At 41.0% G+C, this 105,849-nt stretch overlaps 2 protein-coding genes across 9 annotated transcripts; both read left to right on the forward strand.

Moving 5' to 3' along the window:
- Positions 1 to 2,517: 2,517 nt before the first annotated feature.
- LOC104139702 (iron-sulfur cluster assembly 1 homolog, mitochondrial) lies at positions 2,518 to 9,071 on the forward strand. Its single transcript, XM_068924504.1, has 4 exons — positions 2,518 to 2,771; positions 4,200 to 4,253; positions 6,199 to 6,304; positions 8,642 to 9,071. The coding sequence occupies exons 1-4, from the start codon at positions 2,691 to 2,693 to the stop codon at positions 8,788 to 8,790; spliced, it is 390 nt and encodes a 129-aa protein (XP_068780605.1). The 5' UTR covers positions 2,518 to 2,690; the 3' UTR covers positions 8,791 to 9,071.
- A 24,928-nt stretch (positions 9,072 to 33,999) lies between these two features.
- Positions 34,000 to 77,633, forward strand: LOC104139699 (Golgi membrane protein 1). 8 transcript variants are annotated; one of them, XM_068924497.1, is made up of 10 exons: positions 34,000 to 34,215; positions 41,833 to 41,954; positions 43,958 to 44,137; positions 54,820 to 54,874; positions 55,940 to 56,042; positions 62,585 to 62,723; positions 68,116 to 68,245; positions 69,584 to 69,871; positions 74,316 to 74,438; positions 74,780 to 77,196. In XM_068924497.1, exons 2-10 carry the CDS (start codon positions 41,856 to 41,858, stop codon positions 74,845 to 74,847), a joined length of 1,185 nt encoding a protein of 394 aa, XP_068780598.1. In that variant the 5' UTR covers positions 34,000 to 34,215; positions 41,833 to 41,855; the 3' UTR covers positions 74,848 to 77,196. The 8 variants fall into 8 exon arrangements, with proteins under 8 accessions (XP_068780598.1, XP_068780602.1, XP_068780604.1 ...); XM_068924501.1 differs by having other exon boundaries at positions 34,020 to 34,215; positions 41,768 to 41,954; XM_068924503.1 differs by lacking the exon at positions 34,000 to 34,215 and adding an exon at positions 34,262 to 34,528.
- The last annotated feature ends 28,216 nt before the right edge of the window (positions 77,634 to 105,849 follow it).

The raw sequence follows: 105,849 nt of genomic DNA on the forward strand, positions 1-105,849 counted from the left end.
GCTTATTTTTAGGAGCCCTTCAGCCTTTAGGAGGCTGCAGAAAGATCTATACTACGCCTATACTGTCCCTCAGATAATACAGTGGGACAGTGAGCAAGTGAGCTGATAGTACTGTTCATTTGTGTGTATTTTTTTATTTGTTATTGTATTGTTTCATAGCAATTCCTCATGCTCTTGATGTCTCTTTTTCCAAAGTCAGTATATGTTTCTTGTGCTATGAGTAGTTATCAGTGCTGAACAAAGGGGGAAGTACTTCTATGTTTCAGGTATGCAGCACAGTTAACCATCTTTCTAGCTTCAAGCTTGCCAATCTTTCACTAGCAGAGATGAAGAGGAAACTGAGGTCTTGATGTTCTGGAATATGAAATTTTCAGTGCAATACCTATTTCTTCTACCTTTTCTCCTTGGTTTATGCTCTCTGGTTTTTAATCTGGAGACTAATGAGGACCAAATAACGAACCTATCTGCATTCTCATTTGCAGTAATGTGAATGTTTTTGTATAACAGTGAAGATTTAACAGTTAAAGTATTTACCTCTTGCTTTTAATTTGTTGATGTATTATCAAGATAAGATTTGAGGTGTCTTTTGACTATGCTTCAGTAATAGCTATTGTTACTTAAGATGAAACCAAGGTCAACTATCTAGTTTACCTATCCTAGCAATTTAATCTTAGTTAGAAAGCTAGATAACTACTAGATTATTTTAATTCTTACTTCCTTTTAAAAAGCTACCATTTTCATATCTTAAAGACCACAAATCCAGCTCTTCTGATTTCACTCTTCTGATGATATTTGTTTTGTAGAGATATTAAAAAAGTTTGTCATTATTAAAACTTTACTTAAATGTCTTTAACAAGAACTTGTTTTATAAACCTGATCAAATTTTTATAAGAACTGCAGAAGCTGCATCAAAAGTAATCTTTGCTAGGAACTTCTGGGCAATAAATGATTATGTAGAATGGGTGCTTGCTAGCAAAGAAAATATTTTTTTCTGTAGTGATGAAGTTAACAATCTTTTGTGTTATTCACTTGAACTATTTAGGTGTTAATATTGTTTTTTTAACCTTTATCTTCTTTTAGTAACGTACTAAAGATGAAAAACACTTTTTTTTAAAGCTATTTTTGTAGTCCATGTTCAGCATTTTTATGCTGAGAGCCATTCAACAGAAAAGTGACTAAAGAGTAATAATTGGAAGCATCCTAAGTAAATACAAGAAGGTAAAGTTCTTTAGACCTACCTGGTAGACTGAATCATGAATAAAGTGTTAGTTGCATTATTTTTATTGACATCAGCTTCAGGCTGATAGTTGGTTCAAGCCCTCCCCCCTGAAGTAGGGTGTTTTAGATGAGAATGTGTGTACAATTTGCATATACTTTGTGTAGCTAAAGAGAATGTAACTTTTTAAAATATTTACTATCTTGATTTTATATTTGATGTAGAAGTATGATGCCTCAGTCATAAAGAGCAGTGGCATGCTGCCAGAGGAAATGGAAAATGGGCATTTTTTTTTCCTGCCACCATAGCCATCTAGCTTAAGTATGGGATTACTCTTCCTGTGCCAAGGCTCTCGCTGTCCCTCCTGGGTATCTGGAAGTTATCACAGTGCATCTCCACAGGGCTGGTGTGAGCAGTGTGGGACCAGCAGCAGATAACAGTCCCTTTCAGCATCCTTCAGGTCTGACTGACATGCCCCTGCTATGCACCTTATACATGAGAGGTGAAAAGAGTGCCTGCTCAGAGAGCCGCTGCTGGGCGAAAATCCAGAAGGGGAGCAAAAGAGGTAGTTTGAAGGGGAAGAGAACAGACCAAGGAAAAACGTTACTGTGTATGCATGTATGTGCATTCATTATCCAGGTGTGATCCATCAACTGTAACCTGTCATACAGGTTAGTTTCCTATTCTTACATATTTTACTGAACAGTTTGTCTGAAGCGTAAGGGTTTTGCCTCAGGTTCTAACCCTTAAAACTGAATAGCCTTATGCTATGCTGCTTTAACGTGTTTGTCTGTTACCTTTAATAAATGTTTGTGTTCTTTGATGACATTTCTCTTCTCTAGACAGGGACTATAGATTTAGGATTACTAACGCGATTTTAGTGGGAGCTTGGGGGGGATGGGATTGGAATAGGGTTAGAAACTGGTGCCTGATGCTGTTCCCGTAAAGCCAAAGGGCAATTATCTGCCAGGGCTTTCAGGTGGAGGCGTGACGGTTTCCCCCTCCTGCCCTTATCTTTGCAAGCAGCCCTCACTCCTCCCTCCCCTCCCGTGCGCAACGGTCGAGCGCTGTTTGAAACGGAAAGTGACCTGCCTCGCGGCAGCGGGCTGTTAACGGCTGGCGCGGTAGTGGCAGGTTCTACGCTGCCTCAAGGCCGCCTACCCCTGGGGCTTCTGGCAGGGCGCCGCCCGGCCCGGCTCCCTTGGCTATGCGCTAAGAGTGATTCTGCTGCACGTTAATTGCTCTGCGGGGCCGGACCCTTCAGCGAGCGGCTACCGCTGCCAGGGGCTCGGTCCTGCTGGCGGGCCTGGGGTCAGCAGGCAACCACACGCCCGGCGGCGGGGCAGGGAGGCGGGTCCAGCGGTTGCTGCCAATCACACGCTGCTGTCCAATAGGGACGGGCGGAGGGAGCGCGTCGTGTGCTGTGGCGTCACGGCGTCGCGTCGGCTGTGCCTATAGCAAAGGGGAGGGGGCCATGGCCTCGTTGGTGGTGCGGGCCACGGTGCGCGCCGTGAGCAAGAGGAAGATCCAGGCCACCCGTGCCGCCCTCACCCTGGTCAGTGCGGCGGCGAGTGCGGGCCCGGGCCCTTCTGACCTCTCCCTTCGCCTCCGAGTAGTGGGCGCTAGAACTGCGCCACGGGCCCGGGGGGCCTTCCCCGGGCTGGGCGCCCGCCGACCCTGGGCGGTGCTGCGTCGCCTCCGGGGCGCTGGGGGCAGCGGGCGGCCTGTGTCTGGCCGGTGGCGCCGCCTGCCTATAGCCGGGCGGCGAGCGAGGCCGTGACGGGACGGCGGGGGGAGCGCGGCTGAGGTGCGGTGGCGAGCACCGTTAGCCCGGCGGGGCTGCGAGGGGGTAGAGGTAGGCTGCTAGGGAGTGGAAGGGCTCGAGAGCTCGCTGGAGCATTGGCGCTGCCGCGGGGTAGGTGGTTCCTGCAGGTCTTCACCCGCGTCTGTGCAGGCAGCGGAAGAGGAGGAAGCACTGGGGCGAGCCTCACGTGCGGTGGCTTTTTGCGCAGTCACCGTAAGAGGTGTATTTTTTCGTAATAGAATAGAAATTCAGTATCTGCAGAAACTTGTTCCCAAGGACGTTCCATATCCCTCTATTATTTGATGAAGGGCATTTGCTAGTTGTGGTAGTGTTGCGGAGGCAGTACAGTCGGGAGGGCTTACTGCAGAGAGAGGTAAAGTACTCTGCATTACCGGGGGCAGACTAAGCATGTCTAGTTCAGTAATTTGTCTGGGTGGGTCGTTCCTGTACGCTAGTGATTCTGTAGCAGTCGAACGTTAATACTGTTAATTAGAAAGGCAAATCTAGTTAAAGTTCTCAGTAGCTTGGGAACTTGTGTGTAAGGGAAACATTTATGTATACTTTGTGTATGTCGTCTTGCACTTCTGCGACAACCGGATCTACATGAACTATGTATGAGTTTATCTTCCGTAAAGTCACAGCTCACCTCTAAGTCAATGGGAAGAGAGGGGAAGGAGATATACGTTACAGACAAAAATCAGCATGGCACAGAAATGTTTATGTGACAGAAATTTGGCTAGAACAGAACTACTTAATTGAATCATAGTAGTACTTTTTCAAAAAGAAAAAAAATAATAAGGACTGATGTTCTTGAACTATCTGCTGCCAGCAGGGGTGGGGAGGGGAGTAAACAGTTATTGTATTCTGCACAGATTAGATTCAACTATTACTTTTTACAGAAGAGTAGGTTAACTTGAGATCAGGCATCAGTTTCAAGTAGAGCAAGGACTAGTCTGCAGTGACAGATGGTTGGTTCTGTAAGTGGACTTTGCAGACAGGAGACAAAACTTAACTGTAAACTAAGATAAAATTTGATTGCATTAAGTTGGAATTAAATTTTTTTTGCTTTATTTGCAGTATGTGACTTGCGTGTATTACGGCATGTGTAATATACTTAGGTCTATTATTTAAAAAAAACAAAAAAAGTTTCAAACTGATGAATATATTTCTGTTTTTCAGACTCCATCAGCTATTCAGAAGATAAAACAACTTCTTAAAGATAAACCTGAGCATGTAAGTGCAAACGGGGCCATCTTGTAGATTGTATTAAGGTATTAGCACTGTTGATGATTATGAAGCGTTTCTGGCTAACCTAGTAGCTTGAAATAAATATTGAACACCTTAGAAATGTTGATGCCTTTTTTGGAGGGCAATGTATCAGCTTATTTATCTATCAAGCTTTAGTTCTATTTAAAAATGAAATCCAGAAAATGAATGATATTTCACTGTAGTTACTTTTGAAATAGATAAAATTGGAAAAAATAATTAAAACTTCAAAATGTTTCTAATCTAGTTTTTAGGTAACTATTCTAGCATGGCATAGGTGGTGACTTCTGGTAGGGCTGGAGGATCTCCAACTGTTGATTTGAAGATGTTGTTAATCAAGTTCTCGAAGGAATTCTGGCTCTGAAATAGGTAATTATAATGATAGATTCATACCCATTGAAAAAAGGTGTAATTCTTATGAACCTTGCCAGACAACATATTTTTGTAAATAATAATTCACTTTTCACCAAGTAACTGATTGAACTTGTCATTTTTTCTTCTTGGGAAAAACACATACAGTCTTCCTTCCTAAACATCATAAAAACAAGCGTTGGGTTTTCTTCTTCACAGCAAGTACTATTTCAGGAAGGTTGTTTCTTTTTTAACTTTGTACAAATACCTATTGTTTCTTTTCCTTCCTGCATGATTGCAACTAATTAGACTCTTTTTAACATTTTAAACCATCCTAAGGAAGCCTTAAGCCTACAGCTTAGCTGGTTAGTCATCCCCTTGTTGTAACTGGTGTTCTTTTTTTTTTTTTTTTTTCTAACCTATTATTTCTAGCTGTCCTTGTAGAGAAGGGTATTTAATCTGAAAAGAACAAATGCTGTTTGTCTGAGATCCCACTTGATGACAACTATGGATACGTTTTTATCATAACACTTTTACAGAGGTTACTGTACTTTTTCTCTCTAATTATGTAGTGAAGCATACATGTTTGAACAGAGGTACAGATACTTTTGGAAGATTTAGTTTTCTGGTTCGTGTGTCCCTACAACCATTTCTCAGCTCCTTACTTATATAGATGTTCTTTTTGTCTGACATACAACATCATGTTGTTTTAATTATTTGCAATTATCCATATTGACTAGGTTGGCCTTTAACGTTGATTACTACAATAAATGAATAGACGTACTTGCCAAAAAGGAGAGACAGGATTGATTTTAAGTAATGAAGATCACAAACAAAGTAATTTTTTCAAAACTTTGGATTGAAGTGAAAGTTTTCTGGTAGCCATTATAGGAGTTCCATGAAAATCTAGTAACAGCCCTTGGCTTGGCATCACAACTTCGTAATTAAGTTACTGTCAATAATCTTAAAATAGTGCCTGAACTAATAAACTTTCATTAGAAGTCACAGAAATCTCTGTCTTTGAAATTTAACTCTGACTTTTATGACATTGAGCACCTACAGAAGTGCTGATAGTTTATTACTTTAAAATGGTAGGGGTTTTTTTGTTTAGCACGCTTTAGGGCTTTGTCCACAATAGCAAACATCTGATGTGTGACTTATTGCTAGTATAAATAAAATGATTAATAATCAACAGCAGAAGTGGTAATGACAAGTATAACCGTAGACTCAACTGATGTATTCTTGCAGTACTGTCACTTTCACATAAAATGTGCAATAAAATAGAACAAATGTAGCATGGAATGAAGAGCCAGATTTTTGCCAATACCAACCCAGATGAGAGTTATAAAATGAGTAATAAATATTTATGATTTGTGTTCTAACTTTTACCTTGATAGTTAGTTTGTAAAAGAGAAAAATGTTACCTTCTAATCCATTAAGCTTCTGTTTTAGCATTGGGTTTGAGACAGGGAAGAATAAATATCAGCATTTTGTTGTTATGCATGCTTTTTATCTTGGTGTTCCAGAAGATGTTTAAAACATCATTAATGTTTTATTTCAGGTAGGTGTGAAAGTAGGTGTTCGTACAAGAGGATGCAATGGACTTTCTTACACATTAGAATATACAAAATCAAAAGGAGACTCTGATGAAGAAGTAGTTCAAGATGGTGAGTTTCTGACGCAGTAAAGCAAAGCTGTGTGGTGGTGGGGAAGAATAACTTAATTATAAGTTTGCCAAGGGACAGGTTAGAACTTCTTTGAAGTAACAAGTTATAGAGGCAGAAGTCCTAGCATTCTGTTATAGAAATTGTTGCCTTAGTTTTTGTTGTGAAGGTGTAGATTTGCAGTCGAAATGAAAGTTGGATCAAGGATACCCCTCATTTTATGCCCATGTTGGATTAAGTTGGAATTCTCTAGGATAACAAGAGAGTCTGTGTCCTGGGTCAGAATAGATGATCTAGCTTATTATTCCAATCTTTGGAGGTAGCCAATAGCAGATATTTAGAGAGAGTATAAAACAAGGCATATCTAGAAAAATACTTTACCAGTATACCTAAAATAATCTTGGCAAGATAAAGATTTTCTGCAAGGAATTTTTCCAGTCTGTCTTTTCTAATAACTAGCCTTATCCTTCATTAACTTAAAATTTAGTTTTAATCTCTTTATGCTTTTGATCTTGACATTGTGACAATGAATTCTATAACTTTAATTAAGCAGTGTATTGAAAACTTTTATTATGCTGGCATTTAAGATTGCCACCTGATAATTTCATTGAGTACCCCATCATAGGTCTATTGTTAAAGTACTGAATAATTGTAGCATAGATCTTCCTAATTTTTATAGAAACTTCCTAGTTTGACAAAAAGACCACTGACAGATTTTTACAGAGGCATAATAATGTTTGTCTTGGTCTCTGTTTGATTTCTGTTTCTTTTTTTAAAATTCCTAAAATTCTTTATTTATTTTTTTAGACCTTATTGAACTTTGCTATGTTTAGGTCCAGGAAGATTATTTTTAATCTGGTGGCAAAGTCGGAGATTAGAGTAAGAGTGGGGTATCACAGTTTCTTTCATACAGAAGTTGCGCTGCTTGGCAGAGCCCATCTTTCAGCTGCTTTGGAAGTATCTGTGACCAACTCATAAATTTTGTTCTCTTAAAGAGAGAATTAGTTGGAACTTGAGCAAATAATAACATTGAGCTGGGGTAGATGAGATTATGAATGCCATCTAATTTTGCAGGTGCCTAATTTCACTCTAGTCTTAACTTCAAATTTAGCTGGCTCCTGGAATTTCCTCTTCTGCTGGACTGCAGAGCTGATTTAGGGGGTTGTAAACACTTTTTTGGAAGGCAATTCCTGGCTTGGATCTTCAGGGAGATGAAAGTATTTTGCCACTGTTGTAACGGAGGCCTTAAGCTCCAGAGCCAGACAATATTTCAGATATGCCTGTGTGCTTTCTGTTTTATTTTGGTTGCTTCAAGACAACTTTTGACTGAAGGCTCTGACTTTTGTATAGCTCTCTGCTCAGTGAGCTGGTGGCTTTGAATCCCAGCCCAACTTTTAAATAGCAAGTACTGATGTTTAATACAGAATTGTGATTCTGCTTCAAGGGCCAGGTCCATAAAACCTTTCATTAGACTTATCCTTCCCTGTCTATTACTGTTCAAGCTGGCCAAAAATTGTGGAGGTTCAACTTGGTTGCCCACAGACTTGAGCTGTGTTAGTAACATGTTCTGTTTCAATTTCTATGATAAAACAGCTTTCCAAAAATATTTCATGGGACTTGATGCTTTTTTTTGTTGCTGCTACTGATACTATTTTTTATTTTTATTATTTCCTAGTCTGTGGTCAGCTAAACCAGTCCATTCATGCTAGCCACTTCATATCAGACTTAATTTTAAAGTTCAGTAACTTTCCAGGCTGGTAGATACTTTGCATACTTTAAAAAAGGGAGCTCTTTTTAGCTCCTAAAATAAATTATTAATTCTCAGTCCTTATAGGTGGCAATATCTTTGAAAGTTCATGCATTTGCCTTGATATAGGACTGCATATCGCTAATAATTCACGTAGACCTAATAATTTTGACAGAGCAAAGGACTGTCTTTGTGAGATAGGGGTTCTTCAGTTTGTTTTTTAGGGTTTTTTTTAGGCATTTCGTTGGATGCACAGACTTTAAGAACACTAGGAAATAGGTTACCGATTAATTCATGGGAAAGCAAGTATCAAAGGTGAATTTAATTCCCAAGTTCTACAATTTTTTGCCCTAGGTATCATGATTTTAAATCCATACAAAAAATACATGCACATGTATGTACATGAATACCAGTGCTAGACTGTTCATAGAGTTTTATAGGAAGAGTTAAAAGTCCCATCTTAGGTTGGTGAAATCAAGTTATATTGATGGACTCTGTATTTAACTTCCATTTTAATCACTGATTGAAGCGCAAGTTCAAAGTGAATGTTGAACAGTTTGGCTGTATGTAATTTTGTTGTTGTTGTCTTCAAGGGGTTAGAGTGTTTATTGAGAAGAAAGCACAGCTGACACTTCTAGGAACTGAAATGGACTATGTAGAAGACAAACTGTCCAGTGAATTTGTCTTCAATAATCCAAACATCAAAGGAACATGTGGCTGTGGAGAAAGCTTTAACATATGAAATCTCAGTACTATGACTTTGAACACCACAAAACACTTATCGAGCATGTGGCTTTCAAAAGCAAATGCGTTTTCTTCAGGTTCTTAGGCTGTGTAAGGTGTGGATGCCTTTAAGGAAAATAAAGTTAGTTCATTTTGAAAATGTAAATTGTGTGTTAAATTCCAGCACTGATGTATTTATGCTGTAATTTGTGATGAATTGGGATCCAGAAGGTAAGAACAGTAAGTGCTGTAGCATTTTTGTATTTTCATATACAAAGGAAATAAAATCTCATTGTTTTCCTTTGTCTACTCCTCTCTTACTTCCCGATCCAAAACCCATTTGCAAGAATATATCACCTATGTATTCTGCTTTGATTTGAAAAGAAATACTATTTATATGTTTGTGTGTTTATAGATATTTACACAGCTGCACATTCCTCAGTTTCAGAATTCACTATGATTATGTAGATGTGTATTCTTTTTTATTAGGTTTCAGATGCTTTCATATTTCTATGTATAGGTTTTCTGGTAACTTATTTTCCCATAAGTCTAGGGAAGTCCAAAAAAGAAGTTCACGCACTATTTCAGTAGCGGTTCAAAATGTGCTAACCCAATCCTGTACCTTGCCTTGTTGAAGGCACAGTCTCTGATGTAGTTGGAAAGTGGTTTTCAAGAATACAAAGTTAAAATATATTCAGGCATAGAAGTATTAAAGCAGAATACACACAGGCCTGGTTTCTCACATCTCTGTTGTTTCTCTTCATCTTGCTTGACTTAAATTGCAAAATTGGTAAAACTGCTTCCAAACTCTGATTCCCAGTGTTCACACAATGTATGTATTCTCCTATGCTGTCTGTGTACCAGAAGCTATGAAGGTCTTTTTTTGAGAGAGGAAGGAATCTTGTAATTTTCATTAGCTTTTTGTAGTCATGTTTGTTACTAATTTTGTTACAACTTGAACTCTATTTAGTAACTTATAAAACTTATGGTAATTTCTGTTTGACTTCTGTCTTGAGATTAACTTGGTAACAGGAAAACCATTTATAATTTTAAAAGGCTTCTATTTAAAACTTGTTTAAAATTAATCCTGTCAGTAATTAAAATATTATATTTATAGGAGGCTGTTTTTTCTTTGGAAATTAAACTTACTTATTTTCTTCTAATCAGAATTTTCCTTTTCCAAAGCAGTGTTTTTCAAGCTGATAAGTCTTCAGCACTTATTCCACTGTTGCTTGGGCAGAAGTGTAAACCCCTCTGCTGGGCTTCTCACAAGCTGGTATGATAGAAATAGCTTTCCATCCTTTTATCTTTGTTTCCCTGATTGTCCAAAGATGACATGCAGCTAGGCTACTCACTTGTGCAGAAGAAAGGATAATTTGTCTGTCTGGGCAACTGATCTCAACAGTTACTCAAAAGAGTAGTGGACAAGAGGGGCAAGGATATTATAGTCAAAGACAGGAGGGCATTGACATGGGAGCAAACAGAGTATTAAGGCAGGAGGTTGAAAATCCAGAGGTCGCATTGGTCTGGAGAGTTGTTCATAGGTATGTGTGTTTGACAACTTTGGAAAAGTAAAATGCTGAAGGTGTAGGGATGTAAGCTAGGTAGACCTGACTTGGGATAAAGGTGTAGAGGGAAGACTAAAAATGAAAAAACAAAAAACTTCTTGATATATCTTATATAATGCACAGGAATAGAATGATAGAATTTCCACAGGTATAATTTAATATTAAATACTTGAGTTTAATTGTATACTATATTACCTTTTGATGTAAAAACACTGATTTTCTTTTATTAGTCAACTGTTGTACACAATTGCTTTATTTTATATAGTAATTCGGGAAGAACTGGTAATACAAGGGCTAGGTGAATTTATGCCATAAGTCCTTCAGTCTTGCCAAAAAAAAAAAATCTAGTGAACGTGATAGAATTGAGCTCGTATGTCTAAAACTCCAAGTTGAGGGCATTTCTTCAAATTGCATTTCTCTGCTTCTTATTAGAAAATAAGCCTATGAATGTAGCACTGGTGGTTGCTGAGTGCTGTTTTAGTCATTTAATTTGGTTTTGGTGTGCGTTTGTGTGGTTTTTTTTTTTTCCTTCCCCTTAGGCCTTTGGCATGTTTAGCATTCCTTTTCACGTGTGTTGTGTACATGCCTTGAATGAAAGCTTGCACTGTCATACTCCATGAAACAATCTCCTAAAAGTTGTCAATTTACTAAAACAACGCACAATGCGTTAAAGTAAACTTCTGTGAAAGTGCTGATAACCGTTACATAGGAACATTTCGTTGATTAGTTCCTTATAATTTTGTGCAATACTGTATGTGGAGTTCTTGGTTATAATAATAAATATTGCCTGTTGGTAAACATGAAATACTCCTCTGGAATGATTCTGTTTACAATAATAAACAAGTGCTACTGGGAGACAGGGGAAGCACAGAGGAGATCAGGCTTCTATTCTGGGAATCACAAAGAGGTACAACATTATTGTTACCTAAACTAACATTAATGTGAAATACTTCCAAATATTAAATGTTGGATTAGTTTAGGAATGTATTATGAAAATTTATTTACTAAATTAACTATGTACAGGAAAGTATTTTTGCATCTTACTTGGAAAGGTAGGCAGTTAATGCATAGATTTTTATTAAACTTTTCCACACATTATTCTTAGGGTAAAAATTCTAGTAGGCAGATGCTTATTTCAAAAACTTCCATATGCCAAAAATTCGTTTTGGTACGTTTCAGTGAGGGGAAAATGATTCTGATCAAAGTAACTGTTGGCAGAAAAGGGTTTTTCACAGCTAGGCAATTTGAGTGGGAAAATTAATGAAATATCCTGACTGTTCCACAACAGTGCTGTATAATGGTACTAATATGCCTTAGTGTATCATGTTTATGCTACATTTTGGGTCTTTTTCTTAGATATGATCTTTTCACCTCTAAAGCTAAATTTCCTTTTCCTGTTATGTGAGGATTCTGAATGATAGGTGGAAAGCGAAACACTTTGTAAGTATGCTAGAGTTCATCAATGAAGTTGTATATTCATGGTGCTTGGGAGAGTGAACAAAATGTTTCATATAGTCGGGAGCCTGGAAATGCAACAGCTATCTCTTTGTTGGAATTTTTACAGAACTTGTAATCATTGCTCCTTGTGAAGGGTTAATTGCAGCAAGTCTATACCTGATCCACCTCTTTATAGCACTCTTTGAGTGGCTCAAGAAGAAAGACTTGTTGAGGAAAACGTTGAAAAGTTCAGTATGCAAGTCATTCTGACAACAGATGATGAGATAGAATGAATTTGAGCTCAGAAATGAGAAATAAGATGCAGGTAGTGGGACTGTAACATTTAATATTGAATAAACTTTTTTTTGAGTTAAATCCTGTTGGTTTCTTCAGTTTGTTTGTTTCTTACTATGATCATTATTTTCCCCATTTAAATAAATAACTGCAACTTTGCAATCTCTTCTGTCAGAAGAATTTGATAGGTGTCTAATGTGGCAAAGCACATATTTGTGTGTGTTTGTCCTAAAAGAGCACTCAAAAGACTACTTGAAAAATTAATTTTAGTCATGGCCTGTACAGCTTTTTGTCTATAAAATGATCTGCTGTACAGTGTACATTCTCAAATAAGCAGTTTGGCTTGCTTTGTTCATACCTTAAAAGTGAGATAATGTTCCTTCAACTTGATGAGCTAAAATGCAGGTAGTTAGCACAATTTCACAGGCATTTGGGTTTGAGCAGCACTAGAATAGTAATTTTTATATGCAAATATCTTAAATATATTTCTTAAATATTCTTCTTAAGTAGAAATGCAGTGCTAGAAGATATCTGCTGAATTTAAGCAAGGTCTTCACCCTCATCTTTTACAGTCCCCTTCTGTGGGCTATTTCTTACAATGTATGTGTTTTAACCAATAATTGTTCTCCCCAAGCCAAGCTGTGGAACCCAGGAGTCCTAGACCAGGTCCAGCTGCGCTGCCCTAACCCCTACTTCTCTTCATAGGCTCGACTGTAAATACTAGTTCATGGGGAAAAATATCTATTGCTACAGGGTGGCAGCAAGTTTCCAGTCCATCCATTTCAAAACAAGAATTGCTTCTCTCCTGACACCCATGCTCTAAATTTCCTATTGTATTTCATGTATATTGGAGTACTTTTGCTTATAGTGATAACTGTTGTGAAGTTGTGCTGTTTGTCCTTTTATGCATTTCTTTCTGTGCTTTTTATCCATTCTTGAAGGGAGACAGATGGTTGTAGAAGTGCAGAAAGCCAAATCACTTTAGACCTCCTGATGCGAAGAGTAACAGACAAGCAGAGCATAGCTTGCTGACCAACTGCAGTCAAGGACAATGCTTTTTATTATTAAGTGGTTTTTTTCAGGGGTGTTCCTTCATGTGCTAGTAGTGTGCTGATGTAGTTCATTACTGTTGTATACGACTTCAAATTATTGCAGATTTGTTTCTGATTGATTGTTAACTTTAACCTCTAGGAAAATTGAAGTTCCTTGTTGGAATGATACAATCCAGTGGGGTGAGGAATCTGATGAGACTCTGTAGTGTCTGTTCATAGCAGAAGTACCCTCATCTGCTATACCTTACTTAGCTGAGTTTTTTGCTGATTGCATAATGATTTTATTGCATATGATTTAATGCTAATTTCCTTCTATAGCTTACTGAAACTAAGTCTAGATAGTGGAAATAAATTCTACGTATTGATTAATGAAACAATGAGGCAGCCTCAAAAAATTTGAAATAACCTGAGTAGTAGAATTCATTTCACACAGGATTTCCAGCCAGCCACTTCCTTTTTCAGACATCTCTTTTAATCTTTCATTTGTTCATGTGAGTCATTCACATAAACCTGTCATACCTAATCACAGTATTCTTTCTGATTCAACACTAAATATTTGTATAAAGTGTGGCAAAACTGTGTTTAAATTAAATTGCTTTGCTGTTAATTATGTTATTTCTCGCCTTGTACTTTCACATAAGAGGCTTAAATGTAAACAAGCATTTGAATGAGGAGAAAAGGCAAAGTGCTGATGAATTTAATGTTGCCAGATCCACTGAAGCACATAGCTGGTAGGAATGGGAACTAGTCCCTCCTGGAAGCTGTCGCCCTCCTTTTTGATAAGAGATTTGTAGACTGCAGTCCTGTTCTGCAAACTAGAGCTGGTTGAAGTGTAGTGAATTTTCAATGAATTGAATATCAAAAACATTTATAAAAAACAATACTTGGGTGTAAATAGTAATAAAAAACTACTGTTTGGAAACTGTTGAAAAGATAAATCATATTGCTTTCCTTTGAGATACATTTCCCAAAAATCTGCCTTTACTGTTCAAGCTATGAACTGAGATTTCACCAGACAGACTCTGGCAAACCCTGCTGAAATAATTTTGAGAAGTTCCTGTCTACTTGTCCCCTCTGTTTGAGACTGCTGTTCCAGCAGCAGATTTGGAAAGCGAGTGCCTGCACCTCAAGTAATGAGGGTGAGTTTATGTTAAGATGTGTCGTGCACTTAGTTGCTCCAAGAGAGGCACCTGTCATCTTTTGCTGAAATACAGATAACTCCAGCAGAGTGATAAATAGCTATATAGTGAGCATGGGTTTCTTAAATTACCATATCAAGATGAGCTAGAGATCATCTGCCCGTGTCCTAGGGAGTCTGAAATATCTGCTGCAAGGACATTGTGAGCTGCCTTTTACAATATTCTTTCCATAAAGAACCTCTGGCTTCTACAAATAATTTAGAATTTTAAAATGATTTTATAACCCTTTAATAGTCTTTGGATTTAACATTTAACAAAGATTTTGCCTTTCTCACTTGATGGACATGGCCCACAGCAGAACTGTAAAGTAATATAAAAAGACCCAGAGTGATGGTTGCATATTGCAGGTTTTGAACCTTTCAAAGAAAATTATTCATGATGGATCTGCACATCATCCTGCATGTTACTGCAATTTGTGCTACCAAGGCATTAGTTAAGCTAATTACAACAGTGCTGTGTATAATTAGGCCCATATGTTGTAACAAAGAGGACTTGCCCACATGCATTTGTAAAAATGTAACTCTTAAGATATTATGAATTGGAAAAACATTTCCTGGAAAATAGTGCTCTGGTGGGAACCTGTCTGAGCTGAGTTTTGATTTGAGAGTGCTTTGGTGCACTGCATGGGCTGTGGCTTCAGTCCTGGTTTGCTAATACCTCTGGCTGTGTTAGCTCAATAAGTTTGTCTGTGTTATCACTTGCTGTTTAAAGGAAGTTCAACACAGAGCATGGCGCTCTTAATTCAAGAAACTGGCCTCTTTGGGAGGAGAGTGAAAACATGGAGAAAATTAGGAATTTTTAGCCTGAGGGTGGATGCCAGGTAAAATATTTAGCCAAATAAATACCAAACATCAGTTGACAATACCAAGTGTTGTATCTGCCCTTATGCTATTTACTGAAGCTCATTTTTGGTAGCCCAGAAGCCTGGAGATTTACTCCCATAAATGAAGCCTGTGTTTGAGTTTGGTTATATTCATTAAATAGGAGCTAGGAACTACATTTCCATAAGGCAGGATTTCCTTTTGCTGCTGGATGTGGAAGGGTTGGTCCCTCCTACATCCTGCTGGAGAAGACTGAGAAAAGAAGGATTGAAGCCAAACTGAGGGAGGGAGATGTGGGACAACCCAACTCGCTGCCTGCAGCAGCTATAGCCCACTCCCCCTCGACTGCTGCAGCCCCAATGGCTCCTCAGCTCCCTACCCAGAGCACCCCGAGCAGCTATTGGCTACCTGATGCCCCAGCCCTGCCCCATGCCATGGTGCACCAATCAGGGTGCTCCCTCACCTGCTGCCCTGCTCCTGGTGGCACAGGCACTGTGAGGGAGGTGAGGCAGTGGAGGCCTGCAGCCCAGGGCGGCTCCTGAAGGGGCTCTGGAGGAGCTGGGCCCACTGGCCCTGGGGTGGCAGAGCTCTACCAGGGGGTGTTTCTTACAGAGGTGGTTTTTCCTCCTCTCCTAATAAACTCAATCTCACTGTTCCCTTGGGGTGCACAGTGGTTTGTGGGTGGTGCGTGGTGGCAGCCAGGGTGTGGCCATGGCAGGCAGGATGGGCCCTGGGTTGCTGGCAGCCTGTGGTCCCTCTCCCTGAGCAAGAAACTGCTGGGGGTCTCCACTGCTCGCCCCCAGCCTTCCTGGTGGGGGAAAGGTATATTCAGGAGGGAGCATGCCAACAATGCAAGGGCGTTGGGGAAACCCGCACAGTGACCTTAAAAGGCACTGGTGTATCTTGGCACAATGTAACTAAATGAGAGAAAAATGGTCGTCTACAAGAGCACGGAGGCAGCAAGGAATCGAGGGATTTGTTTATGGTAGGAAAAGGGAAAATGGAAAAAAAGAACGAAGCCAAGGAAGAAAAATTGAGTGTTTTAGGATGAGCTTGGTGTTGAAATCCCTTGGTCTGGGAATCATCTCACAAGGAAAGTGAGAAATCCTGTCTGTCTTGAAAAGTTTTAAACTCTGGTGGGCAAAGCACTATGATGTGTAATAGAAAAGGGCCATATTTAACTCCTATGAGCCTATCTGAGAAACATGGGATTGCCTCGCTCTCTCTCTACCTAATTCAGGACATTTGTATTTTTCCTGTTCATCTTTTCCTCTTAATCCTGTTTCTCTTTCATTTTCACATCTTTATATGCTAATTAGAGTTGCTTTTCTTTTTTCAGCACAGTGAAGGTCCAATGGGTCAAACTAGGAACGATGTACCACCAGAAGATACAGAGCAAAAGAGAGAATTGTTCTTTCCTGGTTGGAAAGTGAGTACTTTAACAGTATAAAACTAGTTTGTGGGTTTTTTGTCATCTACTTCCTTTCATCTTTGTGTATGTGTGTGTGTGATAGCAAGATGCCAAATGATTGGCTAGATGCTTATACAGTGCTAAACGATTATTTGTTCAAAACCCTCTTCAGTATGTATAGTGGCATTGTCAGAGTGAGAAAATTCTAGGCTTTGATGTAACAATGTTTAACAAGAAAATGCAAATAAATTTTTAGGTCACAAGTACGTTTGTGCTGATTTTTATAGCCGAAAAAGAATTTGTATCAGAACTTACAGCAGTTTACTCTTATGAGCTAAGTATTTATGAGCATAGTATTTCAGCTCCTATCATTTGCCACTATTCTGAGAAAAATAATTATTTGTGGTATGTACATAGTAAATATTGAACAGTCATTTTGTTTCTTTCTCAGTGGTGCTGTATGTATCAGTACATTTGGTCACAAGCTCAGTAAGAGACAGGTATCTGATTCTGCTTTTTACCTTAGATTCTTTGCACTTTGATGCCTTTTGATCTTAATGGAAGCAGCTTGCTTGTTTTTTTGTTTCATAAACTGAGTACCATCTGAATAAACTAAAATGACATTTTTTTTCAATTGTAATCCAAACAGCAGGCATTCTGCTTCAACTAGTTTCTATTCTAAAAATGCTGTTTATGTCTATATAGAAAGGCTCAGTTTCTCTGAGTTTCCTGTAACATAACATGACTTTTAATGAATAATATTTGGATCCAGTATCTAATAGTGTATGACAGCAAGTAGATAGCACATCCTACTCATCATTTAGGTCATCTTTACAACTTCCTGTAAGGGTTTGGCTGGCACTGGGTACTGACATGAGCTATGCAGGATACAAAATGGTACAGCTTCCTTAAGTTCCCTTTCTCACCCTTAGTGATCTGTTTTATACAAGTAGCCTTACACATTGTTCCAGACAAATTGTTTTTAAACTAGTTTTGGACAATTTTATTAATTGAGGCATATAGTAGAAATATTAGAGATTTTACGCGGAGCAGTTGACATCTGCAGTCTGTTATAAACATCAGAAAAGAAACATCTTTATGTGATGGTACAAAGGCAGTCCAAAGTGAATGAACACTGTCATTACTGTGGAGTGCTGGGGGCACTGTTCATTATATCTTATATGATCATCTTGCTGTTATCTTCATCTCTAGCCCTTCATTACTTTCTGGCCTATGTTTAGATTGCAAGATCTTTGTGGCAAGGATGATTCTTTGGTATTGTATACAGATCAATGGCTACCAAACTGTGACTTTTATCAGAATTTGTGTTTTTTTTTAAATATAAGTAATTCTAAAAAGAAAGCTTGAAAGTCATCCACAGAGTTTATTTTTACAGTCCCGGACCATTAATGTGGAAAACGTCCTGTATTTTTTCAGGTGTCAGAATTGTTGTCATCCCTTGCAAATATTAAAAATGAGCAGCAAAAGTTCCAGTTAATTTTGGAACAAACACACATCTCTTCCATACTATACAGTCAGCAGTAAAATCTAACCACTGGGATACTGCAGCATGTGAAAAACAAAGCTTGTTCTCTGATGAGTCTATTAGTAACAGTTGTTCACAAATAGATGTTGCAAAGGAAAATGCTGAATCACCAAGAACAGAAATGAGAATCCCAGACAGATGCATATCTGAGGACTTCAAACAGCTGTCTAAATCAAAGTAAAAAATATCTGTTGCTGGAGGGCACAAAAAATCTTATGTTTGTGACCCACTGCAAAAACTTATGTTCCCTTATGTGTTTTTGATCAAAAATTGCCTTCCTATGCCAGTTTCTTTGATCCAACACAAATGTTTTAATGGGGAGATATTATGCAAGATGCAATGTTTCAGGAAGGAGAAAAGACCCCAGCTGTCATTTGAGACTTCTTCCATTTCTAAAGTATGCGCTTCTGAAGGTGAGCAGTCTGTACTGATATTTATTTATGGATGTCTCTGAATAGCACATATGGGATTAGCCAGGAACAACAGAATAAAAATTAAAAGAAGGAAAATAATTGAGTTTCAAGAGACAGTTCCTGAATATGAGAACTAAGATATTACACTCTAAGATCATTTCTAGATGATAGAAGCCTGAATATTTGGGAAATGGCTTGTCAAAGCAAAAGTAAACAATCAATCTGCTACATTTATTTAAACCAAATATTTATTTTTCTGTAAAAATCTGTAATAAATATCTAAAAGGTAAACAAAATCATGATAGGCATTTGGGAACTTGCTCAGATCCATGGTGTATTATGTTTGGCCCTTGTGCACAGAGTTGAGTAATTCTCCTAAGCTTGTTAGTTGCTCCTGACATTGAATTCAGTGAGAATCTTGGCTTGGATTTCAGCAGGAGTTGGATCCATGTAAACAATTTTGCCCTAGTTTAAACAAAGCAGTGGATTATTAAATCAATAGTGCTTGAATGTCACCTTGTGTGTGTGGTGGTGGGTGTGTTGTATCTGTGTGTGTGTGTGTGGTGTGGTGTTTTTAATGGATCTGCTACAGCTGATGGCTTCATACACTGTGACCATTCTGCTTGGAGAGTCTCCCACAGCAGACCATCTTTGCTCCCACTTGAACAGCAGAGTGGAGAACCTGTGCCAAAGCAACACTAACCATATTACTCCCTGCCCCACTCCCATGATTTCAAAGTACTTTTGGGCTTCATAACTGTTTCATACATAACTCTGCCTCTATGTGTGTGTATGTCTAAGAAAAATGCCAATTTAATGGCACTGAGTGGCCTTCCTATCTAACTCAGAAAAAGTTAAAGCCATCTTTATAGCTTCTGAATTCTCAGATATAACCTCAAATCTCCAAGGAACAATTTTTCTACCATGAGTTAGTAATTTTGAGGGAGGATATGTTGCACCTGAAGACTGCCACAACATCCACTTCCTTATGGTCCTTAAGAAGCAGATGACCATTTAGGTAGCTGGTTTCAATTGGTTCTCATGCTTTCTCCATCAAGATGTTCCCTGGAGGCCAACAGCAACAAAATCCATACCTAGATGACCAAGGGGGCTTTAACATGAGAACAGGATGAAACAGGGCTGAACTGAGATAAGATCTGTTTTTAACTTCCAATAACAGATGCAACATAGGCAGCATCAGTATAAACGTGTCTTCACGGATCTGCCGGCATTCTGCATCCACAAGAGGGTGCAGTCAGTAAGTGTTGATGTCTAATTACTTTTTGACCTACTGACTGAAATTGGCAACACGGGTGCCAAACAGTGATGATGTGAGAATTATTTTTCCTCCTGGCTTTGTAATCAGTAAGAATTTCTCCACCCATTTCAGTGGGAGCAGCATTAGACCTATGGTGCTTAAAAAAAAAAAAAAAGAAGAAAAAACCCCCCCAAAAACTGGCATTTACCAGTGTGGATTCCTCACTGCAGACTTGGGCCCTGAACTTCAATTGAAGTTCTAGCATGCAGAAGTCAGTGTTCTGCCTTGTTACAGTGTACTTCTACTTTTTCTGAGAAACAGTAGTATTACGTATATGCTAACATAATACATACCTTATTGCCAGTGTCAGAAACACCATATGTGTTTTTCCACAATCTGAGGGGACTGCAATGGAAATTGTATAAAAGCATTGTGAAGAGGAAGGAGCCTTTCCAAATTTTTTGGAGAGAAGTAAATTACAGATCCTTCAAGATATTAAAGGGAACACCTAAGAAGACAGACTACATCCTCCCTTTGATTTTTAAGGATTCAATAATTGTCTCTGTTTATCCTGCATATGCTGTTCTATGTCGTGAATTTAAATGGGAATGACTGCAGCAGACAAAGCAAATAAAACTGTAAGTGCCTTATGCAATTAAAAAGTTATCATTATTTGTAATTATTCTCTGGACTGTGGTAGTAGCTTGAAATTGAGCCTGGAGCATAACCTCCTCATGCTGTACAAATAGAGCAGAAAAAAAGACTCTCTCCCAAAGATTTCACTGTTCCTCAGAAATGGAGTAGCTCGAGGGAAATCTAAGCCTTCAGACAAACAAACTGCATATATTTCTTTGTCTCTTCCAAGAAAATAACAGTCACTGTTTATATAACAAATATTACGTCTTTTTCTCTTGATACATAATTCCCAGTTTAGGGGGCTTGGCTCAGTTAATTGCTGTCTGAGATGTCCCTGGGTCAGATGTGATCCTGAGCACAGGTATGTTCTAGGTTAGGCTGCTCATTTACCTAGACAGGTAAGTGTCCTGTGCTATGGAATCCCACCCAAACTGAGGAACTCAAGTCTGTCCTCCTCCTTCTGTCCTCCTTTCATTTCTCTCACTCCTCATGTTTTCTTATTCCTTGCTTCTCTATTTCTCTGTTATATTCTACCTTCTTTCCAAACAATGTCTTGTGGGTTTTTTAATCACCTTTTCTCTTGCTGTCTCTTCTTGTCAGTCATGAAGCAGCCTTTGCTTGCAAATGCCGAGGGGACAGCCCTTTTTTCAGCTTTCCTTGCTTCGGGGTGAATTTCCCAGTTGTATTTCTCCCTCCTCTTGCTATCCCTTCTCCTTTGACCCAATAGGTTCTCCTGTTTTACAACAGGATTCCCTCAGTCTGGATCAGAGAGAAGATCTCTCTGCCAAACTCACAGCCCCATCCCTAAGTGTTAGCAACATCTCTGGCTTGCCTGGTTGTCAGTTTTGATTAGCCTTAGAGGTGTTGCCTCTCCACAGAGACTCCCCTCTTTATGGGTGCCCATAACGCCCATGACTCTGCTCTCCAGGCTGCTCTGAGGTCTCTACTGCTGGTAGTTGCCTAATTGTGCTCTTTCTCTGTCTTGTCGTTCCCTGGAGATATATGTGACTGTTAAACACAGCAGATGAGGATAGTCATTTTTGCATGGATGAGATATCAAGCATGGATAGAGCCCTGCTGCACTAGATGGCATTTATGAAGATATGTGAGGAAAGAGGGCTAAAGCTCCCTTAGCTACCCACCTCTAGTCATTCTCACAGAAACCCCGCTTGGTGAGAGTTATGTAAGGATTTCAGATTTACTCTAAAGCTGTAAAGGATTCTTCTCCGAAGCATAAAGGGATGTGGGAAAGAGCTGAGTGAAAACCTCAGCTGGGTTGTGCTTTGCACAGCTTTATAGTATCCCCACTCAGAGGCTTGCAGCTAGGTGGTGGTGTACTACTTCATGTTACTTTTTTAAAGACTTGATCTGAAACCCATCAAAGGCAATGAAAACCCACAGGCTTCGGTGAACTTTGGATTAGAACTATGAAGTGTGAAATGAATTTCTTCTGACTTGAGAAAGATAACTATTCACTGAGTTTCCTAGCTATTTTCTGATAAAAGCTGTCCCTGCTATAGAATTTTGGTTTGAAAGGACGTGTAGCTTGATTCCCCAGACGTGTACTGCTGGGAGAAAGCACTGCCTCTGAAAAATAGTGTGCAAAAGGGTATTAGCTGAAGGAGATTAATAGAAATTTACTATAGAAATGTTTCCTTTAAAAAGAAGGAGATGTTTTAATGTGGTCCAAAGGCAAGACTCTGCTTTATATTCTAACAGCTCCTGGAGACTGCATCACAAGCTTGATGGCTTTGTTACACTGGAAACCTGTTGTTCCCCCACAAAGTGATCTACAGAATGATAATGCAGACTCTACACCTCTCTTCCTGCACATAGTAATGCACTCACAATGTGAATCTCATTTCTATTTAGACCACTTCACACTGCTGGAGTAGAATTTGTAACACAGATTAAAGCGTATGTAGATCTTAAAACAAGTGCCTGTAAAAACAAAAGGAAACAGCACTGGTAGCGCGTGTGTTTCAGTGGTAGCACTATCATAATGGTTCACTGTAATTTGCAGGAAAGATGAACTTTCTTGAGGTCTTTGAAGATTTCCTAGGACAAAACAAGGATTGCTTAATGTCAAGGAGGTCAGCTTAGGTTGTCGTTATTTCTGATGCTTAAAATTAATGGGTGAGCTAAAACATGTTAAATTATTGTAAGTCTTTTGAGAAGTTAGTGGAGGGAAAGCAAATGAGAAGAAGCTCTTATTTGTATTTTGTATCAATAATTTTTTTAAGTAATGCTTGACAATGATGATGTTCTGCATTCATCTACCTGTTTAAAGCCTTCAGTGGGGATTTTACTGGCTATCCTCAAGCTCTCAGAAACAGGCACATGGCAACTCAGGCTGTGGGCGCAAACAGGGCAGCGTAAGAGAAAGTTGCAAGAACTTTTACAGGGTAATGGACATTTGTTTGTTTCCCAATGCATAGCAAGTAAATATTCCTGTCTTGTTAGTGTTATCTTGATAAGATACTTGTTTTCTTTGATATTGTTCTCTAAAACTTCAGTTGTGTTGTATGCATGGTGCACATATGCACATTGGTCAGTTACTGACCTCACCAGCTAAAAAGCATTAGAGACACTGTAAAGAACAAATTCATGTATGGAAACTTAAGTATAGAGTCTGATCTCCCAAGGTCAGATGGACACAGTATCACAGCTGGAAACAATATTCAAGAGCTCTTGCCTTTAGTCTCTTTTATTATACCTTGTAAAACATGTATTGCCCTGAAGCAGATATAAATTATGCTTCCCTTGATTGTTAAGGGCCTTGTGCATTGTCAGAGTAGCATGCATGGGGCTACATGTGAATGACTGTCACAGCCAACAGTTATAAATTCTTTGTAATGCAGCTGCAAGTCCCTCTCTGTTTTCTTAAGAGATTGCATAGTTTAAAGTAAGAGGCTGCATGTTTCTGAAAAAATGCTAGAGCCTGAAGCATGGCAGGAGTAGGGGATGTGGCACAAATCAGAGCAGAGACAGTGAGATTCACAAAAGAACAGCTGCTAGGCTGTTCTTCCAATTGCTTCAGGGGTTGCTTTGTGTAGAGATAGGGGAGTGATTAAATTTGAATGTAGATGGCCTGAATCCTCCTTCCCTCCTGAAATGGCAACCACTTGGAAAGTAGATGTAGGAGAGTAGCAGTTACAGGTCTAGCTAGGAAATGGTTATTTTCTTTAATGCTTTTTATTTTTCTGCTAAGTTGTTTTGTTGAAATACTTTGGAAAATTCCTTCTTTGTGTGGTGGGAGAATAATAACGGGGAGAGCAGCACACAGATCATGTCCAACACTGGGTCTGCAGACTTGGAGCGCTGCTGAGAAGCTGTTGCAAAAAAAGTGACATGTTTGCATTGTCCTTACGTCCTGGAGTATTCTGGGGCAGGCACAAGTCTGTTGTCAGTGATAGCCTGGGAAATGGTTCTCAGATGTGTAATCACTTGTACTTGCAGCTGATCCTAGACTCTTAAAAATTATGTTCATACAATCAGGGAAGAGAAATGATCAATGCAATTAGTCCCCACTTAATTGCTCCTCAGGCATTGGATGAGATGGTCTTTGCTGAGCTATGTTCCAGCTGGCTGTCGCATTCTGGTTTTGAGTGTATTATTTCAATTGCGTTATTTTTAGAGCCTTCAAGTCTATAAAGGGCTATGGATGTTGGATCAGGGCCAGCTCTGACTGCACTTCTACAGGGGTTGGCCACAAAGGGCTAATCGAGGTGGTGCAGTGAATGGCACGTAGATCTGATGAGCTCCAAGACTGTTTTGGGCCATATGTGTTCCCCTGTGTTGTAGGGCAGCCATCTCATGAATGATGCTCATGCGCGGTTTACCAGTAGATCTAAAGGAGTCCATGGCTATGCAAAGGAGTATGAACTCATTTCAGGATTTAGGTTTAGCATGCCATAGGCAGGCAAAAGATAGCAGAGCCCCTACACGTAGTTGTTTCAACTGTAGTGCTGCTTCCTCTTCCAAGATACATCAGTGGGACTGCATCTCTGCACCATGCATATCTTCATCATTGCTGCTCCAACTAGTCCTTTGCCTACTGTTTCCTATGCAAATTCCATCCTATCATTGCTAGTATTATTCTTTCCACCACTGCTTCTCTCTGTATCACTTGTCCCAATGAAATCATCTAATCTTCTGAAGGAAAGATGGAGCACAATATTAAACTTAATAGCTCTTCTCACTGGAAACTATACCCCTGTGGCAGAAATATCTGGTGAAGAGAAGACAGGTGCAGATGTGCCTTTATTTCTGTCATGACAAAGGAGTTGGTAGAAGCAGAAGCAAAGGATTATCTATAATAAAGTCAGTATCTTTGCTACTTCCACTACTATCATTGCTATTCAGAAATCAACAAAGGAATCCAGACAGAGCATATTTAACCTGGAGGCACTGATGGGATCTTGTCAGGGAGGATATATACTTCCACTACAACGTTACCAGCTGCTACTATCATATCATGGGAGGAGGTGGAGATCAGAATCACAGAATGGCAGAGGTTGGAAGGGACCTCTGGAGATCATCTAGTCCAACCCCCCTGCTCAAGCAGGGTCCTCTAGAGAACATTGCACAGGATCACGTCTAGGCGAGTTTTGAATATCTCCAGGGAAGGAGACTCCACAACCTCTCTGGGCAACCTGTTCCAGGGCTCAGTCACCCTCACAGCAAAGAAGTTTTTCCTCATGCTCAGATGGAACTGCCTGTGTTTCAGTTTGCGCCCGTTGTCTCTTGTCCTGTCACTGGGCACCACGGAGAAGAGTCTGGCCCCATCCTCTTGACACCCTCCCTTCAGATACTTGTAGACATTGATGAGATCCCCTCTCAGTCTTCTCTCCTCCAGGCTGAACAGGCTCAGCTCCCTCAGCCTTTCTTCATAGGAGAGATGCTCCAGTCCCCTAGAGAGCCCAAGAGAGCATCAGGACTGAGAAGAACTTAGAGTTTAGCAACTTACAGCCATTTACCTCCAGGTACAGAAACAAAAGCTGCTAATTTTACATACTTTGCATACAAACCATAGTGATCTCAAATGACATCTCATGGATCTGATGCAAAACATCAGTGTTTCAGAAGCATGGGTCACTTAGGCAAAGTAACATGGCCATCCTTGTGCAGAGCTGGCAGAGATGTGAATTCTTCAAAATCTAGCATCTTCTTTCCTGTCAGTGTCTCAGTTCCTAAACAAAGAAGCTCTAGAAACAAATAACAGTAATTTGTATGGCAATGATGGCATAGCATTAAAGCGCTGGCAAGGCAGCCTGTCCACCATTTTGGGTTTTGTCACCTGACCTAGACTGGCGATAATCCACGCAGATGTAAGCTTTTGAGCTTCACCTCATGCAGGCCCAAGGAACCTCCAAAAAGGTCTGATGCTCTCTCCCTTATACATGCACTCGATTTTGGAAGCCTATGTTTCCTAAAGGTTACCTTGATCTGGTGCTCAGGGAGATTGTGACTGTAGGGAAAGATCCATCCCTTATAGCTTTTAAATCAGGGTCACTAGAACATAACAAACTACAGTATTTTATTAGAATTTATGTATTTATTTTTCTATGGGATAGGGCATATTTTTACATGTTTGCCTAGAACAGTCTAGAGGCCAGTGTCTCACTATTGCTGTGGTGAGTAGATGATATTGCCATAGAGTAGTGGATGAATGTCCTCATAAAGTTCTTCCCCTGCTCACTGTTCACTCTTTCAACCTTTATGCAGAGACTCCCAGGCAAAAGTTTAGTAAATACCAGAGGCTTTTTGACCTTTAGATTAAATCTGACAATACAACAATCAGTTGATTGAATACAAAAATCAACCATATTGCTGAGTTTTGCAAACATTCTAATTTTGTTTCTCTGATGTATAAACATCACCTGTTTGTCAGAATGGACATAAGGGGTATGTTCCGCTAACACGAGCAGAGTGACCATGGAAGATGGTTCTCATTGGTGTTTTTGGTGTAGCAGAGCTTGAGCAGTTTTCTCACAATTTATGTAGTATTTTTACAGATCATTCTATTGAGTTCTCGTGTATAAACAGATGTGTAAGTGTTAATGGTTTCAAGAAATCCCATATAATTGAGAAATTCAACAGATGATACCCATACTATGTGGTTGCTATCATCAGGTGGCTATCTTCATACACTGCATTTTTATTCGCTAATTACTTCTGTCCCCTCAAATAAGAGAGTGATGCAAAATCACTGGATTTTATGAAAATGCGCCTGTTGTGTGGTATCAATTCTTGCAAGTCTGTAGAAGCAGAATGCCACAAAAACTATGCCTAATCTGAACCTTCAGATTTGTGACCCATATTATTACAGTGCAAAAGCTGGAAATACTGTTATTATCACACATTCCAAAGGTATTGTATTCCTGCTGCCATGTTGGCAGTGCAGAATCACCCTTTTCTCAGTTTCAGTGGCATCCTGTAAATACTATATTTGAACTGCTGGTGGCAAAGGAGATTTGACTCATGTAGCAAGAGAGTTAATGTTGGCAGCAGTTTCAGCACAAGCATGGGCAGCCGTGGCAGAAATGCTTTGCTTTGTCTTGGTGCTAAATCACTTGTAAGGCTGTTATTCTCTATTAGCCCCCTGTTGTGACCCCTGAGATAGCAAATCAGGTTCACACACAGGCACTTGTGCCTCCCAGGCACCAGTCCCAGCAAACACAGAATTGCCTTCACTTAAACGAATACCCCGGTATGAAACTTGTGCTTTGAACTTCTGTAAAGCCAACATAAAATATTTTTTCTTTTGCCTTGCTAATACTCCTGCATTCATAGATAGACTGCTTTACTGGATAATCCTCAATTTCCCACCAGTATTTCCAGTTCTAGCAATTCCCTCTATCATTGTTTCTCTTTCCTCCCTACACCTGCATACACAGAATACATACTGTGTACAAAGTAGTGCAGAGTTTATATAAAGAGGTGTAAATCAGCCTATACTTTCTAGAGACCAGTCCCCTGTACCAAGATGCATCATCAGAGCAAAGTACTGTGGTTGACAGGTAATTACACAGGCACTTTATTATATGTTACCATATCCTGTTACACAATGCAAACCCTGGCACAAAGCAGTGATAAGTTGATCTTTACACTTTATAGCTTCCTCTAAGCTGAAATGAGGAATGTTAGCCAATACCGTGCTTAGTTATCATGTTAGTTATCACTGCCATTCCCTGCAGAATTGCAGCTCTGTGTCACTGACGGTTTTTCTAGAAAATACAGATCAAGATCATTGTTTCTTGGGTGGACATTCAAGACCTGGGGAGAGCTTTTGTAACCTTTACCTGGCTTTGTGCATTTATATCGGACTAGCCATGTGTTCTCCCTAATAAATTAAGCCTCTCAGTGCCCTTATTAGGTGAAAAAAGCATTATTATTCTGACCTATCGAGGCATAGAGGGATTGACTTCTGTTTTGACTGTGCGCAGCAGAGGTAAGGATAGAACTTGCACTTCCTGAAATTCAGTCGAATAGCCAGTGTTGCAAATAGCAGTCCATATTCAAGGAAAAACAGGCTCGGCCTGTGACCTGTGTATGTGACCATACATCTATGCACAAGGTTGCTGCAAATGCTTGTAAATCTGGCATCCTTTACTGCATATGCAGCTGGTATCACAGGAATCCATCCAGCAGTATAATATACATAGGAAAGACTGTGTTGTATTCCTCTTACTGGATTACACATATGGAAGCTAAAAATTTTGAAAATAAGGGAGTCATTTTGTAATATTTTAATTTTGTAATAGTGGTGTGTGCCTCCTCTTCCTCCACTTTTTATATGTTGTTTTAGAAGAGAAAAGAATGAGCTAACCTTTGCTACATAGGTATCTTGAGTGAACTATCAAGAGTGAATACAGTGATTGCCTGTGGGTATTGCTTTTTCAGGGAAAATGGCAGCAACCAGTATTGAAGAATAACATTAAAAAATGGATCCCCTGAAGCAACCTTCAGAGAAATCATATGAAGAAAAACCTGTTTCCCAGAGCAGGTCAGGGAAGCTGCCAACATACCAAAGAGACAGAAACAAGGTGGACAGGAAGTTGTCATGCAGTGAAGCTGACAGATAATCTGGTGAGGAACCTGGGCAACTATCCAGCTCTCAAAGCCAACACGTTCTTTGCCAACTTGGCTTTTTACTGCTTTTCCAGATGATTAATAGAAGTTGATTTTGTTCTAGAAAGATCAGCCTGCCTAACTGTAATTATTACAGCTAGCCCACATTTACCATGAGGGCTATGTTCTCATATCAGAGCATATCGGGCTTTTTCTCTAAAGGAGGCTGTGCAATTAAACAAGGGGGCTGATACTTTGAGGCAAACTCTCAAGAGCTGATGAAGTGAGTATGACACTGCCATTTGCAGAAGGTATGCCCAGGGCCAGCATACAAGGTTACTCAGGGAGACTGTACAAAGGCTGGGACAGGCAAAGAAAACCCGTTGGTATTAATCTGTAATAATATGCCTGGGCTTTGGTAATGCAGGACCACAGTTTGATTTTAGCTGACAGTTCTTCTGAAAACCATTGTAGTGGCAAATTAACTGTTCCTTGCTTTCTAATTGTTGTTCTTGTTTTGTTTGTGCATGCTTTGTTTTGTTTTTAACATGACAGAATTATTACCTAAATAGAAGGTTTCTGTCTCTGCAAACCCAGAGACTGGTTAGAATCCTGATGAAATACTCAGAGGGATTTACTTTAAAATGAAAGTAGAAAACACTACCTGATACTAATTCCTATATGAGCACATAATTACTCCCATTTCTAATTAGCAACTGAATTCCAGCTCAATACAAAGCACTGTACCTAAATCCAGTTTCTAATGAGTAAGAGAATTAAAAAACCCAGAACATTATGTATGCTACTTGAACTAAATAGTGAATAGTAATGTCCATTTTCACAGTATTAATACTAGAAAATGTTCACCGTAACTGATTTTCAAAGCTTTCATTATGTAGGTTAATTGGTTTGTGAAAGGGTTAAGTTTTATTCAGGGCTTCAGCCTGCACTCATTTCAGTTGAAGATTTGTTGGATATATGTTTTCAAGGCCAAATGAGATCATTAAGATGTATTTCCTGTAACATGCAGGCCATAGGATGATAGCCAGTGGCTGGACAGCCCATAAGTTTCTTTGGTACAAAATCAGACCCTAAATGTACACATAGGTCAGTGTGCATTTACACATTGTGCAGAAGAGAAGATATAAATTCATATTCCTTTTTGTCTACTATTGAGAAATATGCAAATGTGGTCTTTCCTACCTTGTAATATGCTCAGCACCTCTGAGGTGTGTACCCTGGATTTTAGATGCCCTCTCTTCAGAGGCAGGGAGGGAGACAGGAGGCAGGGGAGATTGTCCATCTCCCAACAGCTGCCTTCAGCATCTCAGCCCATCTGGTTTTGGTGTATGACCATGACTTACTAACATTAAAAAAAAAAAAAAGAGACACCCCACTTATGCCATACATATTCCACCCACATTATGCCTTTGTGTTAACTCTTTTTTGTAATTTTATAAGACTTTTGGGTCTTCAGAGTACAAAACTTGATTTCTTCAGTTTATAGATCAGATGCTCAAGAAAATCACACCCTCAGAGGTGGGATCCTCAAACTCTACAATGCATGATATTGCGTGGTAAGTGTTGTCAAGAGTAAAGAGGCATTTCTGGCAATTTAAGTTAATCCTATATAGGAAAAAGGGAACATGTTACATCTTGAATTTCATTGGATGCTCTGGGGACTTATATTCCTGTTGCTTGGTATCTTTAGGACTAATAGTATGGTAAAGCAGTTGACTCTACTCCCACCAATACGTGGCTAATGTCTTTCTCTAGTAGTTTGAATTTTTGTGCCTTTGCTGGTTGATAGTGACCTTCTGACAGTGCTTTGGTTATAGGTCTCCAGAGCATGATCTCATGACTGGTTTTAGTGTTCTACCACAATGTTTTCAGTAACTTTGAGGAAGCAGAAGAACATTTTAGATTTTTCTGATTTGATTATTGCTTTTAGTGAAAAGCTAATGAGACTTGGATTGTTTTAGCTTATCATTTGGCAGGAAATGGTTCAAGATAATCTATTTCTCTGCAAAGTTTTGAGGATTGCTCCCTATACAAAAGGTAAAAGAGTATACAAAAATCAAAAGATCTATTGAAAATGGATCCTTAAGGATGAAGCAGAAAACAGACTGGGATATAGGACCTGATAAGGAAATCTGAAGAAGTTAGACCTATTTCAGTTACTAGTAGAGGACGGTAGACTTTTCAGGTAAGATATACATGCATGTAGACTGATTTGCTGATTCCCTTTTTCTCAATTTGCTTTGGAGAGGAAGTGAAGAGCACAGCAACAAGTCTGTCAGGGTCAAAAAGCGCAATCAGCACCTTTAGCACAGTGAAGCACTGGTATTTAAGCTTGGTCCTTTAATATCTCTTTTTTCCCTTTGATCCTGAAAAGATGTTCTGACTAGAACAGGAAGGTTAGAGAAAAAAACAACAACAAAAAGAGTTGTGATTGAACTCCTCAGGATCAAGGTTACTAAATGCTAGTTTTGCAAGGGACACTAAGAAGTCTATTTTTCTCTCTTGTCTGCAAGGAAGTATGATTTAACAATACAAACTAACTTACACATAGGCAAAGAGCTATGGAATTTGAAGTAAAGGCTACATCCATGTCTCTCATGCATATTTATAAACAACACAGATCAAAGAAGAGATGAGCTACTTGTGTGGTCAACAGATTTTATCATTACAATTACAATTCATTTTATAGGCATTAGGGAATTCAGAATACATGTAAGATTGCATACATACCATGGAAAAGAAAACACTTTCTATGTTTGAGATGTACTTCCAGAAGGGCCTTTATAGGCATAGTTCTTAAAAATACTCTTTTCCCATGTGTTAGAAATATAAATAATTTGCAGCTTTGTGCTTCAGTTAATAAGAGAAGGGCAGTGCAAAATTAGAAAGGATATTTTCTAAAATAGAAAAGAGAAAGAGGTACTTTTTTCTGCATTAATGGAAATAGCAGAAATGCTACATAAAGCACAGACACATAACACTGGCTTGGTAATATTTAAAAACAGTAGACTGGACATGTCAAGCAGTTATGTGTCAGTTACTCCCTGGAGACATAGTACTTCTACATTTCAGAACAATTTTTTCACATGTATTAACTCTTCTGATCTATTCGTCCAGGAGTTTAAGAAAGACTAGATGTACTCTTTCCATAACATGAGCTGCAAAGTACTTTGTACCTCAAGTATTTTTTTAGGGACATTTTAACATCTATCAGAACCTACTGCTTATGGTAAAGTTTCCATGCAGGGTCCTAGCAATATGACAAAGACCCATTTAATAAAAGCTTGTCGTGAATACTGTTATCTTTCACGTGGTAACTCTTAGCATTTAAAAAATGTGCACTACAGTCAGTTTTAATGTTTCCTACAAAGATAAAACAATATTTGTCCTTTTACAATTGTTGTGTTGACTTTTGTTTTTCCCATGTGAACACATCCTGGTTTCCCTGATTATGCCAGCTATATATATGCATATCTTAATGACCACATATGTAGTGCTGTGTTTCCAGTTAATCTCATAAGTAACTGGTATTTTACAGATTTGGGTACTTCTAATCCCTCTATCTCAATACATGTCTAATTTTCTTACTTCAGCATAATCAGTAGTTTTAATTTTCACAAATATCTGTGGACTGTAGATACAAATTATGCAGGTGACCTACTTCCATCAAGCTTCTGTAAATTACATTACTTCTAGACCATGCTCTTCAGATACAATATTTTGGCAGCAGTTAAGTCCCTAACACACAGCTCTAGTATAGTGTTCTCAAGTACAAATTTGGCTTCATTCTCAACTCCAGCTCTGTCCCGGGTTGAGGGTCCTGCTGTCTTGTGAAGCCCATACAAACAATCCATTATTAAATTTATCACTTCTAGTACTGGGCCTAACAGATCTTGCTGAGATATTTAACTTTATTGCAGTTTAATGCATTTAGAAGTGCATTCTTACTATCTCCAAAGAAGTGCTAGAATATCATTCTTAAAGATCACAGCATTCTTGTGCATATATAACAAGAACTCATGTTGAGTTGTCTGGCTGCTGTGTGCTATCCATTTTGCTCTTCTAAACAAAAATGTGTGGTTTTCTTTCAAGAATTCTTTGCTTTACCACATTTAAAGACAAAACCAAATTATATTTAAAGACAACATCACAAAACTTGTATTTTTTCTGTGGTCTTTGTTAAAATACATGGCTATTCATTTTTTAAATAAAAAGACACTTTAATGTTGCATATTCTACTAATTTTTGTACAAGATGGGTTTTAATTCTAGTTTAAAGTATTAATTTATAAGGAAAGTAATGATGGCTATGAAGCATAAATAGAGCAGCTTTTTACATAGGAACCATTTTCTGCGGTGTCTGAGCTTTTCACAGATTCCTCTTTGTGAGTATCAGTTACAGATATTTTCTGAAACACTGGTAAGTAATGACTGCAGATAAATATTTTGAACTAGTTTTATCATCATCAGTGTGTTTAAATGTTCTTAGAATCACTTTTCGCAAACTGCATAGTGATGTACTTTTCAACTCTGGTAAGTTAATTTCTTCTCCTTGGATCCATATTGCAGACAGTGATGGATTTAATAAAACCTTCACTCTCCCTATTAAATATAGGTTTTATAGTCAATAGGGTTTTCAGTCTTATAAGGTATTTCTATATCAAAATGATATTTTTGCTTTTTTCCCTGATCTTTTGGACAGAGCTGCTGCTCCTCAACACAGCCTCCTAAGACTGGGAAAATAATGGGGTTACATCTCCAGAACTTTTAGCTGTCTGTAAGCAAGCAGGGCAAAATTTAGTCAATCAATGATCACAGCTGCAGACAGTCCTCATGTTTTATGTTTGCACAATAATTCCTAATGAATAGTTTTCTTAGCTTTTATTTTTAACATCTTGTCTTAATGACAAAGATGAATGAGCCATTTTCTGAGTCTCATTGTGTTTTTATGAATCTCACAAGCAATTCAGTTCTCTGACCATTTGAAACCTTGTTTTTAGTCATAACTCTAGATGTGCTGGGCTGCTGAAAAAGGATCCACTTTTCCTTAAAAAAATTAAAAAACTAGGATATTTAATCTCAAAATAATTGCTTTGCCAAAGATGCTTAGAGTCCTTTGCATATTTCATAGCCTGCAAATTACGTTACAGCAGTTTTTATACTTGGCTTTCCCTCTGATTGTTTACATTCCACTTACAAAAGCTAACACACAGAAACAATATTCATAACTAGATGGTGTAAAGCATTCAGCTGGGTTAATAATAATGGAAGAAATGTAGTTGCCCAATATTTTTTGTTCCAACATTTTTGAACTAAGAAAAGCGTTATCCATCTGGCTGTTACCACAAATATACTTTTCAGTTTTATTTTGCCCCTGATGTTGGACACACTGCTTTTTCCACCCGTAGCTTTCCAGAAACTCCAAGATGTGTGGTCACGCCTGGAAATGAGGAGCTCAGCTAAACTGCTAGTTATCTCCCCTGGGCACGTCACCCTGCCCGAGCTACTCGGAGGAAAACCACCACCTCCAGGAAGAAACACGAGCTGATGCTGCCGGTGGCTTACCGGAGAGACACGGCGGAGGTACAAGCCCCAGGGGCACCGGTGCGCTCCGCTGTGCGCCGCGGGGCTGAGAGCGGCCGCTTTGGTGCCGCGGGGTAACGCGGTCCTGTGTGGGGAGGACCCGTCCATCCAGCAGCAAGCGCCGTCGCTGCAGGTACGTGGCGGGCACTGAACTTCCTCGAGTATCTTTGTCCGCGTCCCGAGGCCAGGGGAGAGCCGCACCTGGCGCCCGGGCACGTCGCCGCCGGGCCCGGTGCAGGCAGGGGGCAGCCGCCGGGGGGGGCTGCCCGAAGCGCTGCTGCTCGCCGCCGCCGCCTCGGCCGGGCCGTCGGCAGCGCCCGCTCTCCTTCATGGACGGTGCCGCGGACCGCAGAGCAGCAGCGGCCACCGGCGCCAGCGGCTGCCCTCCCCGCCCCGTGCTGCGCTGCGGGGCTGCCGGCGGGAGGCGCTGCCAGGGGCACAGCAAGGTGAGCGCCGCGTCCCCGCCATCGCTGCCGCTGGCCCCGCTCTGAGCGGGGAGCGGTGCCAGCTCGGCCCCGGCGGCCTCCCCCCGCGCGGTGCGGCTTCACGACGTGTCCCCGTCCCCAGCCTGCCGCAGGTGAGGCGGAGGGGCCGGGCGGGAGCGGCGCCGCGGCCTCTTCGGCGGAGCGACCGCCCGCGGTGAGGCGGCCCAGGGCGGGCGCTGGGGGCCCACGGGGTCCGGCCCGCCCGCTCGGCGGCCCGGGGCTGCTGGGATCTGCGGGCTGCACGGCCCCGTCCCGTTCCGGGAAGGCCGGCCCCTCCCTTCGGCCGTGGCGGGGGGGTGAAGGCGGGCTGGGGGGCCTGGCTTGCCTCGGCGGACGCCGCCACCCGTCCCTGTGGGCCGGGGCCGGGCCGGGGCCTGGCGTGGGGTTGCTACTGAGCGGTTGTTAAAGTTGAACCCACAGAAACGGGCAAAGTGCATCTTGTAGGTTAAGAAAACCGCGCAAGTTCATCTGAGCTGTCACTCTTCCTCCTTTGGTCTTGTTTCAGTTGGTTAAACCAGCCTATTGCTGGTGGGGGGAGAAAACCTGGTGGATGCGCTCCCTATTTAGATCTGCCTTGAGAGAAAGCGTTGGAAATGTTGGTGTCTATGAGTTATCGGCAGTGAGTAATGGGTTTAAATTGGAAAGAGTGAGCAGCGAATGACTACACCATCTGGATACACCAAGAGGACTTTGTCAACTTGGCATCACTCAAAAACTTCCTACTTGCTGTGTATGAATGTCATCTAAGATTTCAGTGACGGAGAAATGAGGGCAACTTATTTTGCACTTAGCTTCTCTAGTCAGTTAGTTTTCCCTGCTTGGATCTTTCACACAGACAGAAGCATGTTAACACCAAAATAACACTTGATATTCACAAGAGGGTAAAAATAACAATGATATGAAAAATCACAGAGGGCAATAACAGTATCTGAAACTATTCATCTTTCTTTTTCTGAACTCTAGTTCATTTGATTCTGTTCTTTTAGTTTTGTGTAGCCCATTGAGAACAGACATGTAAAGATCTCTCATCTTACAATTGATTGGTAGCTTCTGTTTTTTCATTATTCCGTGCTTTTGGAGACTGTCCTTCTTTTGCTTGACAAAGCATTTTCCCCACCTCCTCAGAAATTTCAGTTCATTTGTTGGATACTCAATAAATACTGTTTTTATTTCCTGAACCTTGATCAGGAGATGCCCCTTGCTTTGCATATATTAGATTTTTTGGAAAACTTGAAGATGGGAATATTTGTTCAGGTTTTTAATTAACCTTGATCTTGGGATGAATCTTTATAAATGACCCCTCATCTTACATCTTGACAGCACTTTGCTCAGGAAGAGGTATTTGTAAACTTTTTTTTTCCTAAGGGGAGGTTTGGGTGTTTTCCAGTAAGATAATACATGTAGTGTTACTGGGGTGGAGAAACTGTAGCAATTTTGTGATTTTTCTCACTGCATATCTAAATCTATTCTACTCCTTTTCCTAATCTTGTTTTTTAAGATTATGTGTGGGTACTTTTAATTGCGATGCTAACAAGATAATTCACATAGTATGGAGAAAATACCTAACAAACTATTTTCTTAAAGATAAATTTAACTCTGACTACTCGTTAAGATCCTTCTCATGTATAATTTTTTGTTTAATTTAAATACATAACTTTTGCAGGTAGTAGTAGTGTTGTCTACAAGTATAGCTAGAGAGCATGTTTCAGAACTCTTATATGTGGATATTTTAGAAGATTTTTTTTTTTGTCAAGCTGCCTTTGATTATATAGTTTCTATCATCAGAATAGACACCTACCTTCAATACCTCTAGAATCTTTTTAACTACAAACCTTTTGGGGTTTAAATGTATTTAAATGTAATATAACATGTAAATTATTGTTTACATTCTTTAGAATTCATTAAATAAGATATAGCATATTGTGGGTGATCAGTGAGTTTTGTTTATTAGCTTCTTGTAAAGTAGTCAGTTAAAAGAGGAAAGATATACTCCCTGATTTGGAAAATAATTAGTGGAGTAAGGTAGCAATCACTCTCTCCCTCAACGCATACACTTTTTCAGTATTTTCATACTTTTCTGATCTGGTATTTATGTTTTAAGATATATTAGAACAGAAAGATCTAAGATTGGAATTGAGAGGTATCAAATGATGCTTTTTTCTGAGAATGATGAAAATGCAGTTGTTCAACCTGTTATGCTGTAAATGCTACTCCTTTTCCTGTTCCCTGTAAAAAAGAGTAACTTGATAATTTAAACAAATAGTGACTCAATGACATCCTGCAGCATCTGTGTTTAAATTTTCTTTGGATGGTTGCCAATTTGAAACAAACTGGTTGTCCAAAGTACTGAACTTTGAAAAGTGGCTGTTGCTAGATGCTTTAGGAAAGTGTTTTATCTTTCAGCCTGCAGTTTGTGGATTCCTATAAAAGATAACTAGGAGGAGAAAGCCTGTTTTGACTTGTTTAGTTATTTTTTTCCTGGAATTTACAACTAAAAAAAAATCCCCCAAACACTCTTGCTCTAGAAGACAGCAAATCTGAGTGATGCATTTTATGACAGTTTGTTAGACATATTTTCTGATCCCTGTTGGTAGTCAGTGTACCCTTAAAATCATGAAGATTGTTATTGGCTATAACTAGTTCGATCGAGACAGTGTAATTATGAATGCTGATACTTGTCATTAACATCTAGCCATGAAGGAAAATGAGCAATTACATTTGTTTTTCAGTGGTGATCACTTTCATGTTAACTGTATATGAAACTAAAAATAAAATTGTCTGACTCATTTTATCTCCTCTCCCCCCACCCCTCACCTTTTTCCAGAAGAGTGGTTGCACAAATATTTGCTATCTGATTGACTTTTTAAAAAAATTTATTTACTTTTTTGTTTGGTTGTTTTTTTTTAACTGATGAAGAAGGAGATATCAATGTTGCAATTGAGGTAATCTTTTGGGTCTGTACTATTTAGATTAGATGGACTATCTTTTTGTGTGTTTTAACTCAATATTCCTTCTCTTTCTTCCTCCTTTTACCTGTCCTTCTGTTAAGTATAAAAGCATATTTCTAATTAACAGAAATTATTTAAGCGCAAACAACACTGGATTTTTCTAGAGGGGAAAATGTATTGAAGTCAAACATGCTTTAGTGAGATCAATGCTTGCTTATTTAATAACTGAAAACACCAGAAGAGTCACTTAGGCTGCTCAGTTTGTGCACTGGGAAGGTTTATCAGCATTCCTTAAACATTGTTTCAAACCTGTGTTTTAAGGCACATGGTGAATTAATCATTCTTGTTATGCACAGTATTGTTGCTCTACCTCAGAGTCTTTTCAAACTGAATAGCTAGTCTGATATATTTGTCCAGTAGCTATTTCCAGTGCAAGTTATTATTGCTAATAAAATTGATTGCTTTCTCTACTTCTAACTGCCAGGAGAAAAATATCAATTGTTTCATTCAAATAACACTTGGAGTGATGCAATACATCTTGCAGTATTATATTTAGTAATTTTACAGTGTTTTCAAGTGTACTGACTAATATTTTTACAAGGAAGAACAGGATACAAATGACTTTTTTAAAGAAAAAAATTATATTGGAATCTTTCATGAAATGTAGTCTTTTATTCTGGTAAGCACAGAGAAATGGATTATCTTGTTCTTAGCTGATGTGGGAATGCTGATGATCCCTGTTGTCTACCTCTCATTTTTGTCACTTTGGAGATCTGTGGTTCTTGGTTTTCAGGGAATCTGTGTAAGATGAGGAGGCTGTGTAATTCTCTGGGTACTCCTCTTGAGATGGGACAGCAGGAAAGCAGTCTGTGCAAAGGATGTATATGTTTCCATGCTTCTTTGCTTTATATATTGGCAATTTGTACATGAATGTGTATTATTTTTAATCTAGTGTGTCTTGGTTTTGTGCTTTACAACAGAAATGCGTCCCCCCACCCCTTTTGCTTGTTCCATTGAGGTTACCTCTGTTGCATGTGGCCCTATGGATGTCCACAGGGGCTCTGCAGCATGTGTCTGTTTGCTCCTTGGCTGAATTTTGCTTAAGCAAGAAACTGAGGCTTTGGGTGTTGGACCTGTACACCTACACATATGTGTGTGTGTACGCACACTCATGGTGTACGCACATGAAGTAATGGACTTGCAACCCAGCCAGCTGCTGCAGAAGCTGCAGCCTGAGTTAAGAAGGCAGCATTTTCAGGAGGCGACGTTTTACTTTTTGGCTCAGTATATGCCCTGTCCCCAACTGTAAATAAATGCACGTAACTGTTTCAAATGAACGAACAGATTTGAAATATTTACCAGTCCTGGCAGTCTGTGCACTCCCTGCTGAGGAAAGAGGAGAAACAGTTGTATCTTAATTTGAATCCAGCAACAGGATGTTTCAGAGGAGGCTTTGCTCTGGGTGCGTGTGCACGTTAAATGTAGGTGAGCTATTGAAGGGTTGAGTCCTGGTCTTGTAGTAAAATCAAGATCTCTGTTTCTTGCTAGCTGCCGACATTATCTTCTCCCCCTGCAATATGTCCTCCTGTATACCTTTTGAGAGTTGCTACCATTTTTAATTTTTAAATACAATACCAGCTGTGAATTGCATCCATAGGGAAAAATAAATTAATTTATTTAAGAGCATGCACCTTGTGAGACTGTACAATGTATTAATAGTAAATCCACCTATTTCATATTGAGTTAGTGTCTTGCAATGCATCAGTGTTTGCTGTCTGTTTGATTTTCTGTGCTATTGTTTCTGGCTTTTGTCTGCAGTAGTGCAAGAAGTAAAAAAGTTTATCTCAATTTGCGAGAAAGCAATTTGTATTACAGATTATGCTGAAGGCTCCCAGTGGAGTTTGAGGATTTGTTGAGCTAGGTGCAAATACATTCATTAAGACCAGATTTTCTCTTCTGACAGAACAGATACAGCCTATTTCAGAAAGAATTGCAACTGCCCTTTGTCCCCACTTTTTTCTTAAAATGTGCTGTTCCATAGAAACAACCCAAGGCTCAAAAGCAAGCAGTACCTGCTGGTTTGTCAAAGCAGGGTTACTTACTCTGTTAGTAAACAGATGGCGGACATCATTGCTAGGCCACTCTCCATCATCTTTGAAAGGTCATGGAGATCAGGAGAGGTGCCTGAGGACTGGAAGAAAGCCAATGTCACCCCAGTCTTCAAAAAGGGCAAGGAGGAGGAGCCAGGAAACTACAGGCCTGTCAGCCTCACCTCCATCCCTGGAAAGGTGATGGAACAGCTCCTCCTGGAGGTCCTCACTAAGCATGTGGAGGACAAGAAGGTGATCAGGAGTAGTCAGCCTGGATTCACCAAAGGGAAATCATGCTTGACCAACCTGATAGCCTTCTATGATGGAATGACTGGCTGGGTGGATGAGGGCAGAGCAGTGGATGTTGTCTCCCTGGACTTCAGCAAGGCTTTTGACACTGTCTCCCATCGCATCCTCGTAGGCAAGCTCAGGAAGCGCAGGCTGGATGAGTGGACAGTGAGGTGGATTGAGAACTGGCTGGATGGCCGAGCTCAGAGGGTTGTGGTGAATGGCACAGGGTCAAGTTGGAGGCCTGTGGCTAGTGGTGTCCCCCAGGGGTCAGTCCTGGGTCCAGTCTTGTTCAACTTATTCCTCAGTGACCTGGATGAAGGGACAGAGTGCACTCTCAGCAAGTCTGCTGATGATACTAAACTGGGAGGAGTGGCTGACACACCAGAAGGCTGTGCTGCCATTCAGAGGGACCTGGACAGGCTGGAGAGATGGGCGGAGAGGAACCTCATGAAGTTCCACAAAGGCAAGTGCAGGGTCCTGCACCTAGGGAGGAATAACCCCAGGCACCAGTACAGGCTGGGGGCTGACCTGCTGGAAAGCAGCTCTGCAGAGAAGGACCTGGGAGTCCTGGTGGACCACAAGTTAAGCATGAGCCAGCAGTGTGCCCTTGTGGCCAAGAAGGCCAATGGTATCCTGAGGCTGCATTAGGCAGAGTGTTGCCAGCAGGTCGAGGGAGGTGATCCTGCCCCTCTACTCAGCCCTGGGGAGGCCTTACCTGGAGTCCTGTGTCCAGTGCTGGGCTCCCCAGTACGAGAGAGACATGGCACTACTGGAGAGAGTCCAGCGGAGGGCTACAAAGATGATGAGGGGACTGGAGCCTCTCTCCTATGAAGAAAGGCTGAGAGAGCTGGGCCTGTTCAGCCTGGAGGAGAGAAGACTGAGAGGGGATCTCATCAATGTGTACAAATATCTGAAGGGAGGGTGTCAAGAGGATGAGGCCAGTCTCTTCTCCGTGGTGCCCAGTGACAGGACAAGAGGCAACGGGCACAAACTGAACCACAGGCAGTCCCATCTGAACCTGAGGAAAAACTTCTTTCCTGTGAGGGTGACTGAGCCCTGGAACAGGTTGCCCAGAGAGGTTGTGGAGTCTCCTTCCCTGGAGATATTCAAAACCCGCCTGGACGCGATCCTGGGCAATATGCTCTAGAGGACCCTGCTTGAGCAGGGGGGTTGGACTAGATGATCTCCAGAGGTCCCTTCCAACCTCAACCATTCTGTGATTCTGTGATTAGGAGCAGAAGAAAACTGAGGATCGAAACAAACATTGTGTAGTAAAATTTTCTATTGAAAACAGCAGAACTGTTTGGCTGCTTGTTTTTTTTTTTTTCTTTAAGATTATCCTTGAAGTTAGTTGGTTCAATCTGTTTTTTTATTTTTTGTTTGTTTGTTTGTTTTACAAGTTTGGATCTAAAAAGTTAAAATAGGATTTTTCAAGGGAAAAAATTGAAGCCACCGAAGCTTGGAAAGCAGAGTGGAAATTACTCCCAAAACTGAGAGACTAAATTTGGTTACTGACTGGCATGAGCTAACAAGGAATTAATCTTCTATCTGTAGACCAGTATTGTCTAATAAACTTGCTGGATGTAATACATGACAGGAAGATGGCTCATTTGTTCTGTTTATTGCAGGGTTTTATTATGTTGTTAGGAGTATGCAAGACTTCTCACTGAAGTCCATGTGAAGCTTTTGTGTGGAAGCTAATAGTATGATATGGCCTTTTTTCATCCTTCAGATGGAAATATCTCAGCAGAATGCTTTCCTTGCTAGGTGTAGTCCATTGAACTGAGATTGCAGGATTATGCATACAATCAAACTTCCACTGTAAAGTCGTAGCAAAAGATGTAATGTAACGTATATATTTTACTTTGCAGGTTTCCCCACTGTTGTTTGTGGGTTGTTTTTTTGTTCTTTGTTTTTTTGTTTTTTGAAATGGTAGGGCTAGGAAACAGCTGCCGAGGGATGAAGTCTCCACCTCTTCTCATAGCTGCACTCGTGGCATGCATCATTGTTTTGGGCTTCAATTACTGGACTGCAAGTTCTCGCAGTGTGGATTTGCAGGTAATGTTCCTATTGCTCTGCATGTGGTTTTGTACTTGTGTTGTTAATGAACATAGTTTGCAACAAGAAGAATGTTTCCCCCTGCATGTGGTGAGCTAGAAACTTTGGTATGTCATAGGAATTTGCACAACTATTACGGTTGTTGCTTATCAGTAGAGAGAGATGGAGGAGAATGGGAGCAGTGCCTGTGTGTAAGGGGTGGGGGGAACCCAAAACCTGAAGATCTGTATGATGCAAATCAGCACTTCATTTTTAATCTGAATGGGCCTCTGCAGTTTGCTCATATCCCTAAATTTTTTTCTTATATGACCCATTCTGGTGACCGCTGTTGCTCAGTATAGAGTAAGATCAACTTCTTTCAATATATGTTGGGCAAATAAGGATGCAAGGCAACTTCATGTATTCACTCTTTCCCACCAAGTATGAGGGAATCAGCTGATTCAGAGAGTGTCTAACAATCTGAATTTGTATTTCTTAGGAACCTTTCCTAAGGAAAGCACACAAAACTCATGTGTAATAATTACTCTGCCTGCTATGTTGTTGTAGCTGTTAGTAGCTATGTCAAGACCACTGAAGCTTTTCTGTACAATCATGGTGCAGCTGATAGTGAGGAAAAATTGGTAGCATACTAGCTTATTCTTGATCTCAGTAACCTAGATACTAGGACCTAGATAAGGTCCCATTCAGCATTATTGTTTAACAGTATTATGTTGTACATTTTCCCCAAAGTAAGCTTGAAAATCCTTTCATGTCTATGTAATCATGCACTCTGAATAAAAGCATAGCCCAAGATATGAGTGGAGCTTCTGAAGCACTATTAACCCATTCATTTGTTGGCAGGACTTTGCTGCTATAATGACTAAAATAGAATAAGTGCTCTTCTGTGTTCTTTCAGCTCAACTGCAAGCATTTTTCCTTCCCTTCCCCCTATCCATTTTTTTGCTCTCTGTGGCAATGCTATGGAGTAGACAGGCAGTAATATGCAGCATACTATGGTGTAACAAGAGTTGACCCATTTTCTCAGAGTCTTGGCTGATGCCATAGGTTTTTATTATATCCAGTTTTTAATCTATCGGGACTCCCCAGGTTTTTCTACCTGGGTAAATTCTGGTGAGATTTTTTTTTCCCTAGTTGTCTTTGTTTCTAATCATTTTGAGTTAGGAGAAGGATGTTGACAGCTCTTGGGCATCAAGGAAGAGAACAATGTCCTGCAAAAATTAAATCGATACTTTAAAAAAAAAAAAGCCTCGACAAGATCAGACTTGATGCCTTTACATGCATGCATGTGTGTGATGGTGTTGAATTTTCTTTTGATTGTCACTGCTTTTTGAGCAATCAAGAGGAGGGAGAATTTCCCACTTATGAGTTCTTCTCATATGTATCTTTGTGTAACAAGTATGTGCAATTGTTTGCATAAGAGTTGAGCAGAGTTGTCCTTTCGGAACTCCTCCTCAGGTCTTACTGGAAAACCTATTGATGATTTGAGAGATGAGTTTTCTCTCTGAGTTAGTTTAGGATCAACACTAGAGAGTGCAGTGATATCAGAATTGTTTGGATGGGATTTAGACATGTTTTGACTTTGTACTGCTTTTTGGGAAAACAGAAGGTTTTTTGTTTGCTTTTTGTTTGCTTTTTGTTTGTATTTTAGCTGAAGTATTTAGGCTGCTTTGCATTTCTCTTAAAATCTTTAACTGAAATTTTGATGATCTGTATAGTATATGACCTGTTGGTTATTTATCTAAGACTGTTTTGTGTGTTAGCAAGTGACTGGTAGGTATAACTAGTTGAGGAAAATATTTTGATGAGATTAACATTGTTAGTGTGTTATTTTCCCTGAAATGAGGTGGTCCCTAAATGTGTTGGAGAAGTGTCAGCAAGAAGGAAGATGGATTCACCCATTATCTATTTCAGTTCTCTCTATGAAGTTTGAATGAATTCTCCTTTTAAACAGTCACTTACAAGAAGCATTTCTACTTGGGTTTTGCTAATTTGTTTTCTCTCAGAATTGGATCATGGAACTAGAAGGCAGAGTCCACAGGGCAGCAGCGGAGAGAGGTGCAGTTGAGCTCAAAAAGAATGAATTCCAAGGAGAACTAGAGAAGCAGCGAGAGCAGATTGATAAAATCCAATCCTTGCACAGTTTTCAGATTGAAAATGCCAACAGACTACATCGGGAAGAGAAGGTAGGACCTCTTCTAGCTACAATTTACCCTGAGACTGCAGTTTACCACAACATTCTCTGCAGTAGAATAAGGTTGCTTAAATGTTCCAGCTAATGGGTTTGCAGTGGATTTTTGTGTAGTGAAATGTATAATATATGTATTATTGTATAATATTTAGTAAATGGAAACTTAATGCATATTGTAGCCCTCAGAGTGGTAAAAGACTTGTTTAGTGGTCTGTAATGGAGAAAAATTTTAATTGAAAAATGGGGGTTGAGGGAAAGAAATGAAAGCATATAGAATAAGCCAAAATCTAGATTTTTATGATTCCACTTCATCAGCTTTTAAATATGAAATATTAAAAGCTGCAAGTGACAGCACTTCTGAAAAATACTTCTACCCCTGCTGTAAATCATTGGTAAAGATACCTTGGGTTGGCCTCTGGCTTTCTTTCCTGTCTGCTAATGGTTTAAAAGTTAAGGAAAAGAAGAAGCTGCACCAACAGGTGTATCTGTATTCCCTTAAGCAGGCATAAATGATTTTCTGTTTCTAAATATATTGCAAATTGTGTGGCACCTTTTAGCCTTCTGCTCCCAAAACCTAGTAGTGTTTTGGAGACATCCAAGTGGTAAGTGGTTCACCATTAGATGATTGATGGCTTGCTGCTCAAAACCTGTGGTGTACAATGCATCTTCTGTGTTAAAACTCTTGTAAATGAAACATCACCAGATGAATATTTGGAAATCTTGGAGAAGGAAAAGCTCAATAAAAATCAAGGTGGAAGTGTTTGACTAATATGCACATTAGTGGCATATATCTTTATTTTAAAATCATTTTTATCTGAACTCTTCAAAGAAGTAGTAAACCAGTTCTTTTTACCTATTTTGGGACAGACATATTTCTTTGATAATTTCTCTCTCCTCTTTGAATTCAGTCTTTGGGTATGCTTAAAAAAAAAAGAGGTGTTTCATACCTCTCGCCCAGAGAGGTAGTGGAGTCTCCTTCCCTGGAGATATTCAAAACCCGTCTGGATGTGATCCTGGGCAATATGCTCTAGAGGTCCCTGCTTGAGCAGGGAGGTTGGACTAGATGATCTCCAGAGGTCCCTTCCAACCTAAATGATTCTGTGATTCTGTGATTTATTTATTTATTTTTAACTGTATATATTTATTTAAAAGATACCCCTGGATATTCAGACAGGGTCCTACCAAGTAATCAGTATTGTCACTTCTGTCTCCTAGTTGTGAGTGATGCTACTGAGTGCTGCGGAAGTTGTTTACCTTTACCATCCTTTGTGAAACTACCTCTGTTTGCATCTTGGAGTTTAATTTGTGGCTCCCTGGTCCTTGGAGAACCCTTCATTCTGTTTTGGCATCTTTTGTATTCCACTTCTGTCCTGCAAGTAACAGAACAGAGCGCATTAATGAATCAAAAAAAAAAAAAAAGAGAGAAAGACAAAGTGGAGCTGAATATTTACTTAATTTACTTTATAGGTTCCCCCCCCCCCCCAAGGAAAATGAATTTTATGGTTCCTTCTCAGTAGTAGATTTTCCTGTACTATACTTCCTTCTTCTCTATAGGACAATTATTGTATATCACCCGAGGTGTTGGTAGAAGTTATGGAGCACATTAGCAAAATGGACAAATGCCAGGAGCTGGTCATAAGAACTTGCCCAAGAGTTCTAAAGAAATTGCATGGAGGAAAAGGTGTTTCAGCCAAGTGTGGTGTGTAATCTTTTTGCTTCAGACTACTGTGGTATCAGCCAAATAAAAGGTGGCTTGTGCCAATGGTGTGTGTGTGTGTGTGGTTTGTTTTGTTCTGTTTTGAGGGTTTTTTTGAGTCCTAGAGGACGTGGGAGCTGTCATCCAGTAAACCTGACACCAGGAAAATGTGATAAGCTGGGGAAGAGTCAAAGCAGCTTCTGTAAAAGGAAGACTCTTGGGGCCAGACTCTTCTCCGTGGTGCCCAGTGACAGGACAAGAGGCAACGGGCACAAACTGAACCACAGGCAGTCCCATCTGAACATGAGGGAAAACTTCTTCACTGTGAGGGTGCCTGAGCCCTGGAACAGGCTGCCCAGAGAGGTTGTGGAGTCTCCTTCCCTGGAGATATTCAAAACCCGCCTGGACGCGATCCTGGGCAATATGCTCTAGAGGACCCTGCTTGAGCAGGGGGGTTGGACTAGATGATCTCCAGAGGTCCCTTCCAACCTCAACCATTCTGTGATTCTGTGAAATCCTGTTCTTGAAGTCTGAGGGAGTTTCCTTTTGAAAGAGTCAGTGACGAGGATAAGAGAGACTAATGAATGTACTCACACTTGGAATTGTAAAAGGTCACGCACAAAAGGTTCTTAGGGAAATTATATAACTGTATGACAAAAGTCAGTGTTATCACAGGCAGAAATAAGCAGGCAAAAGTTATGAAACAGCTTAGAAATAAAGTGGGTTAGTTTTTGTACTGTAGAGAGGATGCCAGTGAAGTTTTGGAGAGATGGAAAAGGCACACAGAGAAGGATAACCAAAGCAATGGAGTAGTGTCTGTGCAGGAATCTACTACATAGGTTGCCGGCCATTGGCCTGGACAAGAGACAGCTGCAAGAGAGCTGTGGCAGAAATGCCTACAATCCTGAATGGCTTGGAGAGAGGAGGAGACAAGGAGAGAGGAAGGGACAAGGTGTTGGAAGAGACAAGCAGTTCTCCGTTTGCTAGCAGACATCAAATGAAAGAAATCAGCAAGTAGTAGTTCAGAACAAACAAAAGAAATGCTCTTCATGCAATGTGTAGTAAAGCTGTAGACTTGTAACATCCATAATATCTGGTTGCAGCAGGTCTGTGCAGGTTAGAAAGCAATTGGATAAACTCAGACAAACACCTGCTGCCCTTGCGGCCCCCCCCCAAACATGAAGATGTGCTTTCTGGCTGCAGAAGTTCCTGAGGCAGAAGTAGCTGGTGTTAGGAGAATATGATTGTGAATTACTGCTTTATGGCTGCTTTGGTGTTCATTTGGCTTCCAGCATAGGAGACAGGATGCTAGGCAAGGTGGATTTTGGGGCTGATCTGGTACAGCTGTTGCTACCTCTCAAGTGCTTTGTCTTCCCTCCTCCTAAAATGCAGGTGTTCAGTAATGGTATAATCTATGAAGTTTGCTCTTGAAACCCCAGGGGCTGATACTGTAGGAAACGTTAGATGAACAGTGATGCAATGTGCTTCCTTATTTCTTGTCATCTGCTTTTTGTGGTTGGAAAAGAGCACGTCTTAGGAGACTGAAGTGGTAGGAGGAACATGTCTGTGTCTGTGCACTACTTCATGGCAAATTTAAAATTCACTCTTCTGGCTACAGGTCAGCAAATACCCCACGTAGATGTTGTTTGTTTTCCAACTCTGCAATTTGAGAGTAGGGAGAGTTGTTTTTATGGAGACCAGTGTATTTTAGAGACCTTCTCAAAAGATGCCATTGACCAAGTTGGCCTAGATTCATTCACTCCAGAATAGGAATGCCCCTGACATGGGGGGGGGGGGGGGAGCTTAGTTCTCTTAACTAAGGACTTTGATCTGAAGAAGCTCTACATGGAGAGTGGTTATTTGACAATGGGATGTAGAATATATGAAAATATATTTGAGGCCCTGGTTCTCATGGGAGACTTCAACCACCCTGACATCTGTTGGGAAGACAGCACAGCTAGGCACAAACAGTCAAAGAGGTTCCTGCAAAGCATTGATGATAATTTCTTGACTCAGGTGGTGGAGACGCCAACGAGGAGAGGTGCATTGCTAGACCTTGTACTAACAAACAAAGAAGGTCTAGTTGGAGATGTGAAGGTTGGGGGCAGCCTTGGCTGCAGTGACCATGAGATGGTGGAGTTGAGGCTCCTGCGAGGAGGGAGCAGGGCAATGAGTAGGATCGCAACCCTGGACTTCAGGAGAGCTAACTTTGGCCTCTTCAGGGACCTGCTTGGAGGAATCCCATGGGGGAGGGCCCTAGAAGGAAGAGGGGTCCAGGAGAGCTGGTTAATATTCAAGCATCACCTCCTCCAGGCTCAAGATGGATGCATCCCTCTGAGTAAGAAGTCCAGCAAAGTGGGCAGGAGACCTGCATGGATGAGCAAGGGACTCCTGGCAAAACTCCAACAGAAGAAGGAAGTGTACAGTGAAGAAGGAAGTGTACAGAATGTGGAAAAGGGGACAGGCCACTTGGGAGGAATACAGGGACATTGTCAGAGTATGCAGGGATGCGACAAGGAAGGCTAAGGCCCATTTGGAATTAAATCTGGCAAGGGATGTCAAGGACAGCAAGAAGGGCTTCTTCAAATACATCAATAGCAAAAGGAAGACTAGGGAAAACATGGGCCCGCTGCTGAATGGGGTGGGTGCCCTGGTAACAAAGGATACAGAGAAGGCAGAGTTACTGAATGCTGCCTTTGTTTCAGTCTTCACTGCTAAGGCCAGCCCTCAGGAATTCCAGACCCTGGGGACAAGAGAGGAAGGCTGGAGAAAGGAAGACTCTCCCTTGGTCGAGGAGGATCAGGTTAGAGATCTTTTGTCCAAACTTGACATCCACAAATCCATGGGCCCTGATGGGATGCACCCAGGAGTGCTGAGGGAGCTGGCAGATGTTATTGCTAGGTCACTCCCCATCATCTCTGAAAGGTCCTGGAGATCAGGAGAGGTGCCTGAGGACTGGAAGAAAGCCAATGTCACCCCAGTCTTCAAAAAGGGTAAGAAGGAGGAGCCAGGAAACTACAGGCCTGTCAGCCTCACCTCCATCCCTGGAAAGGTGATGGAACAGCTCCTCCTGGAGGTCCTCACTAAGCATGTGGAGGACAAGAAGGTGATCAGGAGTAGTCAGCACAGCTTCACCAAAGGGAAATCATGCTTGACCAATCTGATAGCCTTCTATGATGGAATGACTGGCTGAGTAGATGAGGGCAGAGCAGTGGATGTTGTCTTTCTGGACTTCAGCAAGGCTTTTGACACTGTCTGCCATCACATCCTCCTAGGTAAGCTCAGGAAGTGAGGGCTGGATGAGTGGACAGTGAGGTGGATTGAGAACTGGCTGGATGGCCGAGCTCAGAGGGTTGTGGTGAATGGCACAGAGTCAAGTTGGAGGCCTGTAGCTAGTGGTGTCCCCCAGGGGTCAGTCCTGGGTCCAGTCTTGTTCAATATATTCATCAGTGACCTGGAGGAAGGGACAGAGTGCACCCTCAGCAAGTCTGCTGATGATACTAAACTGGGAGGAGTGGCTGACACACCAGAAGGCTGTGCTGCCATTCAGAGGGACCTGGACAGGCTGGAGAGATGGGCGGAGAGGAACCTCATGAAGTTCAACAGGGGCAAGTGCGGGGTCCTGCACCTAGGGAGGAATAACTCCAGGCACCAGTACAGGCTGGGGGCTGACCTGCTGGAAAGCAGCTCTGCAGAGAAGGACCTGGGAGTCCTGGTGGTCCACAAGTTAAGCATGAGCCAGCAGTGTGCCCTTGTGGCCAAGAAGGCCAATGGGATCCTGAGGCTGCATTAGGCAGAGTGTTGCCAGCAGGTCGAGGGAGGTGATCCTGCCCCTCTACTCAGCCCTGGGGAGGCCTTACCTGGAGTCCTGTGTCCAGTGCTGGGCTCCCCAGTACAAGAGAGACATGGCACTCCTGGAGAGAGTCCAGCAGAGGGCTACAAAGATGATGAGGGGACTGGAGCATCTCTCCTATGAAGAAAGGCTGAGAGAGCTGGGCCTGTTCAGCCTGGAGGAGAGAAGACTATGGGAGGATCTCATCAATGTCTACAAGTATCTGAAGGGAGGGTGTTGAGAGGATGGGGCCAGTCTCTTCTCCGTGGTGCCCAGCAACAGGACAAGAGGCAACGGGCAGAAACTTAACCACAGGAAATTCCACCTAAACCTGAGAAAAAAACTTCTTTCCTGTGAGGGTGACTGAGCCCTGGAACAGGTTGCCCAGAGAGGTAGTGGAGTCTCCTTCCCTGGAGATATTCAAAACCTGTCTGGATGTGATCCTGGGCAATATGCTCTAGAGGACCCTGCTTGAGCAGGGAGGTTGGACTAGATGATCTCCAGAGGTCCCTTCCAACCTAAACGATTCTGTGGTTCTGTGAAAAGACTGTTTATGAGCTTCTTTGTGTGTGTGTGTGTGTGTGTATCCATGTATAGGTATATATGCACACATTTATTTATTTATTTATTTATTTATTTATTTATTTATTTATTTGCTCCGTGGATTCCAGTGGAATCTCAGATTCTTGGGAGGCAAGTAGTGAAAGCCACCCTTTCTGGTTACAGGAAACTGAGCCCTTAAACTGAACCTTTAATCCCTGAGGGGGAAATAACAGTAAATATTTGCCTAGTCCAGGAGTGATGAATGCATATCCAAACCCCTGAGTCTCTTGACTCTTTTCAAGTAATAAAACTATTTAATTGCAGCTAGACAGATATTTGAATGATAAAAGGGATTTTGTTTAAATTTTATTGTTGTTGTTCTTAACAAAGAAAAATGAAAATGTATTCCACTGATATGTAGGAGTGAATGGTCTGTCTCTGAAAAACTTTTTCAGGGAGAAATACTGGTTATAGAGGAATCTATAAGGAAACAAACCTTCACAATCTAGGGGACTCCTTACCAAAAGTAACTCTCAAGTAACATTCAAAACCCATTTTAAATACAGTTCTTCACTGTTCACTGTATGTTATTACTCATCTGCTCACAAAATACAGAATAATTATGCCACTGATTTAGTTTAATACCGAAGTAATACACCAGTAAAATACTCTACAGGTTAAAGTCAGTCTCAGTGGCAACATGACAACCAGTCTGAAATAATCTGTCTTCGTTTCTGGTAAAATTGTCTCTGTGCCACTGTAAGAACAAGGGCACAGGGGTGGGAGATAGATGGAGCCTGAAATACCCCATGGGCTCTCAATTCATTCAGGTGATGTAATCCTGGGAAATTACTGTCATATACATTCCCAGACCTAAGAGAATAATTAAAACATGTTTATCACCAGTCTGGTTTTAGCTTTAGCAAATGGCTTCTGGAAATCCATACAGAAACAGGCTGAGGAGCTCAAGAGAGCTTACATGAACTCTCAATAACAACAGATAAGGAATCAGAAGTGCAAAAGGGATGTTTCTCATCTGTGAACAATTTTCTAAAGGAGAACAATATCCTTTCTGGTTGTTATTCAGGACCCATAGCTTCTGGGATATACATAGCAGCTATGATAGCCTTTTTGAAGACTAACTGGAGAACAATACATGTAATCTGTCTGTCTTTTTTTTTTTTTTTTTATTGTTAGAACATACTTTTGCAATTTGTCATTTTCTTTGGCTTTATGTAATTCTTCCCAAGCCCAGATCTTGTTTTACTGAGGAGGGGCACCAGGCTTTGTATGTTATGTGAGAAATATGTCACTGCCCTGTTGCTCACTGTCTTTTAACAATGGCCACAGCTGTTCTCAAATTCCCCTCTCTGGGAAAACTTCGACTCCCAGCACAGCCTTCTGAGACAAAATACTTATCAGTATGCTGAGATCAGCTCTGCTCAAAAGAAACGACAGTGGGTAGGGGGAAGAGAGAAAAAAGCCTGCTATGAAAAGGAAGAGAGGTGCCTATGGGTGTTTTGGTTTTGCTTTTAAACCAAACAACGTTGCATCTTCTGGTTAGTTTCAAAAAGTCTTTAAGGAAAAACAAGTCCATTTCCCTCCCCACCCCGACTGCTCTACTTGCCATAATATGATGTTTCTAAATTAGCAAGAGAAATCTGTCCATTTACTCATAACTGGTACAGTAGAGGTCTAGATGATTACCTCTGTTTTAAAATGTATTTTATATGATGGAGGAAAAAATGGCTAATCTAGAACTAGGTAAACCATAGGGACCCTAAGAGTGGAGATTCAGAGTATGTGTAGTTTAAGAGTTAACTATTGAAACATTCCTACCTCTCTTCATAGCTAAATGAATTCACAAAAAAGAAAACAGAAAGTACATTATGTATCTGTACATGGTTTATAGTTAGGATTTTCATGTCATATAATTCTATTTTGTTTACACTGCCAGATGTTTGGGTTTTAATTAAATATGGTGATGGTCTTGAAAAGCCTGTAGCCACAAAGGGCGTATTTGCTCTCACCCACTCCCTGTTGCCCTGCAGCTCTAAGTCATTTCTTTGTCATACCTGTCAACAAATCTCTGGCAGTTGTTAAAACATCTGCTGTCCAGCTGGAGCAAGATTTTTCTGTCACTGCTAATGACAGTATGGCTTTTGATCTGGCTTCTGAAGACTTGCTGTCCACAACATTGACTCCAGTCAGGAGAGTGGCTTTTCCACTCTGATAGTCAGAAGGACTTCTCTGCAAGATGTGTTGGCAAATGTAATAAGCTGGTTCAGTGTTACAGAGTTATTGCCATATTGTAAGAGATCAGAATTTGATATGGTGATATACTGAGTTTCCAAATGCTGAATTCTCACTCCCAGGGATCATAGGTATTGTTTTGTGGGCTGAATGAGATTTCAAATCTAAATTGCCTCTTGGGTCTGAATTTTGCCTTGTATTTGCTGTCTGCTTTCCTGTAGTCTGCTCTCTCTACCTCCAAAAAATTGAGGAAAAATAGTAACTGCCTAGTTCACAGCCATGAGGTAAAGATTAGTTAATATTTGTGTAACAAGTAGAAGAATGGAAAGCCTTAAGTTATTAATATAGTCAGATAGGAAACCAGCAGTTGGAACAATACCCCATAAATTATTGAACATTTTCTGCTCAAGTTAAAAAGCTGAGTAGCTTTTCATGATTTCTTCCTGGTCTTTTAGTCTCAAATTCAGGAGAGGGGTTGGTGTGGCATTGCCAAAAGGGATTTTTGTATGCACTCCATAAAGAGCAAGTTGTGTAATTTTTTTCCTTTTCAAATGGCAAATAATTTTATTTTCTCTGCTTCAGATAGTCACAGTCATTACTATCCTAATGAACAAAATATTTAACAATTGTCCATTTCACTGTCAAAATGAAATAAATGGTCTCAGTATTCAGGGATTTCAAAAATTATGTGAGAACCTAAAATTGCCATGTCATCTGTAATGCTGATTCTTTTAGTACAGTGATGGTTTCTGATAATAGCCAAGATTATCTAATGCCAATACAGGAAATTCTGAGGGTGATAATCATGGAACAAGCTGATTGCATTGCTCAGGCACTAACAAAACTTAGCACCTACATTGAAACGATAACTTCCTTTCTCCAATAAACAAAAAACAAATCCAGAACATTTTTTCCCCTTTTTATGAGGAAGGAGAAGGAGAGGTGTTAATCCCTCCTTAGTAGATATTTTTATTCATGTTAACTTTTTTTTAAACAAAGAAACAAAGCTTTTGCTCTTTATCTTTCACAGTAGTGTTCACTGTGCATAGGAATATTTCATTTTATTGGATTGAAAATGGCTGCTTCTTCATCAAGACATGAATGACCATTGCTTTGAATTGGGACTTTTTCAAGGACAAATAAAGGACAAATCCACTTTTCTGCTCTGTGCTGACCTACTTGTATTAATTGAATGCTTTCCTTCTCCTAATCAATTGGCACTAATTACTGTAGTCTTCATGAAAATTGGCACTAACTGACAGTGTTGTCAGTGTCTCAGAGTGACCTGAGCAAACTGCGTGAACGTGGGCATTTCTTTATATTAAAGTGATGTGGACATATGTACTTATCAGTACTTGAGCAGCAACTTAGGGAAACTGGGGACCTGATGTCTGATCTCAGACCTCTGCAGAATATTGGGGTTTCCTGGGAAAAGGATGGCTGGGAAATTATAATGAAGAATAAGAAATACATGTTCTTAAAACTGGATCATCTCTGAAAGGTCAGGGGGTCTTATCCTTTCTGTAGTCTTAAGAAGAATCTTCTGCACCAGACTTTCTAAATACTAAATGTGAATCTGAGTTATCTTGGTGTTTGGCTCAGAGGAATTATTTTCATTTAGACTTACTTTGGTCCTGTGAATATTCATGTGTCTTGATGTATGTGTATATGCGGATGGGTAAAAGGGAAGTGAGGGAAAAAGGGGCAACACACATTCATATGTTGACTGCCTCTTCCAAACTCTAGAGAGCGAGAGAGAAGCGAGGGAATGGAAGAATGGTACTCCAGCACTTGCTTATCAAATGAAGGGAGAGGATAATTAGGAAAAATGATGCAATGCTTAACATTGCTTTCATAGAGTTAGTTTATGCTTGTTCTGTGACTAATGATTTGATATGTCGTCCTTGCATCCCTGAATGCAAATGTATGGATTCCATGGTGAGAGAGTGGTTGATGAAATGAGCTGTACTACACTGTATTCTTCCTTCAAGGCCTGCTTGATTAATACAGTAAATCTGACTGTGATCATGAACATGAGATTAAACCAGAACGGAGCAGCAAGCCATTTTAACTGTGGACTCTTTGAATTCCTCCCCTTTTCATTTAAGTGCAGTGATATTTAATGATTTTTTTCTTTTTTTGGATCACTGGTAAATCTGGGTTAGAATGAGTGTATGTTATTTGTAATAATAAACTTTACAGCAGCTAATGCAATTTTTGTGTTTGTCTTTAATCCAGCCCTTCGTGAGGGAAAAATCTTGTTACAAGTACTTTGGTCAGTGTTGTTTATAACATTAATGGAAATACATACCCTTTGCAAACAAAGCATTGTTTCCTGTTTTGCTCCTTTCAGGCCTCACTGATGAATAACATCACAACAAATGAGCGATTGATACAGAGTCTACAAGGTATGTCTTAATACAGTTCTGCATCACACTTGTATTGGATTTTTAGGCCCCTCTTTTTAAGATTTGTGTTAATCCAGAGCCTTCTCAGAATGCCTCCTTTTGGGGAAAGTTCGGGAATTGCTGTGACTTAGACCCTGTGTGTGCAGAGTTCAAATTCAGTGAAGGGTCAGTCTGCATCTGCCTCAATGCAAGAGGAATTTGCCCATGTAGGACTCTGGACCCTTGACTGCTAATGATCGAAAATAATATGAAATAAAATGAATTTCTTTATGTATTGTTAATATATTTATTCTTCATTCTACCTTTTGTAGCATGTTCTTGCACTTTTCGCTGAGGTGATTGAGTTATGCATTTTGGCACTGAGGGAATTTGCAAACTTATATATTGAGCAAGGAAACTTGGCCTAATCAATTTCAATTCATGTTGGTGCTTCAAAATTATTGCTAGCAATTTATGCCTTCAAAGTCTGGGGGAACTGATCAGTAAGTTCTATAAACTGGCAAATATACTGTTAGTTCTTTTGATACCCTCACGCAAAGCTTTCTGTCAGGGACAAGGAAATTGTAGTGTTATAGCATGATGGATGATGTTTCAAAACAAACTAACTCTATATCACAGACTGACTGCTCTGTTTTTGAGGAACATAGTTGTAAATTGCATATTGTTCAAGGAAGAATTGTAAGCTTGTGTTTAATAAACATGAATGGTATTTCATACTATGTTGCGATTAGTCTTTCATAGACATTAAGACTTCCAGGGCTGAAACCTAGCAGAGCCAGGGGTTGCAAACAAGCTAGAGTATTCCTTATGAAGAAAAGGAGGTCAAAATCTAGGTTATGCAGATTTTGTTAGTATATGTTAGGCTGAAAAGCTTATTGAGTCTTATCATATCCTGTGCATCTTTGATGATGAATAAGTTCCGCAATTGTCTACGTATTTGTCTACAAAATACAATGAATGTGATGGATGGAGTTGAAGTGTGCTTGCTATCAATCAGATGTGTTATTTGATGTTTCTATTGTTAAAAAAAATATATATATATATATTTAATCCTGTTTTGGTCAGAACACTTGAAAGAGTTACAGACAGAACATGGAAAGCTACAGCTGGATGTTTACTGGTTTCAGAAGAACCAGACTAACCTTCAGAGGAAGTTCTCATATGACCTGTAAGTCTGTTCTTTTTTAACAATGGCTTCTAGAGTTGTAGGTGACTTGGTTATAACCCAAGTATTCTTTTGATAGCTGTAGTGCCTTCTATAGGCATACAGTTTAAGATGAAAGTAACACCTGACACTTTTTCTAAAATTGCTCTCAGTTGATCTTGGAAAAGAGCATATAACTACAATTCTATGTAACTTTTAGTCCTTGCAGCCCCCAACATCTCAGTATCTATGAACTTCTCCCACAATTCTTGATGTTCCTTCCATTGGAGGAGGAGAAAGGTAGCAATATTCCCGTTTTAGAGATGGGGGGAAACTAGAACACAAAGAGGCTAAAGGCTGGAGAAGCTTAAGGACCAAGATATTCGAATACACTTTCAGAAGCTGTACCCCATTGAGTTGTCGGAGGTTACGCAGGAAGTTTCTGGTAGAGTTAGGGTCAGACCATGTCTTCTGCTTTACGATCTATACCTAGTCAAATTTTTTGTAGAAATTTCCCACTGAATTGTAAGTCATGGATAACTGAACACAAGTGCTCATCAGTATCCCTGCATTAAATACACATTTCTGATATTTCTAGGAGTTTCTCCTGGGTTCTTTCTGCCTAGTCAAACTGTTCAAAAATGTTCTTGTCTCTCCACCTCCTATTATATCTATGTGCCAGATGGAAGATATAGCTTGTTAGCCAACAAGGCTTTTGTTTTTGTGTGCTCTCATAATGATTCTCTATCAATAATATAATTGTTCCATTGACATTTATTTTTATAGCAGTCACTTTTTATTCAAATTTTGTAGGAATTCTGACTAAAAAACTCAACATGGCAATCACAAAGAACTTGAATTCTGCAGGCCAAATGTGAAATATGGGTGTTTTTTTTTTCTGCTTAAGAATTAAAGATTAGTATTATTGCATTTAGGATACTTAGTGATTGTTGATTGGTTATATACTTTTTTTTAAAAGACATTATTACTCATTTAATAGTGATGACCCAAACAGACTGTATTAGCAGAGTTCTAAAAGTTTAGGACTTTTAACAGAAAAGGAAGTTGAAGACCTAAGTTTGTACTAAACTTTTGTTAAGCCATGCTGCACTTATATAGGTCTGTTTAAAGTATCATTTTTCTCTAAGTTAGTTATACACCATGGTTGTAAGTCTCCATCTCTTTGCTGTAGAGATGAAGGACAGAGCTCCTGGATCTCTGATAGTTCTCTCCTAGCTAGTGAAGAATATCTGTTTGCCAGCATCTTTCTTGGAAGGCTGAGGTCAGCAAGATTAAATGTGTCCATAGAGCTGTACAGCCATGCTCTGCGTGAGTGGTGAATCCTTGGAACACTGGATTTATGTACATGTGCAGACAAGGAATACAGAGCAAATATAGTAAGTCTGATTTCTGAAAGCTCAGGCTTAATGTCCGTGCTTTGTGTACTATTTTCAAGTATGGCTCTATTGAGGAAATCCCAGACAGAGCATCCCTGCTCATAAGAATATAATGTATAGAATCCTTCTTCGTTAAAGAGGAGAAGATCGCATCTGGAGGGTACAGCTCCAGGATCAAGGTTGGCTGAAGGCGAAAAACTAGACAAGCAATAATGATGAAGCCATGCTGCTTACACAGTGTTTGCTTGGGTCAGGGTAGATGTAGAGACAGGAGTGATAATTTAGCATGGTATTGGCGGAGCAGCGACTAAGCAGCTAGCTTTTCAGCCTTTTTTTTCTGCCTTCACACTGTGCTGAGGCCAAACCCTGTAATATCTCCTGCAATCTCTGCATGGGAATACACAAAACCAAGTGTTATCTCAGTCAAGGAGTTAAGTTTTCTTCATTAGTTCAGCTGAATAAAACTTAAGTAGTTGTTTTCTATTTGTGGACTTTGTAGCTATGCAAATAAGTAAAACATACTTGGCACTCAGATTTCTATGGCATGTTTTATAGCCTGGGCACCCTGTAGCATTCTTACAATTCCAACAGGAACATATTTTTACGTGTTTTTTAATGTTGCTTACTGTACCTTTGGGGGGGGATGTTGGAACTTTAATATTTCACTAATGTAACTTAACATTACATTCTGGTAATTGTACAATCATACACTTGAATGTACTCAGTGGAATATGTTCCCTGTTGCTTTTATTAAATGCAACTTAATACTACTTTTAAAGGCTTGTTATCTTTTTCCACCTTGGTTACAGGGCTAGAAAAACAAGTATTATTACAAAGGCATTCACATTATTTTTAATTTTTTAGTAATCTAAAAATTTTTTTGTAATCTTTACAAAAAGAGAGAGTATTATTGTATAATTGAGAATGTTATGAAAATGTGACAGAAGCCAAATGTCTATATTTTTCAACTGCACAAATTGTAAATTGCCTTGTTTAAAAACAATCAGGTACTGTACTATAGAAGATAGTGATAAAATTAACTGTGCATGTGAGATAGATAAGAACAAAATCTGTTAATTAAGAGGGTGCAAAAATCATCACTTTTTCTAAGTCTTGTGAAAAAGCCGGAACCCCCAAATTTGCTGCCTTTAGGTGTCTGTGTGCGTGGACCTGCCTTGAGACAACCTAATTGTTTGGGGAGGGGGGAAGATGGGGCCCTATTTCTAGGAATCTAAATAAGCACTCAAACAAGCTGCTTATGTTTTCAGCAAACTTAAATTCAGAAACTGTCCATCGTGCTTAGTACCTGAAAGGCCGTGTCCCCTCCGTGTTGCTGTGTGCTGGTGACCAGCTACAAAGCTCTTTGTTCAGTACTGTGATCCTTATTTCATCCTCTTTGACTTAGTCATGGCCATGAGTTTGAGCTCACCTTTCCCTTTGAAAGGGAACCAACGTTTCAACAGAGTAAATTCCTGATGTTAAAAATATATGTGCCATACACATTAGATATACCCTCTACTAATGTGAAGTGATGTTCCTGCTGAGTAACTAGATAGCAGTTGCTTCGATTTTATGTGCTGTTTCCTGGGAGGGGAAATAGACCTGTTACACATTTTCTATCTATCTTTTTTAAAGAAATCTGGCCTACTTTTAAAATCATACTAGGAATGTCTTTCATATTGAAAAGTTAGTTAAAATAAATCAGCGATATGGCATAGAAAAGTAATATACATTGTCATTGCAACCTACAAAGTCTTATTTTGTTCTCCTGCTTCATGGGAGGTTGGCAACAGTTAGAGAAGGAGCAGTTTTGGTGCACCTTACTCTTGAAGCTGTGTCATGGCTAAGGGTAGCTTTTCACAAATAGTGTGCTGAGTAAGCCCAGCACCCTGGTGGAAAAATATGAAGCATGCATAAACAGAACACTTTTGGGACTGTCTGGGCCTGGGACTGTCATTTGGAAACCTTACACAAGGGTGAGACGTGACTGATTGCATTAGATTAGATTAGAACTAGGGAGAACTGAATAAGCATTGCTGTGCAAAATTGGACAAGCTGGTGGTTCCAAGATTTGTAGGCTATTGGAAAAAATATTAAATTAGCAATTGATCATTTAAAAAAAAAAGGGGGGGATGTAATTCTGAAGAGCTTGCTTCCTTCCCTGCTGTCACCTCACTACCCCAGATAGATAGAGTAAATGTGAATTGATGTTTCAAATAAACAAATTGCTGCAAAATCTGAACTTATTTATCACAGGAGAGAGTGAGTTTTTTTTTTTTTTAAGGTAGAGGAAGCAAGATAAGCACTTAAGTTTGCTGTTGTGCTCTTGAAAATCTTCTCTCCCATATGAAGTAAACTGGGAGATCTCTAAGCCAGGGAAAATATTTTCATTTTAGCAGATTTTTTTGAGTGGGCCTAGCGTGTTCAGTACAGAAGTCAGCAGTGAGTTAGGTGAACTTACTGCTGTTGCATGCAAGAGGCGTGTATGTTCCTCAGGAACTGGCTGACCAGGAGCCCCATGGTACGTACTGTGCGCAGTCCTATCTGCTCGTGGCAGAGCTCACTCAGCCAGGCAGCGTGGACAAGCCAGGAACTCCCCTTCCTTCCAACAACACTATCCCTTCTCCCCTGCAGCAGTCAAAAAGAAACAAAGGACTTCAGACTTTTAAAGCAATTTGAATATTCAGGTGCATTTTGATTCCTAGGAACTTGTGTTTTCTTTGTCTATACCAGCTTCTTTGGAAATGTTGTTACCTGTAGCAAGTCCAATAATTAGCTTAATATTTGCAGCCCTGATAAGTGTAAGAGTGCGAGTGAAAGAATCACCTTTTTGACATATGTAAAAGGAGTTGATGATACATGCTCCTGACAGGCAAAGTTACTCTATTTCTCATTATTTAATCTTGTGAAAGATAAAACAAGCCACAGAGACTGAATTTTAAGAGTACTAGTTTTGCATGTTTGAAGTATGTCACATTGATGGGATAACGTGGAGAAACTAGCGCTGTTCTTATGCTTCAGGTTGTTGTATGCATGAATAGAGTATCTTTATCTCCAGAATTCCTGTTTTGCAAGAAGGAAATTCCTTCATAGCTAATAAAATCAAAATGAAGAGAATGTCACATGTGTTATGTGAACTTTGTTTTCATGTGCAGTATGGGATGAAAGAGCATTTGTAAATGTTTGCTCTCTCCAACCTTAGCTTTGCAATTTATTGCCTCTCTCTCCAGCTCCCAAACTGAGGTGCAGGTAATTCTAATCTTGATATCCAAGAAATTAATGAATGTGTGCATAACTCAAGTCTTTGTTTTATAGTCTCTGATGTTCACCAAGTTATGATGCACTGCTTATTTTGATGACTCTTCCATGTTTTAGTGTTAGCAAAACCACGTATTAAAATAGTGTGTAGTAAGGGTATGAAATGGAAGAAACAGTAATAAAGGTAACTAATTTGTCAGCTGATAGCACATCTATCAACTGCTCCTTTTCCTTTCTAGATGTGAACTACAGAGCAAATTTTTTTGCTTTTAAAAAGGAAGGGTGGGGAAGAATGATAATGCAGTACAAATGAGTGACTTGCTGCCTTAGAGGGCACATGCCCTGAGAATTCCTCTGGATTATGTAGTACATTATTTGCAGTTTGAGAAACTGGAACATGCTTGTCTGAACCAGCTATTGTTACACAGGTGGAATTAATGCTCTGCCAGAGCCAGGCTCAGAAATTCATCCCTCTTCCTCAGTAAGGGGGGATAAAAATTGCAACATGTAACTATGTTGTTGTACAACCAATGTGGAGAGAGGTTTTCCATGTGCAAAGATGTGTTTGTGGGGTCTACAGCTGATGGCATACCCTGTATTCAGTGTTACCTTTGAGGAGAGAAAAAAACAAAAAAAAAAACAAAAAACCAACAACAAGAGAGGGAGAGAAAGAAAGAAAAAGGGAGGGGGGAACCTTTGCCACAGCAGCCAGCCGGGAAGAGAAGCAATGTGGTCTCCAGCCAAGCCTCCTCCCCAGGCATGTTCTTCAGCGTGGTAGGGGCTGACGACAACAATGACGATGATGATGATTTTTCGCCATGCTTTTCCCTAGCATTATGTACTTCTCATTGGGACCCACTCAAACCCACTACTGGTTGTTCCCGTTCATATGGGATCAAAGCATACATAGGGTTGTATGCTGACTGGTTGCTGAGCATTGTGCATAGGTATTACTGGGTAGTGCTTATCTACTTTATTTGCTAAGTCTTGCTTTTCCTCCAATACAAACTGAAAGCTAAAAAACAGAGTAGGAAGAAGGTGGGGAAGAAGGGATGATCTCACACTGATGGCAGTCACTTCCCATGAAAAACCCAACATGACAACACTATTGGGGTTTGCAGGTGCAAGGCTGTGAGAATAATGGCATAAGAACAGCAGCATGAGAACAAAAAGGGGAAATATTGCCATTACAGTTTCAGGAAAAGCACTCCTAGGACAGCTGAGGGGAAAGGCTACAGAGCTGTGAGTGAAAGGCAGGCTACAGAACTGCAGATGGAAGACCCTTAGCTTTATGAAGCTTAAGGCAATTATGGCACTGTGCAACAGTAGTAAAGTATATAAAATATTAAACACTTGAATCTTTAGAAAATATCCCTATTGGAGCTTGTAATAGCCACTGAAGAACTCTATTTCTGTTACATCTTGCAACACTGCACTTTGGTAAAATATTGAGAAAGGGTGTTTAGTTTGCTAACAGTAACTTGCGTCTATTTACCATAAAAACATCTTTGAACTAGTACCTTCCTGTTTCTTCTTCCTGTATAAAATCAAAATCCATATATCTGTTCTCATGCCAGAAATGTTTCAAGGGTCAAAATTAATTTTTGACTTAATTTAAATGAACTGGTTAATATAAGACAGTTAATATAAGACAAGAAAACTCACATAGCTTGTTGAGCTGATCTGACAAAAGCACTTTAAATCAATTTCTTCCAGTGGAACTTGGACCACCTGCATATTAGGTTTGTTCTTAGGATATAGGTTAACACCCCCATTTCTCTACTGTCTTTTCAAGCTTAAGTGCAGGAAAGGAATAAGCCAGATTATGGAAACTTTTTAGAACAGTGTTTCTCTTTATTTTACAGATGTGGATAAAAGTAATGACTGCTAACTTTTTTGTGTTTCCTCCAGGTCACAATGCATCAATCAGATGAAAGAATTAAAAGAACAATGTGAAGAAAGGATAAATGAGCTCACAAAAAAAGGCAGTGATGTACCACAGATCAAAGAAAACAGAGACTTCTCAGAAGATTCCAACAAGAATCTCCAGGTAAGGTGCGGATAACCTCCTAAAAATCCTTTTCTGTGTAATTCTCAAGGGGCTCTCCTTCCTTCCATCCCCAGCTAACATCAGCCCATCTCGTTAAGTTTTGTAGAGTTTTGTTGAATGTTTTTGATTTATGGGAAGTTGAGTGATTTCAAGGTAAGAACAAGGCAGAGGCCCTGCAGGAGACTGACTTATTCTCCAAATTACTCTGACTGAGATGGGCAGAATTTGAAGCGTGATGCTGGGAGTGGTGAGGAGCCTGGTCAGGTGTAGTTACACCTCTGAACTTTGGTTCACAGCTTGTTTTGACTTTGTTAAAGGAGGTAGTTGCTTTGTATTTACAGGTGCATGTTAAAGATGAGGATAAATTTAGTATGAACAACTTCAGAGTAGCAGCAAGGCTTTAGTATGACACTATAGTCTGTAGGTCTTTATTAAGCGCTTAAAGGTTCATCAGTTAAGAGTTTTCACAGAAATACCAATTTCAAACTTGTACAGTGGGAATGAGGGGAAGATCGAATGTCTTACCTGGTTGTTTTTGGACATTCTGAGTTGAAGAACTGCAAAAGGCATTGCTGTACATAACATGAGAAGACTCACTAAAATAGTGCAGGCTTGCCAAATGTGGTGGCTATGTGCCAGCCCACTCTTTCTTCCCATGGTGTGTGTGGGGGGGGGGGGGAGGAAATCCTCAAGAGAAAGAAATTTCAGATCATCATGTGTCTTGGTGTGTTAATTACTGATGCTTCCTCGGTGAAGTGGGATTATATCAGGGATAGGACTTAATGGGTTATGCTTGCTACTGATGGTACTGGAAACATGCAATGAAGCCTCTGTGGCAGAAGTCAATTTATGTAAATGTACCAAAGTGACATTTCTTCAGGACTAGGTGTAACTGTGATAGAAGCTATATTTATGTGTGTTCACCATTGGGCATTTCCTCCATACACAGGTGGCCATCTCTCATTGCAAAGGCACATGTGTTTTTTGGTAGTATATGCTCTTTACTCTTTAGTTAGGAAAACACTAATAGAAGAAACAATTTGATGACTTCGTAAATGGAAATGGTAAAGAAACTAGAGTTGAAGCTGGTTTTGCAAATAGCTGGAAAAAGGTGGGGACAAAAGCAGCTGAAGTATCATCTGCACAAGACCCCTCCAGGTTCAGATAATGGTTCCCTTCTTTGTTCTAGTCTGTGTCTATTCTGTTCTCCGCCTACAAATCCCTTATGTAAAATAGTGGAAGAGAGACTGCTGAAGTGGGAGAACCAAGGCTAGTCTGAAATACCATATATCATTATTAAAGCATGCAGCTGTGAGGTCTTTGTTGTTCAAGACAGCTGCAAGATGAATGAAGCATTAGGGACAGGAACCACTTGTCATTTATCCCTTTAAAAAGAAGTGAAAGCTCTTGTTGTCTAACTAATTTTTAATGACACCATCAGATAAATTAGCAAATAAAATGTCCATCATTTGGAGGTAGCTAGGGAAACCCTGTTAAACAAAAGGATCTTGATTGATGTCAAGATAGAAAACACTGACCATTTGGGAAGTTGACCTTGGGGAGGGCAAGAGGAGTTCAACTTAACTTCTAGTGTTACTTTGGGGCAGGTATTTGTTAAAGCTATTTGTACCACATGGGGTTTGTCTCCCTTGTAACTACTTTCAATTCCAGTTTGGAGGGGGAAGTCATCCCAGAAGGAAACTGGGGAGTTCAGCTGAAGCTCCTCTACAGCACGATTTTAGCCTCTTTCAGCAAGTACCAGAGTTGGAGACAATCCTAGCTCAAAGTAGGCAGTGATTTAAAAGGAGGGCTGATAATCTGCCCTGTCCAAGCTGTAGATGGGATGGTCCCAGATGAGATAACCACTAATATAGCCACAGCCTAAATAAATACTGTCTGGTTGTGTTCCCCAGTATTCAGGACAGTATTTCTTATGTCAAGTGGTAACTTTCTCACTTGTCTGTTCACACAAGGCTTGCAACTTTGGCTTGTACAAAGGCTGTTATTTATCATTAGTGCAAGGCAACCTTCTAGAAATCTATAAGCCAATGTTTTTAGCTGGAATAATTCCTGTTTTTGCAGATCACAGTAGCTGGGCTCCTGTGATTTTTGTGTTTTCATGCTGAGTTTGCAAGATGTAAATACTTATGTAATGGAATTAAAATAAATCAGAGAAAGAAAATGGAGGTGATTGGTTAATAAATACACAATTATTCTCACAGCTCTTTTGTGGAGCAATGTATACCCCTCAGTTGAGGAATATACAAGGTGTTCATTCATCTCTTACATGTTCCAATAATTATCTTTTTTATCCAGAAGACAAACCACTTCAACTTAAAAAATGCTCAGCATATGCACTGCTAGTTTGACACTGTCATTAAAAATTACTGAGTTAGACATTTAAGATAACATAAGTTAAGTGTTCTTGCATGTTTGTTTAAGAGGTGATTTCTTGCTATTAAGTGCAGGATCAGTATTTTTACAGAGGAATTCATGCCCCAGCTTAAAGTGAGAAATAGTCTATGTTCTTTCTCTGATTTCTATGGTAGAGAGTGACCTCAAGAGACTGAGCTATATGAACTATAACAAAGACACTTCTTTAAATGTAGCATTTCTATGTATTAATGACTGAAGGGAGATGGAGTTCTTTCAATATCCTTATTTAAAGTTATCCACTTATTTTATGGTAATATATAAGCATGCTTCCCAAGCTTTCATAAGAGTTAATGTTAGACTTACCTGTTGATGTTGAACTGGATGATGTTCACCCAACAAGGTCTTCAGTTCTGCCTGGCTTTGGCTGAGCTTAAACATTTTCAAAATAACCAAGTAATTATGTCCTACTGTCTCAATCCATAGCAGAGGAGCACCCACACCAATTAAAGGGCATTTTAGAAAAACTGATTATTCTCCTCAGGACTTACCAAATATAAGAGAATTGGATTCATTTAGGCGGTATAGGGTTACAATACTCAGATCAATGGATTTACAAATAATATAACTTTACTAATTTCAGTTAAACAATCAATACAAACATACAGTAACATGGTATACAATGGTAAACAGTCAAGACAAACATACAGTAACTATATACAATGGTATTTAGTGGAAGCTTCCAGGAAAAACAACAACAAAGCAAATAAGGTTTCACAGTAAATAAAATTATGAACGATGTCGATGCGTCTATATAAAAAAAGAGAAGGTGTGCGGGGGGGAGAGAGGGATTGCCCTGATCAGGCCATGCTAGGCAGGCGTGCTGATCCCCAGGAACAAAGCCCGTATAAGTGATCTAGCCACACCCGGGGGGGGGTGTGCTGATCCTCAGTATAAAACCGTGTTCGGATACAACCTGTATTTGCGATCCGGCCACACCAACGGGGTATGTCGATCCCCGGGAACAAAGCCCATAGTGGTTAACTTACAACACCTCGCGCAGCTGCTCAGGGGTGGTGGACTCCGGTGGGCTTGCCCTGGTCCGGCGTCCCGTACCAGGAGGGAGTGGAGGGGGAGGCACTGAAGGAGCACTTGTCTTCCTATCTGGTGCTGTCCCACAGCCACGCTCCTTCTCGGTTCTTCTCTTCTTTCTTCGGTTACCACCACCAACTCCAGAAGCCCCCTGTAGCGCCAGCGGCCACCTTTTATAGCCAAGGTCCAATTGTGGGCGTAGTCATGCTGAACCTGGTTTCTGCCTCCCTTCTGGAAAGTTCCCAGTGATGGACAGCCAGGGACCCTAGTAACATGTGACCTCTCCTCGCCAATGAGTTTAAATGGACACTGGTGGGAATCCCCATCAGGGCTGGGCAGTCTGATGGGGGTCAAATAAAGGTTAACTGCAAACCCCAACACCTACAAATCCTGTACAGCTTTAGTTTCTGGGTTATTTAATCATTTCTTTTCACAGACATATTTGCAAATGGCCAGGTGAACACTTCGCAGCCTTGTGTTTTATTGACCTGCTTAGAACAATAAGTAGCTACAGTTTATCAACAATCATATTAAATGTCATAGAGTCAACAAAAAACTTTTCATACCATAAGGTTTCCTATTCATTGATACAGTATCAGGTGTAAAAATGTTTACATTTCTAAATGTCTCTATACTTGTCCTCTCTCCACATCTATTGCAAAAAATACATAGAACAAGCAGTTTCATTACAGTCTGGTTTTTGAGCTGAAGCTGGTATAGGGCAACATAGGCTCCAGGCACAATTTCATGTTCTGTGTTTGTATGAACTGAATTGGCATAGCTCTTGGCCAATTAAACGCTAATATGAGTAAGAGTTGCACATAAAATTTTAATTGCTAAACTGGAAGAGCTTCAAGCTAGTGTACATCTTAGCCATTAATCTTTAAGCAGGTCAGATGAGTCAGGCTCTGAGAGCAGTCTAGTACTAGTATTTAATACATTCTTAAGTGAGCTCCATCATGTTAAATGGATACTGTTGTCTAGTTGGTTGATTTAAATTTTTTTCTTATCTTAAGCCTGCATTCAACATAGTTTTAGTCCAGTTCTGTGCAGCCTTGATTAACTGAAGTCTGATTATGCCCAAACTCAGTTTATCTGTCTCTATAGATTGATTGATATGAGTCAGAAAGGTAACCATGTGCTGTTAAGAAATGTTTTGCTATGCTGAGTTAAGAGACCAGGAACTGTCTTGCATAGGAAGGTAGCCAGCTTCTCTTTATCTCAAACTACGTTACAGATAAAACTTGTTTGAAAACATTTAGCCCTATGTATTGTCCATGTTTAATGTCTTGGATAAGGTCTTGGATAAAACTTTTGACAAAAGGCTATCCCATGCCTCTACTCTGTCCTATTAGATGAATTTCTCTCTTGCTCTCTCTTCCCCCCACCCCGTTCTTTCAAGTAATATTGCTGTCATGTTATTCCTTGTTTTTTCAAAAGCCCAAGTAAATAAGGATATTTGTAACAAACACTCATATTTAACACAGAAAATAACAAACTGTGTGTCCACAGCAGAGTCTATGAGTCTGTGAAATGTTGCTGTGCTAGTTAATGCCATCAGTTTTTATTGTGCTGCTAGACCCGACATGTTAACAGGGCAACACTGGAGAAGTGTGCACTACTACAATTTTGTGACCCTTGCTTGTTCGTTGTGTTCCTGTGAAACGTTGACCAAGAACAACCTCACAGTTAGCCGCAATTAGATGGAAAGGTATTAGAGAAGACGTGTTAAATTCTCGTGATGTATGTGATACACTAGAAACACTGCATGCTCAAGATTGTATGCTACTTCCATCACCAATAAAAAGTTCAGTTAAAATATTTCTGAGTGTGTTTACACTTTTTTCCTATTGAATTTTGATCTAACGTTCACTACCAAACCCTATGTGTTTAGACCAATGCCTATCTGTGTGCATTTACTTTATAGGTTAATGTTCAACTGCCTGCCTTTAAGCAAGTGGAGTTCCAGCAGGCTGGCTTGGAACAGCAGAAAGCCAATGAAGATGTACCCAGAGTAGTACCTATAGCAAAAAGGACAGAGTCTCCTCAGGCTAAAGGTGAGATGGAAATCACTGACATCCTAATAGCAACTTGGGTAATAAGGCTTGAAATTTAATTGAACATTCTTTAAAAAAAATATATATATACAAGATTAAAATGGGAAAAGTTACACTAGTAGTCTGAATTATAATCAATTTTTCCTGAGCTATGGAGAGATATAATTAATATCTGTTCAAGCATTTTTATTACCAGCATTTCTACTGGTTCAGTCATGTGTTGTAACTGACATATATTGCATGTAAAGGAAAAGGAAAAATATTTACAAGTCTGTAATCATATCCCTGATTTACTATGGAGAAAATGTCCTGCTTTTGGAAGCAAAGATTTTTAAGAACATTTAAAAAATGCTTGTTCAATAAGTCTGACACACCTAGTGCCCCACCCATCCATAAGGGGTAGCTGAAAGTTAGGCTTTAAACAAACACACATTCCTGCCTTCCATATGTTGTCACTGGGTAAAATGTAAGTAAGGGAAATGATATGCAGGAAATCAGATTAGCTCACCTAATGGTTGCTTTTGGCATTAAACTCTGAGAAACTATTAATTTGAATGGGTGGCTGCTACTGCCTCAGTCTTGCATAGTACTGTGTGTGTTAAAAATTCAATTTCCTCTTTAATTATTCTAACGTGCTATCTTAAATTACAATCTTGGGAGTACTGCAGCTCTCATTTTAGAAAGCTAACAATTCAAGACAACATCTCTATATAGTTTCTTCAGGCAAATTGTATCCTGATGTTGTTTAGTCAAAAATACAGATACATAGGGAAAAAAAGATGTGGTAATGTCTGCTGAAAGCAATAGCCCTCCTGCAATGCATCTCCATATTTAAAAATAAAAACAGCTTTGTTTTACTTGCAAAACTGTCTATGTGACTGCTTTGTTTTAAGCTATTTCTGAACACCAAATCAGTTTTATTGTTAATAATGAAATGCAACACATACAGAAACTTCTTTTTGCATACCTCTAATGCTGGGATAGCAGATACTTACATAGAACATCACAGTTTTGTATTTCAATGGTTCTACTTCATTTGCCCAATTTATTAACTGTACATATCAACATTTTAAGTAGGTAGAAGTGTGAATCTGTTAATATTGAGCAAAACCACAGTAGACTTTACAAATCTCATTCTATAGCTGTCCCAAGTGGGAAAAACAGGGTATGACTTCTGTCTCTTTCTCTTTGGAATTGATGTGGTTGAAAGATGTTCCTTCAGAGGAAAAATAGGTATTGAATGAGAAGGATAAAGCAATATTTATTTAAGGCTTCTAACTTTTGCTGCCACTAAAAGGAATTATGTTTTGTACTCAGAGCGATCTTTATTGTTTACAGAAAGAATAAATGGCCTTATTGCCATTAGAAAACAGGAGCCTAAAGCAGAGGAGGAGAGGCTTTCTAGTGAACTGAAACACCTGCAGGATTCACTCAAGGCTGCCACAGGTCCTCAGGAGATGCCACCTGAGTCAGAGAAAGGACTGAATCTGTACAAAGATGCAAAACATGTAGCTGGGCAAGAGGCTGTAGAGCCAGCAGCAGAGCAGGCTGCCAATGAGGAGGTGGAGCGGGAGCAGCTCTTAAATTACGACACTCGGCAGGATGACCCACGTCCTGGAAAGGATGGTTGGTAGCATGTTATGTGTTCTTAAGGATGGTAGAGAGATTAAAGTGTAGAATAGGGCAGGATTTCTGAGACAGTAATACCAGCTGGTCAGATGTAGTATGAGCTTTCATAAAGGATAGTGTGAAATGTAAAAGGTTAGTCAATCTCTAGCACTCTTCGACAGTCAGTGGGTAAAAATGGAAGCTTCTGTTTGTGCACCATGGAGCTCCAAGGTTGAGGTCTTGTTCTGCATCACCATAGCTGCCTTCCTCTGTCTTTCTATTGACTGTGCAGGACAGTTGGGCAAAATCAGCCCGAAACTTTTTGGTATCGAGGCTTTATAAGAATATGGTTTATGCATTTGAAAACAAACGTGATGAGACATGTTATCCATCCGGAGCATTAGTAGGTAGAAAAATACTGCATACTAATGTTTTGCAGATAGTCTTTTAATAGTGATCACAGAATCACAGAATGGTTGAGGTTGGAAGGGACCTCTGGAGATCATCTAGTCCAACCCCCCTGCTCAAGCAGGGTCCTCTAGAGCACAATGCACAGGATCGTGTCCAGACGAGTTTTGAATATCTCCAGGGAAGGAGACTCCACAACCTCTCTGGGCAACCTGATCCAGGGCTCAGTCACCCTCACAGGAAAGAAGTTTTTCCTCATGCTCAGATGGAACTTCCTGTGTTTCAGTTTGTGCCCATTGCCTCTTGTCCTGTCACTGGGCACCACGGAGAAGAGACTGGCCTCATCCTCTCAACACCCTCCCTTCAGATACTTGTAGACATTGATGAGATTCCCCTCTCAGTCTTCTCTTCTCCAGGCTGAACAGGCCCAGCTCCCTCAGCCTTTCTTCATAGGAGAGATGCTCCAGTCCCCTCATCATCTTTGTAGCCCTCCGCTGGACTCTCTCCAGTAGTGCCATGTCTCTCTTGTACTGGGGAGCCCAGAATTGGACACAGGACTCCAGGTGAGGCCTCCCCAGGGCTGAGTAGAGGGGCAGGATCACCTCCCTCCACCTGCTGGCAACGCTGCCTAATGCATCCTCAGGATCCCATTGGCCTTCTTGGCCACAAGGGCACGCTGCTGGCTCATGCTTAACTTGTGGTCCACCAGCACTCCCAGGTCCTTCTCTGCAGAGCTACTTTCCAGCAGGTCAACCCCCAGCCTGTACTGGTGCCTGGGGTCATTCCTCCCTAGGTGCAAGACCCTGCACTTGCCTTTGTTGAACTTCATGAGGTTCCTCTCCGCCCATCTCTCCAGCCTGTCCAGGTCCCTCTGAATGGCAGCACAGCCTTCTGGTGTGTCAGCCACTCCCCCCAGTTTAGTATCATCAGCAAACTTGCTGAGAGTGCACTCTGTCCCTTCCTCCAGGTCATGGATGAATACATTGAACAAGACTGGACCCAGGACTGACCCCTGGGGGACACCACTAGCTACAGGCCTCCAACGAGACGCTGCGCCATTCACCACAACCCTCTGAGCTCTGCCATCCAGCCAGTTCTCAATCCACCTCACTGTCCACTCATCCAGCCTGCACTTCCTGAGCTTACCTAGGAGGATGTGATGGGAGACAGTGTCAAAAGCCTTGCTCAAGTCCAGGGAGACAACATCCACTGCTCTGCCCTCATCCACCCAGACAGTCATTCCATCATAGAAGGCTATCAGGTTGGTCAAGCATGATTTCCCTTTGGTGAATCCATGCTGACTACTCCTGATCACCTTCTTGTCCTCCAGATGCTTAGTGAGGACCTCCAGGAGGAGCTGTTCCATCACCTTTCCAGGGATGGAGGTGAGGCTGACAGGCCTGTAGTTCCCTGGCTCCTCCTTCTTGCCCTTTTTGAAGACTGGAGTGACATTGGCTTTCTTCCAGTCCTCAGGCACCTCTCCTGATCTCCAGAACCTTTCAGAGATGATGGGGAGTGGCCTAGCAATAGCATCTGCCAGCTCCCTCAGCACTCGTGGGTGCATCCCATTGGGGCCCATGGATTTGTGGATGTCAAGTTTGGACAAAAGATCTCTAACCTGATCCTCCTCGACCAAGGGAGAGTCTTCCTTTCTCCAGCCTTCCTCTCTTGTCCCCAGGATCTGGAATTCCTGAGGGCTGGCCTTAGCAGTGAAGACTGAAGCAAAGAAGGCATTCAATAACTCTGCCTTCTCTGTATCCTTTGTTACCAGGGCACTTCATTACCAGGGCGCATGATGATGTGTCAATGTTAACTACCTCTCTTTCAAAGTATGGAGATGGGAAATATGGGGATGGGGAAAAAGGCCAACTCTATAGAAGACTTTAGGTATCTGAAGTCTATTATCGTGAGCCTGGAAGACTGCTGCAGATCAGAGGTTGCAAGCAAAGATGCCAGTTTTTGGCCAAGTGTGTCCCCAAATCACCTGTCTTCACAATGCCGAGCAGTGGAGTATTGATGTCATGCCTAAACCTGACCAGAATCTAGACACTCCTCTGTCTGTCTTTAGTAACTCAGTGTCAGGTGTGCTGCAAGAGGACTTTAATTCATGCATGCAGAATGATGCTCCTAAAACCAGAGTATCAGGTACTCTTTACAGAGGAGAGTGGTGTTTTCTTACACAGTTGGAGAAGTTTACAGCATTCATGCAGGCTCAGTTCCTTGTTTTTTTCTGAGGTTGTTCAATCCTGTGTCTTCTATCTTCTGATAGAGTATCCCAAGTACCTTGCGACCAGCTCTTCTGAATGGAGACACCTTTCACCCTTCCTAGCATAATGCCAAGTTGAGTCAGTGGACCAGGCAGAGAAGGTGAAGGGAAGCCTTGTGGCAGTCAGAGTAGGGATTGATGCCCACAGGGAACACTGTTTATGCTTTTTAATCCAGTGAATGCTTTCATGTAATCAATCATGAGTAATGATGTTAATAAAGTTGATAATTTAGCAGGGATAAGTAATCTCATCTCCATTGCTAAAGTGGTATTCTTGCAGCTGTCCCCAAGATATGCTGGCCAGAGCAAACTGGTCTCCAAAGATGTGTGCCTATATAAGCTATCTATCTGAACTGCTTCTGTTGTAACTGAAATAACAGAAGAATTAGGTACAAAAATCATCTAGCAGTACAGGAAAAAAAATCTGCTCTCCGAGTTTTTGTAAGCTAAAAAGATTAGCAGGATGTTCTTCAGGTTTGATTGTTCAAAAAAATACCATAACTTACTGCATAGGCTTATTACAGTCAATCTTCTTGATAATCTTCTTGATAAACTTGATGGATAGTACAGCATTTTTGGAATACATTATATAGGATAGATCTTGAAGCAAGAAGTATATGTTTGATAAGCCCATGAGACAGTGTTTTAGAAATAACAGGACATCAGCTAATTTTCAAGTCTAAATTGAGATTTTTGTATGTATTGGGAGAGTAAGTAAACTGTTCTGTACTTGAATATGGCAACACAACATTTTTGTCAGCTACACATAAATTCCTAGAATTTAGAATTCCTAGTATTCCTGAAACAGATTACTGGTTTCAGATGGCAGCAAGGTAGAGAAAGATTTCTTTTATATTCTCTGAGTATCCTCTCTCTTTCAATTAAAGCTTCTTTTGAAGCTTGAGACCTTTAGGTCTACTACTATAAAAATCTATTTGAAATGGTGGTCTGAACATGGACAATATATAAGGCTAAATGTTTTCAAGCCTATTTCTAAGCCACTTGCTAATTAGAGGGTTCAGCTTTTCTTTCTCCTTGAGAACCAGAGACTCATGTCTCTCTTAACTAGAGTATGCTTTCCCTTGGTGCTGTTATAGTTTTTTTTTCTGGCTGGTTAACTATAAAATAAGGATGGGAGGCTGGGGGGGGCAGAAGGAAAATTTCCATTTACTTTTGAGCTCTCCATAAAGGAATCTAAAGGAAGTAGTCAGTAAAAATTGTTTGAGATGAATCTGTATGGAGTGGGATGAGTAATGACTGGGTAAAGAAAATCTCCTTTATAGAAAAACATTTTTTTTCAAGTTGACACATCCTAAAATACTCTTTTTAAGCTATTGTCACAGCTTTCTACTTGATGGACAAACTAAAACAAGAAGTGAGGAATCTGAGATCTCTTTTATTGATGGAGCTAATACATTTAAAAGGAACACTGTGGTCAAATTTTCAATAGCTGCTTCAGTTTTTACTCTTTCTTAAGCTGCCATGTAATGTATTCTGTAGTTGTTTAATGTTTTTCCTTTCTGTCCTTCTGAGAGCTGACTGACTTTTATTACACTTTCCAAATCCCAGAAGATTGTCTCTGTTCTCTAGCTCTTTATACAAGATTTACAGCAAAAGCTGTTCTGAAATTTAATAGCTCAAAAAGAAAAATAATATGAAAATCCAATCTTTAAACAGCAGTTCATTCAACTGCAAAATAAATTCTGTGGTAGATTGTTATAGGAACTATTTCTTGTGCAATGGTGTTATGGCATAGCATAAAACTAATTAATTTAAATGTTTTTCCAGACAAACAGGGACATGAAGCACTGAACCAGGACAAAGATGTTGACTACAATTTAGATGAGAATGAAGCTGAATCTGAAACAGACAAGCAAGCAGCACTTGCAGGCATTGAAAATAACTTGCATGGTAAAAGTTAAAAAAAAACCCCAAACCCTAATTGTTTTACCTCAAGTTACCACATGCTAAAAATTAAGATGATATTTTATATTGTCTCCTGTAGCAGATGTAGCTGGCTAATTTCTGTGTGAGTTTCTCTAATTTTAAGTGTGACTGATTTTCTCTATAGCATTACTGAAGCTACTTTTAACATGTGGTGGTGGGGGGTATCTGTAGCTTTACTGTACTGTTCAGTACTAACAGCCCTCAATTTCTCTTGCTGTGTTCTAGATTCTGTTTTCTAGATGAAGAACTGTCACTTTTAGCTCTTAAAGAGATTTATGTACTTTTTTCTTTTTTCCCCGAATTAGTTCAAAACCATGAAGATAATATGAAGAACCACTTATTTGATCAAGTAGAAGAACAACAGAGGTTGTGAACAAGGGAGGTTCACGATGACTTAGTCATCTCTTCATATAAATGCAGCAATGATGACAGCCAAGTGATTTGAGAATGTTTTGATTATCTTCTCAAGGCTTTAACAAGGACCCAAATGAAGTTGTTTGTTTGTTGTGAAGTTTTAGTACTGTTTCAGTGGTGAAAACTATCTTAAATCTCTGGAGGCTTGTTTTAAAGCAGACTGACCTCTGTAATGACTCTTTCCTTCCTCCTGATTATAAAATTGAAACTAGCTAGCAATAACTGTAGTAACTTTGAAGTCAACTACCTTGTACAATCATACTATGATAACCATTTGTGTGGATTGGTGGTAGGTGGGAAAGAGTCCTCTGCTAAGGATGCATCTCTCCCCTGACCAATGCAGTAGAGAGATCCCTAACCTAGCTTTAAGAGGAGCTTAGGCTAACTTACTTACCTTGACAAAACATGGGAAGAAAGAAATAAAACTGTCCCATGCTGCAGTCTACCCATGCCCGTTCTGGAACCTTTTATACTGTACTGTAGATAGATACGTTTCTTGGGTCTCATAGACTAAATCTATTAGTTTATGAGATTGAGATTATGAGGTTGATTTCTTAGCTTTTAGGTATTAAAAAAAAATCCTGATAACAGTATCTTTTTCACTAAGAGATTAGCCTAGTTCTACAGGAAAGTGGTTTTTTGTTTTGTTTTTTGAAAGCAGTGTTGGACTCCTCTTCACAAAGTAAGTAGTACAGTATGGATCAGTTATCACTAACTTGCACAACTTCAGAGTGTAAACATTCTGTCAAATTGACTCCTGAACCTTTGATGATAGATGCCTTCTGAAATGGTGTGCTGCATCTACCTTTTACTCCACCCAGCCAGTATCTTCTGCTAAAAAGTAGAAAGGCAAATGCTTGGCCAACTCAGCTGTTCGAAGTAAGTAAATTGCTGGCCTCTTGAAGAAGGTAAACCAGACTATGCATTTAACAAACATTTCAGTATCTCCCACAGGGGAAGCTGTAGCTATTGTTAAGTAAGTGCTGTGTTATGCACAATATATCATGTTGCTAATTGTCTATACTCTTTGTCTTTTCTGCAACTTGTTGAATGTAAACTAGAAACTAGTTTACCTGGGATAAACTAGAAATACCCTCTACTACCACTAAGACACTCTTAGGAACCCCAACTGCTTGCCTTCTGTCAGGCATCTGCTACAAATAGGGATTTTCAAAGCACTGTGGCCTGTTCATAAGTTAAATCCTTTTAAGAGACAGTTTCTGTGGGATCAAGTTTATCCCCACTGTTTCTCAGTTGCTCTTAGTTTTTGTCAGCGTTCACCTGTAAACCCTCAGTACAGAGACTATGGGGAGTTGGCTCCTGATACTTGGTGCTGCTGACAGCAGTACACATACCATAGTCTGGCAGGTTACAGTGCAAAAAGAAAGCAAGTCTTAACTGCATTTTGTGTAGCCAACTTTTAAATATTGTATTTGTGTCTGTTCTTAAGACAGACACTTGTGTTTAGAACCATCTTTGTGAGTATGAACCAACCTACACAAGATAGCATGCGAGAAGATGCAACTAACTTCCCAATCAACAATTTCATTTAAGAAAACAAATTTGTCATGGCTTTCTTTTAATGCACTTTATTTTATGATGATTTATGCACCACAGTGTGTCATTCTTCTACTGTACTATCTTACAACTCCTGTACCTTATACTGGCTAAGTGTGCAAGTAGAGGATTGGTTCTCTTGTATATGAAAAGAGCAGTAGTTGTAATAGAGTAAAAAATGGGGCTCAAGTTAAACGTTACCTATTATGCCTAAATTCACAGACAGTTCACCGCTGACAGATTGCCAAGTTTAATGTTAATTGTTCTAAGAAAAGCATTGACCTCCATTACTGAGTTCATCTTGGTTACTGTGGTTTTGAGTTTTTAAGCCAGAGTTAACTGTGCTGGGCTACTACAGGCAATATAGCAGGGAAAAACAAATGTTTTTAAGGAAGGGAGATGAGTAGCTCTTCTAAAAAAAGACAAGTGCTGATAAAGTTGAGATTTTTCTGTTTTGCTGGATTTTTTGTTTTAAATTATTTATCTGCAAATCAAGGTACATCTTAACATCAACATGTTTACACATTCAGAGTAAAATGGGCATTAACTTAGGACTTAATCTATAAACTATTAGCTGAGGTAAAATAAATCTGAAATTTAATAGTGATTGTTAAAGAATATACATTCTAACAGAATTAAGTGTACAGTGAAATGCTGTATTCAAGTTGAATGAATGGGCCTTAACTTTAAACTGGTAAAATCCTGGGAAAAAAAAAAAATCCTTAAGGTAATTAATACATTACCATAGCATTCTTCTAAAACAAATTTTGTTGGCTATATTTCTGTACAGTATCCAAACCTTACTGGGATCCTTTCTAGCCAGTTAGGTGGTGTCCTCTCCATAACCAAGACCTCCTTGTACAACGCACAGTTGTTTTACCTCTTGACACTAGGTGTCTGAAAGCCTGTGTAAAAAGCAATGTTCAAAAGCATAAAGGAATACAATCTTGTTTCCAGTGGCTTCAAGTGCTACAGAAATGTAACTATGGCGGTGGAATTTTAGTAGACAAGGGGCTTCTTTCTCTACTATATAGAGTTTTAAAATTAAAGGACTTTTAGTTTAACAAAACAGGAGATTCACTTGGAATTGTGGTTTACATAACATTGTCTATCGCTAAAAGTTTTTACTTGCATGAGAGAGGGAAAGCTTCTTGACTGTAATCATCTCAGGATTAAATTAACACTTTTAAAAACAAAGCCTAATCCATTTTAGATAAGCATTTAAAAAAATCATCTTCTCTACTGTGTATTACCTAGTTTTGTACAGTTGATCCACATTCAATGTTAATCAAAATGGGAAAGACATGCACTTTGGTTATATTAGTTCTCTAAATGCGGTATGATGTGAAATTCAGTTTTTCTATTACTTGCTGTTTGCTTTGGAGAAATACAGAAGGCTGTCCTTGAGCCACTGGCATGTAGTTCAAGATTTTGAAGAGAGGAAAAATTTTTATGATAGCTCATGAGAAGATGGTAAGGTAGATGAATTCTCAGTGACCTGCACTACTGCCTGTTCATCTTTTCAGCTATATTTTCCAGCATTTTTATTCCTATGGCAGTGATAAGTGCATTCAAGGGTATGAATCAAGATGATTGATAAGCAAACATGTAAAATGGTATGCAACCTCCTAGCAGAGAAATAAGAAAAAGCACATCTTGCGGGCAGTGCTACTGCTTATTCCAAGAAGCTGCAAGTTGTTGGCAAAGTGAGGTGTTCCACTTCAGGGTTTCTTCATTGCTTTCCTGCTTTAGCAGTGCTGCTGCTTAGGTGATGGAGTTAAAGTGGTATTACTCCATGCTGCAAATATATGTTAAGAGAAAAATGAACAAGTGTCCTGCATGGTTAAGAGGGAGTTACAAGCTTATCACTATGGAGGAAGACATTCTGCACTTAAATGAAGAGTTGTCCCTTTCTACAGAGTCAGACCTGGAGGCCTTGGTTTAAGGTCCCAGACAAGACTAGGCAGTATGGCAGTATGGTTCATCAAGGAGCATGTCAGGTTTTTAACATTATTTTGTCCTCTTGTGGTAGCAAATTGCTCAACACAAGAGCTTACCCTATGTTATTTCAGATCTGGAAGGACAGGAGGAAGAACCATCTTCATTGAAGGAAAGAGTAGGATTAGGCTCCCCCTATTTGGTACTTCTACAATTGCAGAAAAACAGGTGGTGGGATCCCAGCTGCAATACTGCAGCCAAATCAAGAGAATGATGGTCATGCAACAGCTTACTAAGCAGTGCAACAAACTGCAAAGGAGAAAGTGCTAATGGCAAAGGTACACCAGGATTGAAATAAAGTTGAAGAGTAGTTAAAATACACTCCTAGTGTTGCTGAGGCCTATTCTAGTGTTAGCTGTACGGATTGTCCAGTACCATGCAGAATTAAGACAAAGGAACAAGCTACAACCAGAAATAACTGATTCTCCATTTCTTGCTGTCCTTAAGGATATATCTCCATTCAAGACAATTGATTTCAGTAAAACAAAATTACTGAATTCAGTGCAGTAGGAGCTAAATCCTTAAAACACCATTTTCAGTCAGACTTCATTCATAAAAAATGATTAAATCTGTAATAAAATCAAATAAGGTACAACGTTCTTCAACAATGCAGTTGATTAAAATCAGCTTCACCCATAGACCATTATACAGACCACTTTAAAACAGCAGTTGTCATTCAGGTCATGTAAAGAAGGCAGACTAGAGATATTCCATATAACAGTACTTTTATCACAGAGATCGCTTTTAGTCTGGGTATAGTACTAGTTAGTCCATCCCACAGTTGGTATCTGATGTACAGATTATGGTTCACATACCCTAACAATAATCTTGTCTTTCAAACAAGCTTCACAACTGGAAAATATTTGTGAGGGGAGAAGTCAAATTCTGGAGGAACCTAGAAGAAAGAGGTTTAAAACATTACACTGAGGTACTACTGAATTTAATATTCAAACTGGGGCATATACTACAGCTAAAAACATTTAAAGGTTAAGAGATTAAAAAAAACAGAAACATCTTCTTCTTATCATGAATACTGTCCAGATTGTTAATATTTAAAGCTATTTAATATTTCATATTTGATGTAAATATTAATACTATAAAAATTATTGTTAATATTAATTATGAGAAGAATAAGTTTTTGTATGCAGAGAAAGAGAAATGCAGTAACTTGGATGAAAGACAGAGCTGCATCGGCAAGCATGAGCTAGGATGCAGATAGCAGAATTCAAACTTTCCCTACTATTCTAAAGAAATTGAGAATATTTTTATATTGTGCAATGGTATGCAGAAGCAGTCCATCTGAAACTGGATCCTAGATCGTTTTGTTCTGCGTTGGCAATACAAAGAAGAAATAAGTAATATCTTATTTAAAGAGCACAGCTAACAGAGGCAGCTAACAGACACAGCAGTTTGCACAGCAGTGTCTGGGCTCTGCTTAGAACTTCTGAGAACCTTGTTGGAAGTCATAGGGGCTTTCTGGAGACCCTCTGAGGGACTAGAGGGTGCTTGCTGCTGACAGGAAAGGACAGCTACAGAGGGCCTTAACTTCTCCTGGGAAGCTCTAGCTAGGTGTAGCTGCTGCTAATGAGCTCTGTTGGTTGCCCCTGATCAGAGGGAGGTGGGGCCTTTGTTCCAGCCAGCCCTTGATTAGGGTGGGTCAAGCACCCTGTGAGCCAGTGCTAGGCAGAGGCCTGTACAAGAGCCAGGCCTAGAGCACAATGCCTAGGGTGCAGTGAACAGAGACAGCAGTTTGTGCAGCAGGGCACAAGAAAGCCCCTTTGTCTCCAGTGTTAGTAGGGTATGCTTCCTCAGATATGGTTATGACATGCTGCAGAGCGTGTTCCCCGGTAGCTGTTGGAGTTGCTGTGTCAGAGGCTTCCACCCAGACAGACCTCCTGACAGCGGCTGCAGCTCTGCAGGTCTCAGGCTGCAGGGAGTGCCTGGGGCTGACAGTCATCTCTTCTGCAGAAGGCGTGCTGTTGTTGATGAGTTGTGTCACCAGGTCAAGGAGTTACAGGAGGAAGTAAGCAGGCTGCGTAGCATCTGAGAAGATGAGCAAGAGATAGACAGGGTATTCTCGGGGACCCTACAGCTTCAGGAGTCTCAATCCCCCATTGCAGTGGAGATGCAAGTGGGCTCTGTGCCATGTGGAACAGTAAGTCATAAATCTGTAGAAGAGGAAGGCTGGAAACTGGTCACTCCTTGTATGAAGAGAAAGGCTCTTGCTCCTCCTGAAGACTTGCAGTTGACGAACAGGTTCAGTGCCCTCCAAGCTGAGGAAGAGCTGGGCATGGCTTCAAGTGAAGCAACTGAGCTGACTGACCGACCAATAGCCCCTATTCATGGGAGAAGACTCAGACCGAGAGGTGCCCCTTTGGATCTCAAGGACAGTGTAGGATGCGGCTTGTTAATCCTTGCTGTTATATTGAGATGAAGTCAGGTTTCTGTGCAAAGAGATGAAGGGAGGGTGACCTTTGTGTTAGATAAATAGCCAGTTAAGTAATTAGACCCGATGTAAATGTTTCTTCTGAGTTATCCAAAAGAATGTGAAGGTCTCCCTGAGAACAGCCATATCAGCATAGGGGAAGCGTATACATGGCTCAGCCCAACAAAAAGTATAAAACCTCTACAGCTAACAAAGAAATTTTGAAAAGAGCAACGGGCTTGAGCTAGCATCAACCCATGTATTCCTTCCTGGTGATTGGGGACGCCCAGCATCGTGATGGTGAGCATATTTGAGACCAGTAATGGCAATCTCATTGGTATTGTGATTGAACTGTCCAGATAGATTTTGTTAAGTGTATACTCTTGTATTGTAATACACTTGAATTGTGATTTCAGTATATTGCCAAATCACTCTGCTAAATCAAAAATCCTGTGTAACATCAAATTCCCTAAAAATAAACTTTAATATTAAACATTGCACTCTCCATATGTATGGAATATCTAAGAACCTGGTCAGAGAGTACTGGACTCTAACACTGATGGACTCTGCCATGCAGGATCACCCGGAAGAAGTGGCGAGTGATTGCTGTGGGTGACTCCCTGCTGCAGGGGACAGAGGCACCCATCTGCCCACCTGACCACTTGTCAGGAGAGCTTTGTTGCCTGTCGAGGGCTTGAATCCAAGATATCACGGAAAGACTGTCGGAGAACAACGGGAGACAAGCACATCCGATGATGATCAACAAGTCTCAGTTTATTCAGAATTATCTTATTACTTATATAACAGAGTTAATTAGCTCATACATATTGCAAAAGCCAAGCTCCTTATAGGTGGATACAGTAGAAGGCTGTAGTGGATACAGTAGAAGGCTGTGCACTTTTCCCAGGACATTGTTATCTATATTATTTTCTGGTGTCTAAGCCAAGAGCCTGTTTCTATCTCCTGCTGCACATTTTTCTATCCTAGATTGTACGGTACCGTGCCCTGCCTACGTGTCCAGCTGCACTTAAGCAGGTCTTGTGAACTTGTTCTCATGCTCCTTGTCACGTAGCCAGTATTCAATAATATCTTCCACATTTCCCCCGTCTTCTTTTAATAAAAACAAATTATTTTGTGTTTTATGGATCATGCGTATAACTATATTCTGTAGATAGGCTACAAAACAGGGTAAAAACAATATAATCAACAAAACCATCAATCCTATACCTATTGCATACATAATCATGGTCTTAAGCCAGGGACCAATACCGAGAGATGATAGCCAGGTATCAAGCGGGTTAGTTACAACAGTAATATCCTTAGTGTGATTCTTAAGCCATTGCAATTGCTTGTGAATTGATTCTGAATTAGAGGAGAGATTAAAACAACACATGCCCTCAAAATCTTTACAACCATGCCCATGAGCCAATAATAAAAAATCAATAGCAGCTCTATTTTGAAGTATCTGATGTTTGAGATTTTCCATGTCCTGTGCTAGTTCACTCAATATCTGTGTTGTTACGTTTGATTGTTTAACCATCCAACATGCTAGTTTACTTATAGTACGAAGCGCATGAGCAGCACCTACCCCTGGAACAATTGATGCAAAAAGGTTAGCCGTGGGTCCCCAGAGTTCTACTTGATCACTACAGTCAGGTGTGAGGGTAGCTACAGATTGTTTATCACGGCGTGTCTTATTAAAAAGGAATTGTGATATTACAGTAAGATTTGGTGCGAAAAGAGTCAATTTTCCCAGATAACATGGACCACCATGAGCATATCTAGGTATTCCTTGCCATGCTCGATCACCGCAAATCAAATAGGTGTTGCCAGGCAATGCCTTTGCACTGTCATTAGCCCAAATCTTTGTGTCATTTTTTTCCCCCAACCATAGGTTCTATAATCGCCACACATATATGTTTTGTTCCAAAAGGGGTAGCTCCTGGGTGTAAGCCAAAATGTAGGATCATTGACATTTTGCCTATAATTACCCAATTCAACACATCCTGATTCATTTGCTGAACTATTCAACATTCTGCTACCTAAAAGCCCGATTTCTTGGGGATCCCAGAGTAATGTTTTGTTCAATGCAGCTAATAATTTGGCTGTACATTTACTGCTGTCATCTAACCTATTGCATGTGACAGTGGATAGCTTTGAAAAATCAGTTGTATTATATCCGGGTATTCCAACCAAACATGTACGAAAAGGATCAGTAGCAGAAGCCAATGCTAAGCAAAAGGAAGTAGTATGCGTTTTGTTAGCCCATGTTACCCATAAGTTGGGTGGAGAATTGAGATACATAGCAAAAACGGTATTATACACAAATAAGATGCAGTAGATCCAGGACCACATGATCGCAGTAATATTGGATCAGCTCTTCTTCAATCACCGTGCCTTTCTGTTGACTCCGTGGAACTTTGGGGATCAAGTACAGGTCTTGTCCATCTTGCAGGTATCCAAAGAGGTCCTGTAGGGGTAGAAACACAAAGATAGCCCCTCCCCCAAAATAAGACCTTTGCAGGTGTTTGCCATATTCCTGTCTTAGGGTCCTTATACCGTACCCATATGGTACTAGTATCTTGACATTCAGATGAAGAGCTAGTATGTACAACTACGGGTGGATACTTTGCATCTCCAAAAACACACAAATGGTTAATTATGAATAAGGTTTTCAACAATCTTGAATGCGGATCAGCGATCTCTGCATGATGCGCCAAATGCTGTTTTAGGGTACCATGTGCCCGTTCCACTATAGCTTGTCCTGTGGGGGAGTGAGGAATTCCCGTAACATGTCTTACTCCCCATGTTTTCAAAAATCTATCCATCCTGTGGCTAGTATAAGTGGGACCATTGTCCGTCTTTAACTGCTTTGGTACTCCCATGACAGCAAAACAACTAAGCAAATGTCTTTCGACATGCAATACTTTCTCTCCAGCTTGTGCCGTTGCCCAAATAAATTTACTATATGTATCAACAGATACATGCACATATTTTAAATGTCCAAAAGAAGAGACATGAGTAACATCCATCTGCCAAAGGTCATTTGAGACAAGCCCTCTGGGATTAACTCCCACTCCTAATCCGCAACCTCCATTATGGTTACTACAGATTGGGCAAGCTCGAACAATACTACATGCCTCCGCCATGGAGATCCCAAATTCGACATGCAGGCCTTTGGCATTTTGGTGGAAAACCGAATGGGCCTCTCTGGCTAAAACAGTTTTTGCAATGGGAACAGCAGTGAAAACAGAGACCAGCCTATCCGCCCTATCATTACCCTCTCCAAGTCCAATATTCCATTTATGACTTCGTATGTGGATTATAGAATAGGGATTTTCTCTAAGCTTCACTGCCTTTCTGAGTTGGATAAAAAGCTCATGTAACCTCTTATTTTGGACTTCTTTGATAAATGCATCCTCGATTCGCTCAACAATGCCCGTTACATAAAGTGAATCAGTTACAATATTTAGAGGCCCCATCAAGTTCATCATGGCCCAAATAACAGCAGTCAGTTCCATGGTCTGTAAAGTATCCTCCTGTCTTGCGTGTAACAATTCCTGTTTCCATGAACCGTTGTCTTGCCATGTAATGGCAGCCCGTCGCGATTTACGTCCTGCATCAGTATATGCTGTTACCGCGTCTTTTATAGGGTTCTTTTCTCTTTTCGGGCATGTCATCCAGTTCCATTGCCCGATCCATCGTAATAATGGGGACTTAAAGCTATTAGTCTCAATCACACAACCAGCACCAAGCAACGCCTCTTGCAAATGTTCACTATTCTGTAGATACCATTGTAAAGAGTCTTTTCTTTGCATGGGTAAATATATTGTGGAAGGCTCGCAGCCTTGAACTTGTAAAATTCTTTCCCGTCCTCATTTTATCAAATCCGCCAAAATTTCCACTTGTTGTACCAAGGTTCTAGCCTGCTGTAAAGCAGGGGATACCCATTCAAGAATACCCAATTCCCCGGTTTTCTTTAATTGCATGAGAGCTCCAATCAGGTATCGATGCCCTAACCACACAGCAAGATCAATCGAAACAGTAGCATCGAGTCGATGTACATGTCCTGTAATAGCGCGTTCTACAATTTGCTGTATGAGATTTTTCTGATAAGGGGTAACTCTAAGTTCTATCATAGGGTCCGTGCCTTTCAATAATGGACGGAGTCCTTCTAGCAATTCATTTGGTATACCCACTATGGGCCGTAGCCACTGCAAGTCTCCTAAAAATCTTTGTGCATCATTAAGAGTCCGTAGTCGCGACTGTAACTGTAATTTCTGAGGGGACACAGTTTTGTCAGTAAGCACCCATCCTAAATATTTCCATGGTGACGACTGTTGAACCTTATCTGAAGAAATTACCAGATTAGAACATTGTAACACTCGTTGGATGTGTTCAATCTGCTTGTCAGAAAAGGGGGTAGCTTGAGCAAATAATATATCATCCGTGTAATGATAAATTATAACATGTTTCCATTGTTCTCGTAACGGCTGTAGTGCAGCAGCTACATATAATTGACACAAGGTGGGGCTGTTACGCATACCCTGTGGTAATACTGTCCATTCAAATCGTTGATCTGGGCCCTCTCTGTTAAGGGAGGGTAAGATAAAAGCAAACCGTTTTTGATCCTGAGGATGTAAATCAATTGTAAAAAAGCAGTCCTTTAAATCAATAATTAGCAGAGACCAACACTCTGGAATCATGGCTGGATTAGGTAGCCCTGGCTGTAAAGCACCCATCGGTTCCATCTGATTATTAATCTCTCTCAGATCATGTAACAATCGATATTTACCTGACTTCTTTTTTATGACAAATATTGGGGAATTCCATGGACTAGTGGACAAATGTAAATGACCTTGTTGAAATTGCTCTTTGACCAATTGATGAGCATGAAACAGACTTTCCCGTTTTAATGGCCATTGCTTAACCCATACCGGTGTGTTAGTTGTCCAAGTAATGGGAATTGGGAAAGTCCAAGCAATGGCTAATAGGCCAAAGGGTGCTCATTCGTAAGTACAACCCCCAACTGTGAGAGTATATCCCTTCCAATTAGACACTGCACAGTTGGTGGTAGTTGTACCACAGAAAACACAGCAAAAACTTGACGACCCTCCAGTTTTACTTTTAACGTAGGCATTCTTTGAGCAAATGTTATACCCCCAACTCCAGAAACCGTAGCACCTGATGGAAACAGGGGCCATCCTTGGGGCCACTGTGATGGAGTAATTATACTAGAATCTGCCCCAGTGTCCAAAAGGGCCATAAGGATCAGTTTTTGATTGTCATAACCAATCTCAACCTTGTGTCTAGGTCGATCATTTAATGTCAAGGTTAAGAGAGTCAGTCCCCCTGAAGAGCCGAATCCTTCATCACCTCGATCCTTATCAGTTAACGACGATATTTCCTTTGTAAGTTGTTCCAATGGGACCATTTGGGCGATGCGTTGTCCCTTGGTTATCCGTACGGGAGGAAAAGGGGTATATAACATTATCATTATTTCTCCGGTGTAATCAGCGTCAACAACGCCAGGTAAAACAAAGAGCCCCAGCATTGATGCCGATGACCTGCCGAGCAATAATGCTCCCACAAACTTATTTTGAATCACAACAGGACCATACACTCCAGTGGGAATTCGATGTGGCTGAGTATTTAGGAGACTAATGTCTACAGCGGATGCCAGGTCAAGTCCGAGACTCCCTCTTGTTGCTGGTCAGAGGCGAGAGATGCTACTTGTTGAACAGCAGCTACTTGTGTCTGCGCGCGGCTGCTCCGATTCGCGCTCCCAGTGGAGTTTCCCGAACGACGGCGGCAAGCTCCAGTGTTATGAGTGTCCGAACGGCACTTTACACACCAAACTCCGGAAGCGGTGCACTCTTTTCGGACGTGACCCAAAATTCTGCATCGAAAGCATTTTACTCGAACAGTTCCTTGAGATGTTTTCTGTCGAGTAACGACCGACGCTTGGAGAGGTGCAAGAGCTGCTAACACTTGAGTCTGAGATGCCTTAGCTTGTTCTTGTAACCCAACCCCCAACTGCTTTATAGCCTCTACTACTAAAGCTTGAGGTCCAGTGGGCACCTGAGCCATTCTTTCTAATGCTTCCTCTATTGTCCAATTGGCACCAAGAGTGCTCAAAATATTACGAGTAGTAGTATTACAATTTTGTAAGGCACACTGTTTTAATAAGGCTCCTCGCATATATTCAGGAACCCCAGCTCTCTCTATAGCTGCAGCAGCCTTGTCTATGAATGCCCCAAACGTTTCGTCCCTGCCTTGTTTTATACCCATATAAACTGGAACGCCCCCCGGTTCTTTCACTCGATCAATAGCTCTCCTTACTAATTGCATTACCTCTCTCAACTTATCTGGACCTATCATTGCTTGTGCTTCAGTGCGTAAAAACGGTCCAAGTCCCATAAGTTCCTCTACAGTCACTCCATGCAACGGATCCCCAGGCTGTCTCTGAATTGCAACTGATTCATGCACTAAACTCTGCCAATGAGCATTAAACAACAATTGCTGATGCTGGGTAAATATCAATCGAATTATCCCTCGGCAGTCAGCAGGTAATAAAATTTGTGTACTCCAGATATAATCTAACATTTGTTTCGTTGGCTCGCTATGGACTCCAAATTGACTGACCGTGGCACGCAATTGAGACAATAATTTCCAATCCAAGGCTGAAATTGTCGCTTGCACACCGTCTCCCAGAATTGCTTGGAATGTGACAGGACAGGCTAGCTGTGCAGCCACTTGCAATACCTCTCCATCCCCCCGCTCCAGCCCTTCCCGAGCTAGCGCAGCCCAAGCTTCTCTATGTTCCTTTGCCATAGCCTCAGCCAGGTCCGCTTCCGCCCCTGGAGTTGGCTCCGACAGAAACGGATTAGTAGGGCTGCTTGATGTGTCCTTGGGAGCAAACTCGCTCTCGGGGGCTGAGGGTACAGAAGGAGGAGGTTTAAATCCATCAGTAAAAGGAGGAGGCGATGGAGGCAAGTATACGGTAGACACACTTGGGGGTAAGGGGGCATCTCGCGGCCAGTCAATCCCGTACGTCTTATTCTTTTCATGAGCAGCAGATGCCTGTTCAGCCGCCCTCTGTTCTGCCTGATATCGTAATAACTCATTATGTACAGCCCTCCATGGTTTTCCAAATTTCTTGGCTAACTTATCCCCATCAATTGCAGCCTCCCATAACCTATCACCTAATTTACGCCACTCAGATAATTCGTGAACAGTATGCGGGTTCTGAAAACAGCCCTGGGAGTGCCCATAAGCTAACAACCCAGGAAGATCCTTTTGTAAATCTATCTCCCTAATTTGTCTCTTTTGTAAGAGACATGTAAATAAATCATATGCTGCTTGCCTCTGCATACCTGAATATTGTCAGCGCGCGCTGTTGCGGCTCTCCAAGGTCTCGGCAGCACGTTTCAGCCGGGTACACCGATGCGAACGCCCGGGGCTTGACACAGTTTTCTTCGCTGTGTTTTAGCCGTCCTCGCTGCAAAGGACCTGACCACTCGTTGCTCCGTCGTGGCACGTCGGGGTCACCATTTGTCGGAGAACAACGGGAGACAAGCACATCCGATGATGATCAACAAGTCTCAGTTTATTCAGAATTATCTTATTACTTATATAACAGAGTTAATTAGCTCATACATATTGCAAAAGCCAAGCTCCTTATAGGTGGATACAGTAGAAGGCTGTAGTGGATACAGTAGAAGGCTGTGCACTTTTCCCAGGACATTGGTGTCTAAGCCAAGAGCCTGTTTCTATCTCCTGCTGCACATTTTTCTATCCTAGATTGTACGGTACCGTGCCCTGCCTACGTGTCCAGCTGCACTTAAGCAGGTCTTGTGAACTTGTTCTCATGCCCCTTGTCACGTAGCCAGTATTCAATAATATCTTCCACAAAAGACTGCTGAGGCTTGTCCACGTGTCCAACTATTGCCCCCTGCTGCTCTTCCATGTGGGCACCAATGATACCAAGGGCAACTTGGGAACTATCAAAGGGGATTTCAGAGCTCTGGGGATGGTGGTCAAGGGTCTGGGGGCCCAGGTTGTTTTCTCCTCAATCCCCCCAGTTAGGGTGAAGGATGAGAAGAGGAGTAGATGGATTCACCAAGTAAACAACTGCCTGTGCTGCTGGTACTGGCAACAGGGCTTTGGTTTCTATGACCATGGGACCCCATTTGAAGATTGGCAACTGACTGGGAGAGGTGGGATCCACCTCACTAAGTGGTGAACGTCTGTCTCCGCCAACAGGCTGGTCAACCTGGTAAGGAGGGCTTTAAACTAGGAAAGATGGGGGAAGGGGAGAGTTATAGAGACCACCCAGACAGCAAAACGCAGCTCAAGTGGGGATACCTCCAGCAAGCGCATGCAGCCAAGGAAGTGCCTACAAGACAAGACTACGGGGTATCCTCTTGCACCCCTCCTGGGAAATCAGCATGCTCAAATACCTCTCTGAAGTGCCTGTACACCAATGCACGCAGCATGGGGAATAAGCAGGAAGAACTAGAGATTTGCGTGCAGTCACAGGGCCTTGATCTCATTGTGATTACAGAGACATGGTGGGATAGCTCACATGACTGGACTGCTGTCATGAATGGCTACATGCTTTTTTAAGAAAGACAGGCCAGGAAGGCAAGGTGGTGGAGTTGCCCTTTATGTGAGGGAGCAACTAGAATGTGTGGAGCTCTGCCTAGGGGTGGATGAAGAGCAAGTTGAGAGCCTATAGGTAAGGATTAAAGGGCAGACTAACATGGGTGACACTGTTGTGGGGGTTTGCTACAGGCCACCTGATCAGGAAGAGGAAGTCGATGAGGCCTTCTACAGACAGCTGGAAGTAGCCTCACAGTCACAGGCCCTAGTTCTCATGGGGGTACTTCAACCCATGCTGGAGGAACAACATAGCAAAGCACAAGCAATCCAGGAGGTTCCTGGAAAGCACTGAGGATAACTTTCTGACACAGGTGATGGAGGAGACAATGAGGAGAGGTGCAATGCTAGACCTTGTACTAACAAACAAAGAAGGTCTGGTTGGAGATGTGAAGGTTGGGGGCAGCCTTGGCTGCAGTGACCATGAGATGGTGGAGTTGAGGATCCTGCGAGGAGGGAGCAGGGCAATGAGTAGGATCGCAACCCTGGACTTCAGGAGAGCTGACTTTGGCCTCTTCAGGGACCTGCTTGGAGGAATCCAATGGGTGAGGGCCCTAGAAGGAAGAGGGGTCCAGGAGAGCTGGTTAATATTCAAGCATCACCTCCTCCAGGCTCAAGACGGGTGCATCCCTCTGAGTAAGAAGTCCAGCAAAGTGGGCAGGAGACCTGCATGGATGAGCAAGGAACTCCTGGCAAAACTCCAACAGAAGAAGGAAGTGTACAGTGAAGAAGGAAGTGTACAGAATGTGGAAAAGGGGACAGGCCACTTGGGAGGAATATAGGGACATTGTCAGAGTGTGTAGGGATGCGACAAGGAAGGCTAAGGCCCAGTTGGAATTAAATCTGGCAAGGGATGTCAAGGACAGCAAGAAGGGCTTCTTCAAATACATCAATAGCAAAAGGAAGACTAGGGAAAATGTGGGCCCGCTGCTGAATGGGGTGGGTGCCCTGGTGACAAAGGATATAGAGAAGGCAGAGTTGCTGAATGCCTTCTTTGCTTCAGTCTTCACTGCTAAGGCCGGTCCTCAGGAATTCCAGACCCTGGGGACAAGAGAGGAAGTCTGGAGAAAGGAAGACTCTCCCTTGGTGGGGGAGGATCGGGTTAGAGATCTTTTGTCCAAACTTGACATCCACAAATCCATGGGCCCTGATGGGATGCATCCACGAGTGCTGAGGGAGCTGGTGGATGTTATTGCTAGGCCACTCCCCATCATCTCTGAAAGGTCCTGGAAGACAAGAGAGGTGCCTGAGGACTGGAAGAAAGCCAGTGTCACCCCAGTCTTCAAAAAGGGCAAGGAGGAGGAGCCAGGGAACTACAGGCCTGTCAGCCTCACCTCCATCCCTGGAAAGGTGATGGAACACCTCATCCTGGAGGTCCTCACTAAGCATGTGGAGGACAAGAAGGTGATCAGGAGTAGTCAGCCTGGATTCACCAAAGGGAAATCATGCTTGACCAACCTGATAGCCTTCTATGATGGAATGACTGGCTGGGTGGATGAGGGCAGAGCAGTGGATGTTGTCTCCCTGGACTTGAGCAAGGCTTTTGACACTGTCTCCCATCACATCCTCCTAGGTAAACTCAGGAAGTGTGGGCTAGATGAGTGGACAGTGAGGTGGATTGAGAACCGGCTGGATGGCAGAGCTCAGAGGGTTGTGGTGAATGGCGCAGAGTCAAGTTGGAGGCCTGTGGCTAGTGGTGTCCCCCAGGGGTCAGTCCTGGGTCCAGTCTTGTTCAATATATTCATCCATGACCTGGAGGAAGGGACAGAGTGCACTCTCAGCAAGTTTGCTGATGATACTAAACTGGGAGGAGAGGCTGACACACCAGAAGGCTGTGCTGCCATTCAGAGGGACCTGGACAGGCTGGAGAGATGGGCAGAGAGGAACCTCATGAAGTTCAACAAAGGCAAGTGCAGGGTCCTGCACCTAGGGAGGAATAACCCCAGGCACCAGTACAAGCTGGGGGCTGACCTGCTGGAAAGCAGCTCTGCAGAGAAGGACCTGGGAGTGCTGGTGGACCACAAGTTAAGCATAAGCCAGCAGCGTGCCCTTGTGGCCAAGAAGGCCAATGGTATCCTGAGGCTGCATTAGGCAGAGTGTTGCCAGCAGGTCGAGGGAGGTGATCCTGCCCCTCTACTCAGCCCTGGGGAGGCCTCACCTGGAGTCCTGTGCCCAGTGCTGGGCTCCCCAGTACAAGAGAGACATGGCACTCCTGGAGAGAGTCCAGCGGAGGGCTACAAAGATGATGAGGGGACTGGAGCATCTCTCCTATGAAGAAAGGCTGAGAGAGCTGGGCCTGTTCAGCCTGGAGGAGAGAAGACTATGGGAGGATCTCATCAATGCATACAAGCATCTGAAGGGAGGGCGTCAAGAGGATGAGGCCAGACTCTTCTCCGTGGTGCCCAGCGACAGGACAAGAGGCAACGGGCACAAACTGAAACACAGGCAGTCCCATCTGAGCATGAGGGAAAACTTCTTCACTATGAGGGTGACAGAGCCCTGGAACAGGTTGCCCAGAGAGGTTGTGGAGTCTCCATCCTTGAAGATATTAAAAAGCCATCTGGAAAGGGTCCTGGGCAATGTGCTCTAGAGGACCCTGCTTGAGCAGGACGGTTGGACTAGATGATCTCCAGCAGTCCCTTCCAACCTCAGCCATTCTTTGATTCTGTGATCTTCCTGTGAAAGAGTAAGCAATATCCAAAATGTTTAAGGCCAATGCTTATACAGAAGGATTTATTTTTTTTTCTAAGCTAATAATAGCAGGTACTCTGGTTAATCCAGTTCAAGAAGATCCCACATGTTCATATCAAGAGAAATCAGAGGAAGTCTTCAGTTTTTCTAGTGAGAACACGATCTTCAGTGTTCAGGAGCATTGTTACAATATTACAGTGACTTCCAGCCTCATATTTCCATTCCAACTGGCACAGTAGAAAGATGTTTCAGTGGAACTACATCATTGACATTAACAGTGCTACTTTCAGTCATTCTCTCTAATCACAGCTGATTTTGTGCACATTGGTGATGAATTCAAATGGTCAATGCTGGAACAGTTTAGAATTACATTTTCAGACTTTCCCTAGAAATGGGGACGAAAAGGGGTTGGGGGGGTGACACAGAGACTCACTACAGTTTTAGCACCTATTCAACAAGGATTTAAGAATGACTTAGCAACAGAAATCATAACTTTTTTTCATTGTTGCAGTGTTTCACTGTGTGCCTCTGCCAGCTATAACGGAAGAAACTCTCTGGGAGCACAGTACAGGTATCTGGAAGTAGGTAGAGAGGCACCCAGCTCAAAAGAACATTTCACTGATTTTGGGGCCAATTACAGCTCTGACGTAAGTTAGAGCTGCAGCGTTTTTTTCCAGACTACTTTCAATCTCATGACTTTTTTTTCTTTCCAAAATAATATGCTCATTAATAAGCCATCTGTCTGTTAACACATACATGGAGTGCATAAGTTCATGAATGAGAACACCAAAATAGCAATGAGTTGAGTAAAGTACACTGCCTTCTGAATTCATGAATAGAACACAGCCTTTAAAAGAAAAATAGATGGATAAATCTGATAAAACATGCTTATTTTTGAGAGCTTGACTGAAGAAATGGATTATCTCAAAACAAAGAAAAAAGAAAAGGGACAGAGAAGAATAACATTAGCAATTCTTACAAAGGCTACATGAGTCACTGAAGGCCAAAGAAAGTCCTGTCAAAAAGGAGATCTTACTGCATGTGACCACAACTTCAATATAAGAGAGAAAGCTATTACATACAAAACTTAAATATACCCAAACAGTTTCTCTTGCCACTCCCCAGCCCAAAAATAAAGTTATTCCAACACAGACTTGCACTGACCTCATAACACAAAATGTGAAGTATTATAAGTATTTCCAGAAAAACTCTTAGGTCACAAATATGATTTCATTGAAGGATTAACTAGAAAGTGAGGCTATCCTATCATCACCATCCTGTTACCATCATCATCCTGTCATTACATGCAACATTAAAATAGACACAAAAAGCTACTTGCAAAACAAGGAAGCGGAAGCCTTTTCACAAAATAGAACCTCTATAAAGGTAATACATGTACCTATTTCCTCTAAAAGAGCATCATTAGTGAGAATATGCTTATTATTGTGGATCTAATTTCCTCAAGAGGAAAAAACAAACACACAAAGTCAGCATTCATGTTACAACCCCATACAAAAGTTTCATAGCATTTTACACCATACAAGTACATAGAACAAGCTGATCTCTGCCTGCAATATACAACAGAAAGCTTACAGCTAAAAGAAAGCAAAAATGATGGAAGTTTATCCAAGTGAGATTCCCTAAACAATTCCAAAGCTTAGCACTTGAAAACATAGTACACTGAAAAAAGCACCATCCCCCACTATATGTGGGTTATTGCTCAGAGTCTCTCTCAAGCATTGGAAGTGGCACCTGCAGAAATATGTTAGATTTCCACAAATGTTTGGGGGGGGGGGGACCACAACACAGAACATTAACAAACTCAGATATAGGGAATCTTAAACAGTTATTTGGCAGGCTATGCTGCATGGCACATTAACTAAGTGTTATTTTGCCAGTGGCCTTTTACATGCAACACCCATACTAAGTTATCTAGGTAGGCAGCGCAGCAGGACCACAAAGCAAAAGCTTTAGAAGGCCAGCAGCACCAGCATTGGCAGAACAAGATTTTTACGCATAGCTTTTCTGCTTCACGGAGCACAAAAGTTTTGCTGTCTCCCACCATCAGAAAGTATCTCTGCATCAGTAGCGCATACCGCATTACAAGAAGAAATCCTGCTGACACCCGTGGGCTTGCAGCCCCAGCAGGGCAGCCCGCAGGCCAGGCACCACCCGCTCAGGCCGCCGCTCCAGTGAGGGAGCCACGGGAAGGAAACCAAACCCCCTGCAGCGCGGCCACGGCAGGGCAGGGCAGAGCCCCTTCCCCCTTCTCCAGTTGCTCCCCGCAGACGAAAACCACAGCCCAGGGAGGTACCTGCCCCGGCCGGGGGAGCCCGCACCACAGAGACCCCCGCGCGGGCGGCCTCGCCCCGCCTCGCCCCAGCCCCAGCCGCTCTCCGCAGGCGGCAGCGCTGCACCCTGCCCAGCCCCCAGGCAGCCCAGCCCCCAGGCAGCCCAGCCCCCAGGCAGCCCAGCCCCCAGGCAGCCCAGCCCCCAGGCAGCCCAGCCCCGCCCTGCTATGGGCGGCACCCGCCCACCGCCTGCGCGCGCTGTCGAAAGGTTTTACCTTGGCGGCGGCCGCCGCTGCCGCGCCGGTGACTACGGTCGCCCCGCCGCACGCTCTCGGGCGAGGCGGGCTGCCCCTTACCCCGCGGGGCGGGAGGCAGCGACTCTGGGCTGCATCCCCACCGTCTTCAGGCGAACAGCGGCAGCAGGAACCTGTCCGCACCGCGAGGGCGTCACGCCCCGCCCGCCGCGGCGGCCTTACGCAGGCGCCGCGCTGTCGCGGGGGGACGTGGCTGGGTTGCTCGGCCCAGAGGTGAGAGCGGTGTCAGAGGAGACCGCAAGGGGAGGCCGAGCTCTAGCTAGGCCGTCCCCGGTGCTGCCGTGCGGTAGTCCCTTGGGGCACCTCGCGGGAGGCGAGGGACGGGCAGCAAGGGAGGCTGCAGGTTGCTCCAGCAGCTGTTGCAGGATCTGTATCACAGTTGCATGAATTAACCTTGCCTGTAGTCTTCCTGTAGTGTCACCCTTCTTATAGGCAGCTCTGTTTGGGTTGTCCTTATTTTCTTGGTGCTCTTCCCCCCCCCCTCCCCCAACTCGGTGAAACTTTTGCACCTTTTTTTCTCTTTTTTCTTTTTTTTTTTTTTTGGTAACAGCTGAGTACAACTGCAGGTGAAGCTCATAGATCCCTTCTACCTAGGGCACTGAAGCAAGAAGGAAGACTCAAGAGATTAGTGATCTGTGATTGCCAAAGGCTTCATTTTCTTTTCTTTCCCTCCCATATCTAGTATGAAGACAAAGTGTGAAGCATTGTGAACACTAGAAAGCCATTAAACATTATGGTAAATTAACCTCTATATGCCTGGTTTTGAGCCACTCAAAAATACTCTAATTGGTGACTTCTGAAAGCAGGCAGCTTAACCTTCTTCTCTGTTGCTTTTTCACCTGTAGAAACAAACAAATAATACCTCCTTTTTCATTAAGTTCTTAACTGGTAAGAATTCCAAGGTCAAATTCTTATACTGGCAGTTTACAAAACTTATGAAGAAGCAGCAGCCCTTTAGTGAATGTTGTTAAAGGGGAATCCAGTCCAAATCTTATTTCTACCAATTAATACAGTTAATATTTCTGCTGAAAGCATAATCCTTATATCCAAAGTCAGTTTCTCAATACTATAGGGAACTTCACAGTTACGCAAGCTAATTCTCACACAGTAAGAAATAGATTTCAGATCCTTCAAATGTTTCACGCTAGTTTTATTCATCTTGCTTTTTAAAACGCATACACCTTATCCATTTGGCTACATCATCTGTAACTACTGTCCTATGCACCATAAGTCATTCCACTCCCAAAGACTGAAACAAAGATGAGGATTCCTCATTTCTAAAACTCTTCTGCTAAACTCTGTAGCAAGTAGCTGTATTTCAGGTGACAGTTGCCAACTCTTCCTTGGGGGGTTGAATCACCTAGAGAATAGTTTACAAGTACTGCTTGTTAATCCTTTAGCTCAGGTAAAGATGTTAGTGAGATGTTAGTAAAGATGTGTTAGTGAGAAAGTTAAGTTTTGCTTATTATCCATGCAACAGTCTGCAGATAATCTGTAGAGAGAAAATACACACACACCCCTCCCTAGACCTTCTGAACACAAAACAAGCTGCTCTAGTAGCAAGTCAGCAGATACCTCAGAGGTTAGAACTTGGGGACTACTTTTGTATAGCTAAGATAGAGAGGAGATACTAATCTTCCTATTTGGGTCTTGTTAACTAGTCTTTGCCTAGCTAGGGTGAGCCAATTTCTGCACATTAGATCAGGGAAGTCAACTACAGTTTCAATGGAGTGAATTCAAATTTAAAGTGGTTTAACAAATTGTTTAGTCCATTATCATGTCACTTATGCATAAATGCTGATTATCTTTTCTTAATACCTTTCCATATTAACATGAATGGATAGGAGTAGTTAAGGGATATAACCAGTTCTCCTTATTTTACTACTGTTCACTTGGTCTTTCCCCAGCATTTCAATGCTCCCTAGAATTTGTAAACCTATTGGGTTTGGGTTAAAATCAAAACATACACATACATTTGGAAGGAGATCCCTCCCTCTCCTGCCTTGCAGTTCTTCAGCCTTGAATAAAAGGAATGCAGAGTATCAGAATGCAGGGATTTACCAGTGTATTGGCGCTGGAGTAGGAACACTCTCACTCATTTTGTAACAGCAGTCATACTGGACTGTTATAAAGAGAGAATACTTTGAACCAGTAAAAACTATAGCTACAAGTTTTCTGTAAAGTTCTATTCATAGAATGGTTCTGAATGCATAACTTAGTCTAAAGCACTGTCAGGGCATTAGCAGAAGACACAGAATAAACTGAAATATGACACAGTTGAAGACAAAAATAGTCTAAGGCAAGCACTGACAAGTAAAGAGCAAATAAAGGGAATACAGATAAAAATATACCACATTTTTCAAAGCTGAAGTCAAAGTTAGTTTACTTAAGTTAGTTCAGAAAAGAATGTTTTTAAACAGCTTTGTATGTGTGCTGGCACATGAGAAAAAAATAAGTCAATTAAAAAGATGAGACTTCTCTACTGAAGAAAAAGGACACAGCTTTAGATCCAATTAATTTAAGACTGGCAAAAAGTGTCATTTCACTTAAAGAAAAAAAAAAGAGTGATATCAGTATGGCTAATACAAATATTTGGATCAGTTACTGAAATCAATTACCTTTTCACACTGGGAATGTAATCAAAGAATGCAGATAAATTGAACCCCAACACAAAATAAGACTAAAACCTTTATCTTAGTTATTTCACCCAAGAGATTGTTCTGTGCAGAACTCCTATTTTTTCTAGCTAAACATCTATTTATGGGAGCTGAAGGTTTGGGCCATTCATTTATTAAACCTAGGTTTTCTTGCAGGTAAAGTGATTCCACATTTAGCATTTATTTCTACAGAGCACAAGTTTAGAAATTTATCTTTAGGAAATTTGACTCTGGTGTACAAATGTACTTGCAAGCCAATATTCTTATTTACATTCATAATCTATTATTATTTACATAAGAATTGTCACTGATTCTGATGGAATTTACTTGTATGAGACTGCAAAAACTTGTCCTAGTTTTGTTTCTATTTTGAAACAGATTACTGTGTGTGAAAGTGAATAGTTTATCCATGGAATCCTTTTAAATATATACTTAAAATCACTCTCAGAATACAATTATAAATCATTTATTTGATGCTATAACATTAATGTAATGGTTCTCTTTTTTTATTTCACAAAATTGTACAACATTTCAAGTAAAGTCTGACAGGTACATTAAACTACTGGAAACAATTAACTTTTTAGTTAGCCAGAGAAAGCCGTAAATCTGAGTTGTTTAAAAAAAAAAAAAGGCAATGGCAAATTATATTATTGCCATTAAATGCAAATTTGACAGAGAGCTAGTCCCTCTTTTCTGAAATTAACAGACACAATAATACAGCCTCGTGGAGCAGAGCTGGTTCCACACAAGATTAAGTCTTGAATTTCAATATTTGTAGGGAATTCTGTCACTGGTACATGCTTCTTAACTGGATGATCCAAGCACTTACAAAAAAGTAACAAATATATGTCAACCTACAAGCACTGTGAAAGGGCAAGGCAAGAAAAGGCAAAGGAGGTGTTCAGCAACATAAGCAAAAAAAGGCATCTTACATGTTTATAGAACTCAATCACATTGAATTAATTTAATATTTTTTTGTCAAGGTAATAAGCATAATGAATTTAGTGACAAGCATGGACAGAGAGGCATAAGTTTGCAAACAGAGAGCCCTCCTCACCTCCAATTGCATGTTTATGACTTGATTCTTCAATGTTTACCAATATGTAAGTAGTGCAGTAAGACTTCCAGGATGAGAGCATATAACTAAAATAATCGTAAATAAATGTAAGAGTTGATGGTTATTCCCATGGGAGGAAGAAGAACAAGGAGAACAAGAAAAAGCTCTTCAAAATATTTGAACGGTAATGTGTAAGCAGGAAGAGACCCACTATCCTTTTACATTATTTCAGCCAGACTATGCCAATTTACTACAGTTGAGAAACTGATCAATACCTTTCCTGCTTTTACTTTTTTAAAACTAAAATAACAACCATTGCCAGCTACTAGCCAATTGTGGAAAGATTTCTAGGGAAAGGAATAACACACTTCTGTTAGCAATAAATATATATGATTATAATCTTTGGTACAGAGAAATATTAAATAGGCCACATTTTCCCTAATACAATTATTAACTAGGAGAGAGTGAAATATCCACTGACTGAAATCAGATCTAGTCAATCAGTTTATGTAGATGTTGAAACAGAAAGTAGGATAAGCCCTGTGAGAACTATTGCAGTTCACTCAGGATAAACCTTCCTTTTTTCCCTCCCTCTTGGGAGCCTTCTTACTCCTCCCAAACAGGAGACTGTAGAAAACTTGGTAACAAACAAGTTCTATCATTGTTTTATTTTCACAGGATGGGGACAAAGTTGATTCACATACAAATGGACAAAAAGGATCTCAGCATAGTACTGTTTGAATCCCTATCACATTCAAACAAGTCCTCGTGAAGCAAACAGAAGCTGTAATCACACCGAAGAAAACCATGTTGACTGAAAGCACAATACTGGAATGTGCTCAGAGCTGTGATTCTCTTTGAGTAGGTGATTTCAGATGAAGTACACAGCACTTTGCAAGAGACATATCAGAACCCTGTAATGGACTAAAAGTTCTCCTCTCCAGTTTCCTTTGTAATTATCACCTGGTTACTCATTGTTTCCTATTAAACCTTAACCTGTAATAGTTAAATCTGCCTCACCTGTTCTATAGTCCCATGTACTGAACAAATCCATTCAGTTCCAGACAATAAACATGACTGCTAGCTCTCCTTAACTCTAAAAAAAATAATAATTCCCTCATTTGAGAGACAACACTTGTCTCTACATACACACTATATAATTTGTTTTTGGCTCTTTATCTCTAGGTATGTAAATCCTCTCTAACCATTAGAACACTTGGTACTTTTCCATCAGAGCTTCTGTTCTTTTTCACCTTTGAAATCTTTTGTGCTCTGCTACACACTGTATTTCAATGTATGCAAAAGTATTTTGGTTCAACTTCACATCCAAGTTTCATTCAGCTATTGCTGCTTTTATAATATTACAAAAGAAATAACAACCCATCAACTGATCTATCTGAAAGCATAAGTAAAAAGTGGAAGTTTGCAGATATACTTTATTTTTTGCAAAGACCAACTCAGAATGTATAGATTTGTATACTGGTGGTATTTTCATCTAATTATCCTGGGGGAGGGGTGTTTGGTTGTGTGTTGGTTTGGGGAGTTGGGGAGGAATTCCCCAAATGATACACTATGCTTCAAAGGCTCATACCAAGTTGGTCACTTTTTTCAAATACCTACTGACAACCATCAAGTTTAATGTATATATGCAGGATATTAATACAACAAAAAAATCAGAGTGAATCTTGTATGTTCTGGTCAAACAACCTCCATTCTCCCAGTTTTATTAAAAAAGGAAGAATTTATACACATCATTTAATTTGTGCACTGAAGGCAATATGCTGCTACCTCCTCATATCCTGAACACTATCGCAACCATTTTTAGTCATTTCAATACACCAAATTTTGAGAGCTTATATTAGTACAAAGCTGATAGCTAAGTATTGTGAACCTGAAAACTGGGGCAGTTTTCCCATTGATTTTTATAGGCCCTTAATCTGTGGTAAACTCCACCAAATACAGGCACATTAAAAACCAGCAAGAATTAAAATACTTTGGCTCAGCTGAAGGTCACCTTTTTATTTATGAAAGTATTCACATACTTTCATATATCTCTATTTTCCTTCTCTCCCTGCACCAATTACTTCCATTGACAAGGGCATCAAAAGCAATGCTAAGTCTTGAACAATCTCCACAGTACTTTGATAAGGCAAAGGAAAAAGAGTGACCTTCAAAAATGATACTTGTTTCTTGGGGGAAAGCTAATTAAAAATAACTTGCAAATGTGACCTCCCTTCCCATGATGGATTTAAGACATTACATCAGGGAGAGGAGGGTTGACTGTGTTATTCAGAAATATGATAAACAAATGATTTTGTAGTAATTTTCCATAAACAGCTCAATATTTAACTCCACATGCTTAAGATTCATGATGTATGCTATTACAGCAAACAAAGGATAGTTATCTCTTAAATCTAATTGTTTCTGTTTATTGAGCATGCTTTAAGAACAGCTTCCAGAGCATGAGGAAAATATAACATGCTATAAATAGGCAAGACTTACTGGTAACTTATGTTTTTCCATTTAATTTGACTGATCTTTGTGGATACAGTACTTCAAAGATGGCAGATGCCTCTTCCCTTATGCAGATCAAAATGGACAATTTTACAGGAATTTTTTTTCTTAAGCTGAATAGTGAGGACAAGTCTGCTCATATTTCTTCATAAGTATCCTTAAAAATTCATAATGCTTTAGTATGAGGTTCTGCAGTATAAAAATAGACACTGTCTATTACAAACTCATAAAAAATACATCTGTACCTTCAAAATTAATTTACCATTATTTTGGAAAGGCAAAAATAGCAGGCAGTTGACAGACTAGGCCTGAAATTAGTTAGTACCTGGCTAGCTGAAGTATAGCTCAGTTTCCTTAAACAAAGCAGCCTATTTAAATCAAGTATATGATGAAGTGTTTCTTACTGTATTAGTAGAATAAAGTTAGTAATTAAAATTGGAGTGATCTCCTCATAATGCTTACATTTAATCCACACCTGCTTCACCAAGAAGAAAGCACACGACACTATGGATACAACCACCAAGAATTAACCATGGATTGTTTTACTTTTCTGTTTTTATTAACATTGAGAACTATCTCATGGATCCTAAAAAGATGTTGTGCTTGACTAAAAAAAGAGGGATGCTTTTTGTATTAAACACCAAGGCATTTTAAATAGCAGTATCTTTTGTAATCAATCCCAGCCAGGCTTGAGGTCTTAGGGAAGGTGAACAAAAGTGAGTGTATGTGGGAAATCTAAGGAAAAAATAAGAGATTTTATTTCTTTGCATGTTTGTATGTGAACCTCACTCACATCAGAAGTCAGATCAATACTTCACAGTGCTCTGTCAGTGCACTTCATTGTATCATATCAGGTAAAACGAGTGCTTTGATGTTCTTGAAACAAAACAGCTTAGGGGTTACTGCAGTGAACACGTGGAAGCTTCTTAAACTGCTATGGTCATTTCACACACAAGTGACCAATCTAGTGTTCATTTTTTACTCCAGGTATTTTTGCCAAGAGAAGTTATAATTGATTCCAGTCAATTATGATGCATTCATTGGTCTACTGAGAACTGGACTGAGATCACCACGATCACTTCACAAAAGCCAGCTCATAGTTGTTACTATTCAACCTGGGCAGAAACATAAATAGGTATTTGTTAAAGGAAGTATCTGTGACAAATTTCAAACATATTACCTTCACAGAATTTTTCATTAAATACTGAATTGTTTTATTAATTTGGTAGCTAGATGATCATTACAGATTATTGTATGGGCTAGAGTCTTTCTCTCTTGAAGAAATTAAAGACTGAATTCCCCAGAAACTCAGCATTCTTTCTAGAGAGCAGTGCTGGTCCAGGCACCACTGTGTTCTGTATCAGAGGAAAATAGATATAACTAGTTTTTGTTTACAGATGTTTAACTACCACCAGGTTTCCTCAACCCATTAGCAAGGTTTGGACAATGAATGACATACTCTGTGGCCATAACCTTGAGATCATTAAAAGATTTATATTACATAGAGTTGTATATCTTGTTAGGAAGTTAGTATAACTACAGCACAGCTATGAACCACCAGGCATATCAACAGCCCTTGAACTAAAGACATAATTCTTTCACATAAGTTTGTGTGAGTTCCTGTTAAACCAGTGGCATCACCTAAGTTTTCTCCTTTTACTTGTGACAAGTATTCTGTACTTGGAACATGTTCTTTTAGATAGAAGGGTGACAGATGAAGTTAGCATTTCAATTTTAAATTTAACTACTTTGTCATAATTCTAGAGGCAAAAGCTACTTAAGCTAGTTTACTTGGTTAGCAAAGCATACTAACAGCTGTCTTTTACACTGGTGATGTTTGTCAGAAACACTGAAAGCATTCAATTTATGCATTCTGAAAGAACATTAAAGATTAAATCCACTATAAATAGCTCTAAAAGTATGGTTCCCTAAGGCATCTTATTAAGTGTCAGCTAGTTTCCTCACTGGCAAAAATAGTGGATCATCAAAATATCTGAGTGAACTCCACAGAGAAACAGTTATATAAACTCTGCTAGATATGTTTCATAAAAATGGCAGGAGTGAAAGGTATGAGAGGAAACACTAGACAGAAAAAACTGCCTCAAGCCTGTTTTCAATTTGGCAAATCAAATTTGGCAAAACCATCAGGACTACCAATGCGACTGCACCATACTGCCTACTGGCCAGCTCAGCACACCACCATCAAAACCAAAAACCATTACAGCCTCACAAGACTAACTCATGCTAGGGTGCAAACAACCACCAGAAAAAGAGATGCAAGATACTGGATCACAGAAACACAGAGCTGAGAAGGCCTGAGATCCCCACAGAGACAAACTAGAGAAAACGAGAGCATCAATGGCAACAGTTCACCTGAACTGTCATAAAAATTCCTCAAAAGAGATTCTCTGGCCTTGTTAAGCAGCATTTTCTAGGTGCTCTACTAGCCAAAAAAAATTCTCCTAATCCCTAACCTGTAGTCCTGTAGCCAGGAGTTGAGCCAGTTTCTTGGTAACCTCGCCAGGGAGACGGTGAGGGCAGTGGATTCCTACTGCCCTCTTCACAACAGCCTTCACTTGCTGGAGCACATCAGATCCCTCCTCAGTCATCTTTTTCCTAGTCGGAGCCAGCATGTCCTCAGGCACCGCGGTCTGGGGGGCGGAGGGTTCTCGCTGCTCTCCTCTGGGCTTGCCCCAGCCTCTCCTAGAGTGGGTGCCCAGAGCTGCTGTGATCTTCACTCAGGGCATCTTCACCAGCACCGGGGGCAGCGGAGCCATCGCCGCCAGGATTTAGCCCCGCCTCCAGGACTAGGACTAGGACTAGGACCAGGACCAGGACCAGGACCCAGACGCTCGCAGCACCAGCAGCAGCAGCAGCCAGGAAATCCCGCGTGCCTAACGGCCACAGGGTACCTTTACCACCTGCCTTTCTCGCAATGGTTCCAACTGTCGCAGTACGTGCCACGCACTACCCTCCATTCCCCACCCTCCCTGCGGACCAGTACCAGAGGTGCGTGGATGCGCGTCTTTGGGAGGAGGCACGCTCCCACAGAGGGGAAGGGGCGCGGGAGCACCCTGTGGCACGTGTACCTGACCTTGAGGCCGGGACCGGCGTCGGGCTCCCGGCAGGTCTGCGCGGCAGCGGCCCAGGCGTGCTCCGAGGGCAGGAGGAAGTGGGTCCGACGCGCGGCACAGGTGATATGATGGGTGAGGCAATGGGCACGTGCGGCGGGTGTAACAGCTGTCCCTCGCGCCCCCGCCACCTGTCCCGCCTCGCCTCTGAGCAGAGCCAGCCCCGTGAATGAAGGGAGCGTGCTTGCGAGCCTGGTGCCCACGGCAGGGCAGGCAGGTACCGCACTGCCCCTTCCCCTGCGGTGGGGTGGGGGCTCCACCCGGCCTGTCAGCGGTGACCCTGTGCCCTCCGCGGAGTGCTGTGCCCGGTGCCTGGCTGAGGGGGGGGGGGGAAGGCTACCCACTTGCTCCTGTCTGTTGAATAGGGTGCGGTGAGCTGCAGGGGGCCGTTGGTCAGGGCGGGGGTGTGTGGGCCCCGGCCCTGCCGGGGGTCGAGGCAGTGCTGGGAAACGAGGACAGGTGGTACACGAGGAAAGGAAGTCCGAGAGTGGCTGCCTTTGCCGGCTCTAATTTTAAAGCGTGGTCGCTACTCTCTTAATTAGCTTTCCACATATTTCCTCATCCTAGCCTATTGAGACTGTCAGTTTCTGTGGTCATTTGAGAACTAGTGAAGTATTGACATGAGCAGAGGGGAAACTGAGTATTGTTTACGGAGATGGACTTCTAGATGAGTTGTCTAAAATCTATTTGTTTTTGGTTCCCTGTCAGGGGCGATGCGTACCGGAAGACAATTAGGAGCAGCAAGTATTCTCTCAGTGCCAGAAGCCCTGGGAAAGTGCGCCTGACATGAAGACTTGTGTCAGTGCCAAGACGGACGGGGGCGCGTGAGCTATCCGAGTGCAGATATTGAAACCAGGGCAAGGACGTGAGAGAGGGAAGATAATCTCGATGCAGAGCGCGGCTTGTAGCAATGTAGCAAAGTAACTTTAATCTGTAAACACAGCTGTATTCTCACATAATAAGGTGTATGTTCTCACATAATAAGGTATATAAGAGAGGATGGAATATGAAATAAACAATCTTGCTTCACTACACGCAAGGTTCGTGCCTTCAATCCCCACAGTTCCCCTCCTTTTTGCTAATTGTTCTATGCTTGGGAGGTCTAATATAATTGAGGCCTTTGTTTAAAGCTTCAATGTTTTCTTTGATTAAGCTGTTTAAAGCTCTCAGGGCTCGTTCTGTGTGATTGATGGAGTCTCTTCCAGGATCCCCAACAAAATATGATGAGAGTTGGTGTTGCTTATATCTCAAATTCAGACTAAGTGACAAAATGTAAAATTTTTTCAGGGCTGCTTCACCTGTCATGAATTTGTGAAAGCATAAAATCAGTTAGAAATAATTACTCAGTGCAGTTAGTTTAAAAATTATATTCCAGACTGGAATTGCTTAATATTGCTGTGGTAATCTAGATATTACTTTCAGCTGAAGAAGTCTGAGGAAATACACTCATTTTCACAAATTTGTTTTGATATACTTTGTGCACATAACAAAGTTGTGTGGTCAGTTTTTACAGTTCCCACTTTTTAGTGCCTTTCACACAGCAGTGGGAAGAAATGCATATTTCTACTAGTGCAAGACATCAAAAAATTAAATTGTGATACTTACTTTTCTTGTAAAGGAGGATTTTTTTTGAGATTGTTTTCTGTTTTATTTCCACATTGACTG

The sequence above is a fragment of the Struthio camelus genome, chromosome W (assembly GCF_040807025.1).
Source record: "Struthio camelus isolate bStrCam1 chromosome W, bStrCam1.hap1, whole genome shotgun sequence".
In the NCBI taxonomy this organism is placed as follows: Eukaryota; Metazoa; Chordata; class Aves; order Struthioniformes; family Struthionidae; genus Struthio; species Struthio camelus.

Excerpts from the sequence above, each read along its gene's own strand:
- LOC104139699 (XM_068924501.1), top strand. The coding sequence starts at position 41,826 with ATGGTAGGGCTAGGAAACAGCTGCCGAGGGATGAAGTCTCCACCTCTT. Across the intron at positions 68,246-69,583 it reads AGAGTCTCCTCAGGCTAAAG|AAAGAATAAATGGCCTTATT; the intron begins GTGAGATGGAAA and ends TATTGTTTACAG. Across the intron at positions 74,439-74,779 it reads CATTGAAAATAACTTGCATG|TTCAAAACCATGAAGATAAT; the intron begins GTAAAAGTTAAA and ends TCCCCGAATTAG.
- LOC104139702 (XM_068924504.1), top strand. The coding sequence starts at position 2,691 with ATGGCCTCGTTGGTGGTGCGGGCCACGGTGCGCGCCGTGAGCAAGAGG. Across the intron at positions 2,772-4,199 it reads CCCGTGCCGCCCTCACCCTG|ACTCCATCAGCTATTCAGAA; the intron begins GTCAGTGCGGCG and ends TCTGTTTTTCAG. Across the intron at positions 6,305-8,641 it reads TGAAGAAGTAGTTCAAGATG|GGGTTAGAGTGTTTATTGAG; the intron begins GTGAGTTTCTGA and ends GTTGTCTTCAAG.